General features: G+C 47.0%; 4 protein-coding genes across 4 annotated transcripts; 3 read left to right on the forward strand and 1 right to left on the reverse strand.

The window, feature by feature from the left end:
- The first annotated feature begins 15,808 nt into the window (after positions 1–15,808).
- On the forward strand, positions 15,809–47,887 carry AKT2 (AKT serine/threonine kinase 2). The gene is made up of 14 exons (XM_075260060.1): positions 15,809–15,914; positions 29,810–29,930; positions 37,519–37,653; positions 37,744–37,855; positions 38,056–38,215; positions 38,657–38,788; positions 40,322–40,387; positions 40,691–40,759; positions 40,983–41,105; positions 42,090–42,218; positions 42,298–42,512; positions 42,882–42,969; positions 43,330–43,432; positions 46,835–47,887. The coding sequence occupies exons 2-14, from the start codon at positions 29,885–29,887 to the stop codon at positions 46,912–46,914; spliced, it is 1,458 nt and encodes a 485-aa protein (XP_075116161.1). The 5' UTR covers positions 15,809–15,914; positions 29,810–29,884; the 3' UTR covers positions 46,915–47,887.
- A 4,564-nt stretch (positions 47,888–52,451) lies between these two features.
- Positions 52,452–58,041, forward strand: CCNP (cyclin P). The gene is made up of 9 exons (XM_075260891.1): positions 52,452–52,490; positions 54,132–54,251; positions 54,919–54,982; positions 55,095–55,243; positions 55,320–55,418; positions 55,976–56,131; positions 57,253–57,411; positions 57,621–57,793; positions 57,870–58,041. Exons 1-9 carry the CDS (start codon positions 52,452–52,454, stop codon positions 58,039–58,041), a joined length of 1,131 nt encoding a protein of 376 aa, XP_075116992.1.
- A 2,631-nt stretch (positions 58,042–60,672) lies between these two features.
- On the forward strand, positions 60,673–64,913 carry TTC9B (tetratricopeptide repeat domain 9B). Its single transcript, XM_075260398.1, is given in 4 exon segments — positions 60,673–60,702; positions 60,704–61,121; positions 64,104–64,286; positions 64,474–64,913. Coding segments are annotated over 4 exon segments (726 nt in total). The 3' UTR covers positions 64,569–64,913.
- Positions 64,914–70,152: 5,239 nt separating this feature from the next.
- MAP3K10 (mitogen-activated protein kinase kinase kinase 10) lies at positions 70,153–99,095 on the reverse strand. The gene is made up of 10 exons (XM_075260110.1): positions 98,100–99,095; positions 85,599–85,779; positions 84,534–84,682; positions 84,023–84,198; positions 80,747–80,987; positions 79,539–79,661; positions 79,321–79,459; positions 78,037–78,149; positions 76,812–77,531; positions 70,153–70,680 (listed from the first exon to the last, which is right to left on the reverse strand). The coding sequence occupies exons 1-10, from the start codon at positions 98,839–98,841 to the stop codon at positions 70,286–70,288; spliced, it is 2,979 nt and encodes a 992-aa protein (XP_075116211.1). The 5' UTR covers positions 98,842–99,095; the 3' UTR covers positions 70,153–70,285.
- Positions 99,096–144,179: the final 45,084 nt, after the last annotated feature.

The raw sequence follows: 144,179 nt of genomic DNA on the forward strand, positions 1-144,179 counted from the left end.
GCCGTACTATGGATCTGGTGTATGGCTCGCTATACAAGGATTCTTCACTGAAAGCTATATATGTTGGAAGAGTGAATATAGCACCTCATGGAGGCTCCATACAGCAGCGCACAATACCTATAGGACCATATACCTTGATATACAGCAGCACACTACCTATAGGTCTATATACCTGGATATACGGCAGCGCACTACCTATAGCTCCATATACCTGGATATACAGCAGCGCACAATACCTATAGGCCCATATACCTGGATATACAGCAGCACACTATCTATAGGCCCATATACCTGGATATACAGCAGCACACTACCTATAGGCCCATATACCTGGATATACAGCAGCGCACTACCTATAGCTCCATATACTGGGATATACAGCAGCGCACAATACCTATAGGCCCATATACCTGTATATACAGCAGCACACTACCTATAGCTCCATATACCTGGATATACAGCGGCACACTACCTATAGGCCCATATACCTGGATATACAGCAGCATACTACCTATAGGCCCATATACCTGAATATACAGTAGCGCACTACCTATAGCTCCATATACCGGGATATACAGCAGCGCACAATACCTATAGACCCATATACCTGGATATACAGCAGCACACTACCTATATCTCCATATACCTGGATTACAGCAGCACACTACCTATAGGCCCATATACCTGGATATACAGCAACACACTACCTATAGGTCCATACACCCTGATATACAGCAGCACAATACCTATAGGCCCATATACCGGTACATACAGCAGCACACTACCTATAGGCCCATATACCGGGATATACAGCAGCACACACTACCTATAGGCCCATATACCCGGATATACAGCAACACATTACCTATAGGCCCATATACCTGGATATACAGCAACACACTACCTATAGCTCCATATACCTGGATATACAGCAGCATACTACCTATAGGCCCATATACCTGGATATACAGCAGCACACTACCTATAGCTCCATATACCTGGATATACAGCAGCACACACTACCTATAGGCCCATATACCTGGATATACAGCAGCACACTACCTATAGGCCCATATACCTGGGTATACAGCAGCACACTACCTATAGCTCCATATACCTGGATATACAGCAGCACATTACCTATAGGCCCATATACCTGGATATACAGCAGCGCACAATACCTATAGGCCCATATACCTGGATATACAGCAGCACACTACCTATATCTCCATATACCTGGATATACAGCAACACACTACCTATAGGCCCATATACCTGGATATACAGCAGCACACTACCTATAGGCCCATATACCTGGATATACAGCAGCACACTACCTATAGGCCCATATACCTGGATATACAGCAGCACACTACCTATAGCTCCATATACCGGGATATACAGCAGCGCACAATACCTATAGGCCCATATACCTGGATATACAGAAGCACACTACCTATATCTCCATATACCTGGATATACAGCAACACACTACCTATAGGTCCATACACCCTGATATACAGCAGCACAATACCTATAGGCCCATATACCGGTACATACAGCAGCACACTACCTATAGGCCCATATACCGGGCTATACAGCAGCACACTACCTATAGGTCCATACACCCTGATATACAGCAGCACACTACCGATAGGTCCATATACCTGTATATACAGCAGCACACTACCTATAGGCCCATATACATGGATATACAGCAACATACTACCTATAGGTCCATATACTTGGATATACAGCAACAAACTACCTATAGGTCTATATACTTGGATATACAGCAGCACACTACCTATAGGTCCATATACCTGGATATACAGCAACGCACTACCTATAGGTCCATATACCTGATTATACAGCAGCACACACTACCTATAGGTCCATATACCTTCAGAATATGATGGCGCTATATAAGTAAAAAATAAATAAATATATAGTATATACAGCCGGGCACACAGTAGGCGTACGCCACCTAGTGGACTTCTATGTACTTACACTCATAGGGTTCACATCTCCATCGGAAACTCTGCCGCAAAGAACAACGAAAATCGGTGATTTCCCCTCCGCTTTCAGTATGGAGACAGCGGACCCCTGGCAGACCCCATTATAGTCAAGACACCAGTGTGACCCTCACGTAATACTCGTAATTGCTATGTTATTATTAACCCCTTCCCACTCCAGCCATTTTTGGATTTTTCACTCCCCTCCTTCCAGAGACATCCGAGGGCTTCGTTATTCTAATGAGATCATTTAATATTCCTTACAATGTACTGGGAAGCGGGAAAGATTTAAGAATGGAGCGGAATTAGAGAAAAGTTGTGAGTGCGACGTCTAGAGCGCTCTGCCATGTTCTAGGGGGCGCAGGATTCTGCAGATAACACATTTATTTATTCCTTAAAAAATCCAAAACTTTGAAAAAATAAATTTCTTGGAGTCGCCATATTCTGACCCTCGCTATTTCCATGTACGGGGCCCTTTTTTGCAAGGACAGATTTGGTTTTTTTTAATATTTATTATTTCCCCATTTTGGGGAATTTCTGGTGTTTTGATCACTTTTTATTCATATTTTTGTGAGAACTGAAATAGTGAAAAAAAACTGCGGATTGGGAAACATAATATAAGTTTGCAGGCCGGACGTTTTCAGACACCTGATGTGAAGTGTTTTAGGCCCAGGTTGCAGAAATACAGCTTGTTCTGTTTCAGAATTTGCAGCGTTTCTTGAGCCAAGGCCAAGAGGAGACAGAGGAGAAGAGAAAGGTGTGAACAAAGGTGAAGTTCTATATGGAAACCGCTGCGTGCTGGAAATGGTTGTTTGGGGGTTGGAATTTACCTCCGGGGAGCGCCAATTCCACAGTAGACGACCTCTACTGTATTCCCAAGCTCTAAGGGCTCCCTGGAGACGTCCCCTTCCTTCTGTAGCCAATAAAATGCAGCAAAATCTTTATTTAATTTTTAGATCTGATTTAGGGAATGGGGAGGGGGCAATTTAACCCTTAAGATTTTTTATACTTTTAATTTTAGATCCCCTAGGGTCTAAACAGCTGATCAGTAGGGTGTAGGAGATGGACCCCAGTCATCCGCCATGCCAACCACTTTATGCTAGGGCTGCACGTCACCTGGCTAATGCCATCCACACATTGGAGAAAAACATCAGCAGTGGACATGTATCTCTGTAAACTGTCGCATCTCTGTAAACCGTCGCATTTCTGTAAACCATCGCATCCCTGTAAACCGTCACATCTCTATAAACCCTCACATCCCTGAAAACCGTCACATCCCTGTAAACCGTCGCATCTCTATAAACCATCGCATCTCTATAAACCGTCGCATCTCTGTAAACCGTCACATCTCTATAAACCCTCACATCCCTGAAAACCGTCACATCCCTGTAAACCGTCGCATCTCTATAAACCATCGCATCTCTATAAACCGTCGCATCTCTGTAAACTGTCACATCTCTATAAACCCTCACATCCCTGAAAACCGTCACATCCCTGTAAACCGTCGCATCTCTGTAAACCGTCGCATCTCTGTAAACCGTCGCATCTCTGTAAACCGTCGCATCTCTGTAAACCGTCGCATCTCTGTAAACTGTCGCATCTCTATAAACCATCGCATCTCTGTAAACCGTCGCATTTCTGTAAACCGTCACATCTCTATAAACCGTCACATCCCTGTAAACCGTCGCATTTCTGTAAACCGTCACATCCCTGTAAACCGTCACATCCCTGTAAACCGTCGCATTTCTGTAAACGTCACATCCCTGTAAACCGTCGCATCTCTATAATCCGTCGCATCCCTGTAAACCGTCGCATCTCTATAATCCGTCGCATCTCTATAAACCATAACATCCCTGTAAACCGTTGCATCTCTGTAAACCGTCACATCCCTGTAAACCGTCACATCCCTGTAAACCGTCACATCCCTGTAAACCGTCACATCCCTGTAAACCGTCACATCCCTGTAAACCGTCGCATCTCTGTAAACTGTCGCATCTATATAAACCATCGCATCTCTGTAAACCGTCACATCCCTGTAAACCATCGCATGTCACTTATACTTACATAAATGCGGCGGTTTCCCTATAGGTTTAAGGGCTAGTTCACAGGTAGGCAAAGGGGCGGATTTTGACAGCGGATTTCGCTTCAAAATCCGCCCCTTTACAATGGTGGTCTATGTAGACCACTGGGCTTTTTTTTTCCGCTAGCAGCGGGCTGCCGCTAGCGGAGAAAAGAAAGGACATGCCCTTTCTTCAGGCGGAAGCCACGCGGGCTCAGCCGCGCAGCTTCCGCCCCCGGCAGCTCCCTCCTATGTCGGCTCATTCATTTGAGCCGACAGCGGAGGGGAAAGCCGCGACCGCGATGGTCGCGGCAGGCGGGTTTTGACAAGAGAGAGACGCGGCTCACCGCGTCTCTCTCGGTGTCAAAACCCGCGCGGGCAGTTCACGTGTGAACTGACCCTAATAGGGACAGAAAGTCTGCGGATTTTCTGTAAAAAGCTACAGAAAAAAACGCAATGTGTGCGCAGTCTTTTTCATAGCATTTTTTGGCTGCGGCTCACTACGTGGGGTCTCAATTTGATTTCCAGGGGCTTACAAATAGCTGATGGTGGGAGTCTGTCTGGTTTAGCCCTTCACCCTTCCATGTTTGGGATACGTATTATAATCCATTTTACCTAATAATCTGCCTCTTATTCCTTCCGTGGCTTACCATAACAGGATTTACAAGTGATCCTGCACATACGGACGCTGCCCATATACACCAAGGTCGCGCTGGCGATTTATCATGTTCCAACACACACATGTACCTGAGATTATTGGAGAACGACATCAGAAAGCAAACACTTGACCATCATTATTCTTCACACAGCGGATTTTCCATGACACGAAGGCCTAAAATAAACTCTACAATTATAAGAAGGATTTATTCTCACTTTTCAGCATTTTTTCCATACTTGCCTAAAACCTATGCACAGTATACAGGGGGGACTTGTGCCGTCTTAGGGTGCTCTATGGAAATAAAGGGGTTATGCCACTAATGACTCTTATCCATTATCACCATCCAGGCAGGGCTGCACCTCTGATGAGGCGAGGTGAGGTGACGGCCTCAGGCGGCACTCCAGAGGGGAGCGCCAGCCGCGGCATTTTTTTTTTTTTTTACTTTTTTTTCCCGTAAGCGAGAGCAGGAGAGGGCTGCTCTGAAAACAACCTGAGCGGCCCCTCTCCTGCGCTGGTTTAGACCTCTGCATCTCAGCGTCATGTCTCCTGTGCTGAGACACAGACGTCTTATTGCCGGGTGAAGAGGAGGCGGCAGTGGGAGCAGCGGCGAGGTCGGTAAGTAACATACCTGTTTTTTTTTGTTTTACAATAGATAGGCCCCTACCTGCTGGAGTATCCCCAGCAGGTAGCGGCCTATTTACCGACCTCCCTGAACCTGCTCACCGCCACCCCCGCTTCCCCTTCTACTGCAGAGGGCAGTGTTAGAGTAGTTCTTTACCCATGTACTCATGGTATATTACTTTATGTCTGTAATGGTCAGATGGCCATTTTGTCTTTTAGTATCCATGTCTCACCCGGCCAACAAGATGTTCTGCGGTTCCCAGAAGTTTCTCAGAAGTGAGGGAAATAGCTGCCAAAGGTTATCATTTTCAGACCAATTAGCAGACTATGATGGATGCCAGATGTAGGGAAAAAGTCCCCAAATTCCTTGATCACATACTAAAAGAATGTATTTTTGGCCAGGTTATGCATGACGCCTGACCAGTCACAGAATAATCTTATTGGTAGAATTCTAACATAATCTGATTGGTTAATTTCTGATATACTTTTGGATTGGTTAATTCTCAATGACAATACTTACTATAAAATAAACTGATTCTGGGCAGAACTTTGCAGAGCTCTGTCCGGACGCACAGAAATCTAACTCATGTGTGTCTGTCTTTAATATCTGATTATATGGTCTACCTGATCGGTCCTGGGGTAAGGTAAATGACAACGCTAACAGCAGTGAGCAGGCCCGAGCCCAGGCCGCGATCCCACTACTGCTATTATTATACTTAGGGGTCTTTTTATAACCACCTGAGGCTTGGTGCACATCACCACATGGGTCTCTGTAGATCAGGTCCGCCAGGACACCCAAACAGTTGAGAGCCACTCCAGTAAAACAGCAGGTCCCGTGGACACCTCGGACCCCCTCAGACACCCATAGACCTTGGGGACCCAATAGACTGTAGTGGCGCAGTTGTGAACCTTGCAGTGGCCCCAGTGCAATATTTTGTCCAGGGCCCGCTACCTCATCCCTACAGCAAATTCTTGATAGTGATGGTTATGGATGCGGAGTTTAATCCACCTAGCATGGTTCGGGTAATCTGGGGGTCTCCTTGGATTATGGGCCAAATGGAATCACAATACTGATGCCAGTGCTTATGAGCCCCCTAAGGCTCCTGGGCCCCGATGTGACTGCACCCCCACAAGTTACACCCCTGGAATCTAGCCTTAGGCAAAAGGTGTAATATTCACTGTAATGTAAAGATGTTTTAGCATTCATCCAACTGTATGAACTATGTTATTATAATTAGTCATTTATTTCTCTTCCTTATATATCGCCATCATATTCCGCAGCGCTGTACTGACATTTATAGTCACTGTCCCATATAGGACAAACAATCTACATTCCCTATCAGGATGTGTATGGAGTGTGGATGGAAAGCGGATAACCCACCAAACACGGGGAGAACATATAGTGCTCTGCAACCCCTAGCTCTCCAGCTGTTGTAGAACTACAACCCTCAGCATGCCCTGACAGCCAGGGGGCCCCAGGGTGCGGACCTCCACTATACACCAGGAATCTATTGCATGTGATGGAAACGCTAAGCCGTATTTCTGGCCTCTAGGGAGTTAAAACTGCTTGAAAACAAAGCCCTGTGGTGTGTGATAAGCGATGGTACCCGAGGTTTGGAAATAACCTTGGGAAGATCAGACGGATGACTTGGTGTTTATCTGTCATCAAACCCTTCCTGCTCCAGCGAGCCGACCTTCTATGGTTCTACTCATGGATTTCCCTTCCAGTGCGGCCACCTGACACCCAACTTACATACGATATGTCCTCCGGAAAAGTAAAAATGCCCCATTATGTGCCCAAGAAAGACAAACATGTATAGTGAGCGGCCCGTGACGGAGAGTCCGTCTCATCATACGGGTAAACACAGGAGGATTCACACCCCCTCTCCTCCCTCTGTACACAGTATACACAGAACAGGTGTTTATTACAAGCATCACTTCCTACACCTGACAACTGGCACCGAGATCCCTCCACAGCCACCGCATATACCCTAGGGACCCTCAGGGCAGGAGTGTGGACACTCAAGGCAGGAGCACGGACCCTCAAGGCAAGAGTGCGGACCCTCAAGGCAAGAGCGCGGACTCTCAAGGCAGGAGCGCGGAACCAGACCTCAGGACAGGAGCACGGACCCTCAATTCAAGAGTGCAGACCCTCAAGACAGGAACACAGACCCAGACCTCAGGACAGGAGCGCAGACCCTCAGGACCGAAGGTAACCCTCCTCCACTACTCACCACAGTCATCCAGATTAGGGCTTAAAGGAAAATTTCAGTTCTCTGGATAGAACGTGATGGTCTAACCAGTGGGACCCCCACAATCACAGGGCAGGGTCTCAGGTCCCCCACATGAATGGAGTGGTGATAAATAGGGGAGAACTTATAGTTACCCAAATACCCCTTTAATGGTGACACAACCACCAACTAAATACATGAAGTGTCTGATATAATGTGCTGCGAAATGTAGATATGGCATCTGTACTACAACTCCTAACATGTGCGGGCTCTGGACTGTAATGTGAGAAGCCTGGTGGCCCGAGAGGTAGACTACACTCTGTCTGTCCTATATCTATTATATATCTGTCTCACCCGTAAGTTAATACATACATATGTATGTATGTACAAGTTATACATACATATATCTGTCTCACCTGCCCCCCCCCCATGTATATATACAGTCCTATGAAAAAGTTTGGGCACCCCCTATTAATCTTAATCATTTTTAGTTCTAAATATTTTGGTGTTTGCAACAGCCATTTCAGTTTGATATATCTAATAACTGATGGACACAGTAATATTTCAGGATTGAAATGAGGTTTATTGTACTAACAGAAAATGTGCAGTATGCATTAAACCAAAATTTGACCGGTGCAAAAGTATGGGCACCCTTATCATTTTATTGATTTGAATACTCCTAACTACTTTTTACTGACTTACTGAAGCACAAAATTGGTTTTGTAACCTCAGTGAGCTTTGAACTTCATAGCCAGGTGTATCCAATCATGAGAAAAGGTATTTAAGGTGGCCAATTGCAAATTGTTCTACTATTTGAATCTCCTCTGAAGAGTGGCATCATGGGCTACTCAAAACAACTCTCAAATGATCTGAAAACAAAGATTGTTCAACATAGTTGTTCAGCGGAAGGATACAAAAAGCTGTCTCAGAGATTTAACCTGTCAGTTTCCACTGTGAGGAACATAGTAAGGAAATGGAAGACCACAGGGACAGTTCTTGTTAAGCCCAGAAGTGGCAGGCCAAGAAAAATATCAGAAAGGCAGAGAAGAAGAATGGTGAGAACAGTCAAGGACAATCCACAGACCACCTCCAAAGAGCTGCAGCATCATCTTGCTGCAGATGGTGTCACTGTGCATCGGTCAACTATACAGCGAACTTTGCACAAATAGAAGCTGTATGGGAGAGTGATGAGAAAGAAGCCGTTTCTGCACGTACGCCACAAATAGAGTTGCCTGAGGTATGAAAAAGCACATTTGGACAAGGCAGCTTCATTTTGGAAACAAAAATTGAGTTGTTTGGTTATAAAAAAAAAAAGGCGTTATGCATGGCGTCCAAAAAGAAACAGCATTCCAAGAAAAACACATGCTACCCACTGTAAAATTTGGTGGAGGTTCCATCATGCTTTGGGGCTGTGTGGCCAATGCCGGCATCGGGAATCTTGTTAAAGTTGAGGGTCGCATGGATTCTACTCAGTATCAGCAGATTCTTGAGAATAATGTTCAAGAATCAGTGAAAAGTTGAAGTTACGCCGGGGATGGATATTTCAGCAAGACAATGATCCAAAACACCGCTCCAAATCCTCAGGCATTCATGCAGAGGAACAATTACAATGTTCTGGAATGGCCATCCCAGTCCCCAGACCTGAATATCATTGAACATCTGTGGGATGATTTGAAGCGGGCTGTCCATGCTCGGCGACCATCTAACTTAACTGAACTTGAATTGTTTGTCCAAAATACCTTTATCCAGGATCCAGGAACTGATTAAAAGCTACAGGAAGCGACTAGAGGATGTTATCTTTGCAAAAGGAGGATGTACTAAATATTAATGTCACTTTTCTGTTGAGGTGCCCATACTTTTGCACCGGTCAAATTTTGGTTTAATGCATATTGCGCATTTTCTGTTAGTACAATAAACCTCATTTCAATCCTGAAATATTACTGTGTCCATCAGTTATTAGATATATCAAACTGAAATGGCTGTTGCAAATACCAAAATATTTAGAACTAAAAATGATTAAGATTAATAGGGGTGCCCAAACTTTTTCATAGGACTGTATAAGGGCACTCTGACTGTATTGTGGTAGAACACAAAAATACAGAAAGAGAGTACTCGTCATAAACACAGCGGCAATCTGCTCCAAATTCTGCTTCAAATTCAGCGTCAAAATCCTAGGTGTGAACATCTCCTTAATATGCAAATGATACCTTATTAACTATTTCTACATCCCCACTGACACAATACATTACAGACTATGCGCCTGTTCACACTGGACACAGACTATGGATGTGGTAATGGCGGGTTCATTGTGTCTGGATTTCTTTCTTGAACAGAAAAATATTACATTACGGGATTTAGATATTATCCAGGTTGTCAGATTTGGAGTCGGAGTCTTGTATCAGCTTTAGGCTGGGGCCCCACGGGACATAAACGCTGTGATCTGCCCACAGCGGAGACGCTGCGGTAAAAATCGCGGCATTTTACAGTGCGGGCAAAGGGGAGAAGAAGAAATCTCTTTTGAGGAAGAAATCGCAGCTCAGACACGCTGCAATTTGCAAAGCCATTGCAGCTTTGCAAATCGCAGCATGTCAATTATATCTACGGAAACGCCAGCGGCTTTCCCGTAGATATAATGTTAAGAGAAAGTCTGCGGAGGAAAACTCTGTGAACTTTCTCTTCACAGCGCTGCGGAAAGAACCGCAATGCGATCATGCAGCAGTTCTTTCCGCAGCGCTTTAGACCCGTGGGGCCTTAGCCTTATGGGGTTTTTTGCTTTCCTCTGGATCAACACTGAAGGGTTATAGGTTGGACTTATGGGTAATATTAGAAGGGGTAGTGAAAATGGACAAGAGATGGTAACAGAGTGCAAAATAATCTGGAGTTTAAGGTGATTGTTATGTGCGAGCTTGCCATGTGTCCATAAGGAATGCGGCGCAGTAAGAAGAAACCGACAGTAACGTAAAGATAAACTCCTAACCCAAATAAGAATAATAAGATATAATATATAAGAATATCCTTAAAGGGATTGGCCACTTTCAGACCAATATTGACAAACCAATGTACAATAAAAAGATAGACAATTTTCCAATATACTTTCTGTATCAATTCCTCTCGGTTTTCTAGATCTCTGCTTGCTGTCATTCATTCTGTTACTTCTAGAGGATAAAAGTCTGACCATGGTCATGTGATGTACGGTCCATGGTCATGTGATTTACGGTCCATGGTCATGTGATGAGGACACAGGTGTCGCTTGTTATAGTCACAGCCCAGTAATCAGACATCAGCCTGATGATCAGCTGTACACCTGTGTGCTCATCACATGACCATGGACCGTAAATCACATGACCATGGTCAGACTTTTATCCTCTAGAATCTTTTTATTGTACATTTGTTTGTCAATATTGGTCTGAAAGTGGCCAACCCCTATAAGGCTCCGTCTCTAAATATCCTTAAGGCTCCATCTCTGCGTCTTATGCAATGTGTTGCACAAATGTTTCCGGATTACTTCTGGCTTGTCTTGTCAGTCTAATCATTAATCCTGATATAATTGGGCCGTGCGCTATATCCAGTCACTAGGTGGGGGAGAGGTCTATAAGTGCTCCTATCCATAGCCTGCTTTAAGGGGCTTGTACCTAAACCTTATCATTTGTAAGGTTTCGGCCTGTATCAGTGAATGAAGCTTCCTTACATCCAGTGGCTGTGAACCTGCACAGACCCGACACTTCTCGCAGCTGAGGGTTTGGGTCAGGTGCAGAGTCCTGCAGAAATCCTGGACAAAATAGAACTACAAGCCCAACTTTTTCATCCAGCGATGTTTGCAAAAAAATGAAGAGATACCTGATGGACTTCTTTATAGTGAATTGTTGGCCACGTTTCCTTTCTTCTGGTCCTGCGACAACATTGCAGATATGAACGTAGCCTTACACATATATTAGGAACATCTGAATGTAAAACTTGCATACATGCAGCTGTAGGCCATGGAGTTACAGACAAACCCCTTGTGGTGCGACCCTATAGAAGCTGAGCTGCAGTAACCCCCCTACTATACAGGGGATATAGCAATATACTCCCAGCTCCATATTAGCTGAGCCGTAGGGGTGACAGGTGTCCCACAATCTGATATAGATAACCTATCCTAGTCTTCCTTAACATACTTCATTAGATTGGGGACCTATAGGGGACAAACACGCTGTTGAAAGCCCCAGATGTAAAGACCTCCTGTCACTGGATGTTTTTTGCTGTGGTTCCCCTTTAGGAATCCCTCTGGGTCTCTCTGTTTTTAACTTTGCATTTCAAAAGTAAGGCAAGATCCCCAGCGAAAGACATCGTATGGGATTAAAACCCACAGTGCAGATCGGGCAACATTCACCTCTGCAAGGGAATCTCCGTACAGAGACTCTCACAGTGTTCACATAACCCCTGCACGCAACACTGTTCCATCCAACGCATTCAGCTAAAAACTACGGACACTGGATGAACCCCATAATAGTCAAAGGGGTACCTCGGGCTCCAAATGTGTCTGCTATTTCAGCAGTCCCTTGGAGGGTCAGAACAATGGACACCCCACACCGGCGGGAACCTAGCATCACCCTGGTCGCAGACTGTGTCAGAGATTTGGTGATCTGCTTTAGTTAGTCCCCAGGGATCACGTGGCAGCGAACCAGAAGTAGCATCTCATATAGAATTAGTTTTCTGATGCTGACAAGGGTCACACCACAGGAATCGGAGGAATGTGAAGACCCTCCAGGCTTTTTGTTTCTTTAGATGACCCCTAACGCCCTATTTATGGAGGGGAGCGGACTGACTCTCTATAGAAATACACGTTGGTTGGTATGTTGGTTGGTAACGCTGACACTTCTAACAGTTGCAGGCCACAGGCTAAGGGGGAGTGTGGAAAAGCCAGTCTGTCTGTCAGGTTACTTAGGTGCAGGATTAGAGCAGAGAGTCTTTGCCCCAGGTGAAGGAGAGCCCGGCCTGAGCGCCGGCCATATGAGCCTTATCAGCCATGACAGGACTGACTCCAATCCTTGGCAGGAGCCGTTCCTGGAGTATGACTATGCCGTGTGTACTACATGATCTTCTTATCTCCAGCGATAAACAGCTATAAATGACTTACACACGCTCTGAATGACTGCGGAAAAACACTACAGAGCAAACAATCTCTGGACTGCAAAGTGACAACACAAGACATAGGGCAGGAAGTAGGAGCAGCTTACACGGGTACAGGTGGAGATAGCGTGTCTTACACATGGGCAGGTGTGCGGCTTATAAACATCATGTGGAAGAGGTCACACACAAATACAGCTGTGCCCAGCCCTCGGGGAATGCCCGCCACCACACATGGGAACATCTACTACATACAGGGAATCACAAACATTACATGAGTAATCTCACCACGACTTACCCAACATCACCTGCACCTTTAAGAACCCACTTTTCTTGATCATTTCTTGAATTCTGACCAAGGAAGAAATTCTCTGTGACATTGCCAAGAAGACTGATGTACAGTGCGTCTGGGTCTCGGCAGGGCATCTACGTATGTCATTATTAGGGAACATAATAAGGAGGATTTGCCCTTCAGGATGATAGGAAAGCTGGATGACAACTTTGTTGTTGTTGCAATGATGACATCTACAGATGCCCCTAAGCAGCAGATGAACTTCAGAGAAACCTGCCAATATAGGCGGCCATCTTATGTGATTACTTGACTCTAACCCAATGATAGATATTTGGGAAGAGAAGGATTGGGTATCCTGGATTCCAACATGCCCAATCGTTAGTTCTCAGCTGATCAGCTGCTGTAAGAAGTGTTTCCGTTTTCCTCACTGAGAACACATGCACCCTCGGCTGAGTGTTCAATTACCCTGCGGCACCAGCAAAGAGCAAAAGTAGCATTAGGTTGCGTTCACACAGAGTAATGTGCCGCTCATTCTGACACTTAAACACGTGTCAGAGTGAGCGCTGTAAAACAGAATCCCGTTGACTTCAATGGGTGCCGTCTTACGGGCGCTACACATTGAAATCAATGGGAGGCTTTATAACCCATTGATTTCAATGTGTAGCGCGTGTAAGACCGGCACCCATTGAAGTCAATGGGATTCTGTTTTACAGCGCTCACTCTGACACGTGTTTACGTGTCAGAATGAGCAGCGCGTTACTCCGTGTGAACGCAGCCTTACACAGAACCCACTGCAATGAGGGGTGTCTGCAAAAATATGGAGGTGGTAGGATAAACCACCAACTTCCACTACAACTACTACATTGTTCCGCAGCCCGACTCCATCGACAACTCCTTTATAAATGACTGACAGCTGTGGTAAAGATCCTCTAAGTCAGGAAAAAAAAAAGGTGAGGATAAGGGCAGAGCAACCAGCAGCCTGTATGTAGCCTGTCACAGTGTACGAATGTCTCTCTGTATATATATTTATAAATAGTATATACACATATGTCTTCTATATCATACATGATACATTACCTATATGTTTATACAAGGCACATACAATTACTCTGGCCCACGTAACATTATCATTCCCTCCATGCCATGCGCCATCTGCACAATGACAGGTCTCAGACAAGTCCCGTTACTTTTTAGAGTTGCGATTTAGCTATAAAATAAGCAACCAAGTCACAGACATATTGCATATCAGTCACAATTTACATGTGACCTGCATTGTCGCTTATGACTGCAGATTTGTATACAACCTGCAAACAAAATCCAACAAATTTGGATTTTTTGCAACTGTTTTGTCTTGGTAACACCTACCCAGTGCCAAATATTAGATGAGATGAGGATTGCACAATGGATGTCACCTGGCTTTACATAGATGACATCACGTTCCTGATGGACAGGAGAGGATACAGACGGATGTTGTGTAGCAGCATGCAGTATATAAGACGCCAGCACAGATATGGAGCAATGTACATAAGATCAGTCAGTAATCTGGTGGCCATTACTTACTGATCCTGTAGTCGCATCTGGGGATTCATTCGTCATTCCTTTCTCTTTGTTTTCTGAGGTTCATTTTCCTGTTTTCAGTCAAAGAAAAGAAAAAAAAAGTGGGTAAGAAACATTTGGGGAATGGCCAGCGAACTCATTGCAGTTCCATTCAGTGAAGTCCATTACAGGAGTTACAAGGAGACACGGAGAGTTTGGCCGCGTCTCCCATCACATGACCCGAGATCGCCATATTGCCCTAATGTAAGTGAATGCAGTCACTGTGACCGAGGGGTTGTCAAAATCGAAACTTCTACCTGCAAAAAAAACAAAAACAAGCAGTGTTTGATTTTTTTTTTGCAACTCCAAGATACCTGAAATTACAGCAACGTCTGATCGCAACGTAAACTCCATTCACCTACATAGTGAAGGACGACAGGAGTTACAGCCAAAGTCACCGTGTAGCCCTGGCCTAAATATATATATATATATATATATACAGAGAGAGAGAGAATGGTATATAGATATATTCACGTGTCTCTCTAGATATATAGAGCATAAATCCGCCATATATTACCACTATACTCCATAGTATGTGATGTTATTTTATTTTTTGCACCAAGTTGTAGTAAAATGTCACGTTTTGGGCCACATTGCCCACACGGAGGCCACATTATCATCTGACAATGGCCGCTATGTGTGACCATTGATCCCCACAAATGCTAAAGCTTCCAAACGAATGGACTGACACTACGCCATACAATAAGACTATCATTGCGCCTCCTTTACAATCCACAATATCGGATGCACAACCTATAACTGTAAACGCCGCTCAGATTTTGATCCCCTCCTAACAGAAGCCATTACAATGTCCTCGATCCATCGAACGTCAGATCAAACGGGGCCTGGAGACACAACATGGGGTCAGTCAGGAGGATTTCTGAGGGCTTTCTATGGTTTTGGTAAAGCCGTATACTGTGGCATACTGTATTATCCTTGATACCAAAAGCGTCAGAGGTTCTGATTGATGTCAACACGTACCAACAACCACTTTATAGACAGACATGGCGGCGTCTATGGCCAACACTAAAGAGGACACCAACTATATAGTCCTGGAAAGAGTCTGACATGGCCATGTTTATTTCTTGTGCTCTTTCTGTGGCCACAGTCCTGAGCTCTTCACCTCACATTCCCTCATCAGACATGTCAGCGCCGGGCAATGCCCTTAACCAAGATGGCGGGCGGAGTCTTTCCTGAGGCTTTGTGTTAGGTGTTTTTTTTCGGGCGGATGTAGGCGGATGATCTTGGCTTCCATTCTCTGAAGCGCCGCAACTTTCGTCAGGAGGGAGACATGAGAACGGAGAGCTGCGGGGTGAGCGGCGCCTGACTGTGGGAGGTAAGCGGAGGGGAAGGCCTGGTGGCGGCCTAGTCATCTCGTAGGACACGGTGAGGGTTAGAGCGGCCGAGGGAGGGGAGGACGGAGAGCCGAGCACGGAGGCCTCGGGGCATTACACTGCAGCTCTCAGGCCAGTTGCCACACGCCGGCCTAGTATGTAGTAGTGGCTGCTGGTAAACAAGCCGAGCTCGGCAGTGGTGAGGGCTGTCATGTGGCCGCCATCATTACACACCTCTTATAGAGTATACGGCATAATATACGCCTCATATATAATCTGCACCATTATATATACCTCATATATATAGTCTGCACCATTATATACACCTTATATATATAGTCTGCACCATTATATACACCATATATATATATATATAGTCTGCACCATTATATACACCATATATATATTATATAGACTGCAACATTATATACACCTCATATATATAGTCTGCACCATTATATACACCTCATATATAGTACATTGTCTACACCATTGTATACACCAAATATATATATATTATATAGGCTACAACATTATATACACCTCACATATAGTCTGTACCATTATATACACCTCATATATAGTCTGCACCATTATATACACCTCATATATAGTCTGCACCATTATATACACCTCATATATATAGTCTGCACCATTATATACACCTCATATATATAGTCTGCACCATTATATACACCTCATATATATAGTCTGCACCATTATATACATCTCATATATAGTCTGCACCATTATATACATCTCATATATATAGTCTGCACCATTATATACATCTCATATATATAGCCTGCACCATTATATACACCTCATATATATATATATAGTCTGCACCATTATATACACCATATATATATATATATATATATAGTCTGCACCATTATATACACCAAATATATATTATATAGACTACAACATTATATACACCTCATATATATAGTCTGCACCATTATATACACCAAATATATATATTATATAGACTGCAACATTATATACACCTCATATATATAGTCTGCACCATTATATACACCAAATATATATATTATATAGACTGCAACATTATATACACCTCATATATATAGTCTGCACCATTATATACACCAAATATATATATTATATAGGCTACAACATTATATACACCTCATATATATAGTCTGCACCATTATATACACCTCATATATAGTACATTGTCTACACCATTGTATATACCAAATATATATATATTATATAGGCTACAACATTATATACACCTCATATATAGTCTGTACCATTATATACACCTCATATATAGTACATTGTCTACACCATTGTATACACCAAATATATATATTATATAGACTGCAACATTATATACACCTCATATATATAGTCTGCACCATTATATACACCAAATATATATATTATATAGACTGCAACATTATATACACCTCATATATATAGTCTGCACCATTATATACACCAAATATATATATTATATAGGCTACAACATTATATACACCTCATATATAGTCTGTACCATTATATACACCTCATATATAGTCTGCACCATTATATACACCTCATATATATAGTCTGCACCATTATATACACCTCATATATATAGTCTGCACCATTATATACACCTCATATATATAGTCTGCACCATTATATACACCTCATATGTATATAGGCTACAGCTTTATGTACACCTCACATGTAGTATATAAGCCACACCATATATATATTATATAGGCTACACCATTATATACACCTCATATCATACAGTATATAAGCTACACTATATATATATATATATATAGTTTACACCATTATATATCTCTCATATATATATATATATATATATATATATATATATTATATAGGCTACCTCATAAATATATAGTCTACACCATTGTATACACCTCATATATAGTATATAACCTGCACAATTATATACATCTCATATATATAGTATATAGGCTACAGCATTATGTACACCATTATATACACCTCCTATATATATATATAGTCTGCACCATTATATACATCTCATATATAGTATATAAGCTACACTATATATATATATATATATATATATATATATATATATATTTAGTATATTGGCTACACCATTATATATACCTCATATATAGTACATAGTCTACAACATTATATACACCTCATATATAGTAGATAGCGGTCTACACCATTATGACTGAGCACTAGAGATGGTGATTATAAAAGGTTTGTGAATTTATGGCATCTGGGGGATTGTCCATGTCATAGTCATGTCCGCCACCTCACAGTGTGTGTGTATGTATGTATATATATATATATATATATATATATATATAAATATAGTATATGGGTAAGGGCTGCAATACCGTATATTAGGTGAAGGTGGTCCACACTCCTTATATCTATATAGTATTGACTACAGGCCCTAACCAATAACGTGAGAGTTAGGCTGGTCTTACACGACCGTATTGAATGTACAGTCCGCACGTTGCTGATCGTCAACATAGGCTCTGCAGATGTCCGTGTCCTGAGAGTTCTATGGGCGAGTCCGTGCAGTGCCGCAATTCACGGGCATTACGGACATGTCCTATAAATTGCAGACCAAATGTCCGGTGGTGTAAGAGGCCACATTGAATATAATGTGTCCCCAATTGAAAACCCTCAATTGCGGACTTGCATTACGGTCATGTAAGACCAGCCTTACATGGCGGTGACTTTGGCTTCGATGGGATTTCTGGGTTTTCACCCAGAAGTTCCGTCACTAATGTTAGTGAATAGAATTTCACCTCCAGTCCGGCGTTTACGTCCACGTCTTCTAGTCCCAAATATACATTAGTGACCTAGCCATAGTCGGTGTATTACCTTATGGAGAGGCCAAAAGCCAAGACCATACAATGCGGACCCCAATAACCTTTATCCATATATAGGGGGCCTATAGGCTCTGCTCAATTTCATCACAAAACACTTGGGGGGCGGTGACTGTAAAGCGGAAGGCAATAAAGGAGGTAAATCTGAGGGTCATGTGTGAACAGGGGGGAAGCTGCAGGCACGTCCAGTTATTGCTCCCTATGGCAGAAAGTTGTGTGTGACGGGTGAATAGACATCGTACGAATTCATGAGAGTCATCACAAACTGCGGGAGAGGAGCCTGAACGTACAAACCATCGCACCAGTGTCATCTGTAATGGAAGGGGTTTCATGTGTGTGTTTAGTATCTGAGTTGTAATGGTGTCCACAGTCCGGGTAACAGCGCTGCAGGCCGCCATGTTTGTTATCCTGGTGACTACTAAGGAGGTGGGGGGGGGGGTGAGAATTAGCCCTATAGCTGGCCATATATCATCCATGATGGGATTGTACATATCAGCTAAACTCTCTGATCAGGCCAAACATAATGCAGCGACTCTGTTCAGATGGACTCGTGGTCGCTCCTGCCGGACTCTTATTTTCAGCCAGTTGAACATTTCTAACGTGGCCGACCGCTGATCTGCTTTTGGCAGACTAACGTCGGCCGTTGCAAATGATGACTTGTGTTTTCCTATAAAATTGTGAGCTGAAAAGGCCGATAGTCACATGGGCTGTCTGGGCTGTTTTGTTTGTCATGATAATATCTGGAACAAGGGGCAACACGGTGGCTCAGTGGGTAGCACGACAGCCTTGTAGCACTGGAGTTCTGGGTTTGAATCCCGCCAGGAACACCATCTGCAAGGAGTTTGTATGTTCTCCCCGTCTTTGCGTGGATTTCCTCCCATTCTACAAAGACATACTGATAGGGAAAAATGTACATTGTGATCCCTATATGGGGCTCACAATGTACAAAAAAAAAGAAAAGAAAAAAAAAATCTCGAATGTTCGTTCACAATCAGAATCTCCCACTGCTGGCCCCTGTAGCTGCGGCTATAACCATGGATCTACTCGGAGCCCCCGGACCCCAGGTGACTATAATCCTCCTGTATGACTTTTTTCCTCTACTGATTTTTGGCAGGTATGGGGGACGAGTCTTTGGCACAGAGCCTTACTTGGTAATGTTGGTGGTCACACTAGGCGACTTCATGTTGACCTCGCTAAGTCTAATGTGTTTGGCCAGCTTTAGGCTGCGAGGACTTTCTGCAGCAAAATCCGCTATAAAATCCGCATGTGCTATATACAGCGTATGCTGCAGAGTCTCCCCCCCTCATGGAATAGTTAGGGGGCTGTTCACATTAATGTTTGTGTCCGCTGTTATCTTTTTCTGACAGAGCCATCAAAAATTTGTTAAAAATCTTTATTTCAATGGGACTTTTAAAGGTTGTCCAGTCTTGTTTGTGTTTTGGCTATAATGGAAGGAGGCAATGGAGGTTTTTCTCCACCGCTTTCAGTTTCAATATGGCGGAGACTCCCGATTATACTCCGTGGGGCTCTGAGTGTAGCTGCTGTTTTACCGCCCTCCATTGTGTGGGGCTGTGGGAGAGGGCCGGAGCCATAATGGAAACCCAACGAAACATCAACTATGGTGGACGGCTGTTGTTTTGGTGTTTGATTTTTTTTATTGTTAAGTGGACCCCATCCTAATGGATTTCAGATCCTTGTTGTCAAGTTTTCTGCCTGAAAATGTTCATGTGGGAATGTGCTCTAAAGAAACCTACAGCCAAGAGACGTGTATCCCCTAATACATGGAGGGGTCTGTCTGTAGTGCTTTATCCCCTAATACATGGAGGGTCTGTCTGTAGTGCTTTATCCCCTAATACATGGAGGGTCTGTCTGTAGTGCTGTATCCTCCTAATACATGGAGGGGTCTGTCTGTAGTGCTGTACCTCCTAATACATGGAGGGGTCCGTCTGTACTGCTGTATCCCCCTAATACATGGAGGGGTCTGTCTGTAGTGCTATATCCTCCTAATACATGGAGGGGTCTGTCTGTAGTGCTATATCCCCCTAATACATGGAGGGTCTGTCTGTAGTGCTATATCCCCCTAATACATGGAGGGGTCTGTCTGTAGTGCTGTATCCCCTAATACATGGAGGGGTCTGTCTGTAGTGCTGTATCCCCTAATACATGGAGGGGTCTGTCTGTAGTGCTATATCCCCCTAATACATGGAGGGTCTGTCTGTAGTGCTGTATCCCCTAATACATGGAGGGGTCTGTCTGTAGTGCTATATCCCCCTAATACATGGAGGGGTCTGTCTGTAGTGCTGTATCCCCTAATACATGGAGGGGTCTGTCTGTAGTGCTATATCCCCCTAATACATGGAGGGTCTGTCTGTAGTGCTGTATCCCCTAATACATGGAGGGGTCTGTCTGTAGTGCTATATCCCCTAATACATGGAGGGGTCTGTCTGTAGTGCTATATCCCCCTAATACATGGAGGGTCTGTCTGTAGTGCTGTATCCCCTAATACATGGAGGGTCTGTCTGTAGTGCTATATCCCCCTAATACATGGAAGGTCTGTCTGTAGTGCTATATCCCCCTAATACATGGAGGGTCTGTCTGTAGTGCTGTATCCCCTAATACATGGAGGGGTCTGTCTGTAGTGCTATATCCCCCTAATACATGGAGGGTCTGTCTGTAGTGCTGTATCCCCTAATACATGGAGGGTCTGCCTGTAGTGCTATATCCCCCTAATACATGGAGGGGTCTGTCTGTAGTGCTGTATCCCCTAATACATGGAGGGTCTGCCTGTAGTGCTATATCCCCCTAATACATGGAGGGTCTGTCTGTAGTGCTGTATCCCCCTAATACATGGAGGGTCTGTCTATAGTGCTGTATCCCCTAATACATGGAGGGTCTGTCTGTAGTGCTGTATCCCCCTAATACATGGAGGGTCTGTCTATAGTGCTGTATCCCCTAATACATGGAGGGTCTGTCTGTAGTGCTGTATCCCCTAATACATGGAGGGTCTGTCTGTAGTGCTGTATCCCCTAATACATGGAGGGGTCTGTCTGTAGTGCTGTATCCCCTAATACATGGAGGGGTCTGTCTGTAGTGCTGTATCCCCCTAATACATGGAGGGGTCTGTCTGTAGTGCTGTATCCCCTAATACATGGAGGGGTCTGTCTGTAGTGCTGTATCCCCCTAATACATGGAGGGGTCTGTCTGTAGTGCTGTATCCCCTAATACATGGAGGGGTCTGTCTGTACTGCTGTATCCCCCTAATACATGGAGGGTCTGTCTATAGTGCTGTATCCCCTAATACATGGGGGGTCTGTCTGTAGTGCTGTATCCCCTAATACATGGAGGGGTCTGTCTGTAGTGCTATATCCCCCTAATACATGGAGGGGTCTGTCTGTAGTGCTGTATCCCCCTAATACATGGAGGGGTCTGTCTGTAGTGCTGTATCCCCCTAATACATGGAGGGTCTGTCTGTAGTGCTGTATCCCCCTAATACATGGAGGGTCTGTCTGTAGTGCTGTATCCCCCTAATACATGGAGGGGTCTGTCTGTAGTGCTGTATCCCCCTAATACATGGAGGGGTCTGTCTGTAGTGCTGTATCCCCCTAATACATGGAGGGTCTGTCTGTAGTGCTGTATCCCCCTAATACATGGAGGGTCTGTCTGTAGTGCTGTATCCCCTAATACATGGAGGGTCTGTCTGTAGTGCTTTATCCCCCTAATATATGGAGGGTCTGTCTGTAGTGCTGTATCCCCTAATACATGGAGGGGTCTGTCTGTAGTGCTGTATCCCCCTAATACATGGAGGGGTCTGTCTGTAGTGCTGTATCCCCTAATACATGGAGGGGTCTGTCTGTAGTGCTGTATCCCCCTAATACATGGAGGGGTCTGTCTGTAGTGCTGTATCCCCTAATACATGGAGGGGTCTGTCTGTAGTGCTGTATCCCCTAATACATGGAGGGGTCTGTCTGTAGTGCTGTATCCCCTAATACATGGAGGGTCTGTCTGTAGTGCTGTATCCCCTAATACATGGAGGGGTCTGTCTGTAGTGCTGTATCCCCTAATACATGGAGGGGTCTGTCTGTAGTGCTGTATCCCCCTAATACATGGAGGGGTCTGTCTGTAGTGCTGTATCCCCTAATACATGGAGGGTCTGTCTGTAGTGCTGTATCCCCTAATACATGGAGGGGTCTGTCTGTAGTGCTGTATCCCCTAATACATGGAGGGGTCTGTCTGTAGTGCTATATCCCCTAATACATGGAGGGTCTGTCTGTAGTGCTATATCCCCTAATACATGGAGGGTCTGTCTGTAGTGCTGTATCCCCCTAATACATGGAGGGGTCTGTCTGTAGTGCTGTATCCCCCTAATACATGGAGGGGTCTGTCTGTAGTGCTGTATCCCCCTAATACATGGAGGGGTCTGTCTGTAGTGCTGTATCCCCCTAATACATGGAGGGGTCTGTCTGTAGTGCTATATCCCCTAATACATGGGGGGTCTGTCTGTAGTGCTGTATCCCCTAATACATGGAGGGTCTGTCTGTAGTGCTGTATCCCCTAATACATGGAGGGGTCTGTCTGTAGTGCTGTATCCCCCTAATACATGGAGGGGTCTGTCTGTAGTGCTGTATCCCCTAATACATGGAGGGGTCTGTCTGTAGTGCTGTATCCCCTAATACATGGAGGGGTCTGTCTGTAGTGCTGTATCCCCTAATACATGGAGGGGTCTGTCTGTAGTGCTGTATCCCCTAATACATGGAGGGTCTGTCTGTAGTGCTGTATCCCCTAATACATGGAGGGGTCTGTCTGTAGTGCTGTATCCCCTAATACATGGAGGGTCTGTCTGTAGTGCTGTATCCTCTAATACATGGAGGGGTCTGTCTGTAGTGCTGTATCCCCTAATACATGGAGGGTCTGTCTGTAGTGCTATATCCCCCTAATACATGGAGGGTCTGTCTGTAGTGCTGTATCCCCTAATACATGGAGGGGTCTGTCTGTAGTGCTGTATCCCCTAATACATGGAGGGTCTGTCTGTAGTGCTGTATCCCCTAATACATGAAGGGGTCTGTCTGTAGTGCTATATCCCCTAATACATGGAGGGTCTGTCTGTAGTGCTATATCCCCTAATACATGGAGGGGTCTGTCTGTAGTGCTGTATCCCCCTAATACATGGAGGGGTCTGTCTGTAGTGCTGTATCCCCCTAATACATGGAGGGGTCTGTCTGTAGTGCTGTATCCCCTAATACATGGAGGGGTCTGTCTGTAGTGCTGTATCCCCTAATACATGGAGGGGTCTGTCTGTAGTGCTGTATCCCCCTAATACATGGAGGGGTCTGTCTGTAGTGCTGTATCCCCCTAATACATGGAGGGGTCTGTCTGTAGTGCTGTATCCCCTAATACATGGAGGGGTCTGTCTGTAGTGCTGTATCCCCTAATACATGGAGGGGTGTCCTATTTAAAGTAATGGAAATTGTAATGGACGCAGCTCGTGTCCGATAATAAAATCTTGTACAGACATTAGCTGTCGGACACGGACGCTAGTGTGAACTCAGCCTTACCATGCAATGAGCTGCAGGAAGAACCTGATGTGTCGCCACTGCGGCTTTTCCCACAATGCTTTTTTGCTGCGGGACTCCACGTGGGGTCTGAACCTAATGGGTTTTTCTGGGCGTGTAATGTTGATGGGTTACCCCACAGATCTGCTTTGTGTTCGGATCTGCGTAGCGGCCTCTTCACTGACTACCAAGCACGCGCCGGACACCGGGAGCATCTGCGCTTGGTTTTTGCAGCTCTGCCTCATTCATGTGATCTTTCTGTAGCTCAGTCCCACTCGAGTGAATAGTAGTGAGCTGCTGTGGTACACATCGGGCCTGCTGTACGTCACTCACCCAAGGCCCCTTCTATCAGCTCATTGTTTGGGTTTGATAACAAGGACTTAACAATACACAATCACTATAAATCTTCTGGAATATCCCTTTAAGGTTGGCCACATACATGGTCTTATTAGACGTCTCCCTCACTGGCTAGAACAGCAGAGCTCCTGAGCAGAGGGGTCCGGGGGTGTCATGGAGGCTCCTGTGTGATCTGTGCTTATCTTCTGTTATCAGCCGCTGTACACACTGAGCCGCTGTGCCCGTGTATATCTGTGCGCTCTGTAGTAAACAACCTGCTCTACCTCGCACTCGCCCTGTCATACTACGCCACCACGTTGTGAGGACTCCTGTCAAGTTATGGAGGTGGGGGAAGCTGAAATCACACATAATACTGTATATAGCAACACACACAACAAACCTCTATACTATGACTGGTCAGGATGGGCCGCACACACAACACACCTGTATACTGTGACTGATCAGGATGGGCCGCACACACAACACACCTGTATACTGTGACTGGTCAGGATGGGCCGCACACACAACACACCTGTATACTGTGACTGGTCAGGATGGGCCGCACACACAACACACCTGTATACTGTGACTGGTCAGGATGGGCCGCACACACAACACACCTGTATACTGTGACTGGTCAGGATGGGCCGCACACACAACACACCTGTATACTGTGACTGGTCAGGATGGGCCGCACACACAACACACCTATATACTGTGACTGGTCAGGATGGGCCACACACAACACACCTGTATACTGTGAACGGTCAGGTTGGGCCACACACAACACACCTGTATACTGTGAACGGTCAGGTTGGGCCACACACAACACACCTGTATACTGTGACTGGTCAGGATGGGCCGCACACACAACACACCTGTATACTGTGAACGGTCAGGATGGGCCGCACACACAACACACCTGTATACTGTGAACGGTCAGGATGGGCCGCACACAACACACCTGTATACTGTGACTGGTCAGGATGGGCCGCACACAACACACCTGTATACTGTGAACGGTCAGGATGGGCCGCACACAACACACCTGTATACTGTGAACGGTCAGGATGGGCCGCACACACAACACACCTGTATACTGTGACTGGTCAGGATGGGCCGCACACACAACACACCTGTATACTGTGACTGGTCAGGATGGGCCGCACACACAACACACCTGTATACTGTGTGTATATAGATATATATGTATGTGTGTACATATATAAGAGGAATAGGTATATATGGATGGATATATAGATTAGAGAGGCTGTATGTGTGTCTAGTATATATGTACACCTGTACTATATATATGGTGTGTAGCTTCCTGAGATATAATAACCACATCTTGACCTCTGCTGGCCGGTTATGCTTTGGCACACTTGGATATACCATTGACACCTCCAGCGGCCTCCTGTATACAATCTATACATCTCTCCACACTACAGCTACGGATCACAGCTCCCCGGTGGTCTCACTTTCTGCACGGTCATGGCTGAGTCTTGTTTGTGCGATAATCCCTATAATGTTGTTCACTGTTGATGAAATCCTCGCAGTGTGAACGCGGCCTACACTGAGGTGTCTGTGGCCCCTTATCTCCGGCCTCGGCCGTCACTATGGCCACGTCTGCGCTGGGAAGGGTCCGCTCGGCCGTCACTATGGCCACGTCTGTGCTGGGGAAGGGTCAGCTCGGCCGTCACTATGGCCACGTCTGCGCTGGGGAAGGGTCAGCTCGGCCGTCACTATGGCCACGTCTGCGCTGGGAAGGGTCCGCTCGGCCGTCACTATGGCCACGTCTGCGCTGGGAAGGGTCCGCTCGGCCGTCACTATGGCCACGTCTGTGCTGGGGAAGGGTCCGCTCGGCCGTCACTATGGCCACGTCTGCGCTGGGGAAGGGTCCGCTCGGCCGTCACTATGGCCACGTCTGCGCTGGGGAAGGGTCCGCTCGGCCGTCACTATGGCCACGTCTGTCCGCTCTGTGGCACATTAGTAACCTGCGCTGTGTTTGCACTTTTTTCCCTGTTCAAACAGAACCATTAACCTAATCCCCGGTGACCCATCTGTCTCCCTGTGATCCCTGCCCTCGGCATCAGTGTCAGGTGAGCCCGGCCGAGGTGTTTACTCTCCACACCGCTGCCCGCCCGCCCGCTGCTTCCCCCTCCTGACTCTGCTCTGTGTGCTGATAGAAGTTTCCAGAGAGATAAGAATTTGCGTATTATTTATGCAGCTCCCAAAACAAACATTCTGCAATCTGCCATGGGATGAGAGGCGGCTGGCATCATGGGGGCCGAGCACACCCGGAGAGGAGGGGGCTCTCGTACCGGCGTCCTGTTACAGCCTCCTCACAGATCTGATATTCAGCGGCGCCTCTTGTGGACAGTCAGGAAAATGCCTCCTAGTAGACGGTGACCACCTCTGATTCTAGTCTTGGTGGGTGCTTATTAAAGGGGTCCTCCTGAAGTCTACACACTGTGATTAATCCCCAAGCCCCGAAGGAGAATATTGCCTGGTACAGAACCAATTGTCTGCTCCATCTGCTTAATACGGCCATAAGAAGCGCTGTGTGTCCCCCTGCAGACATCCTGCTTACTCTGTCTATTGTGCTGATCCCTTCCCCAATATGACTCGTAACGTTCTGATCCACCTTCAGTAGCTCTACAGCTATCATGTACCTGCATGCTGGGCCTGGCCGGGAGTGCATGTGTTCTAATAGGGGATATTAGGCCCATAATAACCAATGACATAAGATGATCGCTGCGGCCTGATGTAATGTGCGGCATTGGCCTGTTATGTTGGATCGGTGACCAATAGTCGGGAACGAAAGTTCATTCCTCCTGTAAACTGTCGCCGGCCTCTGCCGTGCACCCCTGACCTGGCGCAGGTACATTATAATACAACTTTCCTGAGACTAGACAATCCCACACAGATCAGATAAGTGGCCAATATGGGGAAAAAAAAGCTATTTAATGTGTATGGACTCTGCCAAAACTGCAGGTGCCTGGGATACAGAGGTCAGACATGTTGGATTCTAATATGGCTGATCCTTCGTTGTTAGGGGGAGATGACGAGAAGCTCTCAGAGCGCGCGCATGATGGCGATCAATGGTGTATTCCTGATACCTGAGGGTATGTAGCTAGTAGTATCCATACCCCGGGTGACCCCTGCCCCCATACCCTGGGGTGACCCTGATACCCCAAGATGACCCCTATACCCTCGGGTGACCCCCGCCCCTATACCCCTGGGTGACCCTCCTACCCCAGGGTGACCCCGCCCCCAGCACGGCTGATTCATACAAGCCAATAGGGGTTTTCCAGCAAATAAAAGATCTGGATGGAAATATTTAGGCCACACACACACACACACGTTGCCTCATTCCATACGTGTGTCTGCAGGCCTCGGTAACAATGGACTTTACTTTGCCATCTATGTCATCCCATATAGGTCTTGTCACTGAATTCACTCTCATAGTAATTGTGGGAAAGTCCTGCATAAAGGGGAGGGGACGTTCGGTTGTCTGTGCGTTGCGTGTATGTTAATAGGAGGGGGTGATAAATTACTACAGGACTACAATAACATGACCAGAACAGCGCCCCCACCTGCCCTGTGCTTGTATCTGGTAATGCAAGCTCAACCCAATTCATTTCACAACACATGGACAGGTTGGCGATGTTTCTGGAAAAGCAAAATCCCAAGTTGCCTTATTTTTCTCATCCCCTTTAAGGCTACACATTGCAGAAACGCAGCGTTTTTTGTTGCAGATTTTGCCTTTTTTTTTTTTTTTTTTTTTGTGCAAATTTCCGCTTGGCCTGATGTTTAGGAATCTCTTTGATATTTCCCTCCTGGTAACTCCACTCCGGGCTTTGGCTCAAAAAATTGCTGCATTTCTGCAACGTGTGTCCTCAGCCTGAGAGTGTTACCTGACCAGACCGGGAACCGCGGTGAGGACTGCGGTCTCTGACTATAACATTGTACCTCTGTATTTGAGGGGGGGGGGGGGTCAGCATTGTTATGGGGGCCATACTCTGTATTACATATAGTGGGCCGCAGTGACTTGTGGACAGGGGCTGGGTCTACTTTCCGTTACCCTAAGAATTTAGCACATTCCCCAGTTCCCCCTGCCCCCCTTGTTCCTCAGTCTTGGGGAGGGGGGCGGAGCAAGAAGTGGCCTGTACCCCTGGTTATCAGGTGTCTTATCTGGACTTTTGAGCCTTGTCTTTGCCTCTTGTTTACTGCCCAGACGTGCGGCCGAGTCTCGTATCCTGGGGAAATTATCATAAACCACTCATACAGATAAGACGACTTGGGGAAAATCCGCAGCACGTGACTGTCAGGGCTGATAATCGCCTCCGCTTCTGGGGTGTCTGGTGACGCAGGTCTCAGGGGGGCCCCTCCATCACTGTAGGTGTGACTGCCATGGCAGGGCTGGTGTTTGTGCACAGCAGCATGGTTATAATGCGCCATGTGAATACTGACCACTCACTGCTGCAGAACATGGGCTTTCTTAAGGTGCATAGGATTCCTTATTGAAAGACGGATCGAGTCTTAGAGGAAAGGTGTTAGATGAGTCTGGGGTCTGACGCAGCCCCCAAGTGTCAAATAGAGCGACGGTCGAGTGTACGCACCGTGTGAACTCTGACAAATGATCGAGTCCCCGTCTCCTGTACAGGCGATACTGCTTATACTGTGATCCCATATTACTGGGAGAGGTCGTCACTTTATGTCACCGATACTGAGAGTGTGGGGGGCTCAGCCCTAAATGAGTTATCCAGCTGCGCAGCCCCCTATAGCCGGCAATATCCACAGAAATGGGGGTCAGTCTGTCATTTCCTATGCAAGGGGGTTAAGTGCTGAATGAGAACTGGCCCCATTAAAGATCCTACAGATCCTAAATGCCTTGTATAGTGAATCAGAAGGCTGATGTGTGAGGTGTGGTGGAGATCTGGAGACCATTGGTGGGGGTCTTACCTCGCCAGCCTCCATTCCTCTCACTTTGCCCCTTCCATGATATGTAGACAGTGGTACAATATGGTCCTTACAGCCCCTGCTATAGAGTGTATGTGAGGTGTAGGTACATGACAGCTGTCGTTCTTGTATGTGGCGACCACTCATGTCTCTTCTATGTTTCTTCCCCAGAATCAGCACCTGATCTGACCCGCGCCTTCTCCGAGAGCTCATCGATCCTGCCGGGGCCGCAGTCTTTCTATCACCATGAATGAAGTAATGGTGGTTAAGGAAGGCTGGCTTCAGAAAAGAGGTAAGTCAGGTCACCAACGCTTAGGGCAGGGGTCCCAGTGCCAGCAGTCCTATCAGCCTGTGGTTACGGTGTCTGGCTTTAACCAGGACAGAAGGGCCTGCCGTCTGCCATGACACCCAGTCAGTTCCCCATCCCTGGAGAGGTGTCATGCGCAGTAACGTGGATGGAATCACCCTGGACTGGGCTGTCTCTCCAGGACCTCATAGCAGCAGCATCTATAGGGCCGACCATTATAGTCACCGTAACCATCTGACCACAGCTGATATCTATAAAGAGCACATCCATTATTGAAGGCCGACGCTCCCCCGGTAACAAAAGACGGACCTGATAGCCGGAGGACGGGGAGTCCAGTAACAACGTTCAGGATATTTAGGTGTCGCCTCTTCTGGGTCTCAGCAAAGACTTTTACACAGGAATGTCTCGAGCTGTGATCTCCTTTAGTATTTTCGATGTTTCTTAGGCCTCTCCTTCCTTCAGATGTATTTGCCTCCTTTACTGTCTGGAATGGGTATTGTGGACTAGGTTTCAGTATAGTAATGTATAATGTCACCTTATGTCTGGTGTGTTTGTGTATTGGGGGGGGGCCTATATGTCACTTACCTTTTTTTTTTTTTTTTTTTTTTTTTATGTAGATTGTGAGCCCCACATAGGGCTCACAATGTACATTTTTCCCTATCAGTATGTCTTTTTTTGGAATATGGGATGGAAATCCATGCAAACACGGGGAGAACATACATACTCCTTACAGATGGTTTTTTGCCCTTGGTGGGATTTGAACACCAGGACTCCAGTGCTACAAGGCTGCAGTGCTAACCACTGAGCCACCGTGTGGCCCCCTAATGTCACTTACCTTATGTCTGGTCTGTGTGTGTATTGGGGGGGGGCTATATAATGTTACTTACCTTATGTCTGGTCACTGCTGCCTTATTAGTGTTATAGACAAGACTGAATTACACAGAGAAAGCCGTAACTGCACAAGAATCTTCATCGATCACCCTAAAAAAGGATTGTCCCAGGATTGGTAATAAGTGTCTGGTCATCGGCCTGCCATAAGTCTCACAACCTTCAAAGTCTATTGGACTAAGGTTTCTTGCAGACGACTGTGGTCGAGATCAGTGTGCTATCCGTGTGTTTCTCATTCATTTCTATGGTCCCATTCACACGACCGTGATATATACTGATCAGTGTACAGGCCAGGAGTCTGTGCTGCAATATATAGAGCATGTCCTGTGATTGCTGAACACACTCCCCTATAGAAGCCTAAGGGAGACTAAAACGCACTGATGTCCTCCGCGTGTCACCAATGTGCTGCCCGGTATTGCAGACAAGATGGGGACATCCTTAGACGTCTCCTGTGTGGGATTTGTTGTTCTGTTCCAGATATCTGCCCCCACTCTATTCACTTCAATGTGGGCGCTGGAGATAACCAAGTGCTGTACTCAGCCATGGAAGTGAATAGGAGCAGGGGCGGATCAATATATTCGTGGCATACCCCTTTAATCTAGGCAGGCTGCTCTGGGGATTTGCATTATGTGAAGTCTCCCCCAGTGTACACGGACATTACCCACAGTCCTGTGCGGGTCTATATTGGGCTACTTTGCACAGTAATTTTCATGCCAGTGTGTTCCTGGCATCTCATTACTATTCGACACACGTCTAGGGCACGCATGCTTCACTTCACAGGCACATTGCTGCAAAACAAAGGAGGCCTGCCTGTGAATGCATCAATCACCCATGTCATTAAAGGTATTCCTAAAATAGAGCCCCCCCCCTCCCAGAATGGTGCTCTGGTCCTTGTCTCTTTGTGCGGGGCTTGAATGGCCGCTCGCCCTCTGTAGCCTGTGCCCCGGGGCTTCCTGTGATTTCCTAGAACCCCGCCTGACCTTTCTGCATTCCTAAAATACCAAAGGCTGAATCCTAATAAAAAACACACCTCTGCAGAGTGCGCAGGACCAGTGCGCAGGACAGCCGAGGCCCCGGGTTTTCCTGCCCCCTCTTTGTCCATGTTATCTGTCATACAGACAAGCACAAGTGCTGTAATGTTATAAGTGAGCGCTCCGATCATATTATCTGTGTGTAATCTGCGATATCCGGATGTCATCGGGACGTGCGTAATCCTGTAATGTCAGCCTGGTGCTAAGGCTGCTCGTACATGGGGGACGCCCGGCCATATCTGCCTGCTGTATTATAGGGTTATATAGGGTTGGAAGACCTTCCCGTGAACCGGAGACGCAGCGCACTGTCCTCAGTCCTCTGGATGGCTGCGACAGGGGAAAGGAGCTGCTGGGAATACCTTTATTCTGTGTGTTCACAACAAATCTGTGACCCCTTACCTCTGCTGACAGTGCGGTATAGAAGGGCGAGCAGTGTAAACAGACCTGGGGGATGGGCCGGCAGGTTGCACAACAGAGAATTGCCTTATGCACCACAAGGACAGTGGAAGTGTCAGAGGGGAGAGGCCACGGATGTCAGAGGGGAGGGGCCTGGGAGCGGTTAGTACAGAGACCTCAGACCGCTGCACATGAAGGGGTCACTAGTAGACATGGAGCAGAGGGCATCAAAACATGTTCATTCCTGAGACCGCTAAAGCCAACCTGGCTGGGGGAGGAGTGTGTGCAGATCTCACGGCACTGCATGTGAAGGCTCCGCCTCCTGGACTCTTGTGAACACGGTAGCAGGAGCATTAAAACAGATATGCTAACAATGCTCTTTATGTCCTCTCCATAGGACTGTCAGCCTCTGTGCTGCTGTGGGTCTCCTTTAAGGGGGTTCATCTTGGGTATATGACGGACATGAGATGGGCTATAACCTGTCTCCGCTCAGTCACCAGTGACCTAGTAATACAGCGCGGTATAAGCTCTCGGTATATCTCTCCTGTATTTCTGTACATTGCAGCATAGTCTGCACTCTATAGCCTGGACGGTGACGCATAATGGCCCGGTGTGTGACATCACACTTATGGTACACTATATATACTGCATGTGGTACCTGATGTGAACAGAGCCCAACGCTACGCTTTTCCAGGTGTTGTATCTGCACAGCCCGGACGTTTCCTCCTATATGGCCGGTTTAGCTATAAGTAGAGTCTCCTGACCCCGCACAGGCAGGCCAGCCGTGTGTGTTATGTGCTGGGCAGCGGTCACTTTGCTGTTTCCATCCACAGCTGTATTCTTTCCTAATACTAATACTTTACACATTGCATCAGAGCCGGTGACATTATCGGCTGCCAGGGGGGCCAGTGTCACTTCCTCTGTAATCCTCTGTTTGCTGCGGCTGCCAGTAAACAATAGTAAACAGTCGCGTCACAATACGGCAGCTCGGGACATCGAAACCTGCCATGTGCCCATCAGAGGCCTCCACCGAGGTGCTGGAATACAGGGCAGAGCTCCTGTGTGTCACATATACATATATATGATCTGGTTATGATGGACGTGACCTATAGATGGTTTATGCCGTCTCCATGCGATCGCTGGGGGTCTGACCCAGGTGCTTACACATTAGGCCATGTTATGCCCCTATGCATGAGTTTCGGGAGGGTCTGTCTCTGGGGATCTCCTCTCACCATTGCTGCAGTATATTTGGCTATGGGATAAGTGCTCGCTCTTCGCTCTACTTTGGGATGTTCTTGCATTTGTTGGATTACTAGTTACGGAAGGCAACAGATCACATGTAAATCGTAGACGGCAGAAGAGACTTTTCTAGCTTTACTTTGTCCTATGGCTTTGTCATAGTCACTAGAGTGTGTGTGTATGTGTGTATATATATATATATATATATATATATATATATATATATATATATATATATATGTCTGAGGAGCGGCACCAGGGTGTATGGGGTACCGTGTATGTACCTTTCCATATCCATCCGCCAATGTCGGGGGTTTACAGACAATACTGACTTACAACTTAGAGATATCCTGGGATATTGTCTGTATGACTGCTCAACCCAGCTGAGCAGGTGTGAACAGAACCCAAGTCTTTAGCACAGTTTTCACATTAGACTTTCTTCTCACTTTGGCCAATGAGAAGTTTCAGAAACACCAGAGGAAGGAAAAATGCTGCAATGTGTGAACCCGGCTCTAAGGGGATAAGCAGCGTGAAGGGAAAGCTGTGTGCAAAGCCCCGGCCTGACAGGCAGCGGGTAAAATTAGCTCTCCGATTAGAGGCTATTTCTGGAAAGTTGGGTTGAATTACCGAGAGCAGCATTAACCCTTTCCCTACATGAGGCTCACGTCTACCTGAAACCCGAATGAAAAGGGAAGATCTTAAAGCGGGGGAAAAAAAAACGTAACATAATCCTATAACTGGAGATAAGGAAGAGTCTGAGACGGCTGATAACAGAGTACAATAGCGTGTGTGTGGATAGGACAGGTTTTATATCCAGTTATCATGGAATTACTTTAATATAAACCTATATATAATGCTACATTATAATGCCATATATATATATATATATATATATATATATATATATATATATATATATATATATATATAATGCTCTATGTATTACTATATATAACGCTATATCTCTGGTTTATTTAGAATTGTGTTTTGACAACCGGTAGTAACAGCCGTAAATTGTGAGGGCCGGGGGGTCGGAGCCTCAAAATGCAAGAATATAAAATTATATTATATTATATTATATATACAGTGCCTACAAGTAGTATTCAACCCCCTGCAGATTTAGCAGGGTTACACATTCGGAATTAACTTGGCATTGTGACATTTGGACTGTAGATCAGCTTGGAAGTGTGAAATGCACTGCAGCAAAAAAGAATGTTATTTCTTTGTTTAATTTTTTTTTTAATTGTGAAAAGTTTATTCCGAGGGTCATTTATTATTCAACCCCTCAAACCACCAGAATTCTGTTTGGTTCCCCTAAAGTATTAAGTAGTAGTTCAGGCACAAAGAACAATGAGCTTCCCATGTTTGGATTAATTATCTCTTTTTCCAGCCTTTTCTGACTATTTAAGACCCTCCCCAAACTTGTGAACAGCACTCATACATGGTCAACATGGGAAAGACAAAGGAGCATTCCAAGGGTCACAAGGATGGCAAGGGGTACAAAACCCTTTCCAAGGAGTTGGGCCTACCTGTCTCCACTGTTGGGAGCATCATCCGGAAGTGGCAGGCTTATGGAACTACTGTTAGCCTTCCACGGCCTGGACAGCCTTTGAAAGTTTCCTCCCGTGCCGAGGCCAGGCTTGTCCGAAGAGTCAAGGCTAACCCAAGAACAACAAGGAAGGAGCTCCGGGAAGATCTCATGGCAGTGGGGACATTGGTTTCAGTCAATACCATAAGTAACGTACTCCACCACAATGGTCTCCATTCCAGACGAGCCCGTAAGGTACCTTTACTTTCAAAGCGTCATGTCAAGGCTCGTCTACAGTTTGCTCATGATCACTTGGAGGACTCTGAGACAGACTGGTTCAAAGTTCTCTGGTCTGATGAGACCAAGATCGAGATCTTTGGTGCCAACCACACACGTGACGTTTGGAAACTGGATGGCACTGCATACGACCCCAAGAATACCATCCCTACAGTCAAGCATGGTGGTGGCAGCATCATGCTGTGGGGCTGCTTCTCAGCCAAGGGGCTGGCCATCTGGTCCGCATCCATGGGAAGATGGATAGCACGGCCTACCTGGAGATTTTGGCCAAGAACCTCCGCTCCTCCATCAAGGATCTTAAGATGGGTCGTCATTTCATCTTCCAACAAGACAACGACCCAAAGCGCACAGCCAAGAAAACCAAGGCCTGGTTCAAGAGGGAAAAAATCAAGGTGTTGCAGTGGCCTAGTCAGTCTCCTGACCTTAACCCAATTGAAAACTTGTGGAAGGAGCTCAAGATTAAAGTCCACATGAGACACCCAAAGAACCTAGATAACTATGGGCCAAGATAACTCCAGAGACCTGTGCCGGCCTGATCAGGTCTTATAAAAGACGATTATTAGCTGTAATTGCAAACAAGGGTTATTCCACAAAATATTAAACCTAGGGGTTGAATAATAATTGACCCACACTTTTATGTTTAAAATTTAACTGAGCAACATAACTTTTTGGTTTGTAAGATTTATGCATCTGTTAATAAATCCTGCTCTTGTTTGAAGGCTCTAACTTATTTGCATCTTATCAAACCTGCTAAATCTGCAGGGGGTTGAATACTACTTGTAGGCACTGTATAATTATATTAGTTCTATTTATTAATAATAATAATATAGAATATTAAATAATTACACACAGTTTGTTGAATGCAAAGACTGTAACCAAAGCTCCCGGGCCCCAAGACAGTTTCTTTAAATTTTGGTCCTAAAGATACGCTATGTCTTATTTTCAGGGGATGTCTTATGTTATGTTAGTGTGCTGCTGCCATCACTGTGCTGAGATTTTCTCGCTGCACAAAGAAGGTATGAAGAAATACATTGCAGCCGGCTGTGCCCTGTGTGCGTGTGGCCGCTCTGTGTGCCGCTGCTGTGATACCGTACATTGTATCCACTGTTCCTGCTGCTGTGGGATGAGCTGGGAGAGTGGACCGTATACGATGCTTAGTGTATACACAGCGGCAGGGACAGTGGATACGACGGCTACAATGGTTTTCCTCATACAATCTTTGCACAGAAAGATTATTATTATTGGGGGGTGTTTTACTTTCGGGGTTTGTTTGCCTTATATTAGGCAATTCAACATAACCTCTGCTATGTCTTACTTTTGGGGGATTTTCAGAGAAACAGGGTAGTGCACTTAGAATAGTGTATTTTTTATTTTTAATGTAGATTGTGAACGTCCCATTATAGGGATCACAATGTGCATTTTTTTCCCCTATCAGTATCTCTTTGTAGAATGGGAGGAAATCCATGCAAACACGGGGAGAACATACAAACTCCTTGCAGATGTTGTTCCTGGCGGGCTTCGAACCCAGGACTCCAGCGCTGCAAGGCTGCAGTGCTAACCACTGAGCCACCGTGTTGCCCCCTTTAGAATAGTGTATTTTATGTGGTAGAGGGACACTTGGGGCCTCTTCAGAGTCCAGGGCTCGGTAGTGACACTTGGGGCCTCCTCACAGTCCTGGGCTCGGTAGTGACACTTGTAGCCCCCTCAGAGTCCAGGGCTCGGTAATAGCACTGCTGCATCCCCTATAGCTACGCCCCTGGTTTATTGTCATACACATACAATCTCTGCCTGTCAGCCATAGCGACCCCACAGACTAGCGTTGTCAGAGATCTGGAGGAGTAGTCAGATGAACACGTATTATCCTCCATTATCACCTCCAGTGGTTTTATCTTCTTATATTAAAAGCAGATCTTCTGCTGGAGGCACGAACAATGGTCAAAGGGGCGGAGCTTAAAGGGCTCCGCTTTTACACATTTAAAGTATCCGAGTTAGAATGTGACTCCTTCATAAATCTCCTTACTAATCCAGTGATTGATCCCTATGATGGTGAATATGTAACAATTATATAATATTAATCATTGTGTTAAAGATCCTCCTTTTATATTTTAGTCGATAACATTCTGTGACTCCTGATCGCTGATATTCTTATATCTAAGCGGTTTGGTCTTATGAATGAGTTTTCGTCTTTCCTTAGGTGAGTACATCAAGACCTGGAGACCCAGGTATTTCCTTCTGAAAAGCGACGGCTCCTTTATCGGCTATAAGGAGAAGCCGGACTCCTCGGAGCACAGCGTGGCGCTGCCCCCGCTCAACAACTTCTCAGTAGGAGGTAAGTCCTAGAGTTGTCACCCCGTAGATGTTACTGGGCCAGATTTATAGATTGCAGTGTGGTCGATGGGTAACGTCCATTTCTTCACAGAATGTCAGCTTATGAAGACGGAGCGTCCTCGCCCCAACACCTTTGTGATCCGTTGTCTACAGTGGACTACAGTTATCGAGCGCACTTTTCACGTGGACACTCCAGAAGAAAGGTATGAGCCCAAAGATGACTCTGAATGTACCATGGTACAGTGGCCATGAGCCATCATGTCCTGCCATGGAGACAGAGGGTCAGCGCCTTGACTGAAGGTTACGGGAATCTTCTTGGCAGCTGCACACATTCTTATACATTGTCCTAACATCAGACCTTGCACAATATCCTGTTGGGTAATAGCCCCCTTACTTACTACAGGGAGGAATGGATGAGGGCCATCCAAACCGTGGCCAATAGTTTGAAGAACCGAGAAAATGAGGAAGAAGAGGAGGCCATGGACATCAAGTGCGGTTCTCCTAGTGACACCCAAAGCGCAGAAGAGATGGACATAGCCGTGTCCAAGGGGCGACCCAAAGTAGTAAGTAGTACTGAATGTAGAGTCATGGGCCAGTGAGAGTGTCCATCTCACCGTTAGGACAATTTAGGTGTGGGCTGTGCGTTTACTGCTCTGTACCAGGGAAACCATTACCTAACATTGGGATTCTTTTTGTTCTGGGGTCCCCAGGGGTTGGAAAGTGACGTGCTGATAATGCATTGGTTGGAAAACTATTAGACAACATGGCTGCTTTCTTCCTGACGCAGCGCCACTTTTATCCGTAGGGTGTGGCCAATACTGTGGCTTCAGCCATTCTAGTCAATGTGGCTAAGCTGCAATATCCAACACAGACTGAAGTCTAGCGTGGCGCTGTTTCTGTAGGAGAACTGCAATGTTTTCTCTAATCTGATACATCTCCTATAACATCACAGAAGCATACTATTCCAGTGTTCTCATGCATTTTACTTTGCTCTTCTTCTCCAGACTATGAATGACTTTGACTATCTGAAGCTGCTGGGAAAAGGAACCTTTGGAAAAGTAATCCTGGTCCGAGAAAAAGCAACAGGACGTTACTACGCCATGAAAATCCTACGAAAAGATGTTATAATTGCTAAGGTTAGTGTGGCATTCGAAATTCCCTAATATTCTGTGGATGATATACAGCTGTATACTCCTGCCCTGATCATTGGGATCTGTCCATGACACATGTCTGATTATATCATTATTGGTTTTGCCATGACGTCTTTCTGGGCAGTCTGTCCTCTCGCCCTGTAAGTCTTCATACATGGCGTCCTATCCGTTTTCCTGCAGCATATTGTACGTTTCCCTCTGAGGCAGGCGGCGAGTACAATACAGAAGAGTCAGACTGTTCTCTTGTCCATTATTACTACAGTTGTTTTTTCTTTATATGTATTTCTTCCAGGAGTAATTGTAAAATATAAAATAGCTGAGAAAAGCTGAAATCGCCATAATATAGGAGATCCCGGGACTGAGGACTGCAAATCCAGGTTATGGTGCAGCTAAAAGGATCCCTGACAAGAAATAAGATAAATCTGAGCACAATAAGGAAAGCTGCTTACTGTATGACTGACATCCCAGCAGCAATAACAAAAGCAGCTAGTTGGAAGTTGATAGATTCTCCTTCCTTCACTGTGAGAAGCTGCAGACTTGTCTCTGTGCGCTGTACAGATAGGGAATGCCATGTGCAGATTTGTAGAGGGTGTAAAGACAAAGTGGCCTCTCCCTCCCTCTACCTAACTTGTTCCCATCTTCAGTCTGTTGGTTTCTAAAGACAGAACTCTAGTAACAAGGAGTGAACTGCAAATTAAGGAGACCCCTAGTGGTAGCAACTTACACTTGCAATGCTTTTGTCTGAAAAGTTAGTGACCATTTCACATGGGTGGCCTCTCGTTTCCACCCTCTTATCTATAATACATTTGGAGTCTATGCAGTAGGACTTTGCTTGGCAGACGATGAGGAACCACTTCTTATTATCAACAGTCCGTCCTTTATTTCACACGCAACCGATTTACATCTCATGCACAGAGCAGATCTCAGGTCCATCTCATGTTATGACTATGAACCGTCTTCACTTCCCGGGATCATCTTTGTATCTTCTAATAATACATCCTCATGTCTTGGCTTTTGGGGGTGCTGCCTGGCAGTGAGTGCTGCTCTTTACTTGCAGAACATCAATGATCATCTCCCACTTTTTACTTCATTTTTTAGGCCCTAAGACACACAAAAGAAGAGTCAGGATCGGCCTACTTACTGGGGTGTATGGGGGGGTCTCCTGTAAGATGAGGAAAGGGAAGAAAAAATCAGCCCTGACAAATCTTATCCTGCATGATCCCCCACTTATTCTCCTTGCATCCCCCATGACTCCAGCCTTTGTGCTCCAGCTTCCTCTTCTATATCCGATGACTGATGAAGGTCTGCGATACCCAGAATTAAGAGGTTTTGGGCTATGAATAAACTGACTGCAGTGTAATCCTTGAAGAGCATCTTGAGTGTCAGAGTTTTCATTTCACATTACAATAGAGGACCCCCGTACTATCAGACCGTGTCCAGAAGGAAGGGGTGCGTTCTAGTATATTCATCCGCCCACAGCGCGGCGCCAGGTTTATGCCCATTCTCTTGTGATTTCAGGATGAAGTGGCTCACACGGTTACAGAGAGCAGAGTCTTGCAGAACACACGACATCCCTTTCTGACGGTAAGTAGCTAAGGCTGGGCATGCACATGTCAGCTGATGGCAATCTCTCCTGGACACATGCACACTTGGCCTGCCAAAGCTTAAGCCACTGTCGGGACCTGTCAGGGGTCTGATCTCCCTGATCATAAAGTATTGATATCTGTGTCCTGCGCTTTTCTCCCTGTCCTCTGTATTTGGGGGAGAATTTGGAGGCTCCTTACACATTAGCTGGCAGACCAGATCTATTGCCCTGATCTAATGTGTATGGTCATCTAGCCACGTGTTGTATTCTTGATGTGCCCGTCTTCCATTTGTTCCTTTTAGGCTTTGAAATACGCGTTCCAGACAAGTGACCGGCTCTGCTTTGTTATGGAGTATGCTAATGGAGGAGAGGTAAGATGTGGGCGGATGGTGAGCTCCGAAATACTGACACGTCGTCCTGTCCTGCCACTATATATAAAATATTATGTGGCGGGTGTAGGCTGTGGCGTAATGAACATATAGGAAGATTTCTGATCTGTCCGTGGCCTTGTCCGATCAGTCAGTAGGACGGCTCTGACAAGTGTCCGCCATTATCTGTAGCATTGCTGAGTAAGGGGTTTGTGCTTCTCCTCAGCTGTTCTTTCACCTGTCTCGGGAACGAGTCTTCACAGAAGATAGAGCGCGGTTTTATGGTGCCGAGATTGTGTCCGCCCTGGAATATCTCCACTCCAGGAACGTGGTGTACAGGGATATAAAGGTAAGACATCGCTGCGGTACGACATGAAGGTTCTCGCTGTGATCGCCACTTACGTCCTTATAGTTTGAATGGCCTATTAAAGGGAGGGGGGGAATAATCACTGAGACCCCCAATAGTTAACACAATGAGGAGGCAGCAGTCTTTGTGTATATTGTTGCGGCAGTGACATGGCTTGGACCTTGACAAAAAGCTCCAACATATGCCGTAGAGTCCTGCTGGGGAAAACGACCTATAATGAGTGTAGTTGGCTATAAAGGGTTTAGTAGCCCAGCAGCGGCCAGCAGGACTCCCTGGTGTCGGCAGTTGTGTGCGGTGCATAGGCAGCGGCCGTGTCCTGACATGTGCTATAGAAGTTATGACGTTGGCTTCAGCAGGTTTGTAAAGCAAAAGTTGGTAATAATTTGTTTGCCGGAGCGGTGATGGCTCTCAGCCCCGCAATCCAGACTCCTTATTGTCGCCAGGCTCAGTGTCTTGCTGCAGTTTCCCATTGAAGTAAATCATGCAAAGCTTCTTGTAGTACCAGGAATAACTACAGAGCCACGCCGGGGAATAATGAGGGCCCATCACTCATGTGGGTGACCATTAATCAACTGATCGGCAGAGATCCTAGGTACAGGCTGGGGTCACATTGACAATAGAAACTCCAACGCAGATGTGAGCCCATCCTGACCTCAACCATCATTGGTAAGGAACCAGTGACTTATGTGGGTGTCATCGCCGGACCCTCTCCAGGGGCCACTGATTGGTCTCGGCGGTTACTCGAGCCTCATGGCTTCAGGTGCTGGAGGCCACAGGTGGACAATGCCAGGGACAAGTGAATAGTACTTTTTTGGATAATCCCTTTAAGATAACATGATTTGTATTGACCAAGTGCTGCCCCCTGCAGGTTTGTGGTTTAGACGCCCCCATTTCTATCAAGAGAACTTGAACTCTCTTTCTAAGTCTGAGACATTTTGTTTCTCACATTTCTTGTGTCCCCTGTAGTTGGAGAATCTCATGCTGGACAAAGACGGTCACGTCAAGATTACAGATTTTGGACTTTGCAAGGAGGGTATCACCGATGGAGCCACTATGAGAACATTTTGTGGCACCCCGGAGTACTTGGCTCCAGAAGTAAGTGTGTGCTGACCGTGGTCCTGAACATGTACGAACCCGTTCTGCGCTCTCACCTGATAAAACGTCTCTTCTTTAGGTGCTGGAGGACAACGATTATGGACGAGCCGTGGATTGGTGGGGACTCGGAGTGGTGATGTATGAGATGATGTGCGGGAGACTTCCCTTCTACAATCAGGACCATGAAAGACTATTTGAGCTTATCCTGATGGAGGAAATTCGCTTTCCTCGCACCCTAAGCCCCGAAGCCAAATCTCTTCTGAGTGGTCTCCTGAAAAAGGATCCTAAACAAAGGTAAGTTGTGCCCCATATTGTATGTATGGCGACATTATTACATGGGAAACTGATATCCTAAGGGCATGTTCACATGGAGGAGTTTGGCAGTGTATTCACCTTGAATTTTCCCCTGCTGTTGTTTTCAATGAGACAGAGAGACCGCAGCAGAATCCTGAGAAAAATCGGCGTCCTGCTTGATCTTACCATGGATTCTGCGTCTCGAGGCTCTCGGCTGATCAGAGCCTTTCTTCTGCAGCGGAAAGTCATAGAGTGGCAAAAATCCAAGAGGAATTTCTCTTCATTTTCTGCCGTGTGAACAGTTTGTATGATCCGCAGCGGTAGACTGGGCGTCTCCGTACTAGTAATGTGTTTGTCTTCTGTCTGCAGACTTGGAGGTGGCCCCACTGATGCCCAAGAAGTGAAGGATCATCGGTTCTTTGCTGCTATCAACTGGCAAGATGTGAATCAGAGGAAGGTAAGTAACGTACACAAAGTCTGTAAAGCGCTATGGAATATATTGGCGCTATACAAGTAAACGCTGAGTGTATCACCGTTAGTGTAATAGTGTTTTGGGATTGCGCCCCTTTCCCCTCGGCTATATCTGGGATTGCGGTTTATCTTCATTCAGATAACTAAGCCTGAACTGTCGTACCAGACGCAGCCCATGAAATGGGGCTTATGGGTAAAAAAAAAAAGGGGGCAAATACTTTTCAGACCACAGGCAGTTCATATATCTTAGGATTCGTTATGTTCACCTGCTCAGGGAGACATTGGTGCTTCTAGGACTTGCTGGTTATCGCACATTGTCTGATTCTGTCTTGCTCTTTGTGTTTAGCTCACCCCACCCTTCAAGCCACAAGTCACCTCTGAAATCGACACCAGATATTTTGACGATGAATTTACAGCTCAGTCCATAACAGTAACTCCTCCAGACAGATGTAAGTAATCGCTGCTCTCCTACTCCTCCTTCCATTGTTCTTTCGAGCTCGTCTCTATCCCTATAGAATAAGTGATAAATCAGTGACAAGTGTCCCCAGCTCAGTTATCATATGTGATGCATCTTCAGCCTGCCTCCTGCTTGTGATCGGTTACTCCTTGTTAGCTCTTACAGGCAGGAGACAGGAGTCTCGTAGAGTTACACTGGAGATTCTGCACACAGCACACTCAGATTGTATGGACAGGCAGTGTGAGTCAGGGAAGTATAATAACATAGCAGATTATAATTGTATAGTGGCAAAGAACAAAGTAGTCAGCGGCACTACTGCAACAGCGCTCGTATTCACAATCTTGTGTCAGTATTGGCAAATCTTCCAGCTGTAACAGCCAAAAAACCATGGAATAAATAAAATCCCAGGGTGGTGCTCACTGTGAAAAAACCTAGACAGGCAGTGACATATGTGAAATGTAGAAAACAGGGCACTCACCCGCCACAGGATACATAAAACATTCGTTTTTATTTCATCCTCTTTAAAAAAAAGGGTCAAACCTTGACCATCGGGGTACAGAAGACGGAATGATGCAAAGAAACAAACAGCGACGATCGTTTCGTGCTTAGTGCACTTCGTCAGGCTTCTTTTTTTAAAGAGGATGAAATAAAAACGAATGTTTTATGTATCCCGTGGCGGGTGAGTGCCCTGTTTTCTACATTTCATAATTGTATAGTGGACTTAGTCCATCACTTCTGTTACCTTGGATCATGCAGAAATGACTCTGTACATTGTGTGACACACATTGGAACACGGGAGAGAGACCCCTGGTGAGTTGGGGTCTGAGAGCAGTCACTAGATTTCATAGATGTTTACATTTACTTTAGTTCACAAGAAATCGGTCATACAGGTGAGACTGGTCTACACAGGAGCGCAAACTCTGGACTGGTAGTCAGACCGGAGATCACATGACATAGCTTAGTGAAAGTTGTCAGAATGGATGATGAGGATGAGCGGGGATGAAGCCTGTAATCCCTTATCGTTATGTCCTTGGTGTGACTGAAGTTCTCACAGTAAATACAGACTTACTCTAATGTATACTGATGGTCATGGCCACCGAAATGGGTTGTCCCATAAAACTCCTCATCTAGGATCAGTGTCTTGTCTGATCACAAGAATGCAGGTCCCTTGTTCCCTGTTTGAAAGTGCATGTTGGCTGCGCATGCGCACTGCTGGGTCATTGGAAGGGAGTCGGTCAGCAAGTTGATCCCCATTACACAAGCTCCAGTGCCTTATAGTGCCCAGTGCCATGAGCACAGTCCTATAACTGGTTTACAGAATGGTCACTTGAATTTAATGTAAATTAGGTAAGTGTATTGGGGGGGGGGGGGGGGGGGGGGGCAAGTGCGGTTGAACATTTTTTTTTTCCATCCTCTGCCTAGCAAGTGTGATGTGAATAGCGCCGCCCTGCTGCCTTGTGAGGTGCGCAGTACTGCACATGCGCTCCTACAGAATTCTACACCTGGAAGCAGAGAGGGGATAGGCCTGCCTCTTCACTTTGACGCTGACCCCCTCTGCCTCCAGGTGTAGAGTGGCGTGAGGTGCGCATGCGCAGTATAGGGCACCTCACGCCGCTGAGCTCATTGACTCAGGAGAAACAGCAGCGTAGTAGAAACAAGATCACCCCCCGATGCACGACTTTTATATAACTTGCACATGAACAAGAACTTGTTGTTTTTGGTTTTCACAAAATTCAAGCAACCATTCTGTAAACCAATTGTCGCATTGTGCTCACGTCATAATGGGGACATCCATGGGGATGATGAAGATTGCAAATCCAGAGCTCGGCAATCCTCGTTCTCATAGATTCTTCAATGGGGTTTCCAGGCTTATTAAAGAGGTATTCCCACGTCGCATACTCACCAGTCTTCGATGCTGTAAATTCTTCTTTCTTCCGGCTTTGTTGCGTCATTGGTGGGCGGGGTTACATATGCAAAGCCAGCGGCGAGAAGACGCCGCTTCTATGCCGCTGGCCCTGCGTGTGCGCTCCTGATGCAGCTAGGCATCGGACGTACAGCCTTCACAATGCAATTTAGACCCGGCATCCGCTGTAATAGAGATTCTGGGAGCGGATGCCGGGGACGGTTAGACACCGGCACAGGTGCCTGCAACATTGCTACGCTCCTGCCCTGCATGAAGCCAGCAGTGGCAGGAGCGATGCTGCTATTCCGCTCCTCTGCCCCCCTCCCTCCCCTCTGGAATATCAGCATCGCTCCTGCCACTGCTGGCTTCATGCAGGGCAGGATCGTAGCGATGTTACAGGCACCTGTGCCGGCGTCTACACTCCCGGCATCCGCCCCTCTATTACAGCGGATGCCAAGTCTGTATTGGTGGCCCCTTCCCCCCCCCCCCCCCAGGCTCGCTCCCGTAGCCCCTCCTTCCTCCCCCCTCAGAGAAGCAGATACATCACTTGACTTATGACCAGATAAGTCAAGGGATGTGTCAACAGAGAAATGAATAAAGTAATATAGTGGACAAACAAAGCAGTTTTGCTGAAGCAATGTATTTAGGAAAAGTCTTACATTCACATTATCAAGCAGTATAGATAGGATCCTTGTGATGGGACAACCCCTTTAAAGAGGACCTTTCACCACTTTTGGGCACATGCAGTGTTATATACTGCCGGGAAGCTGACAGTGCGCTGAGTTCAGCGCACTGTCGGCTTTCCCGATCCGTGCCCGGTGTAAAGAGCTTACGGTGCCGGTACCGTAGTGCTCTATGGTCAGAAGGGCGTTTCTGACCATTAGCCAGGAACGTCCTTCTGCCTCGCGGCGCCAATCGCGCTGTGCTGTGGAGCGGGGAGGAACGCCCCCTCCCTCTGCTCACAGCGCTCGTCCATAGACGAGCATTATCAGGGAGGGGGCGTTCCTCCCTGCTCCACAGCACAGCGCGATTGGCGCCGCGAGGCAGAAGAACGTTCCTGGCTAATGGTCAGAAACGCCCTTCTGACCATAGAGCACTACGGTACCGGCACCGTAAGCTCTTTACACCGGGCACGGATCGGGAAAGCCGACAGTGCGCTGAACTCAGCGCACTGTCAGCTTCCCGGCAGTATATAACACTGCATGTGCCCAAAAGTGGTGAAAGGTCCTCTTTAATTGATGACCTATCCTTAGCCAAGAGTGGCTGCAAAACAGCGCCCATTTGTTGGGTCTGCAGAGTTGGGGTGAGTGCTGCGGCCTCTTCACCTCATACCGTATAAGTATCACAGCTCCACTTGTTGAATTAAATATGACCGATGCACATGACTCCTTCTGGCCCATGGGGGGAGGGGGCGCTCGAAGGTCGGCGGACGCAACTTTATTCCTGCTGATGTCTGCACTGATATTTAACGAGTCTTGTTCTCCATTGCAGACGACAACCTGGATGCCTTAGAATCTGACCAGCGCGCTCACTTTCCGCAATTCTCGTACTCGGCCAGCATTCGGGAGTAGCCTTAGAAGAGTCATCAAGACACGGCGAGGAATCTAAAGACTTTCTACAGAAAGAAGCTGGAGTTAATCCTGTCCCTTTCTGCACCGGGGGCAGTCACTATGTATTCACCTACCGTCCCCAAATCCTGAATAAGAGACTACATTTTTTTGTTTTTAATTTTTTTCCCCAAAATGTACTCACAACCACAACCCTCACTTTCCTCTTTCTACCCCATACGGACCGTCATCATGGATCGATCATTTCTTCATATCTTTGTATTGCCTTTGACTGCGGGGGGCGTCACAGGATTCTAAGCCATAGTGTTGATGAGACGCAGGAAAGCCATCCCAAAGTCCTTAGCAGCTACTGCCTCGTACAGGGGCCCGCTCAGCCTCATAACGGTACCGAGATCTCCCAGATGTGCCCTCAGGTCTCCCGTAGGTGCACGGTGTGCTGGGAACAGGCTGTAGACGGTTCAGTGGGTCTGATGGTGCTCTTTCCACTTGGTCGGTACACGGAGCAAACACTTTAATGTATCCAAGCATTTCCCGTCACGTATCCCTAATCCTCCTCACCACGTCCTGTCTGTCATGGCCACATGGTGGCGCTATGTGCAGCGGCCTGATACTCTGTATTTGGGGGTTGTACACCTTTAAATACGGTCTATACACCTCCCTGCTTTTCACAAGCATGTAAGTGGCTTAGTTTCAATAGCTGAATGTATTCAAATAACTTCCCACCGACCCAACACCCCCTCGTCATGAAGAGAAAAATGAAATTTCGGGTCAAAAGCAATAATTTTGTTATTTTTCACTTTGTTTCTAATGTGTATGTGTATGCCCCTTTAAGGGAAGACCTTTCTGTCACGTCAGCATGGCCAGAGAGCGGCTTCACCATATGGCAAGAATCAAGCAAGCTGATTGGTGGAGAGCTTAGACATGCTCCGCCTCCTAGGAATGTACCATTTGTCAGAAAACTTTCAAAACTTTGGGGGGGGGGGGGGGAGAGAGTTGTTTACTATGAGCAGAATTTTCCTGGAGAGATGGATAAAGAAAAAGCCGCCGATTCAGGAGCAATAATGAATTTCTTAATTTAGCGGACGCTGGATTTGCTCTGAGGAGGGGGCGTCATTTAAAGGGGCAGTCCCTCGCACCACTTTAAAAATGTTTTGCTAACACCTATTTAATTTAGCTTGTGAATGTACTTTTTTTTGGGGGGGGGAGGGGGGGTCATATCTTTGTAAGTTACGCTTGTAGGATTATTTTCAAAAAAATTTAAAAAAAAAAATGAAGAATCTGTAGCATTGCCGAAAAATGTGGCTGGTAGCGGGGACTGGCCCTTTAAGCGCCGTGCTGGATTTGGGGAATGTCTCTGATTTCTGAAATGAATTTTTTTTTTTTTTTTGTTTTTTTTTTTTAGACATTTGAGATATTACGATATTCTTTACTGTCCTATTATATTTTTTTTTCTTTTTCTGGATAAAAAAAACAAACAATATTTTAATAAATTGTGTGGATTTTTGGTTCATTGAATCCATTGGTTAAATGGATTCACTCTGGGCAAGACTGAGATACTGGGGAAGATTGGGGATAGGGGTGTGGCTTTGAGGGAGAGGGAGTGGCTTCACAACAAAGGGGCGTTACTTAAATGCACCAAATTGAGCAAGTAAAATATAGTTAAAGGGGTTGTCGGGGGTTAAGCTTTTTATGGCCCATCTTCGGGGGGTGACAGGCGGCCCCTGGACCGATCAGCTGTACAGTGGGAGGGGCAGCGTACAGCTGATCAGTCTGGGGGCCGCCTGCCTGCACCAACTCATCAGGTGTTTATAGGCTAGATAAATCTTAAAGGGGTTGTCCCGTTATGGGCTCTTATTCTCTATCTACAGCACAAGTCTCCAATTGCTGGACAATTCCTTTAAGGCAACTAAAAGGTGGTATAAAGTTACTGTAGACCGTGCACAGGTGCGACAGATTTATCCAGCATCATGGGAACATCTGGTGAATTTACAGACTATTGGTAAATGTGGGCCATAATGTCAGGTCTAGGGGTGGGTGGAGCATGAGTCATGCTCCACCCCCTGAGGCCGTGTGATCATAGTATAAGTTCTACCCAGAGTGTTCCTTTAAAAGGGGTGGTCTATTGGTTGTGCTCGGCTCTATTACAGCCATTGGAGCTGAGCTGCAGTACCTGACTTGGCCGCTACCCAGGGGTGGCACTGTTTCCTTTAATAAAAAAAAAAAGGAAACCTCCATTAAATTATGGGCGCAGAGATTGCCACATGTGTTGTGATGAGTTTTCACCAGATGTTCTTCAGTTTTCAAAGGCGACAACAAGAAGAAATAAGAAATACTTAAATTTCTCTTACTGATCTGTAAGGCTCCCATGCAGCGACTTGCTGGAGAAGATGGCGGTGGGAACCTATTGCTTTGTATCCTAGCCCCGGACCTACATTGTCCCATTTATAACAGTGGAAGGGGGATCTTTGGGGGTCCCCCAGGTATTAGTATTGACTGCTCCACTGCACCCCTATAGCTACACCCATCAAAGAAGGTTATTCCAGCTTGTGTGATTACTGACTTATGGCCCACGTGGTAGTGGCCACCTCAGTAGTGCTCAATGGCCCCCTAAGGCTCTTGGGCCTGGGTGTGACTGCAACCCCTCAAGTTACACCCCTGACCTATAAGGTCACCTCCAGCGTTTCTGTACATATAATACACCGGCCGCGATTTACAGGCATGACTGGTTTTGACATTGCTGCTGTTCATTTTCTGCCACGTGTGGGATTAGCCAGAATCTCATTCCCTGTGCAGGCGACGTGGGCCCCGGCCTAGAGGAGGGTTACAGGGTATAAAAGTAGGGCTGCTTAGATATATTTATTATACGCTCAGTGGCCAAGTGTCGTGTATATGTGAGGAGGCTGATGCAGATCTGTGTCTCGTGAACATGGCAGCATGTTGCGAGTTAAGTTATGAACAGATGTCACCTCTGTAGCATCGTGGCGGGTTCTTGACAGTCTACTGTGGGTCACATCGGCGCTGATTTGAATGTGGGGTGCCAGGGCCCCATTTCCACCAGGACTATACGCCGAGAACTGAACCACATAGGCTTTAACAGTCAACACCTGACCCGTGTCTTTTTGCTGACGCTGCAACACAGAGCTCGGAGACTGGCATGAGCCCGCGACCATCGTCATTGGACCATGGAACAGTGGCATGCTGCAAATGGTGTCTCCCAGCACAAGTACAGACTCCGAAGTTGTTCTAAATAAAACTTAGCTTTTATTATTTTTTAGCATACAGCTGGTTAAAATTACATTAGTGGCGGTGGGGTCGGTAGACCAAAGCCTACGCGTTTCGGAGCATTGGCTCCTTATTCATGGCATAAAAACCATCTACATGCGCACCAATATAAAGGATAAAAACACTGACTGCCGACCCCTCCCGACTGAAAGGAAGGTCATTAAGTTAATGATACAGGTGGGAAAACAGCAAAACCATAATACAGCATAAATAAATATACACAGTAATCCGAACATATGTCAGACCAGAATATGAAATTATATGTATTAAATACCTATCTCAAGTATTTGAAGAAAATTGGAAAATAAATAGTTAATCAAATCCATAAATAAATACATAGTGTCTACTAAAAATATTTATCAAACAACTCCACAATTATAAAGGCTGACATCCTATGTCTATACATGTAACATCAATATGAAAAAGGCTTGCTGGGAAAAAAGGGGGGGGCGGATATGATATAAAACATTCCGGTGCAATCCATATACGGTAGTAAAGCTTAGGGCGCTAATTTCCCTTAACAAAGATGGTGTTTGTGGGAATGCACACGTGTGCTGGATACATATCTTTCAGTATGAAGAGCACGCATGCGTACCAATGTGCTTTTAACCCAAGGGAAAAGAAAAATAAATACAAAAAAATATTAAAAAAAAAAAAAAAATTGAGGACAAGTTATCTACGGGGATAACATCCCTTGCATCAGCGACTCCTGGGTGATGCTCACCTTTTCAAGACTACGGGGCATGTAAGTGTTTTTTTGTCTCATTTTGGATTGCAAGCACTGCATTCATATTTTTGGGCTGTTTGTCCTTGTTTGGCATGTAGCATGGTCTGATAAATCACAGTTCCAGTTGTACAGAGCCAATGGGCATGTGAGAGTGTGGCGTATGCCCCATGAAGCCATGGATCCTGTATGCCAACAGGAACGTGACCAGGCGGGAGGTGGCTAGGCTGCGTCATGGTCTGGGCCATGTTCACATGGTTGCATTTGGGCCCCATTGTCCGGGAACAGGGATCAATGACCGGTGCTCAATACGTTAAACTTATGGAAGACCATCTGCACCCCTTTCTGGTATTGGGGTTCCCTGATGGGGATGCTGTACACCAACAAGACAATGCAACACGTCATCACTCGTTGTGGCACGGGACTGGCTCTCAATTGGCCTGCCTGCTCGCTCGACCTCAAACCCATACCAGAGTCTGCTCCATGGACCCAGTGCCAACTACACAGGACTAATTGTGGGCTGCAGTGCAATATCCCTCCAGAAGTCTCCCAACACATCGTGGAGTTCCGGCCTCGCCGTCTTGCTGCAGTTATCAGGGCGCGCGGAGGGGCGACCCGCTATTAATGGCGCATCCGGTACCTTCCTATGACTTCTGTCCACTCAGTGTATAACAACCCCCCTATTAACGGGTTATTTATGGGATTGCAGCTCTGTTCTATTCCCTGTAATGAAGATGAGCTGAAATGCCAAACACAACCTGTGGACAAGGGTGGCGCTGTCTCTATAGTTAAAAAAAAAACAAAAAACAAAGACTAGGACAGGGGTCGGTGACCTTCAGCACCCCAGCTGTTGTAAAACTACAACTCCCAGCATGCCTACTAGCTCTACTGTTCCTTGTACTCCTGTCAGAGTGAGCGGAGCCTGTTGGGAGTTGTTTCGCAGCAGCTGGAGGAGCGAAAGTTACTGACCCCTGGAATAGGACAATGACCGGGTGCAGTATTCACTATACAGGGTCCTCTATCTGGTCAGGTGATTATTGGGTTCTAGGTACTATGTGTCCCCTTTGGCACTACAGTTGGGGTGTGTTCACACAGAGGAGTTTGGAGCTGGAACTGTCCTGGTCTTGCAGTGACGGCTTCTCTACATTATGCGGCACCTATAGCTGGGATACGGTATGGCACACCTGCGGTATCCTCGCTGCCGATCTGGTTATAAATGTGATGATGTCGTCTCATGTAAATGTCCTGTAGCCGCAGCTTGGGGTGTGACTTGTGCCTACTATACTTGTGCTGGTGCAAGGCCGCCCCCTGCTGGGGACCTGTGACATTACAGGGGAATCTTCTCGTCTGGGCCTTTTCATCTAATATTTAATGACGTTCTCTCCAGAGTAAATGCCGTAAGAATCATCGACAATCTGTGCACAGTAATCCGCGTCCTCGGATTGGAATCGCAGGGTGAGATGGTTGGCCCTGGGTGTGTAGTGGCTGCAGACTGGACCACCAAGGACCCCCAGCGGCCCAGGCTAGCACTATCATGGTCAAGGAGAAGACCCCCAAATTCAGAGATCCTTTGGTTTGCGGGAGGGGTCCTCAGAGTCATATAATTTGGTGGACCCTTAGTGTGACCCTGGGCTGTAGATGTATGTACAGAACATGGGCCGCTTTCTATGTAACACGGCTTAGGTGACCGAGGTGCAAAATGGGCATGAAAAACATCCTTCTGTCATGGCCGTCTGGTACCCGAGGGTTGCCCGTTTTCATGGATCCCCTGAACATTTGAGTGTATGAACGAATCTCAAAAACGGATAAAAATAGGACATGACCTAGTGTGACGGTCCGTGACAACAGATGATGGTCGTGTGAATAGTCCCCAATCCCTGACACTGAATGTAATGGTGCCGGCCATTATACACAGTGGGCATGCCGTATACTGAGCGCCAACCAGCGTGAAAGGGAATTGTATATACAAGCAGAGGTGGAGGCTCGGACAACAGCTGCAGATCCACAGGGTCACTGGTGTCATTCATGGTTCCAGCGCGTCTTCTTGTCTTCTGTCTTCATGTTTTCACGTCTTCTGTTTCCACGTCTTCTCGCGACTCCTCACTCTATCGGATTATCAGACAGTCTGGGCAGAGAGGAATCAATGGCGCCTTGTTATACAATCCCTGAAGTGCCATATAGTATAACCTGAGGACGGGGTTACTCTCAGCATTGGTGATCCGCCCCATAGTTTACCCCAACCAGTGCTAAATAGGTACCCACAATGCTTTGCTTCAGCCCCAATCTCAGTCAATCAGTGTGGAGCCGTCCCACAGCACAGGTAGGAGAGGACACATGTTGGGGGTCCGTGCTATGGGGTTTCCGTGTTGTGAGGGGTTCATGCCATGCACTCGCCGGTCGCTGAGATCTGGGGAGCGGTTCAGCCTTAGCCGTCCTTGTGACCTGGGGGTGACTCGATGGTCTCCGCTGCTTTCATCCCTTGCACTTGTGTCCTATCTGGATCTCATTGACCCCCCCTGTGTTTTTGGTCAGTGACCGCCATCGCAGGACAGGAGAATAGATATTGTGGTCAGCTTCGGTCTCGCCTAGATCCTTAGGATGTGGGGGGGTGCAGGGGGTCTCTAAGGGGCCAATAAGGTGTTTCTTCCCAATATGAAGAGACCAGTACTACAGACAATACGTTATATTTGGGGGACTGGTACAGAATTTGAGGTCCAGGAGTTTCATGTTACTCCTGTGAAATCAATGGGGGGAGGGGGGGGGGTTATCCATCTCTCTATGGCGTAGAGGGAGGACAATGTCTGATGTGAGACCCTTCTCATTACAGCCCCCCCAGTCTTAATAAATCTGCCTTCATATCTTCTTACTATGACCAGGTTTGGTGTTGGTGTGGATAAAGCCTTAGGGTGTATTCGCACAGTGCAGAAGCAGTTTTTGGTGCAGATTCCTGATTTATTTAACGTTTCACCTGTAAAGTTCAGAAACTGCCAAAATACCATCAAAGTGTCATTCAGTGTTTTCTGATGAAATGTAACTGCACAGTGTGAATACAGCCATACACATTACTGACACGGACCAATGGCGTCCATATAACCTGCTAGGCCGTATGAGCAGAGCTTGTCCTGGTATGAACATACGGCGTACGTACAATTGTGTATTCCAAATAAAGCCCTACAATGGCCATAAAACAACCCACCTCTTCTGTCACTTTCAGATGGAAGGAAAGAGAGAGCCCTTTAAGACCAAGGACAACAATAGGATTGTCTCCAAGAAAGAAGACAAGAAGGTGAACTTCACAGGAGAGACCCAGCCCAAGAGAGAAGACTGCAGGAAGGTGAGTGAGGCCAGACCATGACCAGGACGGGCGGCTCCACCATTGTGTCCATCGTGGGGCTCCATTTTGTGATTGGATTGCGCTCCCCACATTCTGCAGGAGGTATTGGGGGGGGTTTATTATTGAGTTCCCACCACTTTATAAAGGGTTAACTGGAAGTCCTGATGCTGGAAGACCAGAGACTTCTGCGCTGTCGGGCATTATGGTAGTTGTACTTTTAGCCCAGTATGGCGGTATTTGTCCACTATAGAAGGTTCTGAAGGATTGTTGATGATCAGCCATGGCCACCCTTTCTGCGGCAGTCAAACCTTGGCTTTGGGTCCTTGTGGACAGTAGAGTGGGGCACGACAGGCTCTCCCTAAGCTTCAGTGAAGGCATCCATCAATCCCTGATCCTTGTGGGGTCTTCTGGTCTGGGGAAGGTTTGCAGCGGCCGGTCTCCTATCAGAGGGTATGCGATAACCCTAATATTACATGGGGGAATAAAAGATGTCGTAAAAAAAATATCTGTTGTCTTGTAATAGTCTGTGGCCTTTTTTAAATATTACAGAGGGGTCCCCCAAAATCTCTTACCTGGGGCCTCTTCAGATCCTGATCTGCGCATGGTTGTGTAACACTGAATGGACAACACCATGACATTTATATGTTCTCTGCTCTCCCTCATATAGAAGAAAAGCCTCCTGTGTTCCAAGCCTGCGGTCACTGCAGGGATCAGCCCGATATCACGGAAAGGTGAGCGCGATATAAAGTAATATCCTAATGAGATATGGAGACCTCTGGTCTATGGAATACTACAGGCCTCCATCAGGCGAGTCTAATGCCAAGGGTCTCCTGACTTCTTCAGCTGCTCCAGACCATCAGATCCCTGTGGCCATCAGCTCTTCAGGCCCAGTTTTGAATGAGTGTTGGTGCGAGGACCTGCCCCGGACCATGCTGAGGCTAGACATGTACAATGAGTGCGAATACGCCATCGATGTCTTCTCTAGTATGATGGTGAGAAAAACATGCAAAGCGTCCAAACACAAGACGTATCATCCTTGTCCAACGTTCTTGTTTCTATTCCTTCTAGAAGCGCCAGTCGACGTGTGTCCTCCAGACACTCGAGGTCCCCAAAGCTGTGACCAAAGAAATGAGGACAATACTGGTGGACTGGCTGGTCCAAGTTCATGTAGGTGTCTCCCTAAGGCCATGGTGGCCCTTCTGATTGTCAATGTAGGCGATACTAAGGTCATGAATACAGTGAAGACAACCCTATCCACATAGGTAGAAGGTAGGAGTGGAAAATGAGGCCTAACACTGGTAGATGTGAGAGGGAGAGACAACCGAAATGGCCATGGAAAGAATCGGCCGCATCTTCTGTCCAGCCACTACAGTAATCCCGTCTGAGCCAGGACTATAATGTGGGGCGTCCTCTAAGGTTTCTACACCAAGGGGGGCTTTACTGTAAGAGCAGAGAGGATGGGACCTACAACTAGGGGTCTGGTATTCAGTCATTGATCCCAGGATTCAAGTTTCTTGACTTCCGCTGGATCAACACTGCAGACGACCGGCAGATAGCAGCGCATTGGCGGAAAATCTGCGGGGATGGAAGTTTTTGAGGCGGTGATTTTTTTGTTGCGTCTCCCCGGCCTTAGTGCGATCTTATTCTGCTTTGGGAATCTTCTCTGTCGGGAGGCGACATCATCGCTAACGTAACAGTAACATGTTCTTCTTGTCTGGGATCAGGAGTATCTGGGCCTGCAGGAGGAGACGCTTTATCTGGCCGTCTACTTAATGAATTCCTACATGAAGGTTCACAAAATCCGCACGACTCTCCTCCAGTTACTCGCCGCCAGCTGCCTCTTCATTGCCTGCAAGATGGAGGAGACGCTTATCCCGGAGGTCAGACCCAAATCTCTGTGACTCTCCCTGATACAATTGCTTGGTGTTGTCCCACGTTTTGTCTGCCACCGGGCACTTACCTTACAAGGTAGAGGGTATTACCTGCAGAATTAGAGGAAATAATAGACGAGTAGCCAATAATTGGGATCTGCCAGTAGGGGGCGCACAGGTTACGGGAGGTCAATGCCCAGTAGTCTGTCCGGGGCTTGAGGAGTTTGCTGCAATGTTTTGTGGTCCTTGGTTATTTTGGGGACTGTAATTTACAACCTATAGACAGTAATGGGACAGAGCAATGGAAGCAGCAAAGGTTTGCTACATAGGAGGAGGCGGCAGGTCTTAAAGGGGTTGTCCAGGATACACCGATTGTGGTAGGAGATGATGAAGGTGGAAAAAAAAACCCAAAAAAAACATACTCACCTGTCCCCGATACTCCGGTGTCTCCACCACAGTCCGGTCCTGCTGCTCCCGGGATCTTGTTCTGTCGGAGGTTCTCACCACAAGTGACCACTGAAGCCAATCTGCGGCCTAAGGAAAGGACACGGCGGTCACAGGGGTCATGCGAGGTGAGGACTTCGATCAGAAGAAGCACCAGGGCCCCGCTGGACCAGACCGCAGTGGGACACACTAGTGCTCCGAGGACAGGTGAGTAGGGGGTGGCCTCTATCCCAAAACTGGTTTATACTTTAACCACTTACTGTTGTACCCTATTAAATGTTTATGGATGTTTTTGTATCTCGGCTGCAGGGGGATGACGGATTTAGGACCCAGGTTTCATTGTCTTACACGAGGATATATGGGTGTCCATCGCCCAAAGAGGTGACATGGTAGATTCCACACTTACCTGGGGGCGCAGGGCACCACCTCACCCACAGAGCGGGACTTAAGGGGGCTTCTTGCCCAAGCACTTGTTCTTCACTTCTCAATGGTATGAAGGCAGGTTCAGATTATAGGTGAGGCCTGCGTAGGAAGGGAGAATAGTCAACTCAAGCTGGGCCCTCCTCTCTTCAGGGACCCCATGACAGACCCATTGCTCACCACTATAATTTGTACGCCCATAGGTGTGAAGGCAGCGGGTGCGGTACAGTTCTCTGGTGCTTGATGTCTGTCGCTGTTTCTTGCAGCCGGCAGAGCTCTGTTTCATGATGGAGGACGCATTCAGCAAGAAGGAGCTACTGAAGATGGAGAGGAAGGTCCTTCATCGCCTCGGCTTCCAGCTCCATTTCATACAACCCCTGTATTTCCTGCGCCTCCTCTCTGTCACTGCGGAGTGTCCCGAGAATGTACGTATAGACATAGTCTTCCCGAGCTGTTATGTTTCACCTCCCAGGTACCTCAAAAACTCAGCCCCATGACTGTCGGTGAGAACGGCGCTTTACATTTACTCCAGGATCACTGGAGTTCCTTGAGGAATTTTACCAAACCTGCCTATGACTTTTTCACAGCACACAGTATATTTTTGCCTCTATAAACACACAGACCTTTATTCCAGGTGGAGCACCTTGCCATGTACTTGATGGAGCTGACCCTACTGGAAGCTGATGGCGCCACCATTGAGCCGGCCCTCTTGGCATGTGGTGCCCTCTCGTTGGCCCAGATGGTATCTCAGGAACCTGGAGCTGTCAGTTGTGATCCGATGGGACCAAGAGCGCTCTACTCGTACAGGTAGGACCATTCAGACCCCGGCCGCAGTCTCTGATGTGGAGACACTGACCTGCTCTTCTCATGTCTCTGCTTTCAGTGACGCCGATCTGAGCCCCCCTCGCCAGCTCATGGGTCGGGCGGCCCTCCGCGCCAGCACAGACTACAAATCCACTTGGCTAAAATATTCCCGTCCACAAAGACATGGGGTGAGCACCGGACCGGCCATGGCCAACGCCAAACACCTCGCCCACTGCATTGGGATGTCTTGACCCCTCTCGGGCTGAGTCCTCGGGGGCAGGTCATTTCCTAAAACTGTAAAAAAAAAAAAAAAAAGATAAAAATTTGGGACCTTCAGAAAGAAGGACAATAAGTGACTCTGTGCTGAGATAACGGTCACGCGAAGAGCACGACGGGCTCAAGTACCGGAAAAAATCCATTCTGTGATGTGACCGGACGACAACGTGAAGCAGAAGATTCTGTGGTTGGGAATAAATAATATCGAAGGTTGTTTTAATATCAAGTATTAATTTCTAGATAAACATTCCCATGTGCCAGGAACGCAGCAGATGTATTTTAGACGTATGTGTTGGTGGTTTTGTGCCGAGTGTGCGTGTTTGCTTTTAGGAAGATCCGAGTGTCAGTAACTATTAATGTATGTAAAGTAAATCCTGCAAAACAAACCCTGAAAAAGCCGCAAACGGCGAGAATTTAATAAAGAGTCATTTTATGTATCTGCAACGTGTCCCGAAACTTCTTATAGAAGCCTCTACCTTATAGGGGTGTTCCAGGGGTACAATACTGATGATCTGGCCTATAAAATAGCTCATCGAATCAGGTCAGGGGGAATCCGACGCCATAAACCCCCTCCAATGTCTTGTGGCACTTTATTCTTCAGTTGTATGTGGTATGGGGGTCAGAGTGCCACCGAACTAAGGATAGTTCATCAATACTCTATTCCTGGAATACCCCTTTAAACTAAGGCCCCATTGGGAAAACAGGAAAAACTGCGCGGCAGCACATCCTGGCTCTTCCCACAGCGCTTTAGACAGAAAGTTTGCAGTTTTCCCCTCATGGACTTTCTATTACAATTATACCTATGGGAGAACGCCGGCGTGTCCATACCGCGATTTTACCACAAAGTGGGCTTAGGATTTGATAGAATCCCATCCACTTTGCCCTTACTGCAAATCGTGGCATCTCCGTCCCATGGGGCCCCGGCCTTAATTCGACATCGACCTGGCACCGATCAAGTGATCAACCTGCCTGAAGCTGTATAAAGGGGAGATGGTCACAAACAGCTCAGGTGGCCTCCTGTAGGGGAAAAACCAGGGCTTTAGGGCCTCTAAAGCTACAATATCCCGGTGGGTCACTGAGACCAGTAATGTCGCTTATACCTCCCAGGGGATATCTCTGCCAGCCTTTCTTCAACCCAGGCAGTATCCACTTCATGTGCAGAAAGCAGAGCGCTTTTTCCTGGACCGGATTTGTGCAGCGGACTCATAGGTATCCAAGTCTACCTTTATCCTACATTATCAATTAAGGTACCGGGTTGCGGACTCTACTGCCTTTGCTCACACTGTCTTGAGCTCTGTCGTAGAGGGATCCCACCCAGAAGAGGGGAATTACTTGCTATCTCCCCACATTGTGCCGCTGGTACGGACGACAGGGAACAAGGGATTATGAAGATAATCTTGTTTTCCTTAGTCCTAACAGCGGCAGAAAATTTCCCACCCTTGGGAATCATATTTTATGTATATAAATGTATGCAATGTTTACGATTACTTTTGTATAAACACGCAGGAGGGAGGTGCTTGGGCCCTCTTATAGGGCAAGCCATGTATTTTATTGGCTAATTAAATATTCTGCCTGTCCTAACAGCACACAGGGGCAGAAATACCTCAAATTGTGCCGCTGTTAAGACTAAGGGAAACAAGATTATCTTCATAATCCCTTGTAATATTTCAACTATGGAGACAGCGATTCACAAGAGGAAAACACTGTTATCAATTAAAAGGACACTAACCTACCTATTTGCAGGGCTGGGGTGATATGCTGGTTCTGGTGACAGTAACCTATCTATCTGCAGGGCTGGAGTGATATGCTGGTTCTGGTGACAGTAACCTATCTATCTGCAGGGCTGGGGCGATATGCTGGTTCTGGTGACAGTAACCTATCTATCTGCAGGGCTGGGGCGATATGCTGGTTCTGGTGACAGTAACCTATCTATCTGCAGGGCTGGAGTGATATGCTGGTTCTGGTGACAGTAACCTATCTATCTGCAGGGCTGGGGTGATATGCTGGTTCTGGTGACACTAACCTATCTATCTGCAGGGCTGGGGTGATATGCTGGTTGTGGTGACAGTACCTATCTATCTGGAGGGATCGATGATATGCTGGGACTGTAATGTAAGTGAAACCAAATAAACCAAAACCAGAGAATATAAAAAGTTTTTTAATTTACTTTTATATTTCCAACTTTTTTTTATTATTGTACAGTGATTTCTTTCTTTCTTTACGAGGTTGAGGGATTGTATCAGTGCCAGCACCGCAGACCCCAGACCCTCGCCTATGCAGAAATGTGTCGTCCCCCCCCCCCCCTCCATGTGCAGATGTCCAGTGGCCGCATTCTGGATTAGGGAGATGTTCACACTCGCGGCTCGCTCCGTTGCGGTCTATGAGAGCTGCGGCCGGCGCAGAGTCCTGGGCATCTAATCACTAATTTAGATTCTTGCCTTCTGATTTGTATATAAACCCGTCTGCCGTCCTCCTCTGTACAACGCTGCGGAATATGTTGGCGCTATAGAGTGAAGGTGATGCTGATTATTGGGTGTATTGGGAATTATTGCCATAGATGAAGCCTCAAGGGGTTAAGAAGCGATGGCTCAGCTGTGGTACCCAGAATGCAGTGGGGGATGGACTGCTTGAGCTCGCTCTCTCCTCCTCCTCCTCCTCCAGCATCCTCAGCATCTCTGCCGCTCATCCCTTATGCACAGAACGTACATCCAGAGGGACAAGGCGCTGGGATACCCCCAGCATGGACCCCCCCCAGTGAGGGCAATGGGAGACCAGGGCAATGTAGGGGGTGGGAGACTGCCCGCCAACCCTGAGCCCGAGATGGAGGCCAGGATCCAAAAAGCAGTGGAGTTCAAGACCGAAGGCAACCGCTGCTACAAGGACAAAAAATTCCGGGATGCCATAGGCAAGTATCACCGGGCCCTGCTGGTGCTGAAGGGAGTCCATGAAGATGGGGAGGAGAGGAAGGCCAATGGCGGAGCTGGCACAAGGATGACGGAGGCTCAGAAGGTGCGGGTGGAGGCCACAGAGATCGAGTGTTATGACAGCCTGACTGGTAGGTGGTGGAGGCTCTGGAGGAGGGAGGGGGAGGAGGATGCACTCATGTGGAAGTGACAGAGATTAACCCTGTGAATTGGGAGCTTAGGGGGGGCTCAGGGGTCCTGCATGACTGTTAACCCCTTGTGTGCCGGCGGTTGCACCGGAGTACCACGAGCTCCCACCGCTCAGGGGAACCATGAAGAACATGTCTGATAGCTCCATACTGGGTGTCCCCCTAGGAAGGACCAGACTCCATGTTTCAGGGGCCCTTCCAGCAACCCTGCAGTAGGAGGGACAGACTCCATGTCATATTCCTGTGTCACCCTGCAGGGGGCGGTACCGGTGCCATGGCAGACTTCAGTCTCTACCACTGTGTGACCCTACATTAGGAAGAGACGTGGAAAGCGCCCGTCTGTACTTTAGTGGCTTTCCCATAGGCAAGTCTGCTGTACCCGTAAATTGTACCGTGTTACAGAAATGAGAGAGAATCCAAATAAAAAAACATCTCGTTAGGGCAAGTTGGTAATTTACTTTCTTTACTTTGTTTTTAGGAAGCTGAGTGACGACTAAAATGGTCCAAAATATAAGTTTGATTGGAGTTGATGTCTTTTCTAGTCTTCTGAACCACATTTCTGGTGACCCCTACATGGTATCATGTCCCCTTGTGGCCCCTACATAGTATCATGAGCCCTTGTGGCCCCTACATAGTATCATGTCCCCTTATAGCCCTTATATAGTTTCCTGTTTCCCTTTTAGCCCCTATATAGTATCATGTCCCCTTATATCCCCTACATAGTTTCTTACTTTCCTTATAGCCCCTACATAGTATAATATTCCCTTATAGCCCCTGTATAGTATCCTGGTTCCCTTATAGCCCCTATGTAGTATTGTGGTTCCCTTATAGCCCCTAAATAGTATGCCAGTTCCCTTATAGCCCCTACATAGTTTCCTGCTTCCCTTATAGCCCCTATATAGTATCCTGCTTCCCTTATAGCCCCTACATAGTTTCCTGCTTCCCTTATAGCCCCTACATAGTATCTTGGTTCCCTTATAGCCCCTATATAGTATCATGTCCCCTTATAGCCCCTACATAGTATCCTGGTTCCCTTATAGCTCCTACCTAGTATCCTGGTTCCCTTATAGCCCCTATATAGTATCATGTCCCCTTAAGCCCCTACATAGTTTCTTGCTTTCCTTACAGCCCCTATATAGTATCATGTCCCCTTATAGCCCCTACATAGTATCCTGGTTCCCTTATAGCCCCTACATAGTATCCTGGTTCCCTTATAGCCCCTACATCGTTTCCTTATCACCCTTATATAGTATAATGTTCCCTTATAGCCCCTGTATAGTATCCTGGTTCCCTTATAGCCCCAATGTAGTATTGTGGTTCCCTTATAGCCCCTATGTAGTATTGTGGTTCCCTTATAGCCCCTATATAGTATCCTGCTTCCCTTATAGCCCCTATATAGTATGCTGGTTCCCTTATAGCCCCCTATATAGTATTGTGGTTCCCTTATAGCCTCTATATAGTATTGTGGTTCCCTTATATCCCCTATATAGTATGCCAGTTCCCTTATAGCTCCTATATATAAATAAATACATACATATATACAGGTTCCCTTATAGCCCCTATATAGTATGCCAGTTCCCTTATAGCCCCTATATAGTATCCTGCTTCCCTTATAGCCCCTATATAGTATGATGGTTCCCTTATAGCCCCTATATAGTATTGTGGTTCCCTTATAGCCTCTATATAGTATTGTGGTTCCCTTATATCCCCTATATAGTATGCCAGTTCCCTTATAGCTCCTATATATAAATAAATACATACATATATACTGGTTCCCTTATAGCCCCTATATAGTATGCCAGTTCCCTTATAGCCCCTATATAGTATCCTGCTTCCCTTATAGCCCCTATATAGTATCCTGCTTCCCTTCGTGGCTCCTCCATTTCCCTGAGAGTCCTCTCCGGTGTCTGCAGTGAATGAGGCTGTCAGTGGCAGCAGGTTACTTCTAGGGCGAGGTGCGGGTGTCCGAGGCGGGATTCTCAGCGATCAGACATTTCTGACATCTCCATACAAGATGGCTTCTCTATAGAGATGAGGAAACCGATTTGTTCAAAATGTTCAGTTTTTAACAAAATCTAATAATTGGCGACTTCACTTGTCTCGGATGAACTAAAATGTCTCTTCAGACCCCGGAGTGTAACATGTGGGGCCTCTCTTGGGCCTCCTCGTGGCGTTCGGCGCTCTCTTTTGGTGTCCTTGGTGATGTTATGTGCCCCGGGTCACCATTGAGGCCTGTGATTGGGCCACAGTGGTCACATGGGCGTGTCATGTGTCATGATGCTCGGCCCATGTGATTGCTGTGGCCCACTCATAGACCACACTGGTCTCCCCGGGCAACGAGGAGACTGAAAGGGGGCGCCGGACGCCGCAAGGGGAAGGAAGGGGAAGGGAAATGTTTTATTTTTTGCCCTCCCTGAGGTCTCCATCCATTATATTCCGGGGTGTGAAGAGAACGAAGAGCATAAAAAGGATCAAACTTGTCCGACTTGAGTCAACTGAACAGGAAGCAAATGTGGTGCGCCTCACCCATCTGTAGGCCTCATCTCCCATGTAAAAGCTGCAGTCGCCATCACTTGTGTATGACGGAGATCTGGGTGTGCGACCTGCTGCTCGTGGTCTGGGGTAACATTGAAGGGCGGCCCAATAAGACTGACGTGTAGCGTCTGCCACGTGGTGTCCAATCTGTAGTGTCCGATCTGTAGCGTCTGCCGTTTAGTATATACTACATAGTGTCTGCCATGTAATATACATCATGTAGTGTCTGCCACGTAGTATATACTATATAGCGTCCGCCATGTAGTGTACATCATGTACTGTCTGTATACCATGTAGTTTTCACCATGTCTTGCCTGCCAGGTTGTACAAGTGCCCCTCTCTGCCCTATTGCCCCAGTAATATTTCTTCTCCCCCGTATTTGCCCCACAGCCTGTTTGCTGCAGTCGGAGTTGGTGAACTACGAGCGAGTGAAGGAATATTGTCTGAAGGTGCTCGAGAAACAGAACAGCAACTTTAAAGCTACATACCGAGCCGGAATCGCCTTCTACCATCTGGGAGACTATGGCAACGCCCTGCTCTATCTTAAGGAGGCTCGAAGTCGGGAGCCTACAGGTACGGTCACCTCCGATCTCTGGTCACAGACCCCCAGACTCCACAACCCCAGCCCCAGAACCCTCAGCCCCAGAACCCCCAGCCCCAGGGGGACACTGGGCGACTGATCCCCTGCTGTGTTACAGACAACCAGTAGTTTAGAATGGCCACTGTGTAATACTGACATGAGACTCTTCTGTTTCCACAGACACCAACGTTCTTCGCTATATTCAGCTGACAGAGATGAAAGTGCAGAGGTCAAGCCAACGGGAAAGGAAAGGTTTTAAGGAGGTGATTGGATAACCCAACGTTTCGAGCCGCTCCTGTCCTTCACCAGATTTGTATGTTGAGATACTTTGAGCAGGATGATGATGGCAGACACTGAGCATTGCCCAGGGCAAACCCCCCCAGTCTGGAAGAATCGAGCAGCTCCGGCAGATTATTTTATAACTACCTATAATGTGTCCGTGTGTATTTGCGTGTTCTCCTGGCTATAGGCGACCACACACACATATGGCATATTCCTATTGGACAGGACATGCTCAGTAGCTCTGGAGGCAGCAGCATGCTGATCATAAGGACGCCCCAATCTCCGCTGTAACCCATATCGCAAGGATTACCCCAAATGTCGAATGAAACAAAATGACTCCTTCCAATGACTCCAGGTCCAAATGTGCACCCCTCTACATGTCTCCTACCCATCTATGTGTCCGTGTCCTGCCCCTCTAAGTATCCTGCCTCTCTACATGTCCTCCCCCTCTACATGTCTTGGGCCCTTCTACGTGTCCGTGTCCTGCCCCTCTACGTGTCCATGTCCTCCCCTCTACATGTCTCCTGCCCCTCTACGTGTCCGTGTCCTGCCCCTCTACATGTCTGTGTCCTGCCCCTCTACATGTCCGTGTCCTGCCTCTCTACATGTCCTCCTGCTCTACGTCTCCTGCCCCTCTACGTGTCCATGTCCTGCTCCTCTACATGTCTGTGTCCTACCTCTCTACGTGTCCGTGTCCTCCCCCTCTCTGTGTCCATGTCCTCCCCCTCTGCGTGTCCGTGTCCCCCCCCTCTGCGTGTCCGTGTCCCCCCCTCTGCATGTCCGTGTCCCCCCCTCTGCGTGTCCGTGTCCCCCCCTCTGCGTGTCCGTGTCCCGCCCCTCTGCGTGTCCGTGTCCCGCCCCTCTACGTGTCCGTGTCCCGCCCCTCTACATGTCTGTGTCCTGCCCCTCTTCATGTCCTGCCCCACTGCACAGGCCCAAGGACAACCAATCAAATGACTGCATTGTGTTCAGATTTCTGGGAATGATCAAGACCCTTCTAGAAGCCGATGTTATTGTGAAGCCCGATCTGACCGTTCTTCGCGCCTCTGCACCTTACACTTCTATACATCGCTTTGCACTTTCAGCATAAGCGGGAAACGTAATTCAGACGCTCTGACACCCTCACGCCATATGAAGTGAAATTGTGGCTCGTTCTTCAGTCTCAGAAACATAAGGATGTCTTGTAGGACTTTCTTTTGTAAATAAAAGACGACAAACTCCGTGTCCGCATTTTCTTATTAAATCAAAAAGTGAATAAAAAAGTGACGAAGGGAAAAAAATGATCAAAAAGTTGAATAAAAGTCCAAAAGGTGTTAAAAAAGTGACTTAGATTCAGATTTCTAATCCTTTATACAGGTTTATATGGTCATGTGACTTGTGGCCTTGCCTGGGGGGGTAATTACCCTCATGGAGGCAGATTTACTGTTTTTGACTCCTCCCTCGTTTACTGTCACAGAATTCTGCCAGTAACTTGTGCCCTGTGTTGTGGCGTCTCCAGCCTCACATCCTTCTTTGAATCTGGGGGGGGACATCATGTGGTCTGGGATATTACCATATAAGCCCAAAGCCTGTGCTAGCAGTAACAGGCTATTACTACTAGCACAGTCTTTGGGCCTATATGGTAATATCGCGTGATATCTGGCACATTACCATATAGGCCCGAAGCCTGCTAGGATTAACATTGGATCCCAGGGAGCTGAGTAACACTGTTTATTATGTTCCCTCACCTCCCCTGGGGCTCCGATTATTATACTCGGGGGTGGGGGTGGTCTGAAAAGACCCCTGAGTATAATAATAGTGGTAGTGGGATTGCGGCCTGGGCCTGCTCACTACCGCCCTCCGCGGTCTATAGTACAAGGGGAAGCGGAGGGCAGCAGTGAGCAAGCCCAGGGAGGTTGGTAAATAGGCCGCTATCTGTTGGGGATACTCCAGCAGGTAGTGGCCTATTATAAAACAAAACAAAAAAAGTTATTTTACTTACCGATCTTGCTGCTGCTCCTGCTGCCGCCTCCTCTTCACCCGGCAGTAAGACGCCTGCGTCTCAACGTAAGGGGCATGATGACCCTGCCTGCGTTGAGTCGCAGACGTCTAAACCAGCACAGGAGAGGGGCCACTTGGGTTGTTTTAAGTTTAGGCAAAATAAGTAAAATAAAATGTAAAAAATTGCTGCGGCTGCCAACCCTCCGGAGCGCCGCCTGAGGCTGTTGCCTCACATTGCCTCATTAGAGGTGTGGCGTTGGCCTATATGTGATATGTGCCTGGGCTGAGGTTAGCTCTGGACCTACAGCAACTCCAGGACTACAACATGGGATGAGGACTAAGCACCGGCCGCTCCGACTGGAAAAATGTCAGATATCGGCCAAGGACAGGACGATGAGGAGTTACAGGAAAGGAGAACCAAAAGTGAGGCCTAAAGATAATATGGAGAAATGGAAGACAAGATGGAGGGCAGGAGGCGGGACATTGTAGGGACTAATACCATGATGTAATAACTACAGATGAGTGAATACTATTCGAAACTCCAGTTTCGAATACCTCGCTCCCATAGGAATGAATGGCAGCGGGTGAACTGCAAGGGGATAAGCGCCGGCCGGCACGCGGCTGCTCCCATTCATTCCTAGGGAGTGAGGTATTCGAAACTGGAGTTTCAAATACTATTCGCTCATCTCCAGTAATAACGTATGAATATGATGTAATAATATAGTAACACACTATTGTAATGTACTAAGGCCTGGTTCACATCTGCATTTGGGTTTCCATTTGGGGGGTCGGCTTGGGGACCCCCCGAATGGAAACCTAATCCACAGGTAACCGATTTTTTAAGTGGACCCCATAGACTATAATGAGATCTGTCAGGTTTCTGTCTGAAAAACGCGGAGAGAAAAGCGCTGCTTACATTTTTATGTGGAGAAGGGAACGGAATCCCTGACGTGAGTACGAAATACGATGATGTCATAGCGACGTGATAGGATTATGGAACGTACCAATGATGGCATAGCGTAGTAATCCAGTCCTCAGGCTGCCTGCCAGTGGCCCGTTGACCTGCTCCGCCATATTGACTGTGGCTATTAGGACGGACAGGCAGGTCATGGTGACGTCTTCTATTATTAGGATGAGGTCACAGGTCACGTTTCGTGTTTTTGTCTTTGCTTTCCTTCCATAATCCAGAACTTCTTATTTTTAGTTATTTTTTTTACTTTTTACTATTCTGTAGGAGGCCACGGAAAAGTCACAACGTGGTAAATTTAGGGGAAGCTGCAGAGGGGCGATTCTCTTTCTGGTTTTGTTGTAATGTGATTGCAGATTTCCCGCAGGTCCCAACGTCAAAATACTAAAGTTAGAGAGTAGAGATGAGTGAGTAGTTAAATACTCGATATTCGTTTTGAGTAGCCCCTCAATATTCAACTACTCGAATCGAATATCAAATCCTATTATAGTCTATGGGGGGAAAATGCTCGTTTCAGGGGTAGGCAACATTCGATCGAATTGAACTTACCAAGTCCACGAGTGAGGGTCAGACTGGATTCTCCGAGAAGTCTTCTCCGTGCAGCGTCCCTGTGGTGTCTTCCAGCTCTGAATTCACTCTGCCAGGCATCGGGCCTAGGCAGAGCCAACTGCGCATGCCCGCACTACAAGAAAATGGCTGCTTACAGTCAAAGTGGGCAGTTTCTTGTAGTGCGGGCATGCGCAGTCGGCTCTGCCCAGGCCCGATGCCTGGCAGAGTGAATTCAGAGCCGGAAGACGCCGCGGGGAAGCTGCGCAGAGAAGACTTCTAAAGGTAGGAGAAGAACCAGCGTTGATTGGCCGACTGTATAGCATTCGGCCAATCAATGCTGGTTCTGCATCGAATTTTTCCATTCGAATAGCGAGTGGTACTTGATCGAGTAAGAGTATTTCGAATACCGTAGTATTTGATCGAATACCTACTCGATCGAGTACTACTCGCTCATCTCTATTAGAGAGATTTTTTTTTTTTTTTGTTTTAATAACTAAACAAATTAAGAACTTTGATAAAACCTAAAGTTTTGCCGCCTCGTCGTGTTGTGACCCCGGTGACGTTTTTATAGTTCTCTCTACACACCTATGGGGGGAGGGGGGTTGTAATTTTTATTTGCTCCATTTTGGGGAATGTTTGAGATGTTTCGGTCACTTTTTTCACCATGTTGTTTCTCGTTACGATGTTCAGTGAATGGAATAAATATTGGTAAATTTTCAGAGTGAGGCCGTCTCTCACGTGCGGACCCCCTATCTGTTTAGGGTTAGTTGTGTTTCCTTCTATATGTGATCTAGGAATGGGGGAGGGGATTCAAAGTGTGTTTTTCAGATTTTTAAAATACTCATTTATTTCTTATTTTACACTCAGTAGCCGGAAGTTTTGGCCCCTCAGGCAGCAGGTTCTGGGGGCCCCGATGCCCCTATAGTTACACCCCTGGCCAGATTCTGCCTTTCCAATCATAATTTTCCTGACGTTAGAAAAAATAAAAGGGCTTTTTTTCATCTGTAATAATAAGAGGAACAACTCGCAGTAACTGCAGCAGGTAACGGCCTAATTTACTTACCGATCCTCGCTCCTGCTCACGGCCGCCTGCGCTTCTCCTCCTACGGATATAGCTGTGAGCAGGAGCGGAGATCGGTAAGTGAGGCTGCAGACCCATGAACCCCAACAAACACATCTATCACTGTACTCGGGGGGGTCTTTTCAGACACCGGAGTATAATGATCAGAGACCCAGGGGAAATGTGGGAACATAAACACTGTTACTTACCTCTCCTGCACTCCAACAGACTTCGGGCCTCTTTGGTGATGTCACAGACATCACATGGGCCAGACCTGCATCATTATGCGTTGCGACGCAGGCCTGGCTCACGTGACGTCTGGTCAAACATTGAAGAGACCTGCAGGGAGAGCACCGAAGCCCAGGAGAGGTCAGTAACTGTTTTTTATGTTTGTATCCTCCCCTGGGTGTCCAATCATTACATTTGTCATGTCAAATGTTGTCCTTGGGGCCCAGTGTTTCCTCGTTACACCACGGACAGGTATGTCACCTCTACACACTCTACAGCTACCCCCTATGTGGTGTCCTACGTGGCTCCATCATGGAGGAGGTGAATGATGAGGGACAAGTCTGCTGCTGACTAATCTGTAATACATCAGGCACCAAAGCTAACAGCACTTACTGTAATAATAGCAACAGGTGCAGGCGCAGGACAGACTGGTAGAATCTTTATTAATACTTCGGCGAATGGAGCACAGGGCGAGGAGTGCTGTACACCCTTTAGCTGCTGGAAGTCACTACGTCCTGCCTATTGCCATGCTACAATGGAACTAAGCCAGTCAATCCCAAAATTTTTCAGCAAGGTCTTTGATGCCCCAAGACGGGGCAGATGATAAGGAGACTTGTAAACAAGATGGTTCAGCAAAGGCTCAGTCACTTTCACAGAAATCAATAAAATCATCCAATCCTGATGTATAGGGGGGCATTTGGGGTACTTTTCTGTGTTGTCAGGCCCCGGAGCTGACAACATGGAACCTGCCTGTTCCGTTTCAGCAAGGAATGACATGGTAGTGGGAGGGGGAGGGGGGGTCCCGTATTTTATTGACTCATTTTTTTCATACCCGTTGGGATACAACCACAAATACATTCATAAGAACCGCTCCTTTCCTTCACCAGGCAGCGGGCGATAATACTTGGTGCCGATAGTCTTGTATGTTAAGACACATCCGCTCCCATATTATAATAAGGGTCAGTCTGCGGCCGCACCCCTCCCCCACACAAAGGAACAGTGTTGTCCAGTCTCTGTCCTTCCACCTCCATGTCCAGTAGGGTCTCCTCAGCTCCCCCCACCTGGATACCATCCGTGGATCCACTGGAGCTGGCGTCCCCTCCGCTGCCAGATGGCGATGAACTGTGAGTCCGAGAAAGGGACACAAATTTCCAAGGGTCCAAACGGGGCCGGCTAGAAGAGGGTCGAGGCCGAGGGGCAAATTCCAAGGTGGTAGGTCTTTCTACTGCTGAATCCTTGTCATGGGGTTTACGTCTGGCTGGAGGAGGAAACACAAAGTGGGGGTCTGGAAGGCGAGGAAAAGGAGTGTGCTCTCGGGAACCTGTGGGGGTAAAACAAGGGGTTATGAGATCATGTTTATGGTCCCTTAGTCCTAGCGATCAGTAGCCGCAGAGGGGCCTCACCTTTGTGACCCCCCTTACCCATATATATTTTCAATGAAGCCAACCATGGAGGTTTTTGGGCAGTGTCCATGCTGTAGGGTTCTACTGACCTTGTGCCAGAACTCACTGGGCCAGAAGTGGAAAGGGTCATATGAGACAGATCAGTGATCGCTGGAAGTCACATCTATAACTGGATCCTTACCAGTAACCACTGAGGCCACAGACTGGTCCCACTGGTCCTGTGAACCTCTCCACTTTTGGCCCGATGTTTTTGTTTTTCACCCGCCCGACTGCCCTGAGTTTGATATAATTCCTGGATAACTCCTTTAAGCAGAAGATGAACAACCAGTACTCAGAGCAGGAAAATGGCAAGAGTAACTTGAACAAGCAGGGCTGTAGCTATAGGGGGTGCACAGATACCATATACTACCAGCTCCAGGACACTGGGGGTAGTAGATTACTCAGACATATAAAATACTAGCTGGTACCCGCGACTTCGTCTGCGGTGATTGTAGAAGTGGGTATATACAGGCGTGGGTAAGGTCTTCGTACTGTGTATAAGGTATGGGATATGAAATGTAACTTTGTATCTTGTTTTTGCTTTAATTCAGAGAATACGTGAGACTTTTGTGTTGAAGGTAATTTGTATTTGAGCTGCTATACGGTGTTGTGAGAAACTTTACATAGTGACTTTGGGACAGAAGTATTTTAAGTTAACCCTTTCCCGCCGATGGCATTTTTTGATTTGACTCCCCTCCTTCCAAACCCCATAACTTTTTTATTTCTCCGCTCCCAGAGCCATATGAGGTCTTAATTTTTCCTGGGACAAATTTTTCTTCATGATGCCGCCATTATTTATTCTATATCATGTACTGGGAAGCAGGGTAAAAATTCAGAATGGGGTGGATTTGAAGAAAAAATGCATTTCTGCGATTTTCTTACGGGCTTTGGTTTTACGGCGTTCACTGTGCAACCAAAATGACCTGTTCCCTGTATTCTGTGTTTCGTTACAATTCCGGGGATACCAAATTTATATGGTTTCATTTACATTTTGACCCCTTAAAAAAAATCCAAAACTGTGTTAAAATTTTTTTTTTTGAAAAGTCGCCATAGTCCGACAGCCGTAACTTTTTTATACGTGCGTGTACGGGGCGCCTTTTTTTGCAGGGCCGGGTGTACTTTGTAGTTCTACCATTTTCGGGAAATGTTATTGCTTTGATCACTTTTTATTCAAATTTTGATCAGAATCAAAACAGTGAAAAAATGGCGGTTTGGCACTTTTGACCATTTTTCCCGCTACGGCGTTTACCGAACAGGAAAAATATTTGTATAGCTTTGTAGAGCAGGCGATTTCGGACGTGGGGATACCTAACATGTATGTGTTTCACGGTATTTAACTACTTTTATATGTGTTCTAGGGAAAGGGGGGTGATCTGAATTTTTAATCCTTTTTAATTTTTTTTTATATTTTTTTTTTAACTTTTTTTAAACTTTTTTTTTTTTGCATGTATTAGACCTCCTAGGGGTATTGACATGGGTGGGCGGTGTCGCGGATTGTCAGAGCGGTGGGGGTCGGCAAACATGGCTGCTCCGGAGCGTTAAAGAGAACCTCCTGGAGTATCGTTAAGGTGAGGGGCAAAGTGGTAAAGTATATGTATATGTGATTGTGTGGGGTTAGGGGCGAGGCTGTAGAGGGGAATGTGAATTTTGGGGCTTGCTATGGTCCAAAGTGTGTGAGATTGCAGAGATGGTGGTGTGAGTTTGGGTTTTGTGGGGGTCCTGGCACAAACGTATGTGCGCTATTGTGACGAAAAGTAGCCTATTGCGCAATCGGGTGTATTAGCTATGTTTGTGGAAAATTTCAGCCAAATCGGTGGAGCGGGTTTTGCGTGATTGAGGAACAAACATCCGAACATCCAAAACTCACAAACCCACAAACTTTCACATTTATAATATTAATAGGATACCTGTTTCAAATTTTGCATTGGGGCCCAGGAGCTTCATGTGACACCTAAAGTATAGAAGTGGAAGGACTACAGAAGTCTGGGGGGGTTTGGACGGTGCTCCCATTATGTATATGGTGCTCCTATTATCTATAGGGTGCTCCCATTATGTATAGGGTGCTCCCGTTATGTATATGGTGCTCCCATTATCTATAGGGTGCTTCCATTATGTATAGGTTAATATCTACAAAAAGTGGTCCAAGAAAGGACAACCGGTGGACTGAAAACAGGGTCATGAAGCTTACTGATGAGCATGGGGTTGTATATGGCTGGTTCTGTATGGGATATATGGCCCATAGGTTATAGGGGCAGCAGGACAGCCATGGATTGAGGCACATTTACAATAGAACGTATATGATCCCATATATCATCCTAAGAAAACATTATCAGTAAATCTGGCAGAGCACCAGAGACATCCTCCTGTACGTATTAGTACCATATAGAAGTATTTGGTCACTTTAGACGGTATTGTAGACTGTATGTATATGTATAGTATATACAGTCCTATGAAAAAGTTTGGGCACCCCTATTAATCTTAATCATTTTTAGTTCTAAATATTTTGGTGTTTTCAGCAGCCATTTCAGTTTGATATATCTAATAACTGATGGACACAGTGATATTTCAGGATTGAAATGAGGTTTATTGTACTAACAGAAAATGTGCAATATGCATTAAACCGAAATTTGACCAGTGCAAAAGTATGGGCACCTCAACAGAAAAGTGACATTAATATTTAGTAGATCCTCCTTTTGCAAAGATAACAGCCTTTAGTCGCTTCCTGTAGCTTTTAATCAGTTCCTGGATCCTGGATGAAGGTATTTTGGACCATTCCTCTTTACAAAACAATTCAAGTTCAGTTAAGTTTGATGGTCACCGAGCATGGACAGCCCGCTCTCAAATCATCCCACAGATGTTCAATGATATCCAGGTCTGGGGACTGGGATGACCATTCCAGAACATTGTAATTGTTCCTCTGCATGAATGCCTGAGTCGATTTGGAGCAGTGTTTTGGATCATTGTCTTGCTGAAATATCCATCCCTGGCGTAACTTCAACTTTGTCACTGATTCTTGAACATTATTCTCAAGAATCTGCTGATACTGAGTGGAATCCATGCGACCCTCAACTTTAACAAGATTCCCGATGCCGGCATTGGCCACACAGCCCCAAAGCATGATGGAACCTCCACCAAATTTTACAGTGGGTAGCAAGTGTTTTTCTTGGAATACTCTTTTTTTTGGATGCCATGCATAACGCCTTTTTGTATGACCAAACAACTCAATCTGTGTTTCATCAGTCCACAGGACCTTCTTCCAAAATGAAGCTGGCTTGTCCAAATGTGCTTTTACATACCTCAGGCGACTCTGTTTGTGGCGTGCTTGCAGAAATGGCTTCTTTCTCATCACTCTCCCATACAGCTTCTCCTTGTGCAAAGTGCACTGTATTGTTGACCGATGCACAGTGACACCATCTGCAGCAAGATGATGCTGCAGCTCTTTGGAGGTGGTCTGTGGATTGTCCTTGACTGTTCTCACCATTCTTCTTCTCTGCCTTTCTGATATTTTTCTTGGCCTGCCACTTCTGGGCTTAACAAGAACTGTCCCTGTGGTCTTCCATTTCCTTACTATGTTCCTCACAGTGGAAACTGACAGGTTAAATCTCTGAGACAACTTTTTGTATCCTTCCCCTGAACAACTATGTTGAACAATCTTTGTTTTCAGATCATTTGAGAGCGGGCTGTCCATGCTCGGCGACCATCAAACTTAACTGAACTTGAATTGTTTTGTAAAGAGGAATGGACCAAAATACCTTCATCCAGGATCCAGGAACTGATTAAAAGCTACAGGAAGCGACTAGAGGCTGTTATCTTTGCAAAAGAAGGATCTTCTAAATATTAATGTCACTTTTCTGTTGAGGTGCCCATACTTTTGCACCAGTCAAATTTCGGTTTAATGCATATTGCACATTTTCTGTTAGTACAATAAACCTCATTTCAATCCTGAAATATTACTGTGTCCATCAGCTATTAGATATATCAAACTGAAATGGCTGTTGCAAACACCAAAATATTTAGAACTAAAAATGATTAAGATTATTAGGGGTGCCCAAACTTTTTCATAGGACTGTAGCTGACACGCTCCGGCTATGATCAAGCTGCGGATGTCTGTAAAGGGCATTCTGGGGGAGTCTTAAATCCCTGCCAGACCACAAGACACAAGAGGCTTCCAAAAACAGAAAAATTATGTCTGCATCATTTCCCATTCTCCTACACACGGCCCAAGTCTCCAGTATATACTCTTCAGCCCCAGTATATACCTGACATTTCTCCTCATGTATACCTGACGTATATACGTAGAAGAGTCCCATTATACATCCGCCCCATCTCCAGTATATACCTGACATGTCTCCTCATATATAGCCGATGTATATACATATACGAGTCACATTATACATCCGCCCCATCCCCAGTATATACCTGACATGTCTCCTCATATATAGCCAATGTATATACATATACGAGTCCTATTATACATCCACCCCAGCCCTAGTATATACCTGACATGTCTCCTCATATATAGCCGATGTATATACGTAGAAGAGTCCCATTATACATCCGCCCCAGCCCCAGTATATACCTGACATATCTCCTCATATATAGCCGATGTATATACATATACGAGTCACATTATACATCCACCCCAGCCCTAGTATATACCTGACATGTCTCCTATACTACAGTCATATCTGCTACCACATCTGTTTCTGGAGCGTGACGTCCTATACAGTTGCTATTACAGATCCCTGAAGCAGGAGGGACGAGTTGCTTGATGCCATATCACCGGGGGGTTGATGTTGTGTCGTGCACAGGGGGACATATTGAGAAGGAATCTCCAATCTACGGTGTTCCCATACAGTATAGTGCCCCCAGGATCCGCACAGTATAGTAGTAAGCAGAATCCTCAATACCGCTCCTTGGAGCTTATTCTCTGGTCCTAGTAGTGGTAAGTACAGACCGCCATACTCCCCGATAGCTCCCGGGGCCATAACCTATGAGCGCTTCCATCTCTACTGCTCGCTGGTTACCCAGCCACACACACAGAAGAATGATGAACGAACAGGATCAACAAGGGGCAGTTGTACTTGTGTAGGCCCCGATGAGGCCATCCCGATTATTGATATTTCACACTGTTGATGGTCACCAGGGCAGTGAATGGCATTAGACTAAGTGTGACCATACACATTGGTGAATACGGACTGAGACCATTGATATTTGTATGGGGGTGTCCTGACTTTCCTCAAGTGTCAAATGCCAGGGATCACGCATGTTGGCGTCTACCATGTTCTCACAGGAGGGTATCAGTTTATTCCCCTCTCCCGAGAATTGACCCAGGATTGGGATCGCCATAATAAGAAGGTGCCCCCTACCTCTGTTGTATCATACTGGCATGCCATCCTTGTGGCCTTTGCTTTACTTCTCTCGTTCTTTATATGTATAGAGGAAGCCAAGCGCAGGCTGACACTAGCCATGGATAACAGGAACCTGTTTGGGGCGCCTTTCCTCCATGAGCCCCATAGCAATGTCCTTATCTGACTATATTGTGTTGCCTTGCACCGCTCAGCATGTCAGGAATATGATATTGAAGCTACACTCAGTATTTAAAGGGATTGTCCAGTGTTTGGAGAACCCCTGGGGGGCCATTGTGGGTGTATAACAGTAGCATGGCACACTCCCCATCTGCTGCAGCTCCAGTTTCTTTTCCTGTGCTTGCAGCTCCTGACGCTGTGAGGCTCATGTGACTACTGAGACCAATCCATGGCCTTAGTAGTCAGAGAGGGAACGTGACATCACTCTTATACCATGCATCACCATCACAGAGGCTGCTCATTGGTCTCGTGAGCTTCTCAGGTACAGGGGATTAGGCCTTTTATTTTATTTTAAACCCACCCCAAAGGTTTCTCCAAATCCTGGACACCCCCTTTAAGCAATAAATGTCCATGTCCTAAAGCAAACATGTCACATTACTATATATAAAAAGAATAGATGATAATACAGAGACAATACGGACCTGTGTCACACATCTGAGGTGGGGTACTACCATCTGATGGGGAGCGCCGGTGACCCTGTGAGACCTGTCGTATGGCCCCATCGGATGGCGTCCTCCTGTGCCCTCTAGTGGAGGACGTGTTAGGCCTGGTGGCTGTGACATGTGTCGGAGTCAGGGACTGCCGCGGGTTCTGCTTGAAGCTTTCCACTTTATAGTCCACAAGTGGGTTTCTGCCATCAGTCTGCTCCCTAGTGGTCTCTTCATTGCCTGGTTGCCCACAGGAAACGTTATCATTTTCCAAAATAGCCTCGTCGCTATCTGAACGGATAAGGGATTTGGTAGAGTTACAGTCTGAGATGGAAGACAAGGAGATGAGGGTGACTGAACTGGGAGGGATGACGGGTTCCTCCTTAGAGATGGAGCGGCTGGGAGAGTTGGCATTACGCCTCTGGCCCCTCGCTGCCCATTGAAAGATTCCCTTCCTCTTCTCTTCCTGGGGAACTAGTTCAGCGAGGTCGGCACCCAAAGCCACGGCCGCTAAGAGGGACGCACATCCCAGCAGCACTAATTCACTTTTCCTGCGTGACTGGGGGGTTCGCTTGGGACTGTCTGAAGAGGAGGTCGCAGACAGGCTTGAGTCCTCGGTGTTGAGCTTGACATCGGTCTGGAGGGGTAATGTGAGGTAGGACTGTGTGGAATACGGGGACTGGGGAGCGGAGCCGTCATTATCCGCATACTCCTCTGCAATGAGATCAGGTCAAGTGTTAGACATCAGCGTTATAATCTTTGTTTGCTTTCAATGAGTGGAGACAACTGGTTTACACAGCAGATACAAAGCGATAAAGACCTGATAGTTCCCACAGATGGGGGCTCAGGACGGCTGCACCCCGACTAGGTAACTGCAGTAAGGACGAGTTCACACCGGCTCTGGAGAGACTCCGTCACATCTGCTGAAAATCAGTGGAGGAAAAAGTCCTGTATGATGGATATTTCCCTCCACCAGTTTCAGAACCATGGACACGCGATGGACCCCCCATTATAATCCATGGGAAACGCCTCTCCATCATTCAGGTCCCCAACGGACTCGAAAATCAGAGATACAGCAACAGACGGAACCTTGTATAACAGAATAGGTAGGTAGATAGATAGATAGATAGATAGATAGATAGATATAGAAACATAGGACATGACAAATACTTACTGTAGATCACACAAGAAGATAAACATAAGAAAATCAGAGACTTACCCATTTCTGTCAGGCTGGCAAAACCAACACTGATAGTCGTGTGCTTGGGAGATTTTCCAAGATTGGGGGCGCTGTTGGACCATTGCTTGCTGCCTTCTCCAAGTGACTTCAGCCTGTAGGGAAGGAATTTCTATATTAACCAGAGTGAAACACAAAAAAAAAGAAAGAAGGAAGAAGAAGAAGAAGAGTTTCCTCTCCTATTCCATATAAGTCACAATAAATACTACAACAAAATGTATAAAAAAAAACAAGGAAACCTCATCATATAGAAAGGGGTCTAATGGGAGCAGAACTACAGGTGATAGAGAAGATTGTATATAGTGTCCTATCTACAGGTTATAGAGGAGCAGATTGTATATAGTGTCCTATCTACAGGTTATAGAGGAGCAGATTGTATATAGTGTCCTATCTACAGGTTATAGAGGAGCAGATTGTATATACTGTCCTATCTACAGGATATAGAGGAGCAGATTGTATATACTGTCCTATCTACAGGTTATAGAGGAGCAGATTGTATATAGTGTCCTATCTACAGGTTATAGAGCAGCAGATTGTATATAGTGTCCTATCTATAGGTTATAGAGGAGCAGATTGTATATAGTGTCCTATCTACAGGTTATAGAGCAGATTGTATATAGTGTCCCATCTACAGGTTATAGAGGAGCAGATTGTATATAGTGTATACATACCCACAGATGTATAATATAAAGGAGGAGCCCACTGCATAAAGTTATGCGTACATACTGTGTATATTGTGTGAGAGATATATACATACACACACAGTAGATACACATGTATAGGTCAGATATTGGTTGTGTAGTTCACAGATGGGTCTCATCTCACTATGGGCCTTCTACCAGTCACATGATCTGCCTCTACCATGTTATACCAACACAGGATCAGTAGAATTAGAAGCCATTGCTTAGGGCCTCATGTACACAACCAAGTAGCTGCAGATTTGTTTACAGGCTTGCACCGGGATCACATTCAGACGACATCCGAGTGTCCCCTAAGTGCCTTCCATATTACATTTATCTCTAGGAGGGGGGGTCCGTCGCGCTCAAATCCAATGTAATGGAGCAGGATAGGACTTGTTCTATCAGATCAGAACAGAGCCCAACTCAGAGGGCAAACTCGGTTGTGTGTATGGGGCATTAATGGCGTGACCTGTATAAATGTACTCGCCCTGGTCAGGGACCTCCTCCATGACCCCTAATAGTCTTATCCCATATTACTATATCCTTCATGTTGGATCAGATTAGCACATAGTAATATCAGGGTCACCTCTCTTCTCCTCCGGCCCTTTCCTTTGGTTGTGTAGAGCTTGGACCCCATGTCCTCCCCTTCTTCTTTGTTGAGGTCACCTCTTCCTTCTTCTGCACCGAGCTTCGTCCCCAGGTTTTACTTCCATCTACAGGGGTCACTGACAGAATTTCATTTTATAGTTAATTTTTGAGAAGACGAACAATGAAACTCAGCACAAACTCAAGCTGAGAACTTACATCGAATAGCCCGCAGTCTGGGGATGATCAGGGGGCTTCCAGGGGGACTATAACTGCTTGACCCTTGACCTTTACACTTGTCTAGAGTTGGTGAAGCTTGTACAGTGATCTTGTGTTCAAAACCTGCGGACAGACAACAAATGAGGACATATGTGGTTTGCTCTTCCATGCAGGATTTGTGGCTTCAGTGAAATGGATGACGTAATTGTAAAAAGTTTTGTGTAGAGGATGATGTGGGTGTAGAGAGGTGGAGTGCACACGATAATGTGGGTGCAGAGAGGTGGAGTGCATAGGATAATGTGAGTGTAGAGAGGCGGAGTGCACACGATAATGTGGGTGTAGAGAGGTGGAGTGCATAGGATAATGTGAGTGTAGAGAGGCGGAGTGCACACGATAATGTGGGTGTAGAGAGGTGGAGTGCATAGGATAATGTGAGTGTAGAGAGGCGGAGTGCACAGGATAATGTGGGTGTAGAGAGGCGGAGTGCACACGATAATGTGGGTGTAGAGAGGTGGAGTGCACAGTATAATGTGGGTGTAGAGAGGTGGAGTGCACAGGATAATGTGGGTGTAGAGAGGTGTAGTGCACAGGATAATGTGGGTGTAGAGAGGCGGAGTGCACAGAATGATGTGGGTGTAGAGAGGCGGAGTGCACAGGATGATGTGGGTGTAGAGAGGTGGAGTGCACAAGATAAAGCGGACATAGAAAGGTGGAGTGCACAGGATAATGTGGGTGTAGACATATGGGGTGCACAGGATGATATGGGCGTAGACATATGGGGTGCACAGGATAAAGTGGGTGTAGAGAGGTGGAGTGCACAGGATAAAGCGGACATAGAAAGGTGGAGTGCACAGGATAATGAGGGTGTAGACATATGGGGTGCACAGGATGATATGGGCATAGACATATGGGGTGCACAGGATGATGTGGGCATAGACATGAGGGGTGCACAGGATGATGTGGGTGTAGACATATGTGGTGCACAGGATGATGTGGGTGTAGACATATGTGGTGCACAGGATGATGTGGGTGTAGACATATGTGGTGCACAGGATGATGTGGGTGGAGACATATGGGGTGCACAGAATGATGTGGGTGGAGACATATGTGGTGGGTGATGTGGGTGCACGTGACTACAGAGTACTGATATATGTATATTGCCGTATACAGTAACTAACCCTATTCTCCAAGTCCTGAACATCCCATACCTGAGGGTAAGCTAATGCGATTTCCATCCTTGTGCTTCAGACGACTCTTCTTGAAGTTCCCCTTCCTCTTTTTCACCTTGGGCTTCTCCTGATACATCTGGTACATTATAATGTTCAGCTCCCGTTCTACAATGTCAATCTCTCGTTCTGCTAATTCCTGTTCCCTCCTCCGCAGCATCTCCTCCAGGTTCCTCTGCTCTTCAGCCGCTCGCACCAGCTCCTCCTCTCGACTACGCAGTTCCTAATACGAGATACAATACATTGATCAGTGGTCAGAGGATTGAGCATTAACAAACAGGTCCACATTCTGGTAAATACAGCGCCACACGATGTCGCAGGTGGTGTCTGGTATAGCTCAGTCTGACACTAATACAATTTATACACAGATGTGAATTACATTTTATAGGTTCTGCATGTCAGGTATCTGCTTAGCACCAGTGGTCAAAAAAAACACTTAATGTGGCTTTTCTCTATACAAGACATTCAATGTCCTGTGTACTCTTGTTGCTGTAGAGGGGTGGCCACAAATGGAAACTGAGTATGTGTGACTGCTCTTCTATGACCACCCTTCCTTGAGTGCCCTTCCATGAGCCCCTTCCATGACCGCCCTTCCATGAGAACCCTTTCATAAGCCCCTTCCATGACCGCCCTTCCATGCGTGCCCTTTAATGAGCGCCCTTCTATGAGCGCCCTTCCATAAGCTCCTTACATGAGCCCCTTCCATGACCGCCCTTCCATGCGCGCCCTTCTATGAGCTCCTTCCATGAGCTCCTTCCATGAGCCCCTTCCATGCGCGCCCTTCTATGAGCTCCCTTCCATGCCCTTCTATGAGCGCCCTTCTATGACCACCCTTCCATGACCGCCCTTCCATGCGTGCCCTTTAATGAGCGCCCTTCTATGAGCGCCCTTCCATAAGCTCCTTCCATGAGCCCCTTCCATGACCGCCCTTCCATGCGCGCCCTTCTATGAGCTCCTTCCATGAGCCCCTTCCATGCGCGCCCTTCTATGAGCTCCTTTCCATGCCCTTCTATGAGCGCCCTTCTATGACCACCCTTCCATGACCGCCCTTCCATGCGCGCCCTTCTATGAGCTCCCTTCCATGCCCTTCTATGAGCACCCTTCTATGACCACCCTTCCATGACCGCCCTTCCATGCGCGCCCTTCTATGAGCTCCCTTCCATGCCCTTCTATGAGCGCCCTTCTATGACCACCCTTCCATGAGTGCCCTTCTAGGTCCAATGAAGAGCCAAACAGTCAGATTCCCAACAAGCATTTGAAAAACTGCTGCATCGTTGCCAACAGTCCAAAATTTGTAGGAATTGTTCCAATTTTCAGTAATACCCTGACAAATTTGGTATGTCCTGGGCAAACTCCAGAAAAGTGGGTGTTCCCATTGAGTTTGGGGTGGCCCTGGGGGTCGGGATCTAAACATCCCAGTTTTCCCAGCTGAAATATTTCTTAGCTTTGCTGCTGCGGCGATTACGTCCATACACCTCCAGGTGTTCCAGCCGGTCTCAATATCTCCCCTGTGCTATTTCTCGAGACTCCCACAGTCCCTTCAGTTGCACATTTTTACTTTTCTTCTGGAATTGTCTCCTATTGTTGCTGTCTCTCTTTACAACAACTCTTTGTCTAACTGTTAGTCCAAGTTCAGACGATGCAATTTTATTCTGAAGGTCTAAAACCGTCCGTCAGTAGGTACAATGTCGTCACTTTGCATGTAGATGAATCTAATCTAAGTTTCATTGAAACAAAGCAAGAGCTGAACATTAAAGGAATCTTTCTCCACGCCCCATGACATCTGGAGGACCATGAATGGAAACGAGGAAGTGAAGAACAATGGCGTTCACCATGGAGACTAACCAGATATTTGCTTTTATTTTCTGAGCGCCTTGTACATGACGTCCTCCATATTTACTGTCGTAACAAAACGGACGGGATTTGGGAATAGAAAATAATCTTTACTATATTAACCAGAGGAAAGGAGTTGCGGCATTTCAAAATCGTTTCAAACTTTGGCAAATCCATTGTCATAAACTGTCCAACAAAACGCAATATTGCTGCGCTGAAAAATTCTAAAAAAAATCTTGGTTGAGACCTTTAACCAATCCTGGTGGTGTCTTCTCATCCCACCAAACAGACTTGAAGCGAAGACTTTCTAGAATTCTCCAGATTGCCGAGACGACTGAAGAACAGAAAACGATCCACCGCCTTGTCATTATTATAAGGAGGTTCATCAATAAGAAGCTGAAGTTTATTCTGTGGTAGACAGGAGATCCTTCATCCCATCTTCTGGAGATTTTGAAGGTATCTCTGACTTTTGGGAAGTCTCCTTAGAATACATTAAGATTTACTAAAATAAATGCATTAGGATTCAGACTTCATTTATGGCAAAAAATGTTGCACCGCGACAGTTCTGCATGTTATACAATGTTTATGCCTCGTACAACAAGGGGAACGACTTAGTGGATGATATTTTTGGCCTATAAGGCATCAAAATTCTCAATTTTTAATGCAACATTTGGTAAGCCAAACAATAGGTGGTATAAAGCGAGACAAAAGTGTCACATCCAGTATGAAGAACGTTGATAAATTTGGCGCCTCTTTAGACGGCCTGGTCTATATCTACACTGGCCAAGTATGATACAACATTAGTAAGTCTGTGTTTCCGGACAATAAATGGATGATTTTCTGCCATCAACATTTGGGCTGCTCTGAGATCACTGCCCATGTCCTTCCTCTCTGAGAGGTTTTTGGCTCTCCATAATGTGGACGTAGAGGTCACAGAGAGTTTTCAATCCTTCTTTGTATTTCTATCATAAAAAGTCTTCCAAGTCTTCCAGTTACAACTTTTTCCAAATGTAAATTTCATCCTGACCTATGAGGAAAAGAATATGGTCCACATTTGAGAACCGCGTGAAAGACCTGAAAGACAACCATCATGGAAAAAAACATAAGACTTCTTCACCCAAGACGAGGATACCACTGACATCATGCCCATGACTGGCGATCTTTGTCGCATCTGCCGTCCCTTTACATCATTCCTCACAACATCAGAACCTTGGAGTCCACCTAGGTCCAGACGTCCAATGTTCTCGACAAGAACAATATAATCTAGTTAGTCTGGTTCTTACAGAGACTGACTGGACACCATATTTAGACCCACAATGATCTGCAGGTACATCACTGATCAGAACCATTTGACATCCTTATTGGTTGGGACTCTGTTCTGGTAACACCATGTCTGTGTCGTCTACTCTCCAGACAAAGACTTACCTTCTCTTTATTCCTGAGCTCATCGAACATCTGCTGAATCTCCATTCTCCAGTCTTCTTGCAAGGAATGGAACGACTCAAGGGGCATCTGGAACATGGCTGACTGTTCAATGGCAGTCAGTTGCTCTAAGATGGTGCAAAACGAAGGGCGACTATGAGGGTCCGGGCTCCAACATGCTGAGAGCAGAATAAAAAGACATTAGGATTATCTATTAAGAGAAAGGAACATTAGAAATGGTTGTTGGAAACATTTAGGTGCTTAACCCCAATCTTCAATCTTCACCATTATCACATTTCATGTATCTAACACATCTAATGGTCAGGCCCTCAGCACCAGGAACGGGGAACAACATGGTCTTATTATTCTAGACTTTACAGGGTCAAAATACATGATGGAACTTTCAGGGTAAGGACACATGGCAACAAGTATTGGGGTGGTGCAAGGTCCCTCTATTGGGGTGAAAAGTCGGCCGCCTAGTTATATATACCACAAGTATACAGAGTCCAGTTACCTTCTAAGATCCTAACAAATGGATCCGGACACGTTGACGGGATTGGGAGAGTCAGTTTGTTCATTGCAACTCCATAGGCAACAGCAAGAGCATCGATTTCTCGATAAGGCACCTCCCCAGTAAGAAGCTCCCATAGAAGAACCCCGAAACTGCAAGACACAACACAACACAGATTCTTAGATAATTCATTGTCACTTTCATATAATAGAGAGAGAAAGCAAAGACCTGACAAACAGCCCAACTATCCGACTGATGCTGACGGTTACCTCCTCTATAAGTAATACGTAGCTGTGGGGGAGGTGAATGCACAGATTAAAGGGCATCAGTCATCAGACCCCAGTATATTTCCCCAGCCCTGTAGATAGTCACCAGAACCAGCATATTATCCCAGTCCTGCAGATAGATAGGTTACTGTTACCAGACCCAGCATATCACCCCAGCCCTGCAGATAGATAGGTTACTGTTACCAGACCCAGCATATCACCCCAGCCTTGCAGATAGATAGGTTACTGTTACCAGACCCAGCATATCACCCCAGCCCTGCAGATAGATAGGTTACTGTCACCAGAACCAGCATATCACCCCACTCCTGCAGATAGATAGGTTACTGTTACTAAACCCAGCATATCACCCCACTCGTGCAGATAGATAGGTTACAGTCACCAGACCCAGCATATCACCCCAGCCCTGCAGATAGATAGGTTAGTGTCACCAGAACCAGTATATCACCCCAGCCCTGCAGATAGATAGGTTAGTGTCACCAGAACCAGCATATCACCCCAGCCCTGCAGATAGATAGGTTACTGTCACCAGAACCAGCATATCACCCCAGTCCTGCAGATAGATACAGTAGGTTACTGTCACCAAACCAAGCATATAACCTGATATATTTCTCTGCACGGCCACCACTGGGAAAATAAAGCATCACACAGATCTCAATGGGCTTCCAGTGTAATACACAGACATGTTGGGTCCTCCAAGGTGCGGAAGCATTGTAGCTACTGTGGCCCAAAAAAGTGAAAATTTACAATGAGGTTGTTTCAGTATCGGAGATTTATAAGTTACCTCCACACATCACTGCTCTTGGAAAATAGAGAGAGACGAATGACTTCTGGAGCCATCCAAGCATAGGTTCCCGCCGCACTCATCTTTGTAGTTTTCTGCCACTCCCTGGCCAGACCAAAGTCTGTGATCTTCAAGGTTTTGTTAAATAAGTCGCTGTTCTCAATCTTCTCAAGTATTAAGACTGTGGGGAGAAGAGACAGAACACAGATTAGGACAGGAGGTTTTGTAGAATTGCCTTTATATTGCATTTACTTTTCGTGTGGGACATTTCCTTATTTATACATTATTGCTCGTATGGCGCTAACATATTCTGCAGCGCTGTACCCCAATATCACTTCTCACACACAATGAGGACAATTTAAAAAGACGCTCCCTCCAATCACCCCTAAGAAATAGAACATTGTACCCTTCATACAGTATATAGGTGTCCTATGCTGGACCTTTACTGTGTTAGCGCCCGGGGCCCTCCGGAGGATCCAAGAAGTTCTTGTTTTGGATTCACAATTTGCTCTGATCTGTTACCATTGGGGGTTACTGAAAATTCAAGGGGTTTCCCAAGAACATCACCAGAGAGATTTACAAAAAGGATTCACTTTTAATTGTCTACAAATCTAAATCTGGTGAAGTGCAAATGTTATTGCCATGTAGAGTCTATAGGGATCTACTCTTCCTATAGGATATGAAACATGTGGGTGAGTTGCTTGGACAGATCGGAACAGTCACTTTATTTTCAAGCACAATCGGAGTCGGTAACTTATTTCCAATTCTACCCAAAAGTGACTCCAACCAACCATGCTCAGAAAGAAGAAGAAAATCCTCTAAGGCCGGAAAAACAGCCAGTGATTGATCCCTATGACAGTGAGCGCCTCCCCTTGGACTCCACGGCCCTGGTTGGAGGACTTTGGATGCTTGTGCATGTCAGTGACTGACAGTGATCTATACAGGTTGTATAGAGGGTTGTACAGACGGTTGTACAGAGGGTTGTATAGAGGGTGGTATAGACGGTTGTATAGAGGATTGTATAGACGGTTGTATAGAGGCTTGTATACAGGCTTGTACAGACGGTTGTATAGAGGGTTGTATAGACGGTTGTATAGAGGGTGGTATAGACGGTTGTATAGAGGGTGGTATAGACGGTTGTATAGAGGCTTGTATAGAGGGTTGTACAAATGGTTGTATAGAGGGTTATATAGAGGGTTGTACAGACGGTTGTATAGAGGGTTATATAGAGGGTTGTATAGAGGGTGGTATAGAGGGTGGTATAGACTGTGGTATAGAGGGTTGTATAGAGGGTGGTATAGAGGGTTATACAGACGGTTGTATAGAGGGTTGTATGGACGTTGTGGAGGTCCTGGGCAGAGGTGTCGCCGGCAGCTCAGTTTACCTGGGGCACCAGGGGATAAGTAAGTAGCTCAGTAACACCCGAGAACATTGAATTATTAATGGGGAGTTCAAGCATATAATGAATACAAAGCCCAAACAGTCAGCACATACTCTCCCCATACAGTGACATTATACAATCCAGTACAGGGACACTATATATGGTGGTGACACCACGGCCCTCAGTTGTTTTTTCTGCCGGCTCTATGTTTTGTGCGTTTCAGGTTTTTTTTACAATTACATTCTTGTTAATAATTACTCGGGGGAATTGTCCTTTAAATCCTAAATGATCCCTGACAACACAAAGCTTCATGTGCTGAGGAGGATTCTGGCTAGTGAGATGTAAATCAGTCCTTCCCGTGAGCCCTCTTTTGCATGTACCAGACTGGGCTGCCTTGTGACTGGTCAGTCTCGTGCGGCGTTATATGTAGTGTACCGGATACGGATGGCTCGTCTAGTTTTTCTTTTCCGTATTCCTAAGGTTGTTCTGGGTCACTTTACACGGTGCTCAGGATCTGACCCTATAAAGGCTGTGTACAGCAGAGGTTCTGGCACAGTGGCATCATGTACCCCGGACGGCGGATTGTGGATGTCTCGCTTGGGCTTCATTTACCAAGTAAACAAAACCAACCAGAGAAATGGCGTCAGCTCCGATACAAGCAGCGACACACGTCATAGAGGATATCCCGGGCTCAGGCTGGAGGATGATGACGTCACATAGTGGCTGAATAATACAAGACATCATGGCAGACAACACCCCAAAAATCCTGTGCCATTTGTTACAGTACAGGTCCTTCTCTCTCTCCTATATAAAGGATAATACTCTACAAAGGACCTTTCGCTTCCTCCGACAACTCTTCGCCTCCTTTAATAGCTGATGCAACGATTTTGCAGTTTGTTTCACTACATTTAAGCATTCTGCTGTCAAGTGGTCCTAAACTGGAGCAGAAAGACAGGGACCGCCCACCTGACAGGAGAGACAATAATTGAGCTGAAACTACCAGAAATGATTGTTTGGGGGGCAGCGGGGGCTACAGAAGAAGGTCCAATTGTGCCAGAGTCAGTGGAGGGCGCCTCTTGAAGGATGCAGAGAGTGGGAGTGGGCGGGGTAGTATTAAGTTGTGATTTTGGGGCACCCACCCTAGGGGTACGTTCACATTTCACTGTTTCATCTGTTCTTTGGGTCTGTTGTAGGAACTGACAAATGGGATAAACAATAAAAGATGAATCTAATGACAGACAACAGGCCCCGAGGAGATCCATGAGGAATCCATTGTTAGATTTTCGACATCACTGGACAAAACAGTCCTGGAAATTTCAGATGGACTCCAACGCAAATGTGAACGCAGCCTACAGAGGTTATGACACCAATCCACAGAACAGGGAATACAGTAAGTGTCAGATCACAGAGGGTCCAACCAATGGGACCTCCACTGATCAGAAGAATGGGAGCCAAAGTTCTCTTGTATGCTCCATTTGACGTACGGGCATGACTAGTGCCCCATTCACTTCTATGGGGCTGTAGGACACAATCTCCAGCATCCTATAAAAGGGGCGCAGGTCACACAAGTACGTCAGCACTTCATCCGCATGTAGCATACAGGGGAGTTTTCATGACTAAAAGGCGTCCGTGCCTCGAAACGTGTAGGCAATTTATCTTTATACTCCTGCACTAAGTTTTTAATGGAAGCGTGATTCTTCTGTAATTAAAGTGAAGTTTTACATTCAATTGAATTCCGGATCTTGAGTGCTGGATCTCCTCCATTTTTTCTTGTTGTTCACAAAAGAAATGTTTAAATAACAAAAGATAAAGTCACAAGGACAGTCGTGTGTACAAGGTCAGTCGGCCAGGCTCACATCTGCGTTCGGTATTCTGTTCAGGGAGACCACTTGGAGACCCCCGAATGAATACCGAATGCATTAAAAAGTGGTTAGCATAAAGAAACCACATGGACCCCACAGACTGCAATGGGGTCCGTGTGATCGCCACACAAATCATGCCGAGAGAAAAGTCCTGCTTGCAGAAATGGAATACCGAACGCAGATGTGAACCAGGCTAGTCCACAGGCCTCTCTCCTGATCCAGTGCATAGGAGGGGGGAGAATGCCATTGCCAGACCCCCTGGTCACTGTTCGGCGGTATGTCCGAGCCGCGCTATACAGTAGGCAGATGACGCTACGCCCCAGGTGACATTACCTTCCACTGACAGTAAGTGCACCCATCTGCTTCCAGCTCTGTGCACTGTATAGTACGTGTATTGGATGTACCCCAAACAGCTGGTCCATGCATGGGTCCATGCCATTGCCCTCCCCACTAGTCAGATATACTAAGGAAGGCCATGAATAAAAGGACAAAATCCTGGACACCCCTGTAATGCAATGTCTATGCCCATCCGGCCTGCAGTTAGTAGCCCCCGATAATGGTGGAGAAGGACGCCAATATGCCAAATTACAGTGACCACGAGGGCTGTACAGGCTGGCGTATTGGGGTTGACAAGGTCTTATTTAACTCTTATTTTGGGGATAATTTTATTTTTTGCCAGTTTCAACCAACTGGTTAATAATTGAGAAGTCGGAGCGATTTCTGCTCGGTACGTTTGACGTCACGATTTGGTCCTCACTGACATTTCTCTTCTCTCAGGAGACACTGACATTTCTCTCTCTTCTCTCAGCAGATACCTGAAAACCACGAAGCCGACGTCCAGCTGCAACGTCCTGTCACTACAGTCACCGAGCCTGGCACACAACATGTATGCAAAAATGGTAGCCATGAATATACAAATGATGGGGGCAGGATTAACCCTTTGTGCCACGCTTAGAGATTTTACTTCTAGGAAAACAATTCCCACCACTGGCAAATCTTTATGAATTCACTAGAAATCTATGAGATATATCATATAGTCACGGCCATGGAGGGCGGATACAACACCAGGCGAATGGAGCAACGGGAGTGAAGAGGTTAATCCCGACACTGAGGAGAAAGTCAAACAGGTTTCAGGAGAGAGGAGTGTGTGAAAGGTCAGTGTGTACTGATACCGAGACCTCGCACCGCGCACCTCCCCCTTGTACACTACTACTACTACTACTACACCCTGACAATACGGGCACTAGCGAGCCAAGCTACACTGTCACGTGACATGGGCGCCATCACACCGGTCCAGAGAGAGGCCTTGTTATATAGAGATAGATAGATAGACCGCTCTGTACCATGGACACTATTACCCCGGGCCTGTTTGCGGCCCAGCTGGGGCACCTAGACATGATACGGCAGATCACACAGGACTTGTACCTAACACTGGTCACACCGATGGAGAGGTCATTGAACACGCCGATAACTTGTGTCCATAGACCGCGCGTTTACATGGTGATGACTACACGGAGCCATTATGGGGCAGTATAGCGATAAGGTCAGGCCTACACGACTTATCACCAATGTCAGTGAAAGGAGCCGCATTGTCCACAACCAACAGGTCCAGTCACAAAATAAAAAAAAAAAACAGCAGTGCTTCACCATTTTGCGACTACAAGTCCCAGTCACAACAACCACCAGGTTACAACGAGACTCTAGTCAGTATCAGTAACATTGGTAAAGGAACACGACACGGCCATCTTCACTCACCGCCATTAATATTGACAAGGTCGCAGCCATAAAACAATGACTAAAGTATATGTATATGTCCTGTACATGGCCACACCACCAGCCATATAACAGTGACCACTGGACTGTCCATCAGCAGCCCCTTTAAGGGCATGTTCACATGGTGGAATTTGGCGCTGGATTTGAGGTGGATTACAAGTATTGTCCTTATTCCGCAGAGACGCCCCATGTCTCGCCCCATTTATCTGAGACATTCCACCACGGGAGGCAGAAATGGAAGGCAAAAATATGAAATGACCCTAAGAGGCACCCATAGGTCCATAGGTGAGAAATCAGCTTGTAAGGTCATCGGAGCGACAGGAAGAAACTGGGGGCAGATTTACTAAAATGGTCAAAAATAAAAACTGTCTTCATTGCCCATAGCAACCAATCTCTGTCCATAGCAACAAATCATAATGCAGCTTTCACTTTGTATTCTACTCCTGACAAATTAAAGCTGCATTCATTGTGATTGGTCGCTATGGGCTGTGATCGGTCGCTATGGGCTGTGATCGGTCGCTATGGGCTGTGATCGGTCGCTATGGGCTGTGATTGGTCGCTATGCGTGGTGATTGGTCGCTATGGGCTGTGATTGGTCGCTATGCGTGGTGATTGGTCTCTATGGGCTGTGATTGGTCGCTATGGGCTGTGATTGGTCGCTATGGGCTGTGATTGGTCGCTATGGGCTGTGATTGGTCGTTATGGGCTGTGATCGGTCGCTATGGGCTGTGATCGGTCGCTATGGGCTGTGATCGGTCGCTATGGGCTGTGATCGGTCGCTATGGGCTGTGATCGGTCGCTATGGGCTGTGATCGGTCGCTATGGGCTGTGATTGGTCGCTATGGGCTGTGATCGGTCGCTATGGGCTGTGATCGGTCTCTATGGGCTGTGATTGGTCGCTATGGGCTGTGATCGGTTGCTATGGGCTGTGATTGGTCGCTATGGGCTGTGATTGGTCGTTATGGGCTGTGATCGGTCGCTATGGGCTGTGATCGGTCGCTATGGGCTGTGATCGGTCGCTATGGGCTGTGATCGGTCGCTATGGGCTGTGATCGGTCGCTATGGGCTGTGATCGGTTGCTATGGGCTGTGATTGGTCGCTATGGGCTGTGATTGGTCGTTATGGGCTGTGATCGGTCGCTATGGGCTGTGATCGGTCGCTATGGGCTGTGATCGGTCGCTATGGGCTGTGATCGGTCGCTATGGGCTGTGATCGGTCGCTATGGGCTGTGATCGGTCGCTATGGGCTGTGATTGGTCGCTATGGGCTGTGATCGGTCGCTATGGGCTGTGATCGGTCTCTATGGGCTGTGATTGGTCGCTATGGGCTGTGATCGGTTGCTATGGGCTGTGATTGGTCGCTATGGGCTGTGATTGGTAACTATGGGCAACTAAAACAGTTTTACTTTTAGACTGTTCTAATAAATCTGCCCCACTAGGACCAATGACAGCCGTTTGGGTTACTGAATGGGGTTCAATTGTTTGCCTATAGGATACCATACACAGCCTGTATATACCTCCATGTCCTGCCATATCCCATCCTGTATCTAGTCTAGAGGTGCTAATGGGGCACACTTGTCAAATTTTTCCCAATATCCATCTCCTTTGGATGTATTATAGGAGTATTGTAGATGTATTGTAGAAGTAATGTAGGACTATTGTAGACGTATCGTAGGACTATTTTAGATGTATTGTAGGAGTATTGTAGGGCTATTGCAGGAGTATTGTAGGAGTATTATAGATGTATTGTAGGAGTATTGTAGGAGTATTATAGATGCATTGTAGGAGTATTGTAGGACTATTTTAGATGTATTGTAGGAGTATTGCAGGACTATTGTAGGGCTATTGTAGGAGTATTATAGATGTATTGTAGGAGTATTGTAGGGCTATTGCAGGAGTATTGTAGGAGTATTATAGATGCATTGTAGGAGTATTATAGATGTATTGTAGGAGTATTGTAGGAGTATTATAGATGCATTGTAGGAGTATTATAGATGCATTGTAGGAGTATTGTAGGACTATTTTAGATGTATTGTAGGAGTATTGCAGGACTATTGTAGGGCTATTGTAGGAGTATTATAGATGTATTGTAGGAGTATTGTAGGGCTATTGCAGGAGTATTGTAGGAGTATTATAGATGCATTGTAGGAGTATTGTAGGACTATTGTAAGACTATTGTAGCTTTGTAGCTGTATTGTAGGAGTATTATAGATGTATTGTAGGAGTATTGTAGAACTATTGTAGATGTATTGTAGGAGTATTATAGATGCATTGTAGGACTATTGTAAGACTATTGTAGCTGTATTGTAGGAGTATTATAGATGAATTGTACGCGTATTGTAGAACTATTGTAGCACTATTGTAGGAGTATTGTAGCTGTATTGTAGAACTTTTGTAAGACCATTGTAGAAGTATTGTAGAATTATTGTAAGACTATTGTAGGAGTATTGTAGAACAATTGTATAACTATTGTAATACTATTGATGATGTATTGTAAATGTATTGTAGGAGTATTGTAGATGTATTATTGTAGGACTATTTTAGGACTATTGTAGATGTATTGTAGGAGCATTTTAGAACTATTGTAGCACTATTTTACGAGTATTGTAGGAGTATTGTAGAATTTTTGTAGGACTATTGTAGGAGTATTGTAGAACGATTGTAGAACTATTGTAAGACTATTGTAGGACAATTGTAGGTGAATTGTAGAACTATTGTAGGACAATTGAAGATGTATTGTAGGAGTATTGTAAGACTATTGTAGGAGTCTTGTAGATGAATTGTAGAACTATTGTAATACTATTGATGATGTATTGTAAATGTATTGCAGACGAATTGTAGGAGTATTGTAGATGAATTGTAGGAGTATTGTAGAACTATTGTAATACTATTGAAGATGTATTGTAGATGTATTGTAGCAGTATTTTAGATGTATTGTAGGAGTATTGTAGATGTATTGTAGATGTATTGTAGGAGTATTGTAGATGTATTGTAGCAGTATTGTAAGAGTATTGTAGGATTATTGTAGATGTATTGTAGGAGTATTGTAGGAGTATTGTAGGAGTATTGTAGCAGTATTGTAGATGTATTGTAGGAGTATTGTAGATGTATTGTAGGAGTATTGTAGATGTATTGTAGGAGTATTGTAGATGTATTGTAAGAGTATTGTATGAGTATTGTAGGAGTATTGTACGAGTATTATAGATGTATTGTAGGAGTATTGTAGATGTATTGTAGGAGTATTGTAGATGTATTGTAGGAGTATTGTAGATGTATTGTAGCAGTATTGTAAGAGTATTGTAGGATTATTGTAGGAGTATTGTAGGAGTATTGTAGATGTATTGTAGTTCCTTATGGCAGCTTTGATTTCCTCCTCCTTTCCAATGGGTAAATTCACCTGGCACAGTCAAATTGCAAAAATCTGGGTAAAAAACATGATTTGGCTCCACCAGGTCAATTCTTTACACTGTTCGACCCCTGAACACAGAAGAGCTTTCAGCATGTAGCCGGCAAGGCAGCTCAACAGTGCGGGGACATAGTCTGTGTGCCGCCATATTGTACCTCCATATAGCACCTCCTGGCAAGGCTTCTCTCCCCTAGAAGTAACATTTCCAAGTGGGTTCACACCAGCATTCGATCTCCATTCTCAGGTTTCCGTCTTCTGCATGCAGAAGACGGAAACCTGTCATGCCGAGTCCGGCTGTGAGCGCCGGTGAGCGTTTTATGCGCTCCGTGGCAAAATCTTTTTTTTTTTTTTTAAACCGGACACAGAGTACTACATGTCCAACTCTGTGTCCGGTTTAAAAAACACAGTTTCGCCGCAGAGCGCATAAAACGCTCACCGGCACACACGGCTGGAGACTTTTCAAGCCCATTCAAATGAATGGGCTTGAAACATGCCGGCAGGTTTCCGTCTCCTGCCCCTGTTTTGTGCAGGAAACGGAAACCTGTAGAACGGAGTATGGGCGCAGATGTGAATGAGCCCTGAGAATCCGTCTGGTTTGGGATGTACAGCACCAATGAAAATGTACATGGTATTGCTCAAAAGACATCTATGGCGGCCATATAATGGCTTTGTACGATTCGTACCCTATATACAGCTGAGTTCCAGCCGTGTGCACGAACTCTTATAGAAATAAAACCTACTAGTGTGAGCCGGGCTGGTACTTTACTATAACAAGGCCCTAGCACGCGAGACCTTCGGACCACTACAATCTCATAATCCAGCCGATCATATTATGTAAATGTAGAAAATTATAAAAGCACCAAAACCGTGAATTAAATTGCATGAGGTTGTTTAGACAACTATGCTACGCACATTAGCGGTTCACACTGCCCAATGTCAGGTGATTATTGCCCCAGAATCTGGGAACACAATGGCATGGTAAGAGATTTCGGCTATTTACTGGTATCATTAATGTTACCAGACTGAAAAATGCAAACACTCAGTACAAACAGTCAGTCTGGCAATATTCAGGTTTTTTGTTCTGATCCCTCTGATCGCCCAGAATTCACCTGCTGTGGGCTTAGAACCGTGGAGCGGGTCACTTTGTGCCGGATGCTTTAGTGGCTTCATGTGGATCACATTTGTTTAGTCTCATCCACTTTTCTGCTACTGTAGATCACAGAGAGAGCGGTTGCAATTACTGCCCATGTGCACCAGCATTAAAGGGAGAGTCCAGGGAGTAATAAATCTTACCAGGGTATTCCCTGCACTACCTAACAGGATTACCCAGGGCTGGAAATTACCCTACCTGGTCCAGGTGTGTCTGGCAGCTGGACCTGGAGGTTCTGGGCTGGTTCCATCTGCTGGTCTTGTGATCATCTTGTGTTCCGGATCATCGGGTCTCTCCGCTTCCTCCCTCCTCTCCTGTTCTCACAGGTATACCCTTGGTATTGGGGTTGGCAGACTACAGTAGAGCCAGACCCCATCACACAGACAGGAGAGGAGGCAGGATGACCTGGGGGCTGGTTCCGATCATTTGACAAGGAGTCAGAACAAGTACGGAACCACCAGGTCCAACCACAACAGATGCCCCAAACAGGTAAGTTTATTTCAAGTCCCTGGAGTACCCTTTAAGGCTGAGGCCCCACATTGCGGAAATGCTGCGTTTTTTCCTTCCTTTATGGTTTCCATTTCTTTTCAAGCTTCTGACTTTGGTTCAAAAAACCAGAGCAAAATCCGCAAAAAAAAAAAAAAAAGCTGCGTTTTTGCAACGTGGGGCCTCACCCTAAGACTTATTGCTAATATAGAAGCCGGTACCTGGAAGAAAAAAAGAACAAGTATTGTGAAGGAGATGTCAGTGCTCAGCAATAATTTACCCAACAGGTTTCCTGGCAGGGGGTGATCGGTATAGGAGGCAGCAGCCATACCCGAGCCACACCAGTATTACCCAAGCCACACCAGTATTACCCAAGCCACACCAGTATTACCCGAGCCGCGCCAGTAGTACCCGAGCCGCGCCAGTATTACCCGAGCCGCGCCAGTATTACCTGAGCCGCGCCAGTATTACCTGAGCCGCGCCAGTATTACCTGAGCCGCGCCAGTATCACCTGAGCCGCGCCAGTATCACCTGAGCCGCGCCAGTATCACCTGAGCCGCGCCAGTATCACCTGAGCCGCACAAGTATCACCTGAGCCGCACAAGTATCACCTGAGCCGCACAAGTATCACCTGAGCCGCACAAGTATTACCTGAGCCACGCCAGTATTACCTGAGCCACGCCAGTATTACCTGAGCCACGCCAGTATTACCTGAGCCACACTAGTATCACCTGAGCCACACCAGTATTACCTGAGCTAAGCCAGTATTACCTGAGCCGCACCAGTATTACCTGAGCCGCACCAGTATTACCTGAGCCGCACCAGTATTACCTGAGCCGCACCAGTATTACCTGAGCCGCACTAGTATTACCTGAGCCGCACTAGTATCACCTGAGCCACACCAGTATTACCTGAGCCGCACCAGTATTACCTGAGCCGCACCAGTATTGTAAATGGAACACGATCATTGGGGGGCTTCGTCAAATCACAAACCAGGATCTTCTGTTCATAGGAAACTATTAGCAGCATAGGGGCACTTACTGTAAATTCTGGGACTCCTATATATGTATGAGTAGTCAGTGTCAGGCTGGACCACCAGAGCACCAGAAGATCCTCCAATGGCCCAGGCTCACAATCATGGTCCAGCAGAAAACACCCACATTTGAAGGATACTATAGTCTCTTTCCTAGGGTTGTTGAAGAGCGGGCCCCTACAATCGCTTCATCTGGTGGGCCGGAGGAATCTCGGACTGACATTGCGTGCTGTCTCGTCCCACCTGATATGATATATAGCTAGGATATTCCATACATTATGAGGTCCAATCTCCACCAATTCTGAAACAAGGGACAAATGTTCTGCTCCACAAGGATGGCTCCAGCCACTGAGCTTACAATTACGTTACAGCCCCAGTTACACAAGTCTGTGGTGTTTAACAAGTGTTACCCCCTTCGTGATCACGAGCAATGGCTGTCCCAGCAATCCCCATCGCCAAATGATTCCGGGATCTCCCTCCAACAAAGCCTGGGAAATAGATCATAGTGCCCTTACATTTGGGTGTCTTCTGCAGGACCATTACTGCGCCTGGGCCTACCAGAGGATCCTGTGGTATTCTGGTGGCATTCTGGTGGGCCGTTCTGGCAATGCCCCACCTATTATGAAGTGATAACATATCCTAGCAAAGTGACATCACTTCTTTAGGTGGTAAAGCGTCTTTAATGGCCTACCAATATGATAAGCTAGAAAAACCCGATTGGTGGAGATCACTAGGATGGATTTATAGCTTCCACTGACATAGCACATGAGACCACCCTGTATGTCAGAATTTATTTGTAGTCATTCCATTTACACTGTCACGGCCTAGCGACGATCCCTTTCAGTTCTTCTTGGTGTTCCTCAGACCTGAGCAAGCAGTGCAGAGTTTTTAGGGACCACCTGCCCAGTTCTGTGAGAAGACCCAAACGAAGCTGAAAAGAACTAAATGGTCACAGCAATCATTGGTGGTCACCAAGACATCCGCTGATCAAAACTTCTCACAAAGATATAGCAGACACCTTTTAACTCTTTCAAGAGACCCTTGAGGTAGGGCGTGCACAGTTAGTACGTGGAACCAGCTCCTGGCCTAAAGGGGGACCCAAAGGCCCCTGTGCCATATAGATAACAGCCAGTTAGGTGAGGGCGCTGGTCCAGATCTTACCCCAGGGCCCAAGAACTACAGGTTAGGCTTCTGCTCGACATGAACCAGACATGAGATACTTCTAGTTCCATAAATAGGGATTTATGTCTCCATGGCCTTGTTCAGTACCAATATTGTGAATGATAGGAGGTTCTGCATTTCGGGCCATAGGCCATGTCTGACCTTTAAATCATGACATTTATAACTAGCTAAGAGAATACGTAAAGGCGAGGTCCCCTCCCCCACATACAACAATGGCCATAAACACTTACTATTGCTGGACTTCAGGTCCCGGTGGATAATGGGAACGATGGCCTCGCTGTGCAGATATTTCATGCCTCGTGCAATCTGTACAGCCCAGTTGACTAGTACATGAGCGGGGACTTTTTTCCCAGCTAAGGCCCGGTGTAATGGTCCACCTCTCGCATACTCCATGACCAGGCAAAGATGGGGGGGTGTTGTACATACTCCCTTCAAGGCTATAATGTTGGGATGGTGCAACATGCAAAACAGTTTGGCTTCCTGTCTGACATTTTCTGATGTCACATTGATATCTTCATCCGGGTCATGTCGTACAGCTTTAACTGCCACCTCTCCTCCTCGCCATATCCCCTTATAGACCTTCCCAAAACCTCCCACCCCAATGATTTCCTCCAAATCGAGCTCCTCAAACTTTATCTGCAGTGGATGAGGGAAGTCTTTGGGGGCGGCCTGCAAGGTGGTATATTTAAGGTCACTGACCACATAGTTGCTTGGAAAGATTCCTACTTTGTCTTTAACTTTTCCAGTCCACCAACCTTCATCACCAGAGACTGTAGAGTCCTTGGAGAGGATCTCCACCAAGTCGCCCCTTCTTAATGTTAGTTCTTCTTCTGCAGTGGCCTCGTAATCAAAAACAGCTGTCCACAAAGGGTTGGCGCCCCCATAACCCTCCGTATTGTGCCACATTCCATTTTCCTTTGGGTCTTTAGAGTTTTGCCACAACATGGTCTCCGCTTTTGGAAAGCCATCCATACCTGCAGGTCACGGTAGGGAAGTTCTCATTTTACTCCATGCTAATTCCAATACTGCCCTTGTCCAATGTACATATATCCGGAACATAAAGACATAAAGACGTCCAAGACCAGTTGTACATAAAGTGGCCCCTGACTAAACCCAGGATCCGCTCCATTACTCATTCTGCCATCCATCTTCCAATAGACACATCGTGTTGATGAAACCGAGCCAGATCCCTCAGGTACATTGGGGTGGAGAGTTCGGTGAATTAGGGGACCACTTTACAAGTCCTGGAACTTCCAGTTCAGAAGCTTCAAACAGGAGCTGAGAGGGATTAAGAAAAGTTAGAAGTTAAATCCTCATTAAAATTATCAAAGACATCTTCAAGGTGGAGAAGACCATCTTGTGTCTCTCCCCACGTTCCTACAAGGTGCATCCATCTTTACTACAATCCTGCCAGGTTTATAGAGAGCGGGAAGGGTTAAAGCCGTGTCTGTGTTTATTTGATCTATAGAAATCCGATGCTGCAGTTTGACACGGACGCTCTACCTGTCACACAGCATGGTCACCCGGATTAAGGTTACATATAGAGCATGCATATACCTTCAGTGGATAGTTATAGGTGCACATACTATATAGGATACGTATAGAGCAGACAGGACTCCATTATCAGAATCTTCTGTGGTTCTGGTATAAGGATAGCTCATGGTCGGATATGCTCTGCGATCCTATACATATATATATATATATATATATATATATATATATATATATATATATATGGGCTCAGACAGCAGGGAGGAGAATCCTATGGATCTGCTGATAGACTGATCCCCTCCTGACAATCAGATCCTGTGCCGGGTCAATAGTAGGATCACCTGACGGGATATTAGCAGCCTCGCAGTGTTTCTATATATGAGATCTTGGATGTTATTACAGCCATATATAATTCATACAGGCGCCTTCTAGGTGATCGTATAGAACGTTACCGTATAGCGGCCAGTAGATCACCTACCTCGTAAGTCCATGTCTGAGGAGAGCTTTACCATAGAGATGATCTCTTACAGCAGCCGGTATGTAGACGTGCACAAATCCTCACAATCTTCACATCATCATCTCCATCATCATCATCATCATCATCTGTCCTTCCCTCTATGACAAGGTGAAGACGGGCCGATTCTCCTCCATCACCTGCAGGAATCCGGCTCTTGCCCCTCTCTCTGGGGTAATGGTTTCCATTCACCTTACACAGGCTGTCAGCTGTTCCAGGCACAGCAGATCCACGGCCACCCCCTCACCTCCCTGCCAGTGCCCAGTGCATTGTGGGACTTGTAGTCTCTTATGTGGTGCAAAGAGACAATTACACGATGCGACCAGTAGGTTGTGCCCTGCAGTCCTGAGGGAGATGTACAGAATAATACACAGTCCCTGCTATACTGGGATATATTGTATACAGGACAGAGCCATATTATAGTTACCTGCTGATACACTGAGGGCACCTATGGAATACATATCCCTATAGTATATACTGAGCGCATGTATGGAATATATATCTCCCTATAGTATATACTGAGTGTACCTATGGAATATATATCCCTATAGTATATACCAAGCGTATCTATAGAATATATATACATATCCTTATAGTATATACTGAGCGTACCTATGGAATATACAGTATATCCCTATAGTATATACCGAGCGCACTTATAGAATATATATACATATCCCTATAGTATATACTGAGTGTACCTATGGAATATATATATATATATATATATATATATATATATATATATATATCTCCTTATAGTATATGCTAAGTGTACCTATGGAATATACTATATATATATATATATATATATATATATATATTTATATATATATATATATATATATATATATCTCTTATAAATCAACGCTGTCATTGCCCCGATTCTCCTCTACGGCAGCGAAGTCTGGGGCCCAGGCACCTACCCAGAACAGCCAAAGTGGGACTCTAGCCCAACAGAGACCTTCCACCTGGAGTTCTGCAAATACCTGCTCCATGTCCACTGCAACACTCCCAACATGGCCTGCAGGGCAGAGGTAGGCAGACTCCCCCTATGGTTCACCATACAGAAGAGGGCACTAGCATTCCAGGTGCACATTCAGGGCAGCAACTCCGACTCCTACCACCACCAAGCATGGCTAAGCCACAGAGCTCGAAACAAACCTGACACCCCCCAACCAAACAGCCAACCACCAAACCAAAAACACCAACAGACGATGACCAAGGCCCAAATAAAGGCGACCACAGAGGCAAACAGAGAGCGGTACATTGAGGAATGGAGAAACAAAATAAATAACTCCAAGAAACTCACCATGTACCAATCTCTGCAAAGGAACTACACCATGGCCGCCTACCTGGAGAGAATACGCCACCCCAAACACAGACAGACCCTGAGCCGGTACAGACTGAGCGCCCACAACCTAGAGATAGAGACGGAACGATACAGGCAGACGTACAAGCCACGGGAGAACAGACTGTGCCAGCACTGTGACCAGGGGGCCCTAGAAGACGAGGCCCATTACCTGCTACACTGCACCAAATACCCAGCTGTGAGGGCCGTCTACTACCAAAGACTCTCTGCCCACATCCCAGACGAGAAGAGGAAACTCTACATCCTACTGGGAGAAGAGGAGACCACTGTGGAGATCGCTGCCCAATACGTGTCCAGCTGTCACCAACTGAGGGGAAGATGAGACCCCAAAGACTATTATACCCCATTATCACCCCACCTAATCACTCACCCACCCTACGCCTGCCCGTACCCACGTGTCCATCGTCCACCTGCCACTAAACAAGAAGAACAATGAGACCCCAAGGACTATTGTACCCCAAACCACCCACCCACTCCACGAACGCCCGCACATTGTTTGGCACAAGCTCCTTCATCATTTACAAGACTTCTGGTGCCCAAAATCCTGAGGATGAGCCCAATTCATGACAAGTGTCCCATCACTAATGGATCACCAGTACAGGGGACACAGAGGCTGACACCCCAGGGTGAATGAACCCCCCATTATTGGGATTCACAGATCTGGTTTTTGATGGCTGTTTATTTGTCAAATATGTTTGGTGTCAAAAAATGGCACAAATCCTAATAAACCAATTCCCATCAGCGGAACCGCTCACGCCATTATTAACACCATATAATAGACAAGACCCTCATTCATATCATAACATAGCAACCAATCACAGCACATACCAACCAATCACAATGCAACTTTTATTTTTTCAGGAGAAGAATACAAAGCGAACGCAGCACTGTGATTGGTTGCTATGTGTGATGTGATTGGCTGTTATGTGATTGGTTGCTACGGGCTGTGACCGGTTTCTAAGCCCATTGGCCTCATGTACATAGACGCCAGGAAACAAAACCTAGTGGTGTTGTCATAGCAACCAGTTAGAATTCAGATTTTCCTTCTTTAATAGATACAGTGAATAGATCGGTTGCTATTAGCAACATCTCCACAGCCTGTATAATAGCTGTGGGCAACAGACGTACTATTAGACAAATATGCTAAATATGCCCCTTTGGTGCCATAGTGATGCATTATGGTAGTCGGGCTCCTCCCTCCTCCACTACACCAGCACTTCTAAGGCTGTGGAGGAGGCCTAGGCATGGCCATAAATAAGGTGCCGGGGATATGAAGGATGGCATTGAAAACATAAGTCTCCCCGCTGAGGTCTCCAAAGGAGCAGAACATCTAGAGAAGCCACCGACTGTCACTAAGCAACTGCCCCAGCTTAGGAAGCAGCAGTGCCAAAAATGTGTTCACCATGGAGCCCTGACAACACCCCAAGGAGGACACCCCAAGGACGACATCTCAAAGAGGACACCCCAAGGAGGGCACCCCAAGGAGGGCACTACAAGGAGGACATCTCAAAGAGAACACCCCAAGGAGGACACCCCCAGGAGGACATCTCAAGGAGGACATCTCAAGGAGGACACCCCCAGGAGGACATCTCAAGGAGGACACCCCAAGGAGGGCACTACAAGGACGACATCTCAAAGAGGACACCCCAAGGAGGGCACCCCAAGGAGGACACCACAAGGAGGACACCCCCAGGAGGACACTTCAAGGACATCTCAAGGAGGACACCCCCAGGAGGACACTTCAAGGACATCTCAAGGAGGACACCCCAATACTAGGTTCACAACAGAGTCTGAAAACTCAATCACAGAAACCACTGAAAATCGGTGGAGCCAATAGTCCTGCACAGAGGATCTATAGTCACGATTTAGTCCATGGGGGCCGCTGTGTGCAATTGCTGTTTTAGCGGCCCGGCCCACCATTGTTCAGGTTCCCTGGTGGAGTGTGAACTGGTGTCCTAGTAGTGAGACAGAGCTATAGGCTTTAGGTGTCAGGACATGCTGGGACTTGTAGTCTTACAGTTGCTGGACAAGTATAGACTTACACAAGGGGATTTAGCACCAAATAGCTGACAATTTTGTTTTGGGATGAAAATCATACAAATGACATATCCCGATAACATCACATCTATTATTTCTTCTCTCGCAAGATAAACCACAGAAATTACACAGAACTTTTTATCGTTTTTGCAATTTTTTTTTTCAGGTTATAATTAATGTTGCGAAGAACAATCTGTCCCTGAAGGGTTAATAGTCACTGTCTGCCTATTGTGGTCACTGTCTGGTGAGGACAGGTCACTTGGCCCCGTCAGGGCCCCGCCCTCATGGCTGAACACCCTTTAATGTGTAACCTGCTTGTTCACAACATTAACCTGTTCTACGGCTGCACAACCTTTGCTCAGACACAGGCCGCCGGCCGGACACTCCCCTGGCAGAGCAGAGGATTCTGGGATGTGTAGTCCTGGCTGTGATTGAGCTGTGCAGTGGGTGGTGATGGGCAGGCCTCTCCATGGCAGGTGAATGCACACAATGGAGCGGCTGCGCTGGTGCTCAGTCCTATGTGCGGCCCAGGTGTCTGCACAATGACTAATAGCACAGCTCCACCTAGTGACATATGGGAGCACTGCTGAGACAGCACAGAACACACAACATGTTCTCTAATACAGACCCGGGCACTAAGGCGACGATTCCTACTTTTGATACAGCACTGGGTGATTTCTGCTAGCATTGCCCTTTAAGGATCAGGGGCCCATGGCCAACTCCAACTACACCATGTAAGTGTTTCTCCGGCTGGGCTCACCTTCCCCTTCTCCGACTCACTCCTGCGCAGCCTCTTGTATAGTGTCACTTCCAAGAAATGAGTCTTAAGTTTTCCTTGGTAGAAGACGTTCAGGTCATGTCACTTTCCTGTAAGGATCACCATCAGCCATCCGACATGACATGAATACCATCAGTATAAGAATGAAGATTACTCCAGATCTCACATGGGGTTCGCTGCTCAATACTCACCAAAATTTCTCAGGCACACAACGCATTCAACACACCAGCCTTCAAAAAGAACGTGCTCAGCTCCTGCCCTGCATGGCCGGAACATCAGACAGTGCAGGAAAATGTCCATCTTAGGGTGCATTCACACTACGTAACGCCGGGCGTGTATGAGAGCCGTACACGCCGGCGTTACAGCAGGGCTGCCGAACACTTCCCATTCACTTCAATGGGAGCGCTCGTAAACGCCGCTGTTACGAGCGCTCCCATTGAAGTGAATGGGAAGTGTTCGGCAGTCTGCCGTAATGCCGGCGTGTACGGCTCTCATACACGCCCGGCGTTACGTAGTCTGCATGCACCCTTATAGGGGAAATTTCCTGCCCAGCGAAACTACAAGGCATCGGCCTGCGGAGTGCAGATTTAGTCCAACACTTTTCTGTCTACATTTACACCAAAATTTATGTTGCACTGAATTTACGACATACAGTAGAGACCAAAAGTTTGGACACACCTTCTCATTCGCAGAGTTTTCTGTATTTCCATGACTATGACAATTGTAGATTCACACTGAAGGCATCAAAACTCAGAAGTAACACATGTGGAATTATATATTTACCAAAAAGTGTGAAAACTGAAAATCTGTCTTATATTTTCGGTTCCTTTTGCTTTGATTCCTGCTTTGCACACTCTTGGCATTCTCTTGATGAGCTTCATGAGGTAGTCACCAGAAATGGTTTTCACTTCACAGGTGTGCCCTGTCAGGTTTAATAAGTGGGATTTCTTGCCTTATAAATGGGGTGGGGACCATGAGTTGTGTTGTGCAGAAGCCAGGTAGATACACCGCTGATAGTCCTACTGAATAGACTATTAGAATTTGTATTATGGCAAGAAAAAAGCAGCTAAGTAAAGAAAAACGAGAGGCCATCATTACTTTAAGAAATGAAGGTCAGTCAGTCCAAAAAATTGGGAAAACTTTGACAGTTCCAAAAAAAAAATCAAGCACTACAAAGAAACTGGCTGACATGAGGACTGCTCCAGGAAATGAAGACCAAGAGTCACCTCTGCTGCAGAGGATACGTTCATCCGAGTCACCATCCTCAGAAATCGCAGGTTAACAGCAGCTCAGATTAGAGACCAGGTCAATGCCACACAGAGTTCTAGCAGCAGACACATCTCTACAACAACTGGTAAGAGGAGACTTTGTGCAGCAGCGAGGCCTTCATGGTAAAATAGCTGCTAGAAAACCACTGCTAAGGACAGGAAACAAGCAGAAGAGACCACAGGGAATGGACATTAGACCAGTGGAAATCTGTGCTTTGGTCTGCTGAGTCCAAATTTGAGATCTTTGGTTCCAACAACCGTGTCTTTGTGCGACGCAGGGAAAGTGAACGGATGGACTCTACATGCCTGGTTCCCACTGTGAAGCATGGAGGAGGTGTGATGGTGTGGGGAGACCAAGCTGGTGACACTGTTGGGGATTTATACTGAACCAGCATGGCTACCACAGCATCTTGCAGCGGCATGCTATTCCATCCGGTTTGCGTTTAGTTGGACCATCATTTATTTTTCAACAGTACAATGACCCCAAACACCTCCAGGCTGTGTAAGGGCTATCTGACCAAGAAGGAGAGTGATGGGGGGCTACGCCAGATGACCTGGCCTCCACAGTCACCAGACCTGAAACCAATCCAGATAGTTTGGGGTGAGCTGGACTGCAGAGTGAAGGCAAAAGGGCCAACAAGTGCTAAGCATCTATGGAAACTCCTTCAAGACTATTGGAAGACCATTTCTGGTGACTACCTCTTGAAGCTCATCAAGAGAATGCCAAGAGTGCGCAAAGCAGTAATCAAAGCAAAAGGTGAACATAAGACAGATTTTCAGTTGTTTCACACTTTTTTGTTACGTATATAATTCCACATGTGTTACTTCTGAGTTTTGATGCCTTCAGTGTGAATCTACAATTGTCATAGTCATGAAAATACAGAAAACTCTTTGAATGAGAAGGTGTGGCCAAACTGTACTGTATCTATGAACGACAAGCAAGAAACTGCTGAAAAATGTGCCCCAGAATGGACATGGCTTATGGGCGTGGTCTAGGAGTGTCTCACTTTACGACACATTTATAAAACAATAAAGAACAAATATGGGGCAGAATTTCTTGTACAAAGTAAGATAAAGCTTAAATTGGTGTAAACTTAGGAATTTATTTTGTGCGCCATAAAATCCCGTCGTGCGCCAAATATTTGTCTCCTCCAGAAAGTGATTTGTGTCTGATTATTTTGCACCAAACATTGTAGAGTTTTTGATGCCTGAGAGTGAAGTATTTTTTCTAGAAATTTTGCACCAAATCTTAGTCTCCTGGTGAAGGGCAGTGTCCAGTCCGATGGTATTGGAGTCAGAATTTTGGCGCTTCTAGAAACTCTCCATAGTGCTAAAGGTCCGCACAACAGATTCATAAATACGTCTGGAACTACGAACAGTCGTGGTGCTCACATGATGCAGTCTGGCAGTTTTCTTGACCCAGAGACCGATATCAATGAGCTGGATGAGGCGGTTTCTCTTTTCTTGGGAAATCTTCATGACTGATCCTCGATATGATCCATTGACCTTTCACTTCGGAATCCACCTAATAACAGGATTTCAGAAGGGGAAAGGGGGATCACAGCCCACTTACATGACCTTCTGAGATAAAAGTTCATCCAGCACCACGTAGCCCGGGCTACAACTAAGGGGATCAACACATCCCCGAAATGTGTCAGCTACACGTTTTTCTCAATATGAAAGGATCACTATATGACATCTCATAATGTACTGATTTTATTGCCGAAGAGATTAAAGGTTAAGTTTTGAGGATTTTGCTGTGGTGCTGGATTGCTTCTGTGATACACTCCACCTAATAATACCCTGAACTATCGGGGAATGTGAGGACACAATGTGTTTGTAGGATACAAGAAGAAGAAGACTCTACCACCAGGAGCAAAACAGCAACAATGAGAACCATATGATCAGTTCTGCAGATTGACTTTCCTTATCCATCAGTATGGCACAGTCTTCACCTTCAGATTTTACATTTGATCATCGCTTTGGCTCTGAGCAGGATGTGGACGTCGTATCAAATACAAGAGACAAGTTCATTGCAGTGTAATGTGGAGATATTGGATTTACTGAGTCTCCTATGATCGTGTATTACACCGTGCCCAGGGCAAAGAAGACTCAACCAACCAAGAGCTAGCAAAGTATAGCCATTCTTTATGGAAATACATCGCATTTTGGAGGATTCGTCTCTCACATATGGAACACCTGTCTCTTATGTATGTAGGACCTGTCTCTTATGTATGGAGGACCTGTCTCGTAAGTGGAGGACCTATCTCTTATGTATGGAGGGGCCGTCTCTTATGTATGGAGGACCTGTCTCTTATGTATGGAGGACCCGTCTCTTATGTATGGAGGACCCGTCTCTTATGTATGGAGGACTTGTCTCTTACGTATGGAGGACCCGTCTCATATATGGAGGACCCGTCTCTAATGTATTGACACCTAAGTCTCCTAGATTGGCCTACTGTCTAATTTTCATGGGGGTCTGTGATCTCTCCCCTAATATATCAGGTCAAGTGGAAGAAATTTCGAACATGTTGATTTTCAGTTCCTGATCCTTTTGTTCACAGAGGTTTTTTCCAAAGATGTCTGACGTTGGATTGCTTCTGTCCCCAATTCCACTTGGCATCAGTGCAGCTTCCATTCCATTCTGTGCCTAATCTGGTCGCACCTAACATCAAATGACTCTTGTGACCTCTGCAGCCAGTCACTGAATGGGGACATCACAATACCCAGGTGACGGCTAAGGCCAGTGATTGGCTGCAGTGGTTGGCTCAGCGACATCTGGTACACAAAATGAACCGTCCATATGGCCTAGGGTTCGATCGAACCCTGGTTAAGAACCACTGCTCTAGTGCTACCCAATAAGGCCATTCCAGCTCAAAGCATAGTGCCATTTTTTGTCTGCTGGTCCCTCAAGGAGAAAGACCAAAGGATCAACAAACTAAAATTACCCCACATTTAGTCGTGTAGGCTGAGGTTTGAGTATTGAATGAAGTTTAATGCGGGAACTATATGGCAGTGTTTTTGGATGCTGCTTATTAGTTGGGTCGATATGCCCTACTATATGACCTGGTTGCACTCACTTTGCCCCCTCCCTGTGGATGGGGCAAAGTGGAGTTCCTATGATTTTGAAACTTGCCTAAACACAATGGTATAAGTCCACCATTATAGAAGGTTTCATTATCCTACATGATGGCAGCTTCTGATCTATTCTCAGCTGCCCTGACCTTAATGGAGCGTTTGCTACGTCGCAGGTATTTTCGTCAGGCTCAGTTCCACTTTAGAGGACCTAGTTTCGGTCAGGCAGGAAGGTAAGATCCTCTATCACAGGCTTGTGGAGCAGGTTCCACCACATTCCTCCAGGTCACTCGGGATACACCCAAACAACGCTCTGTACTATTAACCATGTCCTGGTCATACAAAATGTGACATGGGGAAGAACCTGCATTACATCAGATCCTCGCTGAGATCACATCTTGTGCTGTCGGTATCATTTAAGAGGAAAGTGAGCAGTCAGGCCTCTAATTGGGTTAATGGAAGAGACCAGAATGGAGAAGCGACTGAAATAGAGCAGCGGCTCCTCCAGACATGGCGTCTATCTATAACGCACTCACTTCTATTGATAGTCAAGTATGATCTGTATTAGGATAAATCCAGCTGGTGGCATTACTATATACGCCTATATATATATATTTGGTTTAATGCATATTGCACATTTTCTGTTAGTACAATAAACCTCATTTCAATCCTGAAATATTACTGTGTCCATCAGTTATTAGATATATCAAACTGAAATGGCTGCTGCAAACACCAAAATATTTAGAACTAAAAATGATTAAGATTAATAGGGGTGCCCAAACTTTTTCATAGGACTGTATATATATATATATACAGTATATATATATATGTATATTGTCATGGTCTGGGGTTGCTAGGTGGGGTGGAATAGACACAAAAGTTCAGATTCTTTAGTCCAAAAACAAAGGTGGAGTTAATTTTCACTCAAAAAGGTAGTGCAGCAACAAAAGGAAATAATACAAAAATAAATCCCTGCCCGGCTAGGCTCTAACTAAACATAGAATAGGTTACCTCACTTAGAATAACAGAAATCAAAAGCCAGTAGAATCATTCAGGACACAGCTCCAAAAAAAACAACCTCTCTGTTTGGCTCTCCAGCCGAGCTCTGCCCCCAGTCTTCTGCTGGAGCTGACTTCTTAAGCCTCCTTGACGAGGAGACTCTCTGCAGCTGAGTCGCTGCTGGAACATCCTCAAAGTGTGGACTGGAGGGGGGTGGAATGACAGATCCCACTACCAATCCTACCTGCCATTCCTAAAAATCCAGCCCAATACTGAGCATTTACCAAAATGCTCAGCAGACAAAAGTTGTCTGCTGAGAACAAACATTCCTGGAGTTTTCTCATCTCACCCACCTGAGTAGTCTGGGTGAGATGTACACCCCCTCCATTACCTGACCAGCCATCGGCTTACAATATATATAGCCGTACCGGGCCCAGGAGCCCCGAGAACCCAAAGGCCTCGCTACAAAAGGCCACTGTTATAGATAGCACAGGGTAAGTTCAGGCCCCAGTATAGGTCTCTGCTAGGACTTCAAGGTATTGTCTGAAGGTGACTATGTCTGGTTATCCCAACCATGGTCATTCATGGTGCAGCCATAGGTCCTAGTGCAATGTCCTATTATCTAATAATGCCCGTGTACCCCTGCGGATGTATAACGGCCCCTCATGTGTATGGTTATGTAAGGCAATGCCCATATACCCCTGTGGATGTATAATGGCCCCCATGTGTATTGTTATGTAAGGCAATGCCCGTGTACCCCTGCGGATGTATAATGGCCCCCATGTGTATGGTTATGTAAGGCAATGCCCGTGTACCCCTGCGGATGTAGAACGGGCCTTGTGTGTATGGTTATGTAAGGCAATGCCCATATACCCCTGTGGATGTATAATGGCCCCCATGTGTATGGTTATGTAAGGCAATGCCCGTGTACCCCTGCGGATGTATAATGGCCCCCATGTGTATGGTTATGTAAGGCAATGCCCGTGTACCCCTGCGGATGTATAATGGCCCTCATATGTACGGTTATGTAAGGCAATGCCCATATACCCCTGCGGATGTATAATGGCCCCCATGTGTACGGTTATGTAAGGCAATGCCCGTGTACCCCTGCAGATATTTAACGGCCCCTTGTGTGTATGGTTATGAAAAGCAATGCCCATATACCCCTGCAGATGGAGAACGGGCCTTGTGTGTATGGTTATGTAAGGCAATGCCCATATACACCTGCAGATGTAGGACGGCCCCTCATGTGTACGGTTACGTAAATTCCTCCTTGTCACTTGCTATTCTGTTACCAGGTAAAACTGCCATTTCCTGATCTTCTGCAATCTCAGAATACCTGTCCTATCCCTGCTGAGGGGCCACGTGACAGGGGCCACACCTGCTAATAGAGCCGACATTCCTCAAATAGCACAGATAGCCAGAGATGGTGACGTCACAGCAGGATACAAAGTCCCGGCACAGAAGAGGCGGAACGGACAGATTACTATAATCAATGGCATCTAATCGTATTCATTACAAAATTCCACAATGCCGGCTATGAATAGATTGGGCTGGAATCACACTGGCAGGTTTTAGTGCAGTTTTTTTGATCCAGAGCCAGGAGTGGGTTCAAAAGGAACTGGAAATATAAAGGGAGGACCGAAACGTTTCTCCGACCATTGACAAAAGCAATTGTACGATACGGTACGGTAAATGAAGTACATGGGCTGGGGAAGGGTTTAGGAACCAAAGCAACTCACCCCCAAAGTGCGCTGGCCTTGGCCACATGATGTCTGAGACTGCCGAAGCGCAGGAGAGGTGAGTAACAGTGGTCATTTATGTTGTCTCACCTCCCTTGGGCCTCCGATTATTATACTCCAGGGTCCCCAAGTATAATGATAATGTTTGTGGGGCCCACAGCCTCACTTACTGGCCTATTAGAAAAAAATACCCTAATGTCCTGGGCCCTGTGGCAGCTGCTAGCCCATTAGTTATGCCTGAATGTCCCACATTATGACTCCCACAGAATATTGTTCCCCTTCATTGTGGCTCCACAGTACATTGTTCCCACCCCCTCACAGTATAATGCCTCCCCCATTGTAGCCCCCACAGCACAGTGCCCCCCACATTACCCCCCCAATATAATGCCTCACTTATTGTGGCCCCCACAGAACAGTGCCCCCCTCATTACTCCCCCCCCCACAGTATAATGCCTCCCACATTGTAGCCCCCACAGTACAGTGCCCCCATCATTACCCCCCCACAGTATAATGCCTCCCACGTTGTAGCCCCCACAGTACAGTGCCCGCATCATTACCACCCCACAGTATAATGCCTCCCACATTGTAGCCCACACAGTACAGTGCCCCCATCATTACCCCCCCCCCCACAGTATAATGCCTCCCACATTGTAGCCCCCACAGTACAGTGCCCCCATCATTACCCTCCCCCACAGTATAATGCCTCGATTATTGTGGCCCCCACAGTACAGTGCCCCCCCTCATTACCCCCCCAGTATAATGCCTCGCTTATTGTGGCCCCCACAGTATAGTGCCCCCCTCATTACCCCCCAGTATAATGCCTCGCTTATTGTGGCCCACATAATACTTACCTCTCCGCGTTCCTCCGCAGTCCAATTTGGTCCCTGCTGCTTTTGAGGGATTCAGAGAGCAGCAGATGCAATGTAGTGACATCACTGGATCGGGCTGGGACTGGCTGTGACGAAATACTGGACAAACAACTGACAAAAGCAAGGACCCCCTCCTCAAATCCCTGATCTGCACTTTGCTGACCTCTTTCTTTAGGTTTCTATGTTTCTGAGCCACGTCCCAATCCCATAGTGCCCTATGAGGCGCCACCCCCAAAATCTGAATATCCCAGATTTTTCTTTGTGCTTTACATTTGTACATTGGGGGCTATTAGGATTTGTTACTTTGGGTATTTTTCTTTTTAATCCCATAAATTCTTGTTTTATTCCTTTTTGTCACTTCAGGTTTCGCTCTCTGCAGGGTCTGAACACTCTGAATCCTAAAATGAAGGGTTTATTGGGAACTCAGCAGGGACAAGCCTGGAGGAGACCTCCAAATGCCAGAGCAACCATATGGGGGGGGGGCCCTACTTCGAAAAACTGACGCAAATCTCTCAGATCGCAGAACATTGGGCCACGACATCTAAGAGGTTAATCGTGCATGGTCAGATGATGGGAAGGAGGTAAAGCCTGCAGAGGCCATGATGGTGATTCAGCAGCGGGTTCATACTGTGAGGGGCTTCACCCCATCCCTCTACACCAGTTTGTGCATCACATGCACCCCAATCCACTCCTCGTGGGCAGAGAAGGGAGAGGGGTGTTGTGGGGAGGAGTCTTGGCAGGCTGGGGCAGATTCATGTGAACTCTCATCGGTTTTCGGCTCCATTATGGAGGTTTATTGTCTGGTCTAGACACATCGGGATCTCACTAGAAACTACCGTTAATGTCCATTGTTCTCATCCTATGATGAATGACAGTAACGGATTGTAATCCGGTAGTGTGAACAGAACCTAACAGTGCCATACAATCCCAATCTCTCTTTATACTGCATTATAATAAATCCCAGAATGCCCACGTAATAGTAGGCACCCATAGGATTGTGCCCCTGCCAGGCCGCCATACAATCCGCCTCGGTATCCCTGTAATGCCTGCCCTGATATCCTTACAATGACATCACTGAGGTCCATCAGTCAGCCACGAAGGTGCAGTAACCCCTTCCATGCTGTATCCATTACCTTTAGTAGCTTTCCGTCCATGTAGTCAGGGTTCCCTCTGGGCAGTCGCGTAGCGCCACCTGCTGTACAGGATTTAGATTGCAGCAGGTTTATAAGGCCAGACATTTCCAGCATCTTCTGGTGTAATTGTACAGTACTAAGACCCTCACAAAACAGTCCCGTAGACCATTCACCAGCAACACTGGATGTTTGCGCCATCGCCGTCCACAAGTCACTTATTAAAAATTCCCCCCTGGGCCGCGGTATTAGTAAATCTACCCCATAGGTGAGGACTAAACAAATATACTAAAAGTGATAAATCAATCCAAGTGTCTGATACATTTGGGATATTCTTATTAGCTCACAACTCCTATTAGTTGCCTTACAGCCTCACGTTGCAGAAACGCTGCTTAATTTTATTGCAGATTTTGCTGTGCTTTTGACCCAAACCCAGAAGTGGCTACAGAAGGAATAGGAAATAATCTAGAAGCTTCTTATCCTTCTCCTTCTGCTCAGCATTTCTGCTACGTGGGGCTCATCCTTGGAGCATTTTTGGCACACAAAGACAACATAGACCTCGCCCCTTGTCAGCGAGACCATGGCCCTCTTCAGCCAAGGAAAAATGTTTAAGACACTTGATAAGTTTGGCGCAAAACATCCTAGAACATTTCTTGGAGAAAATTACACCAAAAATTTTGGTGATTGGAGGCATACCATATGGAGGACAGGGCTGTGTAAGGGTCCATTCACACGGAGTAACGTGCCGCATGACCTGGCACGTATACGGCGTGTGAGATTTTGAGCGCCGTAAAAGCTCCCATTGATTTCAATTGGAGCCTGGATCGTATACGCCGCATTATTTTGCGGCCGTGATTTTGCAAAATCCCTCTCATAGTACAGCGCTATGGACTCTACTGTCAGGAGGGGCGCTTCTCACAAACTGTCAGGAATGCCCTTCTAACAGTGAAGAGATTTCGGTAACGGCACCGGTATCTCTACCCCCCGGGCACATAACGGGAAAGCCGACAGTGCACTCAATTCATCGCTTTCTAGCGTTCTATAAAACCGCAGGCGTCTGAGGACATGAAAGGTCGTCTTTATACTTGGGTTTTTGCACATTTACTTTGATAGGAATCAATCGCTTCCTTTCATCATAAATGAGATTTTTTCTGTTTCTGGTGGTCGGCCATTTATGAGTTGGAGTCTTGGCCCCCTTGCACACGGCCGTATATCTGGTCAGTGCACTCTCTGGGTTTTTCTGGATCGCCCACTGACCCATTCATTTTTATGGGCTCGTACATATGACTGTGAATGATGAGGTCACCTGTGGGGCCCGACAGTCCAGGCCACAAAATATAGAACAAGTCCTATTCCTGTCCGGATTTGTGGCCCTTCTTCCGTGTCTCCTATTTATTGAATGTGTGTCCCCCGTGCACCACCACTGCTGTTCATTCATGGCAGCCGGTTACCACATGGTCGTGTGCAACCCGGAATTAGTTACACAGTGCAGAAATAGAGGAGTCGGTGCTGGTGGTTCGGCCTTCTGACGCCACAGCCCTGTTTTGGCATCCTGAGGCGGTGGTCCCAAGTGTGCACCCGTGTCCCCTTCAGTGTAATCGCACCACGAGAGATAGCAGAGTGCTGGACTTTGGTTCCAGTGGTCTCGTTGCAAGGACTGGAGGGGGACAAAACACCCCAATTCTTGTGATCACGAGGATGACCAGCAAGGTGTCCCCTATGATGTGGTAAGGAACCAATCTGCAATAAACCTGCAAAGCCTTAGATAATCTCCATTCTGGACATTTCAGACATGGCTGATGTGTAAGGACCCCTCTCATGTCCCCCCCCCCCCCCCCGCCTGTACCAGATTATACAGCTCCGTAGACTTGTCATATCCTGCTGCTCTCTTACCAGTCGGACTCTTTGCCATGTGTTATATTCTAGAGTAAATTATAGTCTTCGCCTTCCCTCTAATCACATAGTACATTACTTCAGTCGGGAGCGCTGCCTGGCACTGGGGGGGCGACAAAGCCATCCAAACCATCTGGTGGGAAATAGGAAGCCGGCAGGAGGCAGCTAAGAATACCGTAAAGTACACCGCACCTGAAATCTCCGATAAAAAAAATTCACTGGTGAATACAAAGATTTCCGGCACATTCTCCTCTCCGTCTGTTATGTGTCCGTCAGGGATTCTCTCATACAATGTGGGGGGGGGGGGGGGGCTTTCTAAATTATTCTAGATTATCATTGGAGGAGACTTTATTGCATTATCTATTTGTGGGGGAATTATCCCGAATATACCGTAAGTGGCCTGAACTAGAGCAGGATTTATGGAGACCCTCCCTGTGGGCGGCCTACCTAAGAGGTTTGGGGTGGAACTTAAAGGGGTGTTCCAGGACCTGTCACTAGATGGCCTATCCTTAGATTGAAGATCAACTCGGGGTCTAAAACCTGGGAATCCACTAACAACAGTGGTGCGCCTGCTAAACAAGCCGTGTGATGTCACATTCATCTGTCACATGACCTGCTCGCGGCACAGTCCCATTCAACTGAAAGAGCTGAGTTGTGACACCAAGAAGAGTCTCTGTACAAATGTATGGGTGCTCCAACAGCTCATCATTGAGGGACTGGACCGTTGTTTGTGCCACTGTGACTGTCACCACTCTGGGGGCCATTGTGATGGGACCATTTTACAGATCACTTGTAAAATAGGGAAATAAAATATGTTTGCACATATCTTAACACCTGCAGGGTTTGCTTACAGGGTTTGCATTGCAGTCACAGCAGATTTTGACCTGATCAGTAATCGCAACATCTCAACTTTTGTCTTTATAGTAAGAAAAAAAAAGTCTCCTTTGTGTGGTCAAATTATTAGAAGGGAAATCAATTCCTGGATGAAGGTATTTTGGACCATTCCTCTTTACAAAACAATGCAAGTTCAGTTAAGTTTGATGGTCGCCGAGCATGGACAGCCCGCTTCAAATCATCCCACAGATGTTCAATGATATTCAGGTCTGGGGATTGGGATGGCCATTCCAGAACATTGTAATTGTTCCTCTGCATGAGAGCCTGAGTCGATTTGGAGCGGTGTTTTGGATCATTGTCTTGCTGAAATATCCATCCCTGGCGTAACTTCAACTTCGTCACTGATTCTTGAACATTATTCTCAAGAATCTGCTGATACTGAGTGGAATCCATGCGACCCTCAACTTTAACAAGATTCCTGGTGCCGGCATTGGCCACACAGCCCCAAAGCATGATGGAACCTCCACCAAATTTTACAGTGGGTAGCAAGTGTTTTTCTTGGAATGCTGTATTTTTTGGACGCCATGCATAACGCCTTTTTGTATGACCAAACAACTCAATCTTTGTTACATCAATCCACGGGACATTCTTCCAAAATGAAGCTGGCTTGTCCAAATGTGCTTTTGCATACCTCAGGCGACTCTGTTTGTGGCGTGCTTGCAGAAACGGCTTCTTTCTCATCACTCTCCCATACAGCTTCTCCTTGTGCAAAGTGTGCTGTATTGTTGACCGATGCACAGTGAAACCATCTGCAGCAAGATGATGCTGCAGCTCTGATATTTTTCTTGGCCTGCCACTTCTGGGCTTAACAAGAACTGTCCCTGTGGTCTTCCATTTCCTTACTATGTTCCTCACAGTGGAAACTGACAGGTTAAATCTCTGAAACAACTTTTTGTATCCTTCCCCTGAACAACTATGTTGAACAATCTTTGTTTTCAGATCATTTGAGAGCGGGCTGTCCATGCTCGGCGACCATCAAACTTAACTGAACTTCAATTGTTTTGTAAAGAGGAATGGTCCAAAATACCTTCATCCAGGATCCAGGAACTGATTAACAGCTACAAAAAGCTACAGGAAGCGACTAGAGGCAAAAGGAGGATCTACTAAATATTAATGTCACTTTTCTGTTGAGGTGCCCATACTTTTGCACCGGTCAAATTTTGGTTTAATGCATATTGCACATTTTCTGTTAGTACAATAAACCTCATTTCAATCGTGAAATATTACTGTGTCCATCAGTTATTAGATATATCAGACTGAAATGGCTGCTGCAAACACCAAAATATTTAGAACTAAAAATGATTAAGATTAATAGCGGTGCCCAAACTTTTTCATAGGACTGTATATATATATTCGCACTCTCACTTTAATCAGTGTGCTGGGAGAGGAGAAAATTATTTTATTATTCTCCTGTCTGTGTCACTTCAGATAACCCTGGGAAGGGGGCACCTTAGGCTTTTGTTAATGATATCACCCCCTCAATTATCAATACATACTTGCCATTTAACCCGATATATGCTGACTGCAGAACCTGAGTTGTTTTACAGAAAGAATGTAAAAATAGACTTTTAGTTCTCTCTGGTTAAAGGGGTTTTCCCATCTCAAGGATCCTATCTATACTGGTAGTTATGTAAATTGTAGACTTTTCCTAAATATATTGCTTTAGAAATTCTGCTTTGTTTGCCTGCTATATGACCTTATTCCTCCTATTCTGTATACAGCATTGGTATAACCACCGACCTATAAGAAAAGTGATGTCACTCTCTGCTCAGCTGGCAGGACAATTGGTTTGCTGATAAAGCCAGGGCTGTTATCTCTCTATGTAAACAAACAGATAACACTGAGTCTATTGTGTACAAGCATCTGCATATTATCTGACCTGCAGAAGTGTTCTGTGTCCTGTTCAGCAGGAGAGAGGAGGGAGAAATACAGGAAGTGAGAAGAAGAGACTGAAGGAAACTGCTGAGACACTGAGATGGGAAAACCCCTTTAATGGAAAAAACAAAACACAATTGATATCACCACATCTGTAACAAGCCCTAAAATATAATGCCATAAACCTTAAAGGGGTCGTCTAGCACAACTTTTTCTTATATTAGTTTGTGTAAGGTGAACCCCCCCCCCCATACTTACCAGTCCCGGTGCTCCAGTGTCTCCCAGTGCGGTCTGGTATTTTATTCCAGCAGAAAGCCCCATGTGGCAGACTGTACTGAGAGAAACCAGAGCACCGGAGACAGGTGAGTATGGAGGGGGGGGGGGGGGGTGTCACCTTCGCCGATCTAATGCTGTTTATTCTGGACAATATTATCAATTATTAATATTCAGAGGCCAGAATTGAGGTTTTCTGATCAGGTCACTTCTTAAAACTGTTCAAAAAGTTTTCTGTACCCACAAACTACAAAGTCTCGTAAAATAAAATGTAAAAAGTTAAGACCAAGGGATAAGAGGTCACTGGCTCAAGGCTGAAATGTGTTACATGGCTAAAGGGTTAAAACGCACATAAAGCGCCGGGAATATTTCTATCAGCCATAAATACAAAATGTACAGTAAAACAAAGGGAGAATTTCAGGAGGTTTTTTGCATTTTTAGTGTGACTGTGAGGGGTTAATGCACAATGTGTAATAGGGCCGCCACCTACTATAGCACTGGGGCCCTCGGACATGGCTGGGGCTCCTCCGCAGCTTCTTCACACAGAGACCTTATTATACCTTACACTATAGGAAGGAGGATGAAGTTATGGCCGAGACTCTCCCTGCTGAGACTCGATCTCTTCTGGATTCTTATGTTACCTGAGAGATACAAAAGGGAAAATGGAGCTCGATGTGTTTTATTCATGAGATCTGGGTCACGAGACGAGAACAAACACCACATTTATCTGACAAGTCCCTTAAGGAAGAAGGTTGGTGAGGACAGGACAGATGGGGGGCTGCCGCTGCCGATATACAAGGGGGGCTACCGATATACACGGGGCGCTGCTGATATTCAAGGGGGGCTGCCATTATACACGGGGGGAGGGGGGCTGGTGACATACAAGGGGGGCTGCCGACATATATACAGGGGGCTACCGTCAAACATGGGGGGCTGCCGACATATATACAGGGGGCTACTGTCAAACATGGAGGGCTGCCGATATACACGTGGGGCTGCCCAGTCTGAACCAATTGTAACAACCCTTCTGCTGTGTAAGGCTGGGTTCACATCTCCGTTGAGGTCTCTGTCACACTGGGGTCTCTGTCACACTGAGGTCTCCGTCACGCTGGGGTCTCTGTCACGCTCAGGTCTCCATCACACTGGAGTCTCCGTCACACTGGGTTCTCTGTCACACTGAGATGTCTGTCACACACTAAGGTTTCTCTCACACTGGGGTCTCCGGCATACTGGGGTCTCCGGCACACTGCAATGTCTGTCACACTGGAGTCTCCGGTACACTTGGGTCTTTTTTCTCTGCCGGTTTCGGTTTTGACACCTGACAAACCTCATTATAGAGCGGCTGAGTGTGAACCTGGTGTAAGGGGGCTTGTGCCACTACGGACCGTCCTTGGGATAAGTGTCCGGCCGCTGGTCCCACAGTGATCAATAGAAGGGGGATTGAAAGTTTCCTGAATGAAGCGCCAGAGCTTTCTGATGTTCAAGACGCTGTCACAGTGTCCACCTAAAGTCGCGGCCTAAAACTTTTGCCCAGCACTTTCAGATAAAAACCACAGACACCAGACAGAGCCCAAAATAGAGAGGAAACAGCAAAACTACAATGGGAATAAAAAATAATAATCTGCCAAACAGCACAAGGGCTGGAGCACCCCTTTAACCCGCTGCGGCCGCTCAGTGACTGTGTAGGTCCGGGTGGTTGACAAGACATCATGTAATAATGTAACGAGCACTCTGTGTACCCCTATAGGAGCCGCCATGTTGCAGCGCCCTCCTGTTCCGCTGGTCATGTGATCTGTCAGGAACCAGAGTTATTTTATTTAACATGTTTATCTGAACACAAGAAATCCATGGACAAAATAAAATTGACAGAAAAATAAGGTAAAAAAAAAATCTTCAAAAACACCTCAAAAATTAGTTCAATTACCTGAATGAAGAACAATAAAGTTATAGCCTTCAAAATGTCCCAAAATAAGTGAAAATGTGTGGACATGAAGTGGTTAACATAACTTCTGGGGTGTCCGGGCCCAGCTGACGAGGAACCACAAGTCCCAGCAAGTCCTGACAGCGGCAGAGCCAGGTAACAGCGATCTGTGCTCATAACAGCTGCCAGAAGGTGGCGCCCGACGCCGCTGTAACATGATTAGGAACAATAAAGTTTAATTTTAAAAAAAAGTGGTAATGTAAAGAGGGGCTAGCAAATATAGGCGGAGCTAGAGAAACGCAACTAGGTGTGATTGGCTGTAACAAAAAAAAAAAAAGGTGAGCGGTATCACGTGACTACAGTGGGCGTGGCTAGTAGTTCGTTTGAAATACGTGGAGAGCGTGATAGTAGCCGTTGTCATAGCGACGTTACGGCGGCTAATTACTCAGACTGTAGCTATGGCAACAGATTACGCCACTGAGTATCTAATTGGTGACATCTGCAATCTCCACCCACACTGTCTGTGAAGCCCCGCCCACTGCAGAGCGTAACCAAGTAACGAGGAATTGTCACCGATCACAGTGTCACTGTGTGCAGTATATAACAGCCCTGCAGATAGATAGGTTACTGTCACTAGAACCAGCATATCACCCCAGTCCTGCAGATAGATAGGTTACTGTCACCAGAACCAGCATATCACCCCAGTCCTGCAGATAGATAGGTTACTGTCACCAGAAACAGCATATCACCCCAGTCCTGCAGATAGATAGGTTACTGTCACCAGACCCAGCATATCACCCCAGTCCTGCAGATAGATAGGTTACTGTCACCAGAACCAGCACATCACCCCAGCCCTGCAGATAGATAGGTTACTGTCACTAGAACCAGCATATCACCCCAGCCCTGCAGATAGATAGGTTACTGTCACCAAAACCAACATATCACCCCAGTCCTGCAGATAGATAGGTTACTGTCACTAGAACCAGCATATCACCCCAGCCCTGCAGGTAGATAGGTTACTGTCACCAGAACCAGCATATCACCCCAGCCCTGCAGATAGATAGGTTACTGTCACCAGAACCAGCATATCACCCCAGCCCTGCAGATAGATAGGTTACTGTCACCAGAACCAGCATATCACCCCAGCCCTGCAGGTAGATAGGTTACTGTCACCAGAACCAGCATATCACCCCAGCCCTGCAGATAGATAGGTTACTGTCACCAGAACCAGCATATCACCCCAGTCCTGCAGATAGATAGGTTACTGTCACCAGAACCAGCATATCACCCCAGCCCTGCAGATAGATAGGTTACTGTCACCAGAACCAGCATATCACCCCAGCCCTGCAGATAGATAGGTTACTGTCACCAGAACCAGTATATCACCCCAGCCCTGCAGATAGATAGGTTACTGTCACCAAAACCAACATATCACCCCAGTCCTGCAGATAGATAGGTTACTGTCACCAGAACCAGCATATCACCCCAGTCCTGCAGATAGATAGGTTACTGTCACTAGAACCAGCATATCACCCCAGCCCTGCAGGTAGATAGGTTACTGTCACCAGAACCAGCATATCACCCCAGCCCTGCAGATAGATAGGTTACTGTCACCAGAACCAGCATATCACCCCAGCCCTGCAGATAGATAGGTTACTGTCACCAGAACCAGCATATCACCCCAGCCCTGCAGGTAGATAGGTTACTGTCACCAGAACCAGCATATCACCCCAGCCCTGCAGATAGATAGGTTACTGTCACCAGAACCAGCATATCACCCCAGTCCTGCAGATAGATAGGTTACTGTCACCAGAACCAGCATATCACCCCAGCCCTGCAGATAGATAGGTTACTGTCACCAGAACCAGCATATCACCCCAGCCCTGCAGATAGATAGGTTACTGTCACCAGAACCAGTATATCACCCCAGCCCTGCAGATAGATAGGTTACTGTCACCAGAACCAACATATCACCCCAGTCCTGCAGATAGATAGGTTACTGTCACCAGAACCAGCATATCACCCCAGCCCTGCAGATAGATAGGTTACTGTCACCAGAACCAGCATATCACCCCAGCCCTGCAGATAGATAGGTTACTGTCACCAGAACCAGCATATCACCCCAGCCCTGCAGATAGATAGGTTGTGTCACCAGAACCAGCATATCACCCCAGCCCTGCAGATAGATAGGTTACTGTCACCAGAACCAGCATATCACCCCAGTTCTGCAGATAGATAGGTTACAGTCATCAGAACCAGCATATCACCCCAGCCCTGCAGATAGGTTACTGTCACCAGGACCAGCATATCACCCCAGTCCTGCAGATAGATAGGTTACTGTCACCAGGACCAGCATATCACCCCAGTCCTGCAGATAGATAGGTTACTGTCACCAGGACCAGCATATCACTCCAGTCCTGCAGATAGATAGGTTACTGTCACCAGAACCAGTATATCACCCCAGCACTGCAGATAGATAGGTTACAGTCACCAGGACCAGTATATCACCCCAGCACTGCAGATAGATAGGTTACTGTCACCAGAACCAGCATATCACCCCAGTCCTGCAGATAGATAGGTTACTGTCACCAGAACCAGCACATCACCCCAGCCCTGCAGATAGATAGGTTACTGTCACTAGAACCAGCATATCACCCCAGCCCTGCAGATAGATAGGTTACTGTCACCAAAACCAACATATCACCCCAGTCCTGCAGATAGATAGGTTACTGTCACTAGAACCAGCATATCACCCCAGCCCTGCAGGTAGATAGGTTACTGTCACCAGAACCAGCATATCACCCCAGCCCTGCAGATAGATAGGTTACTGTCACCAGAACCAGCATATCACCCCAGCCCTGCAGATAGATAGGTTACTGTCACCAGAACCAGCATATCACCCCAGCCCTGCAGGTAGATAGGTTACTGTCACCAGAACCAGCATATCACCCCAGCCCTGCAGATAGATAGGTTACTGTCACCAGAACCAGCATATCACCCCAGTCCTGCAGATAGATAGGTTACTGTCACCAGAACCAGCATATCACCCCAGCCCTGCAGATAGATAGGTTACTGTCACCAGAACCAGCATATCACCCCAGCCCTGCAGATAGATAGGTTACTGTCACCAGAACCAGTATATCACCCCAGCCCTGCAGATAGATAGGTTACTGTCACCAAAACCAACATATCACCCCAGTCCTGCAGATAGATAGGTTACTGTCACCAGAACCAGCATATCACCCCAGCCCTGCAGATAGATAGGTTACTGTCACCAGAACCAGCATATCACCCCAGCCCTGCAGATAGATAGGTTACTGTCACCAGAACCAGCATATCACCCCAGCCCTGCAGATAGATAGGTTGTGTCACCAGAACCAGCATATCACCCCAGCCCTGCAGATAGATAGGTTACTGTCACCAGAACCAGCATATCACCCCAGTTCTGCAGATAGATAGGTTACAGTCATCAGAACCAGCATATCACCCCAGCCCTGCAGATAGGTTACTGTCACCAGGACCAGCATATCACCCCAGTCCTGCAGATAGATAGGTTACTGTCACCAGGACCAGCATATCACCCCAGTCCTGCAGATAGATAGGTTACTGTCACCAGGACCAGCATATCACTCCAGTCCTGCAGATAGATAGGTTACTGTCACCAGAACCAGTATATCACCCCAGCACTGCAGATAGATAGGTTACAGTCACCAGGACCAGCATATCACCCCAGCACTGCAGATAGAAAGGTTACTGTCACCAGAACCAGCATATCACCCCAGTCCTGCAGATAGATAGGTTACTGTCACCAGAACCAGCATATCACCCCAGCCCTGCAGATAGATAGGTTGTGTCACCAGAACCAGCATATCACCCCAGCCCTGCAGATAGATAGGTTACTGTCACCAGAACCAGCATATCACCCCAGTCCTGCAGATAGATAGGTTACTGTCACCAGAACCAGCATATCACCCCAGCCCTGCAGATAGACAGGTTGTGTCACCAGAACCAGCATATCACCCCAGTCCTGCAGATAGATAGGTTACTGTCACCAGAACCAGCATATCACCCCAGCCCTGCAGATAGATAGGTTGTGTCACCAGAACCAGCATATCACCCCAGCCCTGCAGATAGATAGGTTACTGTCACCAGAACCAGCATATCACCCCAGTCCTGCAGATAGATAGGTTACAGTCATCAGAACCAGTATATCACCCCAGCCCTGCAGATAGGTTACTGTCACCAGGACCAGCATATCACCCCAGTCCTGCAGATAGATAGGTTATTGTCACCAGACCCAGCATATCACCCCAGCCCTGCAGATAGATAGGTTACTGACACCAGGACCAGCATATCACCCCAGTCCTGCAGATAGATAGGTTACTGTCACCAGAACCAGCATATCACCCCAGCCCTGCAGATAGATAGGTTACTGTCACCAGAACCAGCATATCACCCCAGCCCTGCAGATAGATAGGTTGTGTCACCAGAACCAGCATATCACCCCAGCCCTGCAGATAGATAGGTTACTGTCACCAGAACCAGCATATCACCCCAGTTCTGCAGATAGATAGGTTACAGTCATCAGAACCAGCATATCACCCCAGCCCTGCAGATAGGTTACTGTCACCAGGACCAGCATATCACCCCAGTCCTGCAGATAGATAGGTTACTGTCACCAGGACCAGCATATCACCCCAGTCCTGCAGATAGATAGGTTACTGTCACCAGGACCAGCATATCACTCCAGTCCTGCAGATAGATAGGTTACTGTCACCAGAACCAGTATATCACCCCAGCACTGCAGATAGATAGGTTACAGTCACCAGGACCAGCATATCACCCCAGCACTGCAGATAGATAGGTTACTGTCACCAGAACCAGCATATCACCCCAGTCCTGCAGCTAGATAGGTTACTGTCACCAGAACCAGCATATCACCCCAGCCCTGCAGATAGATAGGTTGTGTCACCAGAACCAGCATATCACCCCAGCCCTGCAGATAGATAGGTTACTGTCACCAGAACCAGCATATCACCCCAGTCCTGCAGATAGATAGGTTACTGTCACCAGAACCAGCATATCACCCCAGCCCTGCAGATAGACAGGTTGTGTCACCAGAACCAGCATATCACCCCAGTCCTGCAGATAGATAGGTTACTGTCACCAGAACCAGCATATCACCCCAGCCCTGCAGATAGATAGGTTGTGTCACCAGAACCAGCATATCACCCCAGCCCTGCAGATAGATAGGTTACTGTCACCAGAACCAGCATATCACCCCAGTCCTGCAGATAGATAGGTTACAGTCATCAGAACCAGCATATCACCCCAGCCCTGCAGATAGGTTACTGTCACCAGGACCAGCATATCACCCCAGTCCTGCAGATAGATAGGTTATTGTCACCAGACCCAGCATATCACCCCAGCCCTGCAGATAGATAGGTTACTGACACCAGGACCAGCATATCACCCCAGTCCTGCAGATAGATAGGTTACTGTCACCAGGACCAGCATATCACCCCAGCCCTGCAGATAGATAGGTTACTGTCACCAGGACCAGCAAATCACCCCAGCCCTGCAGATAGATAGGTTACTGACACCAGAACCAGCATATCACCCCAGCACTGCAGATAGATAGGTTACTGTCACCAGGACCAGCATATCACCCCAGTCCTGCAGATAGATAGGTTACTGTCACCAGGACCAGCATATCACCCCAGTCCTGCAGATAGATAGGTTACTGTCACCAGAACCAGTATATCACCCCAGCACTGCAGATAGATAGGTTACTGTCACCAGGACCAGCATATCACCCCAGCCCTGCAGATAGATAGGTTACTGTCAACAGGACCAGCATATCACCCCAGCCCTGCAGATAGATAGGTTACTGTCACCAGAACCAGCATATCACCCCAGTCCTGCAGATAGATAGGTTACAGTCATCAGAACCAGCATATCACCCCAGCCCTGCAGATAGGTTACTGTCACCAGGACCAGCATATCACCCCAGTCCTGCAGATAGATAGGTTACTGTCACCAGGACCAGCATATCACCCCAGTCCTGCAGATAGATAGGTTACTGTCACCAGGACCAGCATATCACCCCAGTCCTGCAGATAGATAGGTTACTGTCACCAGAACCAGTATATCACCCCAGCACTGCAGATAGATAGGTTACAGTCACCAGGACCAGCATATCACCCCAGCCCTGCAGATAGATAGGTTACTTTCACCAGGACCAGCATATCACCCCAGCCCTGCAGATAGATAGGTTACTGTCACCAGAACTAGCATATCACCCCAGCCCTGCAGATAGATAGGTTACTGTCACCAGGACCAGCATATCACCCCAGCCCTGCAGATAGATAGGTTACTGACACCAGAACCAGCATATCACCCCAGCACTGCAGATAGATAGGTTACTGTCACCAGGACCAGCATATCACCCCAGTCCTGCAGATAGATAGGTTACTGTCACCAGGACCAGCATATCACCCCAGTCCTGCAGATAGATAGGTTACTGTCACCAGAACCAGTATATCACCCCAGTCCTGCAGATAGATAGGTTACTGTCACCAGAACCAGCATATCACCCCAGTCCTGCAGATAGATAGGTTACTGTCACCAGAAACAGCATATCACCCCATCCCTGCAGATAGATAGGTTACTGTCACCAGAACCAGCATATCACCCCAGTCCTGCAGATAGATAGGTTACTGTCACCAGAACCAGCATATCACCCCAGCCCTGCAGATAGATAGGTTGTGTCACCAGAACCAGCATATCACCCCAGCCCTGCAGATAGATAGGTTACTGTCACCAGAACCAGCATATCACCCCAGTTCTGCAGATAGATAGGTTACAGTCATCAGAACCAGCATATCACCCCAGCCCTGCAGATAGGTTACTGTCACCAGGACCAGCATATCACCCCAGTCCTGCAGATAAATAGGTTACTGTCACCAGGACCAGCATATCACCCCAGTCCTGCAGATAGATAGGTTACTGTCACCAGGACCAGCATATCACCCCAGTCCTGCAGATAGATAGGTTACTGTCACCAGAACCAGTATATCACCCCAGCACTGCAGATAGATAGGTTACAGTCACCAGGACCAGCATATCACCCCAGCACTGCAGATAGATAGGTTACTGTCACCAGAACCAGCATATCACCCCAGTCCTGCAGATAGATAGGTTACTGTCACCAGAACCAGCATATCACCCCAGCCCTGCAGATAGATAGGTTGTGTCACCAGAACCAGCATATCACCCCAGCCCTGCAGATAGATAGGTTACTGTCACCAGAACCAGCATATCACCCCAGTCCTGCAGATAGATAGGTTACTGTCACCAGAACCAGCATATCACCCCAGCCCTGCAGATAGACAGGTTGTGTCACCAGAACCAGCATATCACCCCAGCCCTGCAGATAGATAGGTTACTGTCACCAGAACCAGCATATCACCCCAGTCCTGCAGATAGATAGGTTACAGTCATCAGAACCAGCATATCACCCCAGCCCTGCAGATAGGTTACTGTCACCAGGACCAGCATATCACCCCAGTCCTGCAGATAGATAGGTTATTGTCACCAGACCCAGCATATCACCCCAGCCCTGCAGATAGATAGGTTACTGACACCAGGACCAGCATATCACCCCAGTCCTGCAGATAGATAGGTTACTGTCACCAGGACCAGCATATCACCCCAGCCCTGCAGATAGATAGGTTACTGTCACCAGGACCAGCAAATCACCCCAGCCCTGCAGATAGATAGGTTACTGACACCAGAACCAGCATATCACCCCAGCACTGCAGATAGATAGGTTACTGTCACCAGGACCAGCATATCACCCCAGTCCTGCAGATAGATAGGTTACTGTCACCAGGACCAGCATATCACCCCAGTCCTGCAGATAGATAGGTTACTGTCACCAGAACCAGTATATCACCCCAGCACTGCAGATAGATAGGTTACTGTCACCAGGACCAGCATATCACCCCAGCACTGCAGATAGATAGGTTACTGTCAACAGGACCAGCATATCACCCCAGCCCTGCAGATAGATAGGTTACTGTCACCAGAACCAGCATATCACCCCAGTCCTGCAGATAGATAGGTTACAGTCATCAGAACCAGCATATCACCCCAGCCCTGCAGATAGGTTACTGTCACCAGGACCAGCATATCACCCCAGTCCTGCAGATAGATAGGTTACTGTCACCAGGACCAGCATATCACCCCAGTCCTGCAGATAGATAGGTTACTGTCACCAGGACCAGCATATCACCCCAGTCCTGCAGATAGATAGGTTACTGTCACCAGAACCAGTATATCACCCCAGCACTGCAGATAGATAGGTTACAGTCACCAGGACCAGCATATCACCCCAGCCCTGCAGATAGATAGGTTACTTTCACCAGGACCAGCATATCACCCCAGCCCTGCAGATAGATAGGTTACTGTCACCAGAACTAGCATATCACCCCAGCCCTGCAGATAGATAGGTTACTGTCACCAGGACCAGCATATCACCCCAGCACTGCAGATAGATAGGTTACTGACACCAGAACCAGCATATCACCCCAGCACTGCAGATAGATAGGTTACTGTCACCAGGACCAGCATATCACCCCAGTCCTGCAGATAGATAGGTTACTGTCACCAGGACCAGCATATCACCCCAGTCCTGCAGATAGATAGGTTACTGTCACCAGAACCAGTATATCACCCCAGTCCTGCAGATAGATAGGTTACTGTCACCAGAACCAGCATATCACCGCAGTCCTGCAGATAGATAGGTTACTGTCACCAGAAACAGCATATCACCCCAGCCCTGCAGATAGATAGGTTACTGTCACCAGAACCAGCATATAACCCCAGTCCTGCAGATAGATAGGTTACTGTCACCAGAACCAGCATATCACCCCAGCCCTGCAGATAGATAGGTTGTGTCACCAGAACCAGCATATCACCCCAGCCCTGCAGATAGATAGGTTACTGTCACCAGAACCAGCATATCACCCCAGTTCTGCAGATAGATAGGTTACAGTCATCAGAACCAGCATATCACCCCAGCCCTGCAGATAGGTTACTGTCACCAGGACCAGCATATCACCCCAGTCCTGCAGATAAATAGGTTACTGTCACCAGGACCAGCATATCACCCCAGTCCTGCAGATAGATAGGTTACTGTCACCAGGACCAGCATATCACCCCAGTCCTGCAGATAGATAGGTTACTGTCACCAGAACCAGTATATCACCCCAGCACTGCAGATAGATAGGTTACAGTCACCAGGACCAGCATATCACCCCAGCACTGCAGATAGATAGGTTACTGTCACCAGAACCAGCATATCACCCCAGTCCTGCAGATAGATAGGTTACTGTCACCAGAACCAGCATATCACCCCAGCCCTGCAGATAGATAGGTTGTGTCACCAGAACCAGCATATCACCCCAGGCCTGCAGATAGATAGGTTACTGTCACCAGAACCAGCATATCACCCCAGTTCTGCAGATAGATAGGTTACAGTCATCAGAACCAGCATATCACCCCAGCCCTGCAGATAGGTTACTGTCACCAGGACCAGCATATCACCCCAGTCCTGCAGATAGATAGGTTACTGTCACCAGGACCAGCATATCACCCCAGTCCTGCAGATAGATAGGTTACTGTCACCAGGACCAGCATATCACTCCAGTCCTGCAGATAGATAGGTTACTGTCACCAGAACCAGTATATCACCCCAGCACTGCAGATAGATAGGTTACAGTCACCAGGACCAGCATATCACCCCAGCACTGCAGATAGATAGGTTACTGTCACCAGAACCAGCATATCACCCCAGTCCTGCAGATAGATAGGTTACTGTCACCAGAACCAGCATATCACCCCAGCCCTGCAGATAGATAGGTTGTGTCACCAGAACCAGCATATCACCCCATCCGTGCAGATAAATAGGTTACTGTCACCAGAACCAGCATATCACCCCAGTCCTGCAGATAGATAGGTTACTGTCACCAGAACCAGCATATCACCCCAGCCCTGCAGATAGACAGGTTGTGTCACCAGAACCAGCATATCACCCCAGTCCTGCAGATAGATAGGTTACTGTCACCAGAACCAGCATATCACCCCAGCCCTGCAGATAGATAGGTTGTGTCACCAGAACCAGCATATCACCCCAGCCCTGCAGATAGATAGGTTACTGTCACCAGAACCAGCATATCACCCCAGTCCTGCAGATAGATAGGTTACAGTCATCAGAACCAGCATATCACCCCAGCCCTGCAGATAGGTTACTGTCACCAGGACCAGCATATCACCCCAGTCCTGCAGATAGATAGGTTACTGTCACCAGGACCAGCATATCACCCCAGTCCTGCAGATAGATAGGTTACTGTCACCAGGACCAGCATATCACTCCAGTCCTGCAGATAGATAGGTTACTGTCACCAGAACCAGTATATCACCCCAGCACTGCAGATAGATAGGTTACAGTCACCAGGACCAGCATATCACCCCAGCACTGCAGATAGATAGGTTACTGTCACCAGAACCAGCATATCACCCCAGTCCTGCAGCTAGATAGGTTACTGTCACCAGAACCAGCATATCACCCCAGCCCTGCAGATAGATAGGTTGTGTCACCAGAACCAGCATATCACCCCAGCCCTGCAGATAGATAGGTTACTGTCACCAGAACCAGCATATCACCCCAGTCCTGCAGATAGATAGGTTACTGTCACCAGAACCAGCATATCACCCCAGCCCTGCAGATAGACAGGTTGTGTCACCAGAACCAGCATATCACCCCAGTCCTGCAGATAGATAGGTTACTGTCACCAGAACCAGCATATCACCCCAGCCCTGCAGATAGATAGGTTGTGTCACCAGAACCAGCATATCACCCCAGCCCTGCAGATAGATAGGTTACTGTCACCAGAACCAGCATATCACCCCAGTCCTGCAGATAGATAGGTTACAGTCATCAGAACCAGCATATCACCCCAGCCCTGCAGATAGGTTACTGTCACCAGGACCAGCATATCACCCCAGTCCTGCAGATAGATAGGTTATTGTCACCAGACCCAGCATATCACCCCAGCCCTGCAGATAGATAGGTTACTGACACCAGGACCAGCATATCACCCCAGTCCTGCAGATAGATAGGTTACTGTCACCAGGACCAGCATATCACCCCAGCCCTGCAGATAGATAGGTTACTGTCACCAGGACCAGCAAATCACCCCAGCCCTGCAGATAGATAGGTTACTGACACCAGAACCAGCATATCACCCCAGCACTGCAGATAGATAGGTTACTGTCACCAGGACCAGCATATCACCCCAGTCCTGCAGATAGATAGGTTACTGTCACCAGGACCAGCATATCACCCCAGTCCTGCAGATAGATAGGTTACTGTCACCAGAACCAGTATATCACCCCAGCACTGCAGATAGATAGGTTACTGTCACCAGGACCAGCATATCACCCCAGCCCTGCAGATAGATAGGTTACTGTCAACAGGACCAGCATATCACCCCAGCCCTGCAGATAGATAGGTTACTGTCACCAGAACCAGCATATCACCCCAGTCCTGCAGATAGATAGGTTACAGTCATCAGAACCAGCATATCACCCCAGCCCTGCAGATAGGTTACTGTCACCAGGACCAGCATATCACCCCAGTCCTGCAGATAGATAGGTTACTGTCACCAGGACCAGCATATCACCCCAGTCCTGCAGATAGATAGGTTACTGTCACCAGGACCAGCATATCACCCCAGTCCTGCAGATAGATAGGTTACTGTCACCAGAACCAGTATATCACCCCAGCACTGCAGATAGATAGGTTACAGTCACCAGGACCAGCATATCACCCCAGCCCTGCAGATAGATAGGTTACTTTCACCAGGACCAGCATATCACCCCAGCCCTGCAGATAGATAGGTTACTGTCACCAGAACTAGCATATCACCCCAGCCCTGCAGATAGATAGGTTACTGTCACCAGGACCAGCATATCACCCCAGCCCTGCAGATAGATAGGTTACTGACACCAGAACCAGCATATCACCCCAGCACTGCAGATAGATAGGTTACTGTCACCAGGACCAGCATATCACCCCAGTCCTGCAGATAGATAGGTTACTGTCACCAGGACCAGCATATCACCCCAGTCCTGCAGATAGATAGGTTACTGTCACCAGAACCAGTATATCACCCCAGTCCTGCAGATAGATAGGTTACTGTCACCAGAACCAGCATATCACCCCAGTCCTGCAGATAGATAGGTTACTGTCACCAGAAACAGCATATCACCCCATCCCTGCAGATAGATAGGTTACTGTCACCAGAACCAGCATATCACCCCAGTCCTGCAGATAGATAGGTTACTGTCACCAGAACCAGCATATCACCCCAGCCCTGCAGATAGATAGGTTGTGTCACCAGAACCAGCATATCACCCCAGCCCTGCAGATAGATAGGTTACTGTCACCAGAACCAGCATATCACCCCAGTTCTGCAGATAGATAGGTTACAGTCATCAGAACCAGCATATCACCCCAGCCCTGCAGATAGGTTACTGTCACCAGGACCAGCATATCACCCCAGTCCTGCAGATAAATAGGTTACTGTCACCAGGACCAGCATATCACCCCAGTCCTGCAGATAGATAGGTTACTGTCACCAGGACCAGCATATCACCCCAGTCCTGCAGATAGATAGGTTACTGTCACCAGAACCAGTATATCACCCCAGCACTGCAGATAGATAGGTTACAGTCACCAGGACCAGCATATCACCCCAGCACTGCAGATAGATAGGTTACTGTCACCAGAACCAGCATATCACCCCAGTCCTGCAGATAGATAGGTTACTGTCACCAGAACCAGCATATCACCCCAGCCCTGCAGATAGATAGGTTGTGTCACCAGAACCAGCATATCACCCCAGCCCTGCAGATAGATAGGTTACTGTCACCAGAACCAGCATATCACCCCAGTCCTGCAGATAGATAGGTTACTGTCACCAGAACCAGCATATCACCCCAGCCCTGCAGATAGACAGGTTGTGTCACCAGAACCAGCATATCACCCCAGCCCTGCAGATAGATAGGTTACTGTCACCAGAACCAGCATATCACCCCAGTCCTGCAGATAGATAGGTTACAGTCATCAGAACCAGCATATCACCCCAGCCCTGCAGATAGGTTACTGTCACCAGGACCAGCATATCACCCCAGTCCTGCAGATAGATAGGTTATTGTCACCAGACCCAGCATATCACCCCAGCCCTGCAGATAGATAGGTTACTGACACCAGGACCAGCATATCACCCCAGTCCTGCAGATAGATAGGTTACTGTCACCAGGACCAGCATATCACCCCAGCCCTGCAGATAGATAGGTTACTGTCACCAGGACCAGCAAATCACCCCAGCCCTGCAGATAGATAGGTTACTGACACCAGAACCAGCATATCACCCCAGCACTGCAGATAGATAGGTTACTGTCACCAGGACCAGCATATCACCCCAGTCCTGCAGATAGATAGGTTACTGTCACCAGGACCAGCATATCACCCCAGTCCTGCAGATAGATAGGTTACTGTCACCAGAACCAGTATATCACCCCAGCACTGCAGATAGATAGGTTACTGTCACCAGGACCAGCATATCACCCCAGCCCTGCAGATAGATAGGTTACTGTCAACAGGACCAGCATATCACCCCAGCCCTGCAGATAGATAGGTTACTGTCACCAGAACCAGCATATCACCCCAGTCCTGCAGATAGATAGGTTACAGTCATCAGAACCAGCATATCACCCCAGCCCTGCAGATAGGTTACTGTCACCAGGACCAGCATATCACCCCAGTCCTGCAGATAGATAGGTTACTGTCACCAGGACCAGCATATCACCCCAGTCCTGCAGATAGATAGGTTACTGTCACCAGGACCAGCATATCACCCCAGTCCTGCAGATAGATAGGTTACTGTCACCAGAACCAGTATATCACCCCAGCACTGCAGATAGATAGGTTACAGTCACCAGGACCAGCATATCACCCCAGCCCTGCAGATAGATAGGTTACTTTCACCAGGACCAGCATATCACCCCAGCCCTGCAGATAGATAGGTTACTGTCACCAGAACTAGCATATCACCCCAGCCCTGCAGATAGATAGGTTACTGTCACCAGGACCAGCATATCACCCCAGCACTGCAGATAGATAGGTTACTGACACCAGAACCAGCATATCACCCCAGCACTGCAGATAGATAGGTTACTGTCACCAGGACCAGCATATCACCCCAGTCCTGCAGATAGATAGGTTACTGTCACCAGGACCAGCATATCACCCCAGTCCTGCAGATAGATAGGTTACTGTCACCAGAACCAGTATATCACCCCAGTCCTGCAGATAGATAGGTTACTGTCACCAGAACCAGCATATCACCGCAGTCCTGCAGATAGATAGGTTACTGTCACCAGAAACAGCATATCACCCCAGCCCTGCAGATAGATAGGTTACTGTCACCAGAACCAGCATATAACCCCAGTCCTGCAGATAGATAGGTTACTGTCACCAGAACCAGCATATCACCCCAGCCCTGCAGATAGATAGGTTGTGTCACCAGAACCAGCATATCACCCCAGCCCTGCAGATAGATAGGTTACTGTCACCAGAACCAGCATATCACCCCAGTTCTGCAGATAGATAGGTTACAGTCATCAGAACCAGCATATCACCCCAGCCCTGCAGATAGGTTACTGTCACCAGGACCAGCATATCACCCCAGTCCTGCAGATAAATAGGTTACTGTCACCAGGACCAGCATATCACCCCAGTCCTGCAGATAGATAGGTTACTGTCACCAGGACCAGCATATCACCCCAGTCCTGCAGATAGATAGGTTACTGTCACCAGAACCAGTATATCACCCCAGCACTGCAGATAGATAGGTTACAGTCACCAGGACCAGCATATCACCCCAGCACTGCAGATAGATAGGTTACTGTCACCAGAACCAGCATATCACCCCAGTCCTGCAGATAGATAGGTTACTGTCACCAGAACCAGCATATCACCCCAGCCCTGCAGATAGATAGGTTGTGTCACCAGAACCAGCATATCACCCCAGGCCTGCAGATAGATAGGTTACTGTCACCAGAACCAGCATATCACCCCAGTTCTGCAGATAGATAGGTTACAGTCATCAGAACCAGCATATCACCCCAGCCCTGCAGATAGGTTACTGTCACCAGGACCAGCATATCACCCCAGTCCTGCAGATAGATAGGTTACTGTCACCAGGACCAGCATATCACCCCAGTCCTGCAGATAGATAGGTTACTGTCACCAGGACCAGCATATCACTCCAGTCCTGCAGATAGATAGGTTACTGTCACCAGAACCAGTATATCACCCCAGCACTGCAGATAGATAGGTTACAGTCACCAGGACCAGCATATCACCCCAGCACTGCAGATAGATAGGTTACTGTCACCAGAACCAGCATATCACCCCAGTCCTGCAGATAGATAGGTTACTGTCACCAGAACCAGCATATCACCCCAGCCCTGCAGATAGATAGGTTGTGTCACCAGAACCAGCATATCACCCCATCCGTGCAGATAAATAGGTTACTGTCACCAGAACCAGCATATCACCCCAGTCCTGCAGATAGATAGGTTACTGTCACCAGAACCAGCATATCACCCCAGCCCTGCAGATAGACAGGTTGTGTCACCAGAACCAGCATATCACCCCAGTCCTGCAGATAGATAGGTTACTGTCACCAGAACCAGCATATCACCCCAGCCCTGCAGATAGATAGGTTGTGTCACCAGAACCAGCATATCACCCCAGCCCTGCAGATAGATAGGTTACTGTCACCAGAACCAGCATATCACCCCAGTCCTGCAGATAGATAGGTTACAGTCATCAGAACCAGCATATCACCCCAGCCCTGCAGATAGGTTACTGTCACCAGGACCAGCATATCACCCCAGTCCTGCAGATAGATAGGTTATTGTCACCAGACCCAGCATATCACCCCAGCCCTGCAGATAGATAGGTTACTGACACCAGGACCAGCATATCACCCCAGTCCTGCAGATAGATAGGTTACTGTCACCAGGACCAGCATATCACCCCAGCCCTGCAGATAGATAGGTTACTGTCACCAGGACCAGCAAATCACCCCAGTCCTGCAGATAGATAGGTTACTGTCACCAGGACCAGCATATCACCCCAGTCCTGCAGATAGATAGGTTACTGTCACCAGAACCAGTATATCACCCCAGCACTGCAGATAGATAGGTTACTGTCACCAGGACCAGCATATCACCCCAGCCCTGCAGATAGATAGGTTACTGTCAACAGGACCAGCATATCACCCCAGCCCTGCAGATAGATAGGTTACTGTCACCAGATCCAGCATATCACCCCAGTCCTGCAGATAGATAGGTTACAGTCATCAGAACCAGCATATCACCCCAGCCCTGCAGATAGGTTACTGTCACAAGGACCAGCATATCACCCCAGTCCTGCAGATAGATAGGTTACTGTCACCAGGACCAGCATATCACCCCAGTCCTGCAGATAGATAGGTTACTGTCACCAGGACCAGCATATCACCTCAGTCCTGCAGATAGATAGGTTACTGTCACCAGAACCAGTATATCACCCCAGCACTGCAGATAGATAGGTTACAGTCACCAGGACCAGCATATCACCCCAGCCCTGCAGATAGATAGGTTACTTTCACCAGGACCAGCATATCACCCCAGCCCTGCAGATAGATAGGTTACTGTCACCAGAACTAGCATATCACCCCAGCCCTGCAGATAGATAGGTTACTGTCACCAGGACCAGCATATCACCCCAGCCCTGCAGATAGATAGGTTACTGACACCAGAACCAGCATATCACCCCAGCCCTGCAGATAGATAGGTTACTGTCACCAGGACCAGCATATCACCCCAGTCCTGCAGATAGATAGGTTACTGTCACCAGGACCAGCATATCACCCCAGTCCTGCAGATAGATAGGTTTCAGTCACCAGAACCAGTATATCACCCCAGTCCTGCAGATAGATAGGTTACTGTCATTAGAACCAGCATATCACCCCAGTCCTGCAGATAGATAGGTTACTGTCACCAGGACCAACATATCACCCCAGCCCTGCAGATAGATAGGTTACTGTCACCAGGACCAGCAAATCACCCCAGCCCTGCAGATAGATAGGTTACTGACACCAGAACCAGCATATCACCCCAGCACTGCAGATAGATAGGTTACTGTCACCAGGACCAGCATATCACCCCAGTCCTGCAGATAGATAGGTTACTGTCACCAGGACCAGCATATCACCCCAGTCCTGCAGATAGATAGGTTACTGTCACCAGAACCAGTATATCACCCCAGCACTGCAGATAGATAGGTTACTGTCACCAGGACCAGCATATCACCCCAGCCCTGCAGATAGATAGGTTACTGTCAACAGGACCAGCATATCACCCCAGCCCTGCAGATAGATAGGTTACTGTCACCAGAACCAGCATATCACCCCAGTCCTGCAGATAGATAGGTTACAGTCATCAGAACCAGCATATCACCCCAGCCCTGCAGATAGGTTACTGTCACCAGGACCAGCATATCACCCCAGTCCTGCAGATAGATAGGTTACTGTCACCAGGACCAGCATACCACCCCAGTCCTGCAGATAGATAGGTTACTGTCACCAGGACCAGCATATCACCCCAGTCCTGCAGATAGATAGGTTACTGTCACCAGAACCAGTATATCACCCCAGCACTGCAGATAGATAGGTTACAGTCACCAGGACCAGCATATCACCCCAGCCCTGCAGATAGATAGGTTACTTTCACCAGGACCAGCATATCACCCCAGCCCTGCAGATAGATGGGTTACTGTCACCAGAACTAGCATATCACCCCAGCCCTGCAGATAGATAGGTTACTGTCACCAGGACCAGCATATCACCCCAGCCCTGCAGATAGATAGGTTACTGACAACAGAACCAGCATATCACCCCAGCACTGCAGATAGATAGGTTACTGTCACCAGGACCAGCATATCACCCCAGTTCTGCAGATAGATAGGTTACTGTCACCAGGACCAGCATATCACCCCAGTCCTGCAGATAGATAGGTTACTGTCACCAGAACCAGTATATCACCCCAGTCCTGCAGATAGATAGGTTACTGTCACCAGAACCAGCATATCACCCCAGTCCTGCAGATAGATAGGTTACTGTCACCAGAAACAGCATATCACCCCAGCCCTGCAGATAGATAGGTTACTGACACCAGAACCAGCATATCACCCCAGCACTGCAGATAGATAGGTTACTGTCACCAGGACCAGCATATCACCCCAGTCCTGCAGATAGATAGGTTACTGTCACCAGGACCAGCATATCACCCCAGTCCTGCAGATAGATAGGTTTCTGTCACCAGAACCAGTATATCACCCCAGTCCTGCAGATAGATAGGTTACTGTCATTAGAACCAGCATATCACCCCAGTCCTGCAGATAGATAGGTTACTGTCACCAGGACCAACATATCACCCCAGCCCTGCAGATAGATAGGTTACTGTCACCAGGACCAGCAAATCACCCCAGCCCTGCAGATAGATAGGTTACTGACACCAGAACCAGCATATCACCCCAGCACTGCAGATAGATAGGTTACTGTCACCAGGACCAGCATATCACCCCAGTCCTGCAGATAGATAGGTTACTGTCACCAGGACCAGCATATCACCCCAGTCCTGCAGATAGATAGGTTACTGTCACCAGAACCAGTATATCACCCCAGCACTGCAGATAGATAGGTTACTGTCACCAGGACCAGCATATCACCCCAGCCCTGCAGATAGATAGGTTACTGTCAACAGGACCAGCATATCACCCCAGCCCTGCAGATAGATAGGTTACTGTCACCAGAACCAGCATATCACCCCAGTCCTGCAGATAGATAGGTTACAGTCATCAGAACCAGCATATCACCCCAGCCCTGCAGATAGGTTACTGTCACCAGGACCAGCATATCACCCCAGTCCTGCAGATAGATAGGTTACTGTCACCAGGACCAGCATACCACCCCAGTCCTGCAGATAGATAGGTTACTGTCACCAGGACCAGCATATCACCCCAGTCCTGCAGATAGATAGGTTACTGTCACCAGAACCAGTATATCACCCCAGCACTGCAGATAGATAGGTTACAGTCACCAGGACCAGCATATCACCCCAGCCCTGCAGATAGATAGGTTACTTTCACCAGGACCAGCATATCACCCCAGCCCTGCAGATAGATAGGTTACTGTCACCAGAACTAGCATATCACCCCAGCCCTGCAGATAGATAGGTTACTGTCACCAGGACCAGCATATCACCCCAGCCCTGCAGATAGATAGGTTACTGACACCAGAACCAGCATATCACCCCAGCACTGCAGATAGATAGGTTACTGTCACCAGGACCAGCATATCACCCCAGTCCTGCAGATAGATAGGTTACTGTCACCAGGACCAGCATATCACCCCAGTCCTGCAGATAGATAGGTTACTGTCACCAGAACCAGTATATCACCCCAGTCCTGCAGATAGGTAGGTTACTGTCACCAGAACCAGCATATCACCCCAGTCCTGCAGATAGATAGGTTACTGTCACCAGAAACAGCATATCACCCCAGCCCTGCAGATAGATAGGTTACTGTCACCAGAACCAGCATATCACCCCAGTCCTGCAGATAGATAGGTTACTGTCACCAGAACCAGCATATCACCCCAGCCCTGCAGATAGATAGGTTGTGTCACCAGAACCAGCATATCACCCCAGCCCTGCAGATAGATAGGTTACTGTCACCAGAACCAGCATATCACCCCAGTTCTGCAGATAGATAGGTTACAGTCATCAGAACCAGCATATCACCCCAGTCCTGCAGATAAATAGGTTACTGTCACCAGGACCAGCATATCACCCCAGTCCTGCAGATAGATAGGTTACTGTCACCAGGACCAGCATATCACCCCAGCACTGCAGATAGATAGGTTACAGTCACCAGGACCAGCATATCACCCCAGCACTGCAGATAGATAGGTTACAGTCACCAGAACCAGCATATCACCCCAGTCCTGCAGATAGATAGGTTACTGTCACCAGAACCAGCATATCACCCCAGCCCTGCAGATAGATAGGTTGTGTCACCAGAACCAGCATATCACCCCAGCCCTGCAGATAGATAGGTTACTGTCACCAGAACCAGCATATCACCCCAGTCCTGCAGATAGATAGGTTACTGTCACCAGAACCAGCATATCACCCCAGCCCTGCAGATAGACTGGTTGTGTCACCAGAACCAGCATATCACCCCAGTCCTGCAGATAGATAGGTTACTGTCACCAGAACCAGCATATCACCCCAGCCCTGCAGATAGATAGGTTGTGTCACCAGAACCAGCATATCACCCCAGCCCTGCAGATAGATAGGTTACTGTCACCAGAACCAGCATATCACCCCAGTCCTGCAGATAGATAGGTTACAGTCATCAGAACCAGCATATCACCCCAGCCCTGCAGATAGGTTACTGTCACCAGGACCAGCATATCACCCCAGTCCTGCAGATAGATAGGTTATTGTCACCAGACCCAGCATATCACCCCAGCCCTGCAGATAGATAGGTTACTGACACCAGGACCAGCATATCACCCCAGTCCTGCAGATAGATAGGTTACTGACACCAGGACCAGCATATCACCCCAGTCCTGCAGATAGATAGGTTACTGTCACCAGGACCAGCATATCACCCCAGCCCTGCAGATAGATAGGTTACTGTCACCAGGACCAGCAAATCACCCCAGCCCTGCAGATAGATAGGTTACTGACACCAGAACCAGCATATCACCCCAGCACTGCAGATAGATAGGTTACTGTCACCAGGACCAGCATATCACCCCAGTCCTGCAGATAGATAGGTTACTGTCACCAGGACCAGCATATCACCCCAGTCCTGCAGATAGATAGGTTACTGTCACCAGAACCAGTATATCACCCCAGCACTGCAGATAGATAGGTTACTGTCACCAGGACCAGCATATCACCCCAGCCCTGCAGATAGATAGGTTACTGTCAACAGGACCAGCATATCACCCCAGCCCTGCAGATAGATAGGTTACTGTCACCAGAACCAGCATATCACTCCAGTCCTGCAGATAGATAGGTTACAGTCATCAGAACCAGCATATCACCCCAGCCCTGCAGATAGGTTACTGTCACCAGGACCAGCATATCACCCCAGTCCTGCAGATAGATAGGTTACTGTCACCAGGACCAGCATATCACCCCAGTCCTGCAGATAGATAGGTTACTGTCACCAGGACCAGCATATCACCCCAGTCCTGCAGATAGATAGGTTACTGTCACCAGAACCAGTATATCACCCCAGCACTGCAGATAGATAGGTTGCAGTCACCAGGACCAGCATATCACCCCAGCCCTGCAGATAGATAGGTTACTTTCACCAGGACCAGCATATCACCCCAGCCCTGCAGATAGATAGGTTACTGTCACCAGAACTAGCATATCACCGCAGCCCTGCAGATAGATAGGTTACTGTCACCAGGACCAGCATATCACCCCAGCCCTGCAGATAGATAGGTTACTGACACCAGAACCAGCATATCACCCCAGCACTGCAGATAGATAGGTTACTGTCACCAGGACCAGCATATCACCCCAGCCCTGCAGATAGATAGGTTACTGACACCAGAACCAGCATATCACCCCAGCACTGCAGATAGATAGGTTACTGTCACCAGGACCAGCATATCACCCCAGCCCTGCAGATAGGTTACTGTCACCAGGACCAGCATATCACCCCAGTCCTGCAGATAGATAGGTTATTGTCACCAGACCCAGCATATCACCCCAGCCTTGCAGATAGATAGGTTACTGACACCAGGACCAGCATATCACCCCAGTCCTGCAGATAGATAGGTTACTGACACCAGGACCAGCATATCACCCCAGTCCTGCAGATAGATAGGTTACTGTCACCAGGACCAGCATATCACCCCAGCCCTGCAGATAGATAGGTTACTGTCACCAGGACCAGCAAATCACCCCAGCCCTGCAGATAGATAGGTTACTGACACCAGAACCAGCATATCACCCCAGCACTGCAGATAGATAGGTTACTGTCACCAGGACCAGCATATCACCCCAGTCCTGCAGATAGATAGGTTACTGTCACCAGGACCAGCATATCACCCCAGTCCTGCAGATAGATAGGTTACTGTCACCAGAACCAGTATATCACCCCAGCACTGCAGATAGATAGGTTACTGTCACCAGGACCAGCATATCACCCCAGCCCTGCAGATAGATAGGTTACTGTCAACAGGACCAGCATATCACCCCAGCCCTGCAGATAGATAGGTTACTGTCACCAGAACCAGCATATCACTCCAGTCCTGCAGATAGATAGGTTACAGTCATCAGAACCAGCATATCACCCCAGCCCTGCAGATAGGTTACTGTCACCAGGACCAGCATATCACCCCAGTCCTGCAGATAGATAGGTTACTGTCACCAGGACCAGCATATCACCCCAGTCCTGCAGATAGATAGGTTACTGTCACCAGGACCAGCATATCACCCCAGTCCTGCAGATAGATAGGTTACTGTCACCAGAACCAGTATATCACCCCAGCACTGCAGATAGATAGGTTACAGTCACCAGGACCAGCATATCACCCCAGCCCTGCAGATAGATAGGTTACTTTCACCAGGACCAGCATATCACCCCAGCCCTGCAGATAGATAGTTTACTGTCACCAGAACTAGCATATCACCGCAGCCCTGCAGATAGATAGGTTACTGTCACCAGGACCAGCATATCACCCCAGCCCTGCAGATAGATAGGTTACTGACACCAGAACCAGCATATCACCCCAGCACTGCAGATAGATAGGTTACTGTCACCAGGACCAGCATATCACCCCAGTCCTGCAGATAGATAGGTTACTGTCACCAGAACCAGTATATCACCCCAGTCCTGCAGATAGATAGGTTTCTGTCACCAGAACCAGCATATCACCCCAGTCCTGCAGATAGATAGGTTACTGTCACCAGAAACAGCATATCAAACCAGCCCTGCAGATAGATAGGTTACTGTCACCAGAACCAGCATATCACCCCAGTCCTTTAGATAGATAGGTTACTGTCACCAGAACCAGCATATCACCCCAGCCCTGCAGATAGATAGGTTGTGTCACCAGAACCAGCATATCACCCCAGCCCTGCAGATAGATAGGTTACTGTCACCAGAACCAGTATATCACCCCAGTTCTGCAGATAGATAGGTTACAGTCATCAGAACCAGCATATCACCCCAGCCCTGCAGATAGGTTACTGTCACCAGGACCAGCATATCACCCCAGTCCTGCAGATAAATAGGTTACTGTCACCAGGACCAGCATATCACCCCAGTCCTGCAGATAAATAGGTTACTGTCACCAGGACCAGCATATCACCCCAGTCCTGTAGATAGATAGGTTACTGTCACCAGGACCAGCATATCACCCCAGTCCTGCAGATAGATAGGTTACTGTCACCAGAACCAGTATATCACCCCAGCACTGCAGATAGATAGGTTACAGTCACCAGGACCAGCATATCACCCCAGCACTGCAGATAGATAGGTTACTGTCACCAGAACCAGCATATCACCCCAGTCCTGCAGATAGATAGGTTACTGTCACCAGAACCAGCATATCACCCCAGCCCTGCAGATAGATAGGTTGTGTCACCAGAACCAGCATATCACCCCAGTCCTGCAGATAGATAGGTTACTGTCACCAGAACCAGCATATCACCCCAGTCCTGCAGATAGATAGGTTACTGTCACCAGAACCAGCATATCAACCCAGCCCTGCAGAAAGACAGGTTGTGTCACCAGAACCAGCATATCACCCCAGTCCTGCAGATAGATAGGTTACTGTCACCAGAACCAGCATATCACCCCAGCCCTGCAGATAGATAGGTTGTGTCACCAGAACCAGCATATCACCCCAGCCCTGCAGATAGATAGGTTACTGTCACCAGAACCAGCATATCACCCCAGTCCT

This window comes from Leptodactylus fuscus, chromosome 11, assembly GCF_031893055.1.
Source record: "Leptodactylus fuscus isolate aLepFus1 chromosome 11, aLepFus1.hap2, whole genome shotgun sequence".
Classification (NCBI taxonomy): Eukaryota; Metazoa; Chordata; class Amphibia; order Anura; family Leptodactylidae; genus Leptodactylus; species Leptodactylus fuscus.

Excerpts from the sequence above, each read along its gene's own strand:
- CCNP (XM_075260891.1), top strand. The coding sequence starts at position 52,452 with ATGGTCAAGGAGAAGACCCCCAAATTCAGAGATCCTTTG. Across the intron at positions 55,419-55,975 it reads ACTGGCTGGTCCAAGTTCAT|GAGTATCTGGGCCTGCAGGA; the intron begins GTAGGTGTCTCC and ends GTCTGGGATCAG. Across the intron at positions 57,794-57,869 it reads AGAGCGCTCTACTCGTACAG|TGACGCCGATCTGAGCCCCC; the intron begins GTAGGACCATTC and ends CTCTGCTTTCAG.
- MAP3K10 (XM_075260110.1), bottom strand. The coding sequence starts at position 98,841 with ATGGATGGCTTTCCAAAAGCGGAGACCATGTTGTGGCAAAACTCTAAA. Across the intron at positions 84,199-84,533 it reads ATTTGTTAGGATCTTAGAAG|CATGTTGGAGCCCGGACCCT; the intron begins GTAACTGGACTC and ends TTCTGCTCTCAG. Across the intron at positions 77,532-78,036 it reads TGCCAGCCTGACAGAAATGG|AGGAGTATGCGGATAATGAC; the intron begins GTAAGTCTCTGA and ends ATCTCATTGCAG.
- AKT2 (XM_075260060.1), top strand. The coding sequence starts at position 29,885 with ATGAATGAAGTAATGGTGGTTAAGGAAGGCTGGCTTCAGAAAAGAG. Across the intron at positions 29,931-37,518 it reads AGGCTGGCTTCAGAAAAGAG|GTGAGTACATCAAGACCTGG; the intron begins GTAAGTCAGGTC and ends GTCTTTCCTTAG. Across the intron at positions 37,856-38,055 it reads GTGGACACTCCAGAAGAAAG|GGAGGAATGGATGAGGGCCA; the intron begins GTATGAGCCCAA and ends TACTTACTACAG.